The sequence below is a fragment of the Podarcis bocagei genome, assembly GCF_964188305.1.
Source record: "Podarcis bocagei genome assembly, chromosome: 3".
Taxonomy (NCBI): Eukaryota; Metazoa; Chordata; class Lepidosauria; order Squamata; family Lacertidae; genus Podarcis; species Podarcis bocagei.
Genome location: NC_138127.1, coordinates 49,161,793 through 49,305,971, shown reverse-complemented (window position 1 = coordinate 49,305,971; position 144,179 = coordinate 49,161,793). Strand labels below are relative to the sequence as shown.

Genomic DNA, 144,179 nt, shown 5'->3' with positions numbered 1-144,179 from the left:
CGCGCAGGGCCGAGACCTAGAGGCCGGCCGCTCAGGTGGCTGCCGCGCCTCAAGATTCGCCTGTGGGGCTCCCGGGCGGGCTCCGGCTGGCCCCCTCTCGCCTCAGGAGGCCGGCCTACGACGCTCAGCCCCACCCTAGAGCGGCGGGGGCGACGGGCGGGAGGGAAGGGACCCAAAAGTTTCTCAAGCGCCGCCGCTGCGCAGCTTCACACACGAGCCGACACGCTGGAATCTCCTTTTCAATGAGAAGCACGTGCTGGAAACTGTGGGGGTGGGGGAGTTCTGCAGTTTCTGCCCCAGGTTCACCAGCCTGACTTCCAAAGGCCCTGAGACATGTGCGTTAGGAAAATCACGCGAAGGCGTCTTTTACGCTTCCGAGGAAAGCTGCACCTGTTGACATTTTGCATTTGGCCTGGGCAAAAATCGGACCTGGAATAGTTTCGACGGGGACCTTAGGAGTCGGCTCCTAGGGGCCGAAATCCCTTTGCAAACCCGCCCCCCCCCTAATATATTTGAGGGATCCGCCCCGCCCCCCCCCCGCTAGTTAAAAGGTACAGTATTGCCATTCAAATAGTGTGGGTGTGCCACGTCAAGAGATCAATAGTGTGAGCCCTCCCTATTTTATTCAAGTCGGCACCCTTGACGGAGACCACCAAATCGTCATCAAATGACAGAGCCATGCTCATGGGTTGCATCATGAAAAGCATTAACCTGATACTTTTCCGTGGCTCCATAGCACAAAAACAGAGAGCCAAGGGGAGGATCCCCACGCATCCTTGAGATTTTTATTCAGGATCACTTTTTGGACTATGGTGGCACCCCAGAATACTGGGGCTGTGATTTTTTGCATGAGCATGGAAATGAGTTTTCATTTGGTGGTAAGTTTGCGCAGCTTCCATGTAAATCTCTCGAAGGACTGTGTAGATTCAGCTTTTCCTCTTTCCTTCTGTTTCTCATAAGTTATTCAAGGAGGCACAGCGTTACTGGCAGAAAAACAAGTGACAATTTCATTCATATGTGGTACGTGCCATACACTTCCATTGGACGGTTTAACTGAAACATACATGTTCATCCCCTTGCAACTGCTGTGTTAAATGAATATTGCCGTGTGTGACACGATAATCAGAAATTTAACATCACTGAGTTTTCATATTGCATCTAACCTTACTGTACACTGCTTAGGAGCTACAGTGTTAAGTGGTATATAGATAGATGGTTGAAGAAAATAATTTAAGATAGGCGCGCACACCCCTGCAAGTCACCAAGTGATGAACTCTCAAGCAATGAACATGCATTTGTGAATCAGCATGATTAATTTGTTTCACAATCACTGGCCATGTGCCAGCTGCACTAACTCAGGATCTATCAACATTCTGCTAGGATCAAAGGGAAATACATTTCCTCCCCCATGCATGCACACTTCCTGGGAACAGAAGGTTGACTTCAGGTTGAGTCACTGAGGGACACCCTATTCAAGAAGCAATGCATAGGATATGATAATGAGCCTGAAGAATTTCATGACCAATGTTCCAGACTGAAAAACTTGAGAAGAAAAATCCATAATCTGCTAACAGTATGTCCAGCCTGCCCCCTGCCTCCAAATTAACTGTAAATCCAAAATCTGTTTGCTCTATCTACACACAGACACTATCTATAGTGTATATTGGGCTGGCTATTGCTAGTGATTAGTGCTATTGCTAATTATGGTTATTTATAAATTTTATTATTATACTGTTTGTGGTTTTTGATATATTATTGCTTTGTAAATTATTTGCTGGAAGCAGCCTTGAGAAGCTCCAACCCTAAAAGGAGGCCTATAAATATACAGTCCTGTGCATATTTCAGTGAACACCACATGCATTTCAGTAGTATGATTTTTTTATTTGTTTGTTGCATTTATATGCCACCTTTTTCTCAACGGAGCTCAAGGTGGCTTACTTACATAGTTCTCCCGTTCCTCATTTAATCCCCACAACAACCCTGTGAGGTGGGTTAGGCTGAGAGGCAGTGACTGGCCTGAGGTCATCCAGTGAGCTTCATGGCCTAGTGGGAAATAGAACCCTGGTCTCCCAGGTCCTAGTCCAACACTAAAACCACTGGACCACCCTTGGCTCCAAGTTCACTAGCTGTCATTTTGGATTGGTTTAGCACATCTAAAAAACAAAACAAAAACATGACCCCAGCTTCAGAGGTTTCCCCTTCAGCTTAAAATAATAGTGTTTATATAGTGTTTATATACTCTAATCCAGTGTTTCCCAACCGGTGTTCCGCGGCACACTAGTGTGCCGCGAGACGTTGCCTGGTGTGCCGCGGGAAAAATTAAAAAATTCGAAAGATAGCTTCATATCCGGAGAGGCGGCCTTCAGGCGAGTTTTAATTTTAATTTTCCTTCTCCCACTTAATGCCCCACGCTCGCCCGAGCAGCTTGCAGTCCTCGGTAACCACGGCAACCCGAGGGAGGGGAGGGAACAGGGAAGTCGAGGGCGGCGGCGAGCCACGATGACGTCAGTGGGCCGCGCCGCCTCGCCCTGGCACGGTGTGAGAGCCCCGGCTAGTGGCGCGAGCTTCGGAATAAGTGGGATCCGCATGCGCGAGACCGAGATCGCGGGTAAGGAGCTCAGCCCTGGGCAGGAGGAAGCGGGGCCGCGCGTGCGGGCCACATCCCCACAGAGAGTGAGCCTCCCCCGGCCCACCACTCCGGGCAGGTCCACTCGCATGAGGGGGCGGCGATGGCGACGGCCGGCAGCTTGCCTGCAATGCCATCCCTCGAGCAGGCGAGGAGCCCGGAGGCTACCAGATGCGAGTCCTCTTTCCCACCCTGCTTGGGAGTCCAGAGCACTTGGTCGCATTCAGGATCTAGAGTGGGGAAGCGGGGCTTGTGTCTGGCCTGGACACATTGGGCTGCCTGTGCCGCTCGACCTGCGGGGAGAAATCAGGGTGGGAGTCACGACCGTGAGGCAGGGCTGCCAAGTGTGACAGAAGAGGACACGGCCGTCGCACCTGTCCTTAGGTAGGAGCTTCTTCCGTGTCGACCTGCTGCCCTAAAGTCTTGGCTTTTTTCTTGGCTTTTTGGCGGTTGGCACAGAAGGAAGGCAAGGGGGAGGGGAAAAAATTGAAACTTACACTTTCGTGCGTCCCTCCCGGCGTGACGCTGCGCGCTGACGTCACGGGGCTGTAATGGTGGTGTGCCTCGAGATTTTTTTCATGAAACAAGTGTGCCTTTGCCCAAAAAAGGTTGGGAAACACTGCTCTAATCAAGCACCAGTACCATTATAATTCATTATTGCATGATGATTGCAGAGGTGACATCCTAGTTAAAAGCACTAGATGAGTACCTTATCACTCCTTACCATTGTGTGTGTACTGTACTGGTCTTAAAGTGGAAACCCATGGTTGGGTCACAGCCTCACCTAAAGTGGGTTGCAGCAACAACACTACCTATACAGAAATTGATGGTGTAAAATTAAAAAGTGGGTTCGCCAAATGTACGTTTGAGCTTCGGGTGGGTTCTGAAAAGACTGAAGACTACTAATGTACTAGCTGCCACAGAGTTTTCAAAAAAGAGAAATACTTTGTCCCCCATGCTCCTAAAGAAGTGCCCCAGAAGCAAAATTAATACAGATGCAATTAAAACTTTCTTTTTTTTATTGAGCTTCTTGGTCCTCCTAGATATTTTGGCTGCTATTCTTTTTAATGCACACTGCTCCGAGGAAGGAATAGCAGGATATTATTTTATGTATATAAATAAAAAGCTGTGGACCGCTACACTAGTCGTGCTTGTCTGGCAGGAAGCAAGCCACACTTTCAGTTATCTGTTGCAGATGTCATGAGAGAAAACGGACTGTAGATGTAGATTTAGAAACCTAAAGTTCGTCTAGCATTGAATGCTAGGCATAACAGTATGTGGGACATAGTGCTTAAAGATCTCATGCATTTGTGAAGGTGTGCGTTGTGTCCCGTCCCCCCCAGCGTTGGATGATGCTGTGTTTGTTCCTGGAAACTGGAATACTGAGTCAAGAGTTGGCAACCATCCATCTTCATAGGATGGGTTTGCAGCATCCCTCTGGATCTTTTCTTGATCTGCTGCAAGAATAAGAGCAGTGATATGAAGATCCAAACTTTCTAAGCACCTGAGACCAGTCCCCAATTCCGTGTTCATACGAGTGGTCTGCTTATGTCAACAGAGTAACATCTGGGTAACAAATTCACATGAGATTGTGTTCATCTGGCAGGAACTCGAAGTGTCACAATGTACACTTTTGAAGTTCACAGTTCTGTGATCTGTGAGTTGGTGACTCCGAAGTTATACTATTCACACCATACACCGAGGGTACCTTGAAGCCCTGCCTCCTCTTAATTGCTTAGAGCCCTCTACACACAAATAAACAAATGCAGTCTAATAACATGTCTTTAACATAACAATTACCCATATTCAAACATACACTTAAATTCATGTGATTGTGTCATCATGGGGTTATGTGGATGCTTTGTGAAATATATAACTGCCACCCAATCTTAGAGTGCTTTCTGGGCCTGCTGCTGTTGGATCAATACTCTCTTGCTTGTTCCCTACTTGGCTTCTACTGGAGAACATTCCACTCTCTACTCCGGATGGATTAATTGCACTAGTGGAATTACAATTCTCCTCGTACAGCTGCCCACATAAAACCTGGTGCTCTTTCCTCAGCCACCTTTGGTTTTCTCATCTGCTTTTCACATGAGCCAAAAGTGAAACACCGGAGGTTTGGACCTCATCCTGCATGAAGTGTTGGTGTGCTCTAGAATATGCTTCAGAATCCTTTGCAATACAAGAGTTCTGCAAAAGATATATTTGGGTAAAAATGTTCCTTGACAATGGAACAGATAATAGACAATATTGCTGTAAAGAAAATATCACTCACTGCCCTCAAGTACCACTTAAGGACCAAACTAGTACAGCACATGCAGTTAAAAAATGTGATCCGCTTGCACCCTACATTAATTTGATTCTTACCAAATTGGTTATATCAGGTTTAACAAAAATCCAGTATATGCATTCAAATAACAGCATCAAATACAATTTGCACAAGCGCCTTCTCTCAATCATGCATAATAGCCTTCAATGGGAACTGTGCCCGCCACCTGGTTACTCAGCAGATTGCTTACCAGAGGCCCTGTGGATATGATTCTTCTTTAAAAATAAATAAATAAGTGGATTGTGTGAAGTGTGAACAAGTAAACGTTGCCTCTACATGTTTTGAGCACTCACAGAGCAGGCACAGTATATGCTGCTATCTGCAAAGTCCAGGGTAGGGGCTCATGCCTCTCGTCCTCCAAGCTTTTGCTCTCCCCAGCTGAACATATGAAATAGCACTTAAGTGTGACACTGTTGTTCCTGTACGTTCATTGGATTCTGTAAGAATTCTGAAATAAATTATGTTTGCATTGTTTTTGTTTCTAAGCTCTACAAGTAATCTGTGCAAAATAGCCTGAGAAAGAGGTAAAAAGCAAGTCAATCTTTGCACGTTTTAAAAACCAAGCATTAGATGAATTACTGAAAGGTTCATGCAGTTCATTTTCTGCATTGACTTTTCTTATTTTCCATTTTCTGAACAGATGTGGAAGTCTAGAAATATGCAAGGAAGGCTGACCTCAAAATATTTCCATCAGGGGTACATTAGCCGAAGCACTGGAAACCTCACGAGGAAAAGTCTTCTCAGTTCTGTGTTTTTAGCCCAGTTTAGCAGGACTGAACAGCTTGGAAAGTCTGGATAAGTTTTAAATGAGCATCTCCAAATTTGGAAGACTATCCAAACCAAAACTAAGCTCTAAAACCTTTGAAGTTCATTGCTATATTTTTGTGTGTATATTTTTGCTTTTACACTGGTAACAGTCTTCAAGCCCCAAAGTGACAAAGGAAGTCATATTACAGGTCATTTGCAGCCAATTGATTCAAAGACTTGGGATGGTGATAGTAATAGTAATAATCTACATTTCTGTATTAAAGATGGAAACTAAATGCCACATGTTAACATGGGGGGGGGGTCAACATGTAGTAAAGCCTTCTGACTCACAGTGCTTCATCCTGAAGGCAAAAGAAGTAGTTTTGGTTCCCGAGTAAATCCTTGTTGGCAGTGTATGCCACTGGAATGAATAACTCTTATGAAGCAGTTCCAATCCATTGAAACGGATGGTAGTTTCCCCTATTGATTTCAGAAAAATTATGATTGCAGCTCATACTCTCCAGTTCTTCACTGGATGCACTTTATTACTTTTGCGTTTTTGTGGCTTAGGAAAATCCTGCCTCGGTGTAGGAGAGTGGATCAGTTGACAGCTCCTGGTCCCTCCAGACCCACACCTCCGTGATATATTGATCCAAAATCTGCTGATCTCAGCACCTGTGGCTATGGGATCACATTATAAGTATGTAGCCATTTCCCGCATTTTGCAAACTTACAAGATGTATGGAAACAAAGCTCAGCAAGGGAAAGAAAACCATAGAAATAGTCAAGAGGTGCGCCTTGTGAATAATAATATTTGTGTTGGCTTTCACAAAGAGCAGTTGAATGTGGTGAATGGATGAAAGCCCCTTTTTCCCTTTAACAACAGAACTTGTTCTCTATTTTTACAGACAGACCATAAAAATAATAAAATAATAGTGGGGAAACTTAAGCAAGCTGATCATATCCCCATGTGTGAAACTTTGCTTATTATTAATAGACGCAGCAGCTAAACAGTCAGGAACTGCCAACTCTGCTCACAGCTGCTCTCTCCTCAGATGGGCTAGACCCCTCCTGCCCCTCACAGGGACATCGGTTCCACCTGCCCTGTGAGGAAGAACATCAGACCTTCTGGTCTAGAGGCAACTGGCCCTGTGATTCCACCTGAGAAGCTGGCAGATTCCAAGTAGGTTCCAGAAGGCCAAGGCCCCACCCTGTAAGGTCAACAAATTCAGGCTGCCTTGTTGCCTCTACCCGGAATGTTGGTTCACCAAGCTATTTCTCAAGGACCCAGCAGTGCCTGTGAGCACTGTGAGCAACACTGCGTCAGATCCTCCCTCTCCAAGGGAAACTCAACAGGACCTGCACATCAGCAACTCCATACCCTCCAACATCTCTCCTATGAAAATAGGGACGTCCTACCATACCCTCTGATGAAAATATAGTGGTACCTTGGGTTACAGACGCTTCAGGTTACAGACTCCACTAACCCAGAAGCAGTACCTTGCGTTGACTGTGCGGCAGCAGCAGGAGGCCCCATTAGCTAAAGTGGTACCTCAGGTTAAGAACAGTTTCAGGTTAAGAATGGACCTCCAAAACGAATTAAATTCTTAACCCGAGGTACCACTATAGAGACATCCTAAGCAAAAGTAGGACATTCCAGGATCAAATCAGAAACTAGGATGGCTTCTGTAAATCTGGGGCTGTCCCTGGAAAATAGGGACACTTGAAGCGTCTGCAAATGTGCCAATTGCTTGAAGCTCCTGTGCACAAGCACCTGCTCCTTTGCGTTCCTTTGTGCACAGACCATGCTCAAAGCACCAACCAAAGAGAGCCGAGCTAGCTCAAGAATATGACATAGGAAGAGCTTCAGTCCTACTTTATACTTCTTCTTTGGCGATCACTCATATCTGAGTAAGATTGTCTTCCATGAACATGGTCTTAACAGTGCGTCCATAAGTGGAGGCCAATTCTGGATCCACTATGAATGCTCTAAATATGAATTAACACAAAAACAAGGCTAATTTTGGCTTTTTTACTGGTCCCAGACAGCTAGGCACAACACCAATTGTGATGTTCCATCTCTGATTCATAAGATGGCTCCTTTGCTAAGGCTTGTACTCATGCAAACAGAAATTGGGTAATACAGTCTCTCTCCAGAATTTCAAAGTGTTTTTTATTTTTATTTTTTAAGGATTACGGGTTTGGAGGCAAACTTCTGTATTTGGAAGTTTGCATTTTGGTGCCAAGATTTAAGGAAGCCACTTTCTGAAAACTAAATCTTTCAAATATTTGTCCTCTTTTGAACAGAAGAGGTTGGATACAGACTTGCCCTCCCACAAATAGAAAAGCCTCACCTACCGTACTTAAGGAATGGGGTTTCTGATCAGGAGGGAGGGAAAATGTAAGTGATCATATATTTTCGCTAATTTCCCATTCCCCATCATGTTGCCTCTTATGTTTGTTATGAACCCAGAATCTAGCAGAAATCCAGACCTAGTGTCAGAGGCTGCAAGGGCACCAGATGGACAGCTAGGCCAGGCTCAGGACTCAGAGCTGACCATTGAAGCTAAAGAGACCATGGCACTAATTTGTCATGGTTTCATACTCTTGCATATTGGTTTCAGAGAAAGAATCCATTCCACATCACATCTAAATTAATAGCAAAACTCTGATTGCATTTTGTTGTTCTGGACTGCATAAATTCTAGCATTCCTTTTTTTAGACCTTTTCGTTAATTTTTGTCAGTGATCAACTGTCAACACTTCAGATTTCATACAGACCATCCTTTATCCTCATTCTGTTGGTCTTTGGAGCATTTGCAGAAAATTGCTCTCAAATGGCTTTCTACTGCCTGTTCATATTTACTGCTGAAGAGAAATATGTTCTAAAATGTATATATTCTGCTATATAGAATCTAAGACAGCACTAAAATACTTCTTTGATTAGAGGAGAGCAGAATATAAGCAATTTTTGAAATTGGAAGTGAAAGGGTTAAATGATAGGCATTTGTTTAATAAATATATCCCACCTTTCTTGGTTGCAATCTAGGACTTCGTTTGTAGGAAGATTTAGGGTGGTTCCACGTATTACATGGCAAGAAATTCAGATTTGCTATGCATCAAGTATGTACACAATAGCACTATTGCCAATTAATAATTTGTCAGTGTGGTGTGAATATAACTGCTCTGCTAGATACAGAAATATGCCTGATTTCTATTATTGCGTATTTCATCTTGGCTGTAGTCTAAACTTCCACAGAGCCTAATACATTTGTTTAGAGTACAATGTGGATAAATGCCAGACTGAACTATTTGTTTTCCATATACATGGCAATTGTTTTGATATCATGTCCTTGGCTGAGAGGCCAGATATTACTGACCTATCCCTCTCAATCTTCTGTTCTTGGGTAAAATGTTTTTTTGTGTGTGTTTGATTGAAATGTAACAAGAAGACTTTTTGATTGGTTCTAAATCACATGACGTGTGGAATCCCATTCTTTAAATGAAAGATCATCCTATTATGTCACTTCTTCCTTGCATGCATAGAGGAATATTGTTGGTTAGTTAAAGCAATTGTTCATTAGGCGCTTTCCAGTCCCCAGAAAGCTGACATTTTGTGTGATTTCTTTGCAAGACATTAGATTCTGAGAACACAGGTATAAATTGAGTTCTACCCCACTTCATCTTACCAAAGAAATTTCCGTCTTATAAGGCCAAACAAGGAGACAGATATATGAACGCACATAATTGTGTTCTGTTATTATGTATTTTCCTCCAATCCTTATCAAAATGAGGACACTCTGTGGAGCTTCGGTGCATTTTACATTATTACAGATGGTCCCATAAAATGCACACACATAAACACAATCTTTCTCTGTTTTAGAATACAAAAAAACAAATAAACAAAGAGTCTTGTGGCATCTTAAATATTTTATCAAATTTATAATCACACCAGGTCCCCAGATGTTGTTGGACTACAACTCCCATCATCCCTGAGCTCTGGCCTTGCTAGCTAGGGATGATGGGAGTTGTAGTTCAACAAATCTAGGGACCCAAGGTTGAGAAAGGCTGACTTAGATGCATGTAGAGCTATCCTGGTTTCTTTCTGTGTGGTTTTTTTTTAGGTCGGGGGGATTGTAAACAGTGATGTCAAAGGGACCTGAAAGACATTTTCTCCATCTTAGGGTGAAGATTTCCTTACACTGTGTGATTTCTTGGGTGCTTTCCATGTCTACACCTCAATCAGTGTTGGAACAAGCTTCCACAAGAACATAGTAACTACAGTGGTACCTCGGGTTAAGAACTTAATTCGTTCTGGAGGTCCATTCTTAACCTGAAACTGTTCTTAACCTGAGGTACCACTCTAGCTAATGGGGCCTCCCGCTGCCGCCACACAGCCGCCTCACAATTTCTGTTCTCATCCTGAAGCAAAGTTCTTAACCCGAGGTACTATTTCTGGGTTAGCGGAGTCTGTAACCTGAAGCGTCTGTAACCCGAGCTACCACTGTACTTCCTTCAGAACTTAAATGAAACAAATATAAACTTTTTTTTAAAAAAAAATCCCAGTAGTCTGCACTGTTATTTTACTTTTTATTTTTACATTAACCCAGCAACATCCTAATTTTTAACTTTTTTATCTCCCTGTCCATCCCCCTCAATTGCTGGCTCACTGCCTACCTCCCAAATAGCTGGGTGATCTTCACTGAGATTGCAGCAGGGGAAGGAAGGGTTAACCCTCCCTGCCCCAGTGTGCTGTCTACAATGTCCCCCCATTCCTGGTAACTTTAAGCAGCCCTTATAAAATCATCCTTGAAATATTAGTATGGAAAATTGGAGAAGACAGATAGACAAGAATAATAATTAAAGATGGCTGCGTGATTATCAACTAGATGAACTCTCTTGGAAGCGTGCAATTTATCATCCTACCCAGTTTTTCCAGAGCTCATTCTGTTGTGTCCCAGACAGTTGTTTCCATTTATTAAATTAAGGCAGAGATTGAATAATTGTAACATCCTGAACTCAGCTTTTGTGCTGGAACAGAAAGGCACACTTAAAAAGCTTAACTTTGTCTGGCTTTGGTGCATTTTTGTTTAAGTATAGAAGAGATGCATATGATAATCAGGACCTTGGGATCTTGTTCAGTTTTTGTTTTGCATAATGTCGCTAATGATAGACTACTGATTTTTTAAAAAAACCAAAACTCTATGAATGATTTAAATATCCCTTTGAGGTAAATATTTTATGATATCTTCAAAAGAAAACTGCAGAGAAGAAGAAAAATGTTTACAGATGTAAACTACTCTGATTTTGTTTACAGAACATGGTGATCAGGATTCATTTTATCCAGTGGATGAGGTCAAGTAGCCTTAGGGTGGTCTTGCATGTAATTTCACCACAAAGAAATCTGCGGTAGTTTGTATGCATGGTGTTTTCCACAGCTGAAGATGAATATCAAAGGCTTTTGTTTCCAGCAAAGTCTCACCACATCATAAGTGAAAACAAGTCATGGTATATCAGTTAGTGTGTTACTGGAAAATGATCCTTTCAGACATATATATATCATATGGGTTGATTGCGTTGGAAGCTGTTGACAGCTCCAGGAGAAACAACAGGGACTCATTCCCACTGTCTACTTCCTGGCAAAAGTCACCCACCAACGTGACCAAAGGATCCGGCTATCAGTTTCATGCAAGGAAGCTTGGAGTTGAGCTGCTACCACAAACACCGTGCTCAGAAATGAGAAATTAATTCTCAGTTGATACAGATGCTTACCTAAAAGCACAGAGTTCAGTGAATGTGCTTTTTCTCCAGCAGAGGCACCACTGTGCTTCCTTTAAATGTGATGGTGCGATGATGGGCGCGGCGGCATTTTTTCCTTTCACGCCGTTGGGCCCGCTCTCACTTAGATAAATTGCCCCCACCTCCCTGAACAACCCTTTACCCGAAGATTTCTTTTCCTTTCCTCTTGAAATTCTAGCCCAGAGTATCCTGTGGGGGACCTTTGTGATGGGATATTTAGTAAGCTGGAGTCTCAGACAGGTTTTCTTTAAATAAACAATAAAGATTTATTTAAGGCAAGATAGTATACAACACAAATGGATTAAACTTAGGTTACTTCAGGCATACAGTACGATTACACTTTAATTTGTCCTCAGTTGTTTTGCGTTGTAGGTTTTGTTCCTTTAAACGGTGATATTTTCTTTCAGTTATCCACCCCCTTTAACAATCCAGCTCCTGAGGTACGTTAAGCAATAGACCCAAGGGCTCTCCATACTCCCTCCCTTCACTGGGTTTGGGAGTTTCTTCTTTTCCTTAGAAGAATCTCTCCCCTCCAGACAAATCTAGTCCCAAGTAGGCTGTTCCTTTCCAGCTCCTACTTCTCCTGGCTCAACCTCTGCCTCCCAGTAAAATTCTGGTCTATTCCTCCTACAGGACACCACACACTGTCCTTCACAATACACTCAGAGTGGAAGTTGTTTATTTTCCCATAAGCAACTCTTTCTCACATTCACTCTTTCTACTTCAACCTGTCTCCTAACCTGTCTCCCTACCTATCTCCCAACCTCTATTTCAACCCACTTCAACCAACCCTCTCAACCAACTCACAACTGTCTCTCAAATCCCCTCCTTTTAAACTCTCCCTCCTGGAACCACGACCAATCAGAGGCTGCTGTTCATTAACCATTTGCTCGCAGGGAAAGAAAGAAAAGAAAGAAAGAAACACTTTTTGATCCAACCGGTCCAGCAAAACCCAACTTTTTCGTCACAGATGGGACCACATGTTTAACAAGAAACATGCTAATTATTCCTGCCAGGGCCGGCCTACCCATGAGGCAGGGTGAAGCAGCTGTCTCAGGCAGCAGAAGTCCTCAAAAGCACTGCTCTGCTCCCCCCACCACTTGCCCTGCTGCTTCTGCGACTGGCCAGAACTTGCCATCACTCAACCTAGGTATGGGATGCTTGGGCAAGGGCAGCAGGGTGGCAGCGGCAGCAGCAGCAGCAGACAGAGTGGCTATTTACAAAGAGGATTTCTGAAAACTCTTGTCTGCTGAATTTTAAAACATATCTGCAATGAACACATGGCTCACAACTCAATTTCTTGTCTGAAGGGGACCACAGAAATGTAGGTCCAGAGATTTCCATGATTCCCAGGAATATGGGCCAAAGGCTCATTTTGTTTCAAAAACAAGCTTATCAACTTTAAATAATTTTGATTGAATTTGGGAAAGGAAGAAAAAATAAAACCATCTGGAGAAACACTGCAGAAAAGAAGAATGCGTAAACTCCTTAATTTATGTAAACACAGTCTGATTTAAACTTATTAAAGTTTTAAAAAGTGATAGAATATATTGGGCATCTCATAAGGGTAATGAATTTGACAGCTTGCTGCTCTGAACAGCCAAGAACAATATTTGCCCTGTTTTACAAGCCTATCCCTTTCTAGGTGATGAGAACTGGCACAGTAACCATCAAGTCTTGTCCTGGATCTCCAAATTCTGTGACTTGTTTGTTTGTGAGAATATAATTTTTGTTGCTGCTGCTGTAAGACACTTAGTTTCCTTTCTTTCCTTCATTCCTCCAGAAGAGCAACTCTTCTGGCAAAAACAGGGGAAAGAGCATGACTTTTCTTTTTTCTTTTTCCTGCATAAGGAAGAAGAACAGTACAGGGTGGGTGGTCAGCACAAAGGGCCCCTCTCCATGGAAACGACATCAAGAGTGAAACATCCTTATAGAAAATGTCACTATCCACAATGCAAGATTTTGACCACCAGTTAACTGCCAGCCTTTTGTCTGTTTTGGGATGACAGGAGATTTTGCAGATGTGCAATTCCAGGACTGGAAAAGAAATAGTGAGGAAACCACTTTAAAATGTCAGTGAAAAGCATTAACGGTGATTAACAAGGTTAATGGTTATCACCATTATATTTGGTGCCTATTGATGCCTCTTTTCTGGACTGACCAATGAAAAATAAAATTACTAGTATTAAGTATGTTTGATCCACATTTGTAATAGTTCTAGCAAATTTTATATCAGCTACTATGCACAGACCTCAATGATCTGTGGCCCTTCTGGGCAGAAACAGGAAACTGTGTGTGCCTAGTAGTTATGGCATAGTCAGCCCTGCACTCCTAGCTATGCTGCCTCACTCAATGTTGCTGTCATCTCCCCCAATCAACAAGACGAGCAGAAAAACCAAGTCAGAGGACTAGAATCAAGGCCAATTCTGCCATTAGGCAGCATGAGGCAGCTGCCTCAGGCAACGGATTTTCAAGGCTATGACAAGTTGGCAATTAATTATTTATTTGATTAGTATTTTTTGATTCTTAGGGCCAAGGAGAGCCCTGCACCTGATGAGGTTAGCATAAGCACTGCCATTTGGGTTTTCACCTACCTCATAGCAATCATGACAACTTTGTAAGGTGGGTAAGCATTGGGTAAGCCTAGTTGGAGGGAGAGGTTGTAGCCTCTGGCTGCCCCTTCATGAGTAAGGGTATTCTGTTAAAAGGATCCAGGAGGAGTGATCCCTGTCCTATGCCCAGACAGGGGATAGGGCCATACCACTCCTCGAACAGGAATTGCTTGGGGGACACACAGATTTGACATAGGTCACAGGACGTGTGTCATCCCCCACCCCACCCCGGCTTCACCCGTAGAAACACTCCCAGCCGATGGGTAGGAGTGATATGTGCAGTTGCTTATCCCAAAACTTATGGCCAAACCCATCTGTAACCAATAAAGTTGTGGCCTTATTTGATCCCAAACCAATATCCTGTGTGGTGTCTGGTTATTTACAGGGTGGTCACGGGGCCTCGATACACAAGTTAGCAATTATTTATTTGATTAGTATTATTCGATTCTTAGGGCCAAGAAGAGCCCTGTACCTGATGAGGTTAGTATAAGCAGAGAGTGGGGCACACCTCAAATGAGAAATGCTGGCCCTGATAAGAGTGGAACTTTCTAGCATTTGTGACTTGTGGCACATTTGCCCATAGGTGTTTTGGTCACTAAATAGATGCACGTGTTACTTTGTCCCTCCTTGCCCAGGCTGTTGTGGAGATGCTGTAAAACAACATATCAGGTTAGAATCAGAGGTAGAAACTGTGACCCTCCAGATATGAACATAGGAAGATGCCTTAGTATATATTGAGTCAAATTATTAGTCCATCTAACTGAGTTTTGTCTGTCTAACTGGCAGTGCCTGTCTAGGATTTCCAACTGGTCCATCAGTGTTACCTAGCATGGCCAATGGCCAGGAATGAAGGGAGTTGCAGTCCAGCAACATCTGGAGGTCCTCAAGTTAGCCCCCCCCCCCCCGGTGTTAAATACGCCTGTCATTTGCAAAACAAACCCATCTTGAATATTATTATTTCATTTGATTGTTTTTATAGCTATGGTTGTGTTTTTATTTCCATCTACATTCAGCATGAGTAATAAAGTCAACTAATGTTTGGCTTCTAGACTATAAAGAAATGATGTGATTGACAAATAATAATAATGCTATTGACTCTCCTCTCTCGGAGCTGTTTGATTTGGATCACTTGGGTGGTGGTGGTTCAATTCTTGCATGTGCCAGGCAGGAAACAGTTTCATTGCAGACTGGGTCAGGTCAGGCTTGGGTGTTGACTTCCCAAAACTTGCAGCATGGAGAAGGACTGATAAACTTTGCTTCCGAAAAGCATTCTTTCTGATTGTGCGACATACAGAATCTGCTGACAGTGGGATGGGTGTTTTTTCCTTCCAGCCTTTCTTTTTGCAGAGCCAGGTGAGAACGAGAAGAAGATGTGAAACGCTACCTGATGTGGCATTGCTCTAAGTCAAAATGGCAAAAGGCTATCTAGTTAGCATCCAGCACTCTGTAGCACACCCTGAAGCTATTTAGGGAGCTCTATAGGCACCTTTCGAACCCATGACCCCGAGATTAAGATTCTAACGCTCTACCAACTCATTAACATATTTCCTCTTACAATTATTTCTTTTTCTTCTTGCAGCAAGCGCAATAACAGAAAATATAGAGACATAACCTCATCAAAGTTAAGTAGCTGGAAATACTCATACCCCTCCAAATTTTTCTGAAGAAAATAGGGATGTCCCATTCCATAATGGTAATTTTACTATTTCTACCCCACATATCTTACTGGGTTGCTCCCGCCACTCTGGGCAGCTTCCAACATACAGTGGTACCTCGGGTTACATACGCTTCAGGTTACATACGCTTCAGGTTACAGACTCCGCTAACCCAGAAATAGTACCTCCGGTTAAGAACTTTACCTCAGGATGAGAACAGAAATTGCGCGGCGGCAGCAGGAGGCCCCATTAGCTAAAGTGGTGCTTCAGGTTAAGAACAGTTTCAGGTTAAGAACGGACCTCCGGAACGAAGTAAGTACGTAACCAGAGGTACCAATGTATATTAAAACATAATAAAATATTAAACTTTTTTTAAAAAAACTTCCCTATTCAGGATTGCTTTCAGATGGCTCGGGGGCTGAATAATTCCATACCCTACAACATTTCTCCAATTAAAATAGGGACATTCTAAGGAAAATTGGGACATTCAGAAACTGGGATGGCTTCTCCAGTTCAGGAATGTCCTTGGAAAATAGGGACACTTAGAGGGTCCGAAATACTTTGTTTAAATGGAAGAGGTTGAAACGGAAATCTTATGTACAGTTACTTGGAAGTAAGTTCCCCCAGGGAACTTAATGTGATGTACTCCCAAGTAAATGGGCCTGGATTGCACTGTTTAGCATATCGTTTAGCTCTCCTACTGATAGAAGTTATTTTCAAAGTGCTTGACTTTGACTGGACGGTGCCCTAGGGTTGCAAATTGACCCCAGCTAGGGAAAGGAAAACAGGAAAAGAAACATAATTAGTATATTAAAAAAAAAGAACTTAGGAACTTCCCACGTAGTATAATGGATCAGCTTTATTTGTATCAGGTCTAGCAGGAATTTAATACATGTTTGTGCATAAAGACATACTGTAAGTTGTCAGCTTGCAATGGTGCTGGAATCCTGGGGTACAATCCTAACAAACTTAAGCATTTTAAATCTCCATTGATTTAAGAGGACATTGGAATTAACAAGATTTTGAAATTTTGCTGGTTTCTTTCCTGGGGTTTCCCTCTAAAGTTTTCCTTCCTTTGGCAGACAAGAGCTTCTTCCATCTTTGGAACTAATTCACAATGCCCATTCCTTAAAAAAAACAAAACAAAAATCTCCCTCAGTAATAGTGGTTTGTATGATTGGGCTGCAGCTGGTGGCTTTGTGACCCTTATGATTTTTTTCTCTTCCAAACCTGCACAATGTATGAAATATGGAAAACTGTTGAAGCTGAAGCAGAGCATACGCCCACCACCCCTGCTTTTGTTTTACTATGGTTGATCTTATGAGGGGTTGATTTAACTAATTTCATGAGGTTCGGCTAACAAATAAAATGGTTTTGTTCATTCAGATTCTCAGGAAGGGTCAAAGGCCTGCCTTCAAGTGTAAGTTGCCAGGAGCTGTGAGGAGACTCTGTGTGTGTGTGTGTGTGTGTGTGTGTGTGTGTGTGTGTGTGTGTGTGTGTGTGTTTAAAGAAACCAATGCTTTGAGGTGCCAAATGTATCATGCATATGATCTTACAGCAAAGAATCATGACCTTGTGGGGGTGGGGAATCAATTTATTATTATTATTATTGAATGGCACTGTATGGTAGCAGCCAAAATTAATGCATATTTTTGAATTTTACAATATATAGTCCTCCTTTGCTAGCCTTTTTCAGCAACTATCTGAGACACAGTACAGTGATTGTAAAGAGAGCCTCCCTAGTATTATCTTTTCCATGTTTCTTACCCTCCCTTTTGTTTTGGTTTGAATGAAGGCTTTGCTCGTGCCCCAATGCCACCCTGTTCCAACAGATGCTCTGTGTGTCTTTCTATTCCTCCGACTCTTCTCTTTTCAAAGAAGAATCATAGTTCTTCAAAGGTCCAGTCATCTTGCCACCGTCAGACAAAGCTTCTTATATAATCTGTACTTTCCCAAGGAGTCGGCAATGTCTTATTTCCGCCCCCAGGACATACATTCCATGGCGGGACAGGAGGCAAATGCGAGCCTTTGTATGTTACATTTAATTGGAACCTTGAAAAATCAGCAGGCTGGGAACCTCAAGATCCTGGTGTGAAACATATTTGGGGATGTTTGGCAAAGACTGAGAGTTTGAATCCTTCCTCTTTGTTCCTTGAACATCTCTCTAAAATTAGAGGCTTCTATATCGATTTCAATCCTGCACCAGAGGGGTTTGAGACATAAAGTGTGTACCAAGGCCTCTTTTACCATGCAATGCTGTCAGTCACTGCTGCCACTTAGGAGCTAGTTCCCAACCTTTAGGAATGGTTCCTCAAGCTACTGTTCGAGGCAGCTTCTGGGGAAGTGATGGTTTGGCTCTCCTCTCCTCTGCTCAAGGGCATGTGTTCCCTTCCTGCTTGGATCTCTCCTCCATGTCTGTCTATAGCAGGGGTAGCTAATCTCAGGGCCAGGGATCAAACACTGCCCACTTCAGGCTTCTCTGTGTGTCCCTTGGATTTTTCCCTAGGCCCCCTGCCTCAGCAATCTTGCTTCACACCCTCCTTGTGTGTTTTCAGCTGGCTGAAATGTGTCCTTCAACTCTGATAAAGCCCCTTGCTTACTTGGATGAAGGATAGACAGGGGCAGGTGTGGAAAGTAGCCTATTGTACAAGGTAAAATTTATATCAGCTGGCCTGCCCACTTTCCCCTCTGGCCCCACCAACCATTGGCGTGTGGCCCTCAAAAAGTAGCCTGGAAGAGCAGCTGCCCCTCTGCCTCTGCCCTATAACCATGTTCCTGGCTCAACTCCGCTTCTGCACTACTTTGTTTACTCAGTTTATCTATCCAGATCTACTCACAGTTAATGCTCAAATTACAGGGGCAGCAGAGGGAGCCAGATCCTGACACCTTGTGATGCCACCCCCAAGTGCTGTGCCTACAAGGCTGTAGGAGTGGGGTGTGGGGAGAGACATGCTTTTGCTAAAATTTAGAAAATTTAATATTGAGGGTGGAGCCTGTGAATTTAATTTCTCCTGTTATCTGAATCCTTCACATCTGGATGCCATTAGTAATGGCATTAATGAAGGTGATTATTTTGTAGGCAGCCCAAGAAAAGGTGGGCTTCAGGTGGTGCATGTGCTTCAACAACCTGTTAGAGAATAAATATTGAGACAATTGAACTGCAGCATGGATTCTTATTCTTATATGGCTGAACTAGACAAAATGATGTTGCTTGCTAGATTTAAGGTTTGAGTGGTTTTCCTCACTCCACTTCCCAAAAAACCAAGATTCCCACAGCTGTCCCACAAGACATCTTAGATTTAATTTTCATCTCTGAGAGGATATCACCGTTTTCTCAGATGTTTCTCTTTCTCTGCAGTATGCTGAAGGGGGATCTTCAAGTCTGTGGAAAAATATGTTGTTGTTAAATTGGTTTAAAACCTGTGAAGGCTATTTAAGGTCATGGGAAAGTGATATTTTCAACCAAAAAAAAAAAAAAAAACCTAATGTGAAGATGTCCACATTTCTGAGAATAAGTGGTTACGTGTGCGTGTTTGTGTCTCTCTCTGTGTGTGTGTGTGTCAAAGAAACAAGGAAGCAGAATGTTCACAGCAATTCCTCCCCCCCCCCCGCCTCCAGTTCATCTTTATGCATACCAGCTGACCCTTCTGGCACAACATTTAATAACTGCAGTTTCCTTTGGAAATACGGTGTTTATTATAGGTCATTGCTGCAGTACATGCCACACTATTCTTAGAACTCATGTGGTTCATGGCTGGCCCTTGCCAATTCCCAAGAAACCTGTATACCCCCCCCCCTTCAATAATCAAGAATGCCTAGTTTCTGTTTATTTCATCCCCATGATCTTTTTTTTTTTTTAAGATGTCAGGTGTTTTCCCCGAGCAGAAGTCATTTCATGATGGATCTTTTAACAACTTCTTTGTTTGGGGAGCAATCAAGCCATAATTAAGTTCCTGCGGCAACCCTCAGCGTACTGATTTGGGAGGTGGAAACTATTAATGTCAGTGGGACAAACTATAAGCATGGTTCAGATCAGGTGGCAGGCCCTAGTGATTTCCATTGGTTAAGTAGCTGAACAAATATTTCCAGAAGTGAAGGGAACTTTAAAGTGCTTAACTTTGCCTGGATGCATCCCTTTGATGATTTAATTAAGGTCTTTGGGAAGCAAGTGCAGAATATGAATCTTTCCTCTAGTTTCCACATTCCTCTATTGAACTCTACAATGCCCCACTGATATGTTTATATATTGAGACCACAACCCTGTGCACACTTTTCTGGGAGTAATTATGGAACTGAATTTGGTTTCTGAATAGACATGCATGACCTTGCACTTTAAGGCTACAATGCTGTGCACACTTACCCTTTTTTTTTTTTTTTTTAAAAATCATTTTCACCCTACTTTTAAGTCAAAAGAGGCTCTCAAGGCAGTTTCATAAGATGGACTTTGCTTTCATATTCACAATCTAAAAAGGAGTACAGCACAAAAGGAAAACATATTGGGACGAAGGAGGGAGAAAGTGAACTCAGGCATTGTTGCTTGTGACAAGGTTCTTATAAATGAGAAGCTGGAATAGAAAACAGTCCATTGTGATGTGGAGTCAAAAGTTGCTGGCCTCTCCCATTTCACCCTCTTTCTCCCTGGTTATCCTTCCTACCACCATCCCTCATAACTGGCACTGAGTTGTGTCATTTTTGGTTCCTCCTCTTCAGTCCCTGCCCCACAGGCAATATTTTTTGTACTTCTACCACCCCAGCCTCCTATTCCTTTCTCCCTCTTTCTGTTCACTGCTTTTGGCTGAATAAGCAATAGCACTCACAATCTGAACATCAGAAATAGACAGAACGATCAACTTTTGACAGTATCTAATTAACAGGCCATCCTATAAATCTAAAGCTGAAGCAAGGAAGAGCACGGTTCACTTAAGTCAGCGGGGTATTACCTTTGAATAAAATATGCATAAGAGCCATAGAGCATATGGTCAAGTTGGTTCCAGGGGTGCCAACTTGAATAAAATATTGGGAGGACCCAGGTAAGTTCCACCTCACATAATCACAAGACATGGCACATGCACACCATTTGAATGGCAATGCCCATCAACGTTGGAGGGGGCAATCCCCTCAAATATTTTAGGGGGGAGGGCAAAGGGAGTTGGCTCCTATGCTGGGTTCAAAATCTGGGTTTTTCAGATTTGGAAATATTTCCTCCCCCCCCCCCCAATTAAAAATTCAGCTAGGTAAAGGTAAAGGACCCCTGACAGTCAAGTCCAGTCGCAAATGACTTTGGAGTTGCAGGTACCAAATGTCACTAGCCATAACTGCATAATGTGGAGGGCAAGGGATAAAAGCTTTGATATGCAATCACATAAAAGGTTATGGCCAAAGACCTGGGTGCCACAGTTTGGCAATATACAGCTGAGTGTCGCCAAAATGCTGTGGAGGTCAGATTCTCCCAGTTTTACCTTGAATCTGCCCAAATCTTTGATAAGCAACAAATGGGTCACAGCTTCCACAAGGCATAGAGGTATTGTGGCAATGTAGCAGCAACAGCAGCACCCCAAAGAGTTCAGTTCTGTCCACTAGGTAGCCTAGAGTGTTTCTCAGACTTGGGTCTCCAGTAGTTGTTGGACTACAACTCCCACAATCCCTGACTACTGCTTCTGCTAGTTAGGGATGATGAGAGTTGTAGTCCTATATTTGGAGGGCCACAGGTTTCTCAGCCCTGCTCTAGATTAACACACCATGCTACAATTGCACTGGGATGGCAATTGTGACACTTTGTCAACAGCAACATTTGTCCATGTGAAGTTTCAACTTCCTCTGGTTCCCCGACTTTAAAAGCAGGGAAAGCTACTTTTGCAACACAGAGACAATTAATCATACTGATTTTTGTTCAGCCCCACCAAAAGCAGCACAATTTATTAAGAAGGAAAAGCAATTCCACTAGAAGGCTACTACTATATTATAATGTTGTAAGAATCTTTTGATTGTGTGGGCATATAAGTAATGCTGGCAACTGCCATCCTAACTCTTTTCCCCAAATCCACAAACCATAAGCGCAGCATTTAAACCATCTTTCAGCGCTCAAGGAAAGAGTAAAATAAAAACTCTTATCGAGTAAAACAAAATATGCAAGCAAGTAAAACAAATTGTTTTCCTCAAGCGGTTTCTCAGAAAGGGCATGAAAAAGCTTTAGGAGTGAAAGGAAATTGGTAATTGGGGCTTTGGGTCTATTACATAAAGGCAACTGGGAGAAAGAATATAGCCTCTGAAATACAATGAAGGGAAGTTAAACAGCTAACTAGACTGTACAGACAAATGTGTGTAAACTGAGGCCTGTCTGCCTCCCTCCCTCCCTCCCTCTGTGTGTGTGTCTGTGTTTGTGTCTGTCCAAGAGTAAGGAACCTGTATGCGAGCAATGAAAATCATGGCGATGCATTCAGATAGAGTGCACTCCAAGACAAGGTACTGTGACTTACCTAGGGGAAAGTGGGACAGAAATGTTCCAAAACAAATGTCCCAAGAGACCTCTAGTCATGTTCCACCTTGGAACAAGACAAAATTGCTTCAAGGTGGGACTAGAGTGGAGGTCTCTCAGAGCCATTGTTCCTCAGCGTTTCTGGCCTACTTTTCCCCCATATGGTACCAAGGCAGCTAACAGCATTGAGCAACACTATGAAATAAGGATTACAGCTTGACCAAATGGAAAGTAGGATTCTTGTGGGAGGCTAATGCAAAAGATGGGTTCGGGTAACACCCCCCTGCTGTGATCTTGCATGGACTCAAAGAAATAGATTCCCCCTTCCCGACACCATAAAAGACAGACTTAATTATAGCAGCATATGGATATGGGCTTGATTTTTTTTATGTTGAATTCATAAAACATAAATTAGTTCCAGCTACTACTGTTACAGCGGGCAACATTTTTACTCCAGACATAGTCAGCAGTGGAGAAAACAGTTTGGTCAAAGCTATATGTATATGAGACATCGTGCAGACTTTCAAGCTTCCAGAAGACATTAAAAACAATTAATTGATTTATTTATATTGGAAGATTTGTACCCCCCCCCACGCGCCAAACTTTGCTTCTGAATCCCAGTTGCTGTAAACCTCAGGAGGGGAAATGGCTCTTGTGTTCGGGTCCTGCTTGTGGGGTTCCTATAGGCATGGTCTGTGGGTTGGTCACTGTGAGAACAGGATGCTAGACTAGATGGGCCACTGGCTTGACCTAGTAGGTTTCTCTTATATTCTCAGGGTGACTTGTGATATATTCAATATATAATAAAACAGACAGTAGTACAATGGTTTCTGGTAAAGCTGTGCTTCCCCCTTGGTTCTCTAACATTCCAGCTGCTGCTCTGCAACTGAATGTCTTGGCCTAGAATGGACTGTGGAAGCAGCAGATGTTAAGACCAGGGCTTCCTCAGTGAGCTACTTCTGCTAACAAAGTTTCTAGCTGTCTGGCAGATTGAACTGAACCCTGATGTACTCTAAGGCAAGTCCCAACAGTGCATACAGTCCCAAGGGCAACACTAGAGAGGAGTCGGACAGTCCAAGGGTCAAATACAGATTCAGGTCCGATGCAATGAGAAAGGTTCGAAGTCAAGTCATGAGGCCAGATTCCCATCTCTGAAGATGATCCAGAGTTCAATCCTAGGGTCAGTCCCAAAATCGCAGTCCAGTTTGCTCAGCTGGACTCAGAATCCTCTGCCTCCCTTCTCTTTTATTCCTCCCAATATTACTGGGGAACCCCCAAGGGAAGAAGGCTCAGAGCCAGGGGATTGGTGGTGAGATGATGATGAGCGGTCAGAGGGAGAAGACTGGGAGGAGGTATTGGAAGCTGAAGAGGTAACAGGACTTAGTGAGGAGGTGGAGTCTGTGGAGAGAGCAGTCCAGATTCAGAGGCAGAAACTGAAGCAGGAGAGGAGTGAGGCCAAGAGGCAGAGATGAGTCTGGCTGGAACAAGCTCTCCTCTCCTCTGGTCTCCTAGAACCAGGAGAGGCATGAAGAGGGCACAGGAGAAGCTAGCTCCACACAGGCACAGTCTCAAATTGCTTGGGAGAAACCCTGGGGAGGAGGGGACTCGGGCAACTGTGGGAAGGCAGGGACCTTCAATCTCAGCACCTGCTTCATGGGGGCAAGACCTGATGGAAATTACTTGCTGTGCTCATTAGGCATGACCTTCTTTTGCAGATCCTGTTTGTGCTAATAGTTAACTCCAACTTGCTTGTGTGATTTACTGTTGTCTCTCTTCTGTCACTAGTTATCTCTAGTTTGGCCTCCAGTCTGAGCAGGCCCTTCCCCTTCCACAGCTTGCCACAATGCCCCTGTGTCACATCTTGGGAAGGAGGCAGCAGCAGCAGCATGGTTGACTTGTTTCATGCTGATGCTGCCATATCTTCTCATTTTGACCTGCCCATTTGCATTGTACACTTTCTCTCATTCAAGGCACCATGAGATCAGGTGTGCAATGCATGGAATCAGCACTGTTTTCAATCCTGGGTGAGTAGCCTTTCTTCTTGGCTATCTGACCGTCTATGGGATTAATTTCCAAGATCAGCAGCCGTTGCTTTCCCAGATATTTGTACATCTGCTTGACGTGCAATTCCTTAGTCCCCATTTTCCACATCAGCCAAATATTTTTGTTGTTGTTGTTGTTGTCAACTCTACCTCCTTTGGCTTCTACTATGGTACTTTATGCCAAGTCAAATTACCACATGAATGGATTGTGCAAAATTTTGTGGCTTTTTCCATTCTGCTTTCCAACAGATTCTCCATGAAAACTTGAAGCCATCTATTTTACAAAAGATGGGCAGCACGAACCAATCCATTCCATTCCAGGACAAATTCATGTGAATGTTTTTTGTTTGTTCGTTTGTTTGCAAAAGCCTGGACCTGGAAGGTTTCAGCAACTAACATTATCTTCCTGGACAAGATATTTTAAGTGGGTTATTTATGACCAAATCCAACACTCTTGGATGAAACTGATTTTTTGGATCCATTTCAATCAGGTTCAGGGCTGGTTTTCATGCAGAAACTGCACTGGTCACCCTATCAGATGACCCTTGCCAGGAAAGAGACAGGGGTGTTGTATGATCCTGTTAATCCTGCTGGGTCTCTCAGCAACTTTTGACACCACCTACCATGGTATCCTTCTAGACAGGTCTAAGCTAGAGGTTGGGTAACAGTTTCTGGGCGATTCTACTGCTTTCTGGGTGGCTGATTCTATAAGGTAGCAACATTTCTACTCATCTCCTAAGAACATGTTGAGCCTGCTGGATCAGACCAATGGCCCATCTAGTCCAGCATCCTGTTCTCACAGTAGCCAGTCAAATTGCTGGAAGCCTGCAAGCAGGACATGAGTGCAACAGAACTCTCCCCACTTGTGGTCCCCAGATACCGGTATTCAGTGGCATACTGGCTCCAAAAATGGAGGCAGAACATAGCTATCATGGCTTATAGCTGTTGATAGTCTTGTCCTCCACTGATTTGTCTAATTCTCCTTGGTGTTATGCTTTGGTGTCCCAGGGTGATATATTTTTATTTTCCATGCTTTTTATTGTCTACATCAGCAGTGGGAACGTTTGGCCCACGGACACAATTTGGTCCACCAAGTCTCCCCATTTGGCCTTCAAGGCCGTTTTGGTGAAGCCATGCTCATCTACCCACTATATAAACAAAATAACAGGTAAGGATGTGGCAAGGCTGAAAGGGAGTTTCTAGGCAACGCCTAGCTGATCTTCAGTTCTTACAATACACAGTGAAAGGAAGTCCTGGCAATCAGCTGATAAACTTGTTTATTTTATTTTTATTTAACAAATTGCATATACCACTTGGTAGTAAAAAGTAAAAAGGTGAAGGTGAAGGACCCCTAAACAGTTAAGTCCAGTCAAAGGTGACTATGGGGTTGCGGCGCTCATCTCGCTTTCAGGCCAAGGGAGCCGGTATTTGTCCACAGACAGCTTTCCGGGTCATGTGGCCAGCATGACTAAACCGCTTCTGGCACAATGGGATACTGTGACAGAAACCTTCCTGCCACAGTGGTACCTATTTATCTACTTGCATTGGCATCTTTTGAATGGCTTGGTAGTAATAAAATGTCTAAGTGGCGAATGGCAAGTTGGTGGCCCCACTCATTTGTCATACTTGGTGTGTGGGTAGGTGGGGTAGAGATAAGGATCTGTTATACTGGCTGGATCCATTTTTGTACCCCTGATCTACATGAAACTGTTGAATGAGATCATTCAGAGATTTGGAAAGGAGTGCTGTTAATATGTAGATAACACCTATGCATTTCATACATCTATAGACTGGGACATGGCCTGTTTGGCAAATTAAGATGGTGGGCATCCAACATGGATGGGAGCTGATCTTTGTTCCCATTCAGAAGAAGCACTGCTGCCTGCTGCCCAAGGGCTTGCCAGGGGAGGGCCGTAAGACATGGCACGGCCCTTCAGGCCATTGAGAGGCTCTTCTAAGCCCCTGGGGCCCTCAACCAACCATTGGCACTGACATGATCACCAAGTTAAATAAGCCATGTAGCTTGATAAAAATCTTCAATCTTGATTCAAGCCATACACAGAAAGGGCTGAATTCCCTGAGAAACTGTAAATCAGTAGCGTCATGCTGGAGTTTCCATTTGAAGTTCTTTGGTTGAAAGAGGACCACTGTAAGGTCAGCTGCAGGGTGTCCTGGTAAGTTGAAATGGTCTCCTACTGACTTCTGGGTATTGTCATTTCTGATGCCAGTGTTGTGTCTATATTCTATTCTGCATAGACACTGTCCTGTTTGTTGTACATAGGCTGCAGAAGGACATTGATGGCAGGTGATGGCATATATTGCACTGGAAGGGAGGCAATCCATGAAAAGCAGAACCACGGATTAGGGAGTAAATTGTGTTCAGGAGTTATTCACCAAGCACACTTCTATGAGTGGATTTAGTTAATTCTGTGTCTTGAAAACATTCTACAGGAGTTGCTGCTGAAATGACAACTAATTTGCAGCTGTCATAAAGGAAAAAACATGCTATGATTAGATACCACCCCTCTGCCCCCAAATATAAGGCCTTCTGACCTAGGTCCTTTTACCTGGTACAGTAAGTTTGAAAAACAGAAATGTCAAAAGTGTGATTTGACAGAGTCCACATAGAGACAATATATAAGTAGCCTGTATACTCAAATCTATTGCCCATGTTTAAAACATGGAGTTCTCTCAGAAGTACCAAAACATTTCCTGCAATAGTTCAGTTTTGTTTGGAGAGTGATCTTAAAGCATTATTTATGGATGTAATTATTCAAATTATTATTAACAGACTCTGAGTGGAATGTGGTATAAACTCAGTTCCACTTCCAGATTGAGAAAGCTGTTAATATTCCGGGCCAGTCTTGGAAGCAAAAAAGGAATGCTTTGCAGCTTGCTCAAAGTGTAATCAAATTATGATACCCAAAAGGCTTCCCTCTCTTTCCCGTTACTCACTTCTGTCAAATGTTAACACTTCAAAACACAAGAGCTACTTTGTTGTATCAGATGAAAGATCCATCTAGTCCAACATTCTACAGTAGATACTGCCCCAGGGAAGCGGATGAGCAGGGCATGATGGGGGCTGCAATCTGCTCTGATTGTGGGGTGTTAAGGGAGGGGTAGTACATCATGCTCCTTCTGGAGTAGTTTGTCCACTGTTGGTCCCCACGTGCACTCAGCTCTCACCTGTGGCTCTTGGAAGCTGTCAGTATGTGACTATGGCCACACCCTGGAAAATGGCTTTGACAGGCCAGCTAAGGCAGGTGCGAGTAGCCAATGGGTCTCAAACCCTCAGTGGGCTGAGGACTTCCCCTGCATGCAAAGATAGGGTCCAGTGCATCGAGTGGACAAGACCAAGAGTGGGTCCAACAGTCAATAAAGTGGTTTTTGCATGTGCTGTAGAGGGCAGTGCGGGGCACACATTGGCAATCCTATTAATTAATTTAAGCCATTTATATCCCACCCTTCATCTAAAGTGCTCAGGGAAATAGCAAGGCTTAAGAAAAGAGAAATCAAAGCACAACATCGCAATAAAGCAATCTGTCTAAACACTTTTGGCAAAATAACACCACTGTTCAACAGAAGTCAAAGATCTTATTACTGACAGAAGAGGAAGGTCTTCAGCTGACACTGAAATACAGCCAATGCTTGTGCCAGCTCAACATCTGATAATAGGGGGGGGGGGCAATGCTGGGGTGCCATTGCTGAGAAGGCCCTGTAAGCCTCCTTTTTGCTAAGCTCAATTTTACTACTTGTAAATTTAATGAAATATTCGGAGTATTTGCATCTTTCTTCCTGCCCAAACTCCTCTTGATAGCTGTCTGCGTAAAAGTATTTGGATGCAACATGTCTATGATGCATAGCTGTCAACTTACAGATTTGAAAATAAGGGACCAGCAGCCTTGAAAATAAGGGACCAGCAGCCAAAATAAGGGACCTGCAGCCTCACCTGTTCCAGGCACTCCAGTCTTCCTGTTCTCCTGCAGTCTGGTCAAACTCATGCTGGTAGCTTCGAGAACACTGTCCAACCAACCTTGTAACCAGAGGTTCAACTGAATAGAATCTGAATCACATGCACCACAAGGCCTATGCAGCCTCAACTTAAGATGGCTCCCTGGCCTGGCTTTGCACTGCAAAGTTTGCAGCAGCACGTGCAACAAAATGGTGTCCAGCATTCAAAAAACCCCTCAGCTTGCATTAACTAGCCACACACAAGGCATGCAAGCTCCACCCCCCAGTCATTCTTAGTCTTCTTATTGGGTGAGCAACACAGCCAAGCAACACAGTTGGAGCCTCCCTCCTCCCTGGCCGGCAGGGAGGGAGGGAGAGGAGCTGCTTCCTTTGAAATTTAAGGGACATCATTTAAGGGACATTTAAGGGACATCTATCAATAAGGGACAGCAGCGGGACATGGTGCTGGAATAAGGGACTGTCCCTTCAAATAAGGGACGCTTGACAGCTATGCTATGATGTTCTGCATCTCTATCCCCAAAAAGCCAATTTTATTTTTCTATAGGATTTAGTAAAGTTACACCATGGACGAGTGAGGCTCTGGGATGTGTGCCATGCTTCTTTCGTCCTTATGTGTCATTTATCATGCTGAAGTTTCAAAGGATATAGCCTCTGTTTTCTATTATTCCCGACGAGACACAAACATAGCCACTATACTGAACAGAACTGCGTTTCAGTTGACACTTTGAACAATTTACAGGACATCTTCATCTTATTATAGAGTCCACATGGCATAAAATAAGTGGAGCATCTCATTAAGAAACCCAAAGGAGAAAAAAGCAACCAGTGAGCAGGAAGGAAGAGGATCCTGGTTTCTTGATGAAACAAATGAGCGCTAGGCAGTGAGAGAACTTTGATTGCAGTGCTAGGCACCCCTTTTAACAACCATCTTTGCTTTGAAAGTTTTCAGGAGAGACAAGAGTTATAGGCTTGCAAAGTATGCATACAGTTAAGGCTCCTCGGGTCTTAGGGGGCCCCTGTTATTGGTACACATGGTTAACTAAGAGGATATCTTCAAAATGTGACTACAAGCAAGAAATTGCCATTGCTGAATTCTGATATTTCAGTTTGTTGCATTGTTTTCACTCTTCATTTCTGCAGCTTCCTGATTAAAGATCCATTTGAGCCATGAAGGTCTTCCTTCTTTTGCATGGACCGTGCTGATCCACACTCAGGAGTGAATTTGCTATTAGTAGACGAGATGGATTTTTAAAAGGTAAAACTTCAGCATTTTGTCTTTGCTGAGATCCACAGCAATAAACATAAAATCTAATCATTTAACTTATTCCAGTCTTCCCTTTTCCGGCCAATGAATTTGGGATTCTAAGTCCTGGCAAGCATGAAGAATGACACAACACCCGGGGCAGCAAAGCCACTTGTGCATTTTTCATAACTTTCTGCTGAATCATTTCAGATTGGTTGTATGCAATGCAAGGAGGAACCTCTCCATCACCCAAATCCAAACTGGCTTGCCTAAGGGAGGGCTGCTTCATGTTTGATATTTTAGGACGATGTGATTGTACAAAGGGAAAGTTTTCTACTGGGAAACTCTTCAGGCTGGCTCAAGGCATTTTGCTGCCTGAGGCGGAGCAAATTTACAGTGCATATGATCATTGCATACTATGTTTTAAGGAATTTTGTACAACACCATAGGAGGGGAATTGTGCCTTGAAATATGGTTTATAAAGCATTTAATAAATAAAATATAAATTGTGCAGGTGCCTCCCTCCCTGAAGTACAATAATGATATATTAAATCGCTAGCAACCTGCTGCCCTTTTTGGTGACACCTTAAAAATCAGTTGCCCGAGGCAGCCGCTTTCATCTGTCCAGAGCATTCCGCTTTGTGAAAATAAAACATTTTCTTTCTGCTTCCTGTCATGCACTCTCTTGCAGATTCCGAGATCATTCCTCAGGATTGAGCACCTGTATGTAAGAAGCTGCAGCAAATTGCTTTGACATGCAATTTTTTATTGTTGCACTCTAATTAAATACATCCATGTGCAGGCCCCATGTGCAGGGTGGGGGGAGAATTAGTGGACTAAGGGAAAGTCCTGGAGCTTGGGCATCTTAAAGTCATAGAACTGTAAAGGGAAGGGACCCCAAGGGTCATCTAGTCCAACCCCCTACAATGCAGGAATCTCAGCACATGGTAATCCATCAAATTTGCAGCACTGTCTACCTGGGACACACAAGAGAGATGTAATTTGGTACAGCTTCGGAATTAATGTCCATAGGTGCAAGCCTATTAACATTATTGGAGACTGCATCCTATTAATTTAACAGCAAGCTAGCTGGGCAGAATGCACTGCAAGATCTGGTGCTGGGTTTTCATGCACCAGAGAGTGAGTGAGAGCACTAATAGGAATCCTCAAACCACCGCAAATTTTGGAGCAAAAGTCTTCAACCTCCTTGCTATTGAGATTTTCTTTATAGTCTTTATACGGACTTTAATTCACAGCTCCACTTTGCTATGGCTCTTTGGAATGAAGAAAGCCAAGGCTATGGGTTTAAGTATCAGGAAGTAAAACCAAAATGTTTTGACATTTGATGTGAAAATAAACCGCTCCAAATTCTTTCTCCTGTTTGTTGTGTGCAAACAGAATAGCTCGCAGATAATGGGCAAGTGAAATTGGTTCACAAGATATTCTGTTCCATGCTGAAACAGGTGTGCATTTTGTGTCATCCAACAAACGGCATCCTTTTAGACAAGTCCCCCAGCAATAAGCAGCACCTGTGCACTTGGTAGGAAATCAAATGACGCAACCACCTGGTGCCCATTCCATGTTAAAGACATTAATAGGGCCAGACAAGGAAGCAGGTGGCTACCATCTGATAGCATCATCCAGGCACATCCACTGGCTTCTGCCTGGTGACTTAATCCCCTAATTTCAGCCTGCCCACTTCCATGAGTTTCTTCTATTCATGAGTACAAAGGTAACACCACTGGAGGACAGCTAGATGAATCTGTAGGGGGTACCACTCCGGGTTAAACCAAGGTCCAAGTGAGTGCCAGGAGGGAGTGTGGAACTTTCAAGGAAAAGGTGCTAAATAAAGAAGCCTGTTCTACTTAAAAGGTCAGAGTTCAAGGTCTTAAATGACTATCCTTGGAAGATTCCATGGGCAGAAGCAGCTTTTCGGTAAGCACAGCTCTGCTTCTGTGACTGGAAGCTTCTGTGAACGGAGCAAAAGAGATAGGAGCCAAGCCCTAACCTCCAGCACTCCCACAGAGCTTTCAACTGGCTACTGCACTTAAGTGCTTGAGAAGCAGTTGTATATCACTGGCAAAAACATTTCATTTTAGAGAGTTTTCCATGTTCAACTAACGCCAGAGAAAGTTGGAGGACGTAGTCTTCTCTATTTTTGGAATCTGCAAGTGTTCCAGGTTTTATTTGGATGAAAAATACTACAGACGTTTCTCCTGGCTTTGCTAAGCTGAGTAAAACTTGAACCTCCACACACAAAGAGAACAGAGGATTCCCAAGTGAGTTCTTTGAAAGATGCCTACAGTTCAGGAAAGCTGAACCCAAGAAACGGATTATCTGTGCATACGTGTGTATGTGCGTGTGTGCAGCAACAATTAAAACACAGGTCTTTATCATTGCAGCAATGCATATATATAACAAAATCAAGGTCATTCCTTGATGGGAAACATAATTCCTTAATTATGCATTAGGCCAGGAACAGCCAAAATTGTGTTTTTTTCAGTGTTGAGGGGCTATAACTCCCATAATTCCTAGCCACTGAGCATGATGACTAGGGTAATAACACCCCAGCGCCGGTGAAGAGAAGTGAGGTTTAATTCAATTTACTGCGTAATGCAGGGGTATACAATATGGTGCCCTCCAAGTATTATTGGACTACAACTCCCGTTTTCTTTTCAACAGCCATCCTCTGTCCAAGCTGCTCTTGAGGATTCCCTGACTCTCTGAAGCAGGGGGCAGGTGGACCTTTTTGGCTCCATGGGCAGACCCTTTTCAGGATCTGCCTCATGGGCCAAATGTCCAAAGGTGGGCAGGGCTGCAAACTTGTTAAAAACACTTTGTGTTCCACTTGAAGCGGGAAGACTCCCAAAGGCTTTTGCAAGCCTCTTTCTGCATCTTTTAAGCTCTTGATCTCTGCAGCCAAGTGCTTTAATGCAGTTGCCATGCTTCTGTTGAAAAGCACAGGGATTCATAAAGATTCAAAGTGTTTGAAGCCCTTCTCCTCTCTTAAAGAGTGGGGAGGCTGCTCTTTAAAGCAGTCCACATGCTTCCATTGGGAGTGCAGGAACTGTATTAAAGCATCAAAGGGCCCATTTGAAGCAGCTTTTCCCCTCCTTTAAAGGGGCAGGGAGACTGTTTTCAATGGTGCTTTGCACTGCTTCTCCTGTAAGCAGTAAAACAATAAACAGGATGGTACTACAATGTCTACTGCAATAGACACAAGACAACTGTCTGTAAATAAACAAAATAAAAATGGCAGAAGTAGCTTCTTTCCCAAATCAGTTTTATCTTAAACAATAGCAAACACAATAAATAAAGAGTTTACTTATAACATGCCAGTGGTTCAGTTCTCATTTCTTCTCTTTCCAAAATAGATCTTGAACAATTGCAAACACAGTAATAAAGAGTCCACTTGTGATATACCAGTGGTTCAGTGCTCGGATGTCGTTCCGGTAATCCTACGTTTTATCACTAAATATCTTGGTCATCGAGCCGACAAAATCTATTGTAACAGAATTCCACTGAATTAACAAGTAGAATAATGAAAATTAAAATTAAAAATCAAAATGAGGAAAATCAATGTATTTTTAATTTTTTAGATATTTAGCGACAAAACGTTATTGGAACAACATCCGAGCACTGAACCACTGGTATATCACAAGGGGACCCTTTATTACTTGTATCACCTGTAAGAGGGCAGGCAGCAGCAGTGGAAGTGATTGGTAGAAGTGGCAGACTCTCTCATCTTCCCACCATCCATCCTTAAAGGCGGCAAAGGGCTTTAATATGATAAATACCTAAGTTTTCATTGTCACTGTGCACACACACACATGTGCTCATCAGCTGAGGCTTTTTTTAAAAGTAAGAATTGCCTACTTGGATCAGGCCAGTGGCCCATCTAGTCCAGGATCCTATCCTCACACCTGGGTTTCCAGCAATTGGTATTCAGAAGCATACTGCCTCCAACAGTGGTGGCAGAACATAACCATCAGGGTTAATAGCCATTGATAGCCTTATCCTCCATGAATTTTTCTTCTTATTTTTGCATGGGCAAGTGATGGATAAAAGAAATGGACACGCCTGCTCCCTCCCAGCACATGGGTGTTCTTCCTGCACATGCAAATGATTGCTGAGTTCGAACATATTACGGATTGGTTCTAGTTTAATGGAGCCTAAACACCTTGTGGAATATAAATGTCTGAATATATTGGGAATGTCTAGTATAATATACACTGATAGATTTAACTCAATACCCTGCTTCCAGGCAAGATTCCAGGCAAGACTGCAGTTCTAGCCTTGAGCTGATTATTCCTTTCAAAAAGTTATTAAGCTTCTAAGTCTGAACCTGCTAATCTGAACCTGGATCAACCAAAATGATCAAGGGTTGATGCCTCCATTCAACAGCCACTGAGTGGATCCTATGGGGTGGTGCATCAGGCATGGAGGAGAGCAGTGCTGACAGGCCTACATTCTCTTGGGAAGATGCAGCCACTGATCAAGTAGGTCGCCTTTTGTGTGATTTCCCAACTTGCCTGCCCAATGTCCCACCTGGCAACTAAAGAAAGCTTTGGGCCATCCAATCCAATTCACGCTGATCTGTGGCTATGTGTACCTGACTCATCCAAGGCCCTCCGAGTACACCTGATCTGAATCGGGCCTCAGCTGAATCCGATGCACCCCCTATCCCATTATGTAGAAAATACACAGGACTAAAACTAAGACTAGCGATTTAGTGCATTTGATACTAAAAGGCTTTTATTCCTTATTAAACAAGCATAGACACCTGTTAACATTATATGAGTAATTCAACACCACATGTAAAGGGTGCAAGATGCTTTAATGGAGTCTACAATCTACTATTAGTTGAAAACTTAAATTTATGTAGCAATTTCCCCATCTGGCTACAGATGCAAATAAAAATACCCCCAAACCCAAATAACAGCAAATCCAGATACTTCGTTATAGCAATGGCCTCTTTCTAAGATTCAGAACACAAATAGTCTCAAAGTTCAGGATGCAGCCGGCTTTTGGACTTCAGACACATCTTTCCTTTGATTCCTTTTATCTTCATACATGAAATAAACCGTACAAAGGGGAAAGAAACCAGAAACAAAGTACAGCATAGAGCTTTGATGAGTGCTGGAATCACACAGCATTAAGATGCTTTTGCCTCAAGTATCTTTAAAGCTCCCTACATCTTTCTAGTCCTCAAAAAAGCCTCCTTCTGCCTCTTTTTGGCATATCACAATCTTATGGTATAATGCTCCAAAATCATCACCTGAACTTTAAAACCCTTCTGCATTTCCAAATTATTTTATTTTATACTTCAGACAAATTCCAAAAGCACTAACTCCCCCTTTTCATTTTAAAATAAATAAAAATTAAATGTATTTTTTTTGAGTAGCTCAAATGTTGGGGCATTCTGCAACATTGGACAAGAAATGCTTAGAATTTGGCATCTCGTGCTCAAACCACTATCCCCAGATGGTTCTTGTTTCTCTGCCAATAAATGAAGACAGGCTGTAGTTCCAGACTAGACTACAGAAAGATCTGATAACAGAGACACACATTTTGTTTTCTTGTCACAGAAATCAAAAGCTTTTGTGCAACCGTGTTTCCCCGACAGGCTGAAGGTAGGAGTAATGGACTGTTCAAGTTTTCGAAGCGCAAGTCATGAATCCGGCGGACAAAGGCATCATTCTCTGCCTGTAGTCAGTAACTTGAGGGCTTTCTGTAGATTTTGCACAGCAGTGCTCACATCTTCATATTGCAAAGCACTGCCAGCATATTTGCAATATTTCTGGGCCTTGGCAAAGTCTTCGGGACTCAAACGAATTTCCCCTGTGAAAATCAAGAGAGAGGATTAAGAATCAAGGCCACTACATTATGCACATATTTACTTAACCACTTGAAATGCTTTGGAAATATCAATGGTGAATGCTAAAGTTGTCTGATACCCTTTATGAGTAAGCCAATACTTTGAGAGAGATTTGCCCTTTATCTGAAGCCACTAAGGAAAGCTTTTAAAAACGCCACTCAGTTAAGGGTAATCATGTTACAATGTGCACAAAAACAAGGACAATGTCTCATGCGTTAACCTTACATTTCCTTCCCTCCCGCTCCAGCCTGGAACACAACTAAGGCCATTCATGCCGCCTTGGTGTAATTTGTCTAGATACGGGAACATCCCCTGTTACAAGATACACCCATTCCTTGATGCAAGATATGCACACCGTCACATTTCTGTCCTCAGGTTAAGCAGTGTCAAATATGTACTTAATGCAGCAGCAATTTAATATAGAATGATATACTTCTGCCTATTTGTATTAAAAGAAAATGTCAGGGAGGTGCTCACTTGTAATAAAATGATACAAGTTCTCCAGACTTTGAGCAAACTTGTGAAAGTTTGTTACTGTTAATGTCTCAACAAAGTACGATACAAAGCAGAAGGTAAGAGGAAAGGTGGAATAAATCCTCTGGCCTGTTTTGTCAGAGTGGTATTTAGCCATTTTTTTTAAAATCTGCTTCATTTTGTTTGCGTCATTGTTAAGTAAGTGGCCTTGGGCTGATGCTTGCCTGAATAAAGATGGCAATATTAAGTGGTTAGTGGCAAAGAAACAACCCTACATAAATAAGCTAAAGTAAGAAACAGCAGATTCCTGACTTTGGATCACAAATCCCTATCTTAACTATTAGCTGAGCTACTACAACAACACAAAATGTTCACAAATCTGCCAACAGCATGCCAACAAATGCTGCCATGTCTGAGGCTGCATTAACAGGAACAAAGGCAAACAAACCAAAGGAGTAGGCGGAGGGAAAAATCTGTTTATCTTTTATGATGTTCTGTGGTCAGGGAGACCAAGAGGGTATGGTGAAGTATATTCTGCATACTGATTTACAGAAAAATCTTAAGGTGGTGGTAGATTTGAAGGTAGAGAAATTGCCACTTCTGAAGCTCGGCCAACTCATGCCAAAAGACGTGTGTGGATTTTCTGTCCTTTGTTTTCCCCCATTCAGCCTTTTAAAATTCCTCCCTTCAATGTTAATGGGAGGGGAAATAACTATGCCTGTCCTAGGACTACAGTACTTTTGGGGAAGAAGGAAGCTTTGGACTGGTGGACCAAGGCCCTCCAAGATGCAGCCCAGGAGAAATGCTCCATTTTGGGCCCTCTGTCTATGCAGCACCACCACAGATACAGAGACAACACTTCCCACTAAACCGGAGAGGCCACCATCAATGGACCTCCCCCTCTCCACTGGAAAACAGCTTCCAGCAGCCCCTTCAGCTGTTGCTCCTGGAAGTTTAAGATGTATTCCTCATGCTAACCCACTAGAGTTTTATTTGATTTGTAGCTTGCCCCATTCCAAAGGCTTAAGATGAGTAATAGCATGTTAAAACACCTTTACAAATCCTGAATTTCAGCAGTTATATTGCCCTAGTCCTAGCCACCAGCTGAAAGAGTATCTCACACAGCTTTTGGAAGATCCTCATATTTGAGCTTTGGTAAGTCTCCAAGGGAAAGAATATTCTACTCATATTGAAGAACGCCCCCTGAGAGGATGACTCAGCGCCTCTCTGTATGCCCTTAGTTCAAAACTGGCACATATTTTGAAAATTTAAGGCAGCAATCCCAGTCAATCTTAAGAGGTTATGACAGAACATAAAGAACCAGAAGCAGTATGTTCTAGCTGCAAGTCTCCAGTATTATGTACACATGTGTTTTTATTGTATTGTGCTTAATTTATTATTGCTATTTGCCTTGGAGGATCTGTGTTGCGCTCAAAGGCAGGTCAAAATGTTTTATAAAAAATAAATAGTATTTTGTATGTACACACTACACCCAGGAAACTGCTTCAAATGTGGTAGAATATTTTATACATACAGTTTACAATTTAAAGCTATGCCCACCACCAAACTAATCATGCCAACAAAATTGACCGGTTAAATATATGTCAATTCACCATCTTTTGTTTGACCACAGACAAATATTGGTAAATATTTCAAAAATCCACGATGCGTATGGTGCTCAAAGAATTGGCCTGTTGTCTACATAGGCCAGCTGCTTTTAAAAACTGGTGTTTCTTATTTCAATAATTGCTGTATTTTGCTAAACATCACAATCCTAGGCATGTTTACTCAGATACAAGTCCAATGAGTCCACATGAGGTTTAGGGGGCATTCCTAATCCTGAATACTGCCTGGTGGGACTGAACAGAGTGGTGGAACAATGGCTGTGCAAAATGGCTGAGGTGGGGAAGAATAGGCATGCCAGCCTGGAATTGGTGCAGTGATTGGGCCCAATGCTGTTACTTGATAACAGCAGGAAAGGCTCAGGATCCAATGGATCTCAGGCTAGCTCCCTATGCTTGGTATACTCTGTTTCAGGGCTTGTTGCTGGTTGCTGCCAGCAGGGATCCCACAGGTTGCACTGTTTTCTGCCCCAGTGTTCTGCTGGCAGAAGGGAAAGGTGTGTGCCAGTGTGTGCCACACTGGTGTCACCCTGTAGATGGTGGCTGGTAGATGCCAGCAGGGCTGGGAAGAGATATACCTCTGTTTAATTCAAACTCACTCACCACTCCCTTGACTGGGGGGGGGGGGTTTGCTCTGGTACTCAGTAGTTAAGTGTGTTTGGTACTGCAGACTTGCTCGTGAAGTTTGTTCAGAGCAGCCTTTCTCAACCTTGGGTCCCTAGATGTTGTTGGACTACAACTCCCATCATTGCTAGCCAGCATGGTTGGTGGTCAAGGATGATGGGAGTTGTAGTTCAATTACACCTGGGGACCCAAGGTTGAGAGAAGCTTGTCTGGAGTGTTGTCTAGGATTCAATTTTAGAACAGCTGTTCAGCAGAGGCATCAACCCTGACTGGTCAAGGGTGCTGCTTTGAGAAAGAGCACCCCATTAAATTAACACATGCATGTTGAATTAGGGTTTTTGAAAACCTTAAACAAACATTAGCCCTACCCTTGAACTAATTTGGGACAGGATCCAGGGTGGAACAGGATTTCCCCAGGTCATCCTAGGGTGGGTTAGCCAAATTCAGAATCCACACATTAAGGCCATAGGGCAAATGCATGGACTATAAACTAGCCATTCTATCAGAGCATTAAATGTTACACTAATGATTGTGTAAAATACTCAATCACTGTCAAATAGACTAAGTTCAATGCTGAACACACAGGACTTATATTACTTTCCTAATTTAAAATACTAACGCAGTTCCTACTGTGACGTGCACAAACTGATGACTGTTCAAGTTCACATTTAACATTTAGTCAATAGTGACCTCTCCTCCTTTTGAAAAACACAGCAAGAACAAATTACCCCAAAGACCATCTTGAGGACATTTTGTTTTTTCATATTATGATGCCAAAAGCAACTTGAAAATCATTCTTTTAGAAAACAGCCAAGGCATCAGTCCAGTATTCAACTGATTTTCTGGAACAAAGCCTAAATTAACCAATCTAATCTTATTTTTACAGTACCTACTCTATTACATGTTCTGTTGGCAACAGGCCTTATTTATTATTATTGAGGCCCACTTCAGATACCATTATAGCAACATTTCAGGAAAGGGTTTATAATATTTGTAAATGAAAGGGAGAGAAAACTGGAGTTATTTCAAAAAAATGAACATTTAGAAAGTTAGCTTACATGATAGCTGCTTTTAAATCTGCATCATTTGAAAGGACTAAATTCTGAAATACCAAAAATATTGACACATGGGTGAAGCTGTGCTTTATGCAGCCTGAAAGAAGCCAGGCTCTCTTCAAATCCAAGGATAATATTGGTATAGTAGTTATATTCATTACTTGAAATGTGACAGTGCAGAGTTAACTTCCACCAAATATGAATCTTTCAGCTAGGCAGTTAAGGACCTGATATGGAAACTGAAAATGCATTTAGATCAGGGATAAAGAAATTAGGCTAACAAGGAAGGAAAGCTTTTTAAAATGAAAACTGGTGTCTGACAAAACTTGTACCTATATAAAAACTGGCTTCACATCTCCTCTGAGATTTCAGAATTTGCTTGAAAAGCATACTTTTATTCCAAAACAGTAGTTACATTTATCTGTGGCTGCAAACAGAGTCATGTGGTACCTTTATTATTATTTTTTTTAAAATTGCTGGGACATAAGCTTTTGAAGCTACAACCCACGTCATCTGATCCATTAAGAGAATTGCGTGCATCGTCTCAAGTGCTAGATGCACAAATGCAGATCAATACCTGATATCCAATGCCCTTTTGCAAACCCAGTTCCTGATTTTCCAGGTACACATGTTTGTATAGTCCATATACATCCATGGCTATGACCTTCACTCCAGCTCCATCACCCTCAAATGACCCCACCCTCCTTTTGCTGCCTCTTCTGCTTGGAACTCCATCCCAGGACACTTTGAGTGTTCTTTCAAATCCCATCTGTTCAGCGATGCCGTTAGCACAACCCCCTAAATACTCTACTGTAACCAAGCCTAAGTACATGTAACTGAAATAAGGCATTCTTTTCCTGCTTACCCCTGTCTTTACTTTCCTCCCTTTCTGTTCCTCTGTATCAAATTATAGGCTGTAAAATTTATGGGCAGGGACATGCCTTTTGTGCTGTGTAAAAGCACCGTGAGCATTGATGGTACAATAGCAATAATTACTGCATTATCACATTGAATAAAAACACACAAGGATATATTGCTGAAGGTGCTTTGCACAAAGAGAAATAAAAAACTACTTCCTATTGGTGAATGGGAGATTATGGAGTGGGGTTCAGATTGTAGAACTCAGCACGTAACAGTATACAGTGGTACCCCGCAAGACGAATGCCTCGCAAGACGGAAAACCCGCAAGACGAAAGCCCATAGGGAAATCTCCGGGGACCTTTTTTAAATGCTGGTGGTGGGGAGCAAAGCCTTTCCCCCCCTCCGGCCTTCAGAAGAGGTCCAGGAAGGCCGGCGGGGGCCGAAAGGCTTTGCTCCCAACCGCTAGCATTTTAAAAGCAGTCCGGGATAGCAGGGAAGCTCTTCCCGCTATCGCGGACGGCTTTTGAAGGTGGGCGGGGGGCGAAAGTCTTTGCTCCCCCCTGCCTGCCTTCCCGGACGGCTTTTGAAGGCAGGTGGGGGGGCAAAGACTTTCGCCCCCCGCCCGCCTTCAGAAGAGGTCCAGGACCTCTTCTGAAGGCGGGCGGGCGAAAGTCTTTGCTCCCCCCTGCCTGCCTTCCCGGGAGAGCTTTTGAAGGCAGGCGGGGGGGGGGGGCAAAGACTTTCGCCCCCCGCCCGCCTTCAGAAGAGGTCCAGGACCTCTTCTGAAGGCGGGCGGGGGGCAAAAGTCTTTGTCCCCCCTGCCTGCCTTCCCAGGGGCTTTTACATCGCCCCGGACAGCGGAGAAGTCCTCCGCTGTCCCGGGCGATTTTAAAATGCCGCCCGCCAGCATTTTAAGATCGCCCCGGACAGCGGAGAAGTCCTCCGCTGACCCGGGGTTTTTTAAAATGCTGGGGGTGGGAAGAAAAGCCCTTGTCCCCCCCCCAGCCTTCAGAAGAGATCGGGGGACAGACTGTCCCCGGACCTGGTCTGAAGGCGGTTGCCATAGGAACGCATTAATTGATTTTCAATGCATTCCTATGGGAAACCGTGCATCGCAAGACGAAAAACTCGCAAGAAGAAAAAACTTGCGGAACGAATTTCGTCTTGCGAGGCACCACTGTACGTATATGGAATTAAAGTGCAAGGGATTGCATGCCAATTACAAAAATGATTGCAGCAATAGTTCTTGTATAGCTAGACAACCCTAGTCCCCCAAATCACATCTGTCTGCCTATGCATTATTTTGTCAGCACATTATTGCTGGGCAGCTTTACGCCACACCCACAGAATGACTGTTCTTGGAGAAAGGTTAGTAGAGAAACTCTGCAGCACATAATTTCACCAGCCCTAGTTTCCTAGTCAAACAAAAATAATGGCAACACAGTATCAACAGTCTGCTTCTGGTTAATAACTTGGCAAATTAAACATTTAGTATGAACTAGCAGGCAGACAATGCAAAGTTGATAGGCCAATTCTGATGCCTGTACAATAGGGCAGCCTTTAACCTATACTTAACAGTGGTTAAAGGAAGAATTTTAGCCTCAGCCAATTTTTCAATGCTGGCACCCTTCATCCTCTCCTCATTTTTATAGTCCACAGGACACAGAGGCTTGTTCTGAGAAAGTATTTGAAAACATACTCCTCAGTTAGCTGTAAAATTACCGAATATCCAAGGTCTACAGTGGTGGGGGTGGTTATATTTCTAAAAAAATATGCTTTCACATATTATTATTCCTGCAAGGCCACTTTCATAACACATTACCTCTCAGGCACAAGCTGGAATGTCTAGTCCAAGGAGTATTTTCAGTTACATGGGCAAGACTTTTGCTACTCTGCAAACGTAACTTGAATTCCCGATTCAAGATTATAATGATGGTTATAATCTTAAATACTCTTACTTGTGAGTAGATTTCACTGGACTCAGCAAGACTTGCTTTCAAGTAAATAGATGTGCTTCTAGCTTTAGGTATGAAACTCTGTTTTAATGCAGCCTGCAGCCAATCCTTTTTGAATTATGCAAATCACGGGAGGTGGGGCTTACCTGTAGGTTGGACATTATAAAGCGAAGGATCTACTATGGGAATATTCTGAGGTGTGGGTTGAATTGTACTGCTTGTTACACCTGTGAGTAACAAAAGAGATGAGAGATTTGTATATTTATATCAACATTTGCAAATCATTTTTCTTCCCATTTGACTTCACAGATTCGCTGTGAGGATATTATTTTTCCAGACCAATTTGGAATAATAGCCCCATATAGATATCTTAACACCAGCCTTCTGGGATTCATAAAAATAACACACGGTAGGTGCACACAACATTCTGTGGTGAACAAATTTATAGAACTAAGTACAAGGGACCATCTGAACAGCCTTCCTTTGGCTCCACAAGGGTCAGAAATCTCTGGTCTAAGACCACTTTACTATGTTGAAAGAAAACTGGAAGGAAATTAAGAGATCCTCTTTGTTAGAACCTAAGTGAATGTTTTTAAAAGCCACAACAACATTCTTACCAACTCACAATGCTAATAGTGAGCCCTAGCATATTTACTCAGAAGAAATCCCACTGCTCAGCCGTGCTTACTCCTAAGTAAGTGTGCGTAAGATTACAGCCTTAGTGTTTATATATGGGCATTTCAAATTTTCCATCCCTAAATTTGTTTAAACCTACAAAGTCAAGATGATGTTATTTTATTTTTTCAGACGTACCAGTGTTTAATTTAACTTTGCTTTTGGCTACTGCAAACCTTCCGATTACATTTCCCCCAAGAAAATCCACATCTCTGTTGCCAAACCTTTCCTTTCATATGTATAAAAGAAAAAGAAAAAATAGGACTTGTAGGCCAAGATGCAAAGAGTTACTTTCTTTAAGCATGGCTAAGGTCTTGGGTGTGGCCAGTAGGATTTGTGAGTTTTTCCTCTATGAACAGGAAAACCTCTTGTCCTATCACAAACCATTTCTTAAAAGTATACTGAGTTGCAGCCTTCTGTGTAGCATGAGTAGCTGCTGTTCAAAAAATACAACATGTGCAGAAATAGTTGCACAGGTCTTTGGATCCAAACCATGCAATTCAAGTGTCAGTATACCACCATCAAATGCATACAAACTTTTTGCCTCTGGTTGTTCTTGTGGTTACTTTTGCTTAATTGATAACCTAATTTTATTTTATGGCAGAGGATTAATAGGCAAGCAAGAAAAGTATTATAGACCGGTAACATAAAGTTGATTTGGAAAAAAAATTGTGAAGAACATCTATAACTAATATGGTGTCGTATATTGTTTTATATAATATCATTGCTCTTTTAATTTTATACTGCTCAACTTCACTTAAGCTGTAAATTACAGTCGTACCTTGGAAGTCTAAAGGAATCCATTCCGGAAGTCCGTTTGACTTCCAAAATGTTCGAAAACCAAAGCATGGCTTCTGATTGGCTGCTGCAGGAAGGTCCTGCAGCCAACTGGAAGCTGCGGAAGCCCCGTTGGATGTTCAGCTTCCAAGGCAAAGTTCGCAAACCGGAACAGTCGCTTCCTGGTTTGTGATGTTCAGGAGCCAAAACGTTCAGGAACTAAGCTGTTTGACTTCCAAGGTACGACTGTATTACACATTTGACGAAATCTAACAAATGAGACTAATGGGTCTGAACATATGTAAACAACATTACCTGTGCTATGAGGCACTTCAGCGGGAGTGTTAGCTGGAGCATGCGCACCGGGTGGGATTTGTATGCCCGTGTAGTTGCTTGTGGGCACATCGCTTGATTCAAACGCAGAAGGTGAGTGAGATCCTGGGTTCAATGGAGCAGGGGACCCAACCTCTTCATTTTCATCATCTTGTAGGTAAAGAACAGAGGCATGTTGATTTTCCCCACCCCATTAAACAGCAGTGAAATTACTTGCAAATTTATACATATTTCATACCACTGCCTGCAAATCAATGTCTTTACAAGATCACTGGCAGGATAAACAAAAGAACCGCCCTGGAAGATTATATGCTCCATTACATGTAGAAGAGTGTGAAGACAAAGTTTAGGCTAACAAATGACTTGAGGTACAGAGGATCAACATTCATCATCTGTACCAAAAGCACTATCTAACAATGCACTATGAAAGACTAATATCACTATGATTATTTTAATTGAACATATGTCCCCAGGGAATAAGATGCTATGCTAGGGCATAGCGAAGTGCTTCAATAAGTCCCAGAACAAAACCAGATATAGAGTGCCATGTCACAGTGCAAATATTTACAATATGGTTTTCAAGAATTACAGGGAGAATAACACTTTTAGAAAACATGGAATTTTGTCAAGATACAGAAAGTTAGTTTCATTCTGTTTCAAGACTGACTTTTTCCACTTACAGAAGAGAAGAAAGTGAGCAAGCAGAAAGGAATGGGGGAAGTCCTCCAGTACACTTAAACAATGCTGCTTTTCTTTCCCAAATGCACAAAGCAAGAATTATGAGAAGTTCTTTGGGTATTTTGGAGTACAAATACATTTCCATACGAACTTTGGCACTAAAGAGACCCTAAACCTTCTGGGTTATGTGACACGTAAAACGGAACTACTGTATATGAACTGCCTTTAAATATGATTTTACCAGTTCTTATCCTACAGATAAAGTAAAAATAGCACATAAACACAACAGCAAAAAAGAAAACAGGTAATCTAGAGTATTTTAAATATCAATGCTATTTTTTTTTAAAGGAGTCAACATTCAGACACAGGTCTATGGTCAAAAATGTTTTCCAAGACAGCAAAGACAACCGTCTAATAATTCTAACAGAATATTTTTAATGCTATTAATATTAAATGTGCAAAACACTCAGCAGTTTTCTCTCAAGCCAAGAAAATCAATGAAACCAGCAAAGATAATGTAACTAGGGCCAACTAGAGTCTAAACAGATGCAATCATTAACAAGAGAGGAAAGGATGGCAACCCTCCTCTTCTGCATTGCCCAGCATATGCAATAAAAGGAAATGAAGTGGAAGATGAATACTTCTCGGTCATATTAGCACCTTTGCATATACTGACCTAAACACTGGAAAGTGGGACTGACTTTACATTGAATAATTATGCAGAATTTCTGCTTGCACTTCTTGCATCATTTAAATGTAAGATGTTTACTTTAAAGATAAATCAAAACTGTAAGCAATATTCGATATCACAAAATAGTTACTCACATTCCCCTTCCATTCCAGTAGGTCCAGATTGTGGTGTTTCTCCATTCTTTAGACAGTTATGAATATATGCTGCCTTCCACCTGGCATATTTTCTGTGTTGAACATTCTACAAAATAAAGCAAGACATTTATTATTAAATTATTTGATTTCTTAGTATGGGGAAGCTTGGGGCTGCAAAATAATACAAGGAAAAGAAAGATTTAAACTCTAAATATTTAGAGTTATACCACTTTGCTAGAACCCACCGGTACAAATCCTTCTGATAGACCTTCTTATTCATGCTTTCCACAGAAATGGATTTTTCTTTCTTTAATTAATTTAAGGCATTTTATATTCCAACTTTCTGGCAAAAGTGTTAAAGGAAACATAAAAAGGAATAGTTGTTCTTACCATAAATGGTACTTGTTCAAAGATTACCAGGAGTCTCCAAGCGGGTAGTGCTTGGAGCTCGGAGACAGGAAACACCCACATTCAACAGAAGACCTTCTACAGGTTCCTCATTTGAGAATAACAGTTCCTGTTTTCAAATGGAGACTGTGGCTACTGTGCCTGAAGCAAGGCCCTTGCACAGAAAGCAGATATTCTCATAGAGCTGGGCTACTATGGAGGGGTGGGGGCAGACTATGGAGCAAGGGACCACAGCCATGTTGTCAGCAATAGGGCCGCTGCTGGTCACCAAGAAAGCACCTCCACAGGTGCCTTGGGAAGTTTCCTCCTCAGGGTTGTTTGCGGATAAAAATGGCAGCCACGTCAGAGGCAGAAGATTCCAGTGACTGGGAACTGACTGTGGCTACTGAGTACGGCCCACACCCTTGCTAGGCCTTTAATTTAATAGGTGGTGCTTTGGATTGTGAAGCTGGCAAGGTGTCGCTCACTGTGAGGAATGTAGGCATTAAAAAAGCCATTTTGGTCTGCCAGGAGTCAGGAGAGAAAAGACGGGGAGGGCAAAAATGGTTTATTTGTTTGACAACTGTTAAACAATGAAAGAGAATATAACAGGGAAGGAGGACAGAGAGAGCAAATAATCAGGAAAATATTCCTGATTATTATTAGGATAAATATTAGGATAAAGAGGTAACTAGCAGGAGGTGCTCCAAACTGATACAGGAAACATACTGAGCCTAAATAGGAGGGGAGGTGTTCCCTGTCTCCGAGCTGCAAGGGAACCAGCATTACTTGCCTGGACACCTCTGCCATCCACGAGATAACCAATTCTATGCAATATGAACATAACATCACAAAACAGCAAACACCAGAATGAAAAAAAAAAAAAACAGAAATACAATACAGCAAATAGCTTCAGAAAATCATTTCTCCCCTTCCTTCCTGTAAGACATTAAAGACTGATAGAGTGTTGAACACTGGACGGACTAACTGTCAGGGATGCTGTAGATGCCTCCTGCATTGCAGATTCTGTATTGAGCAGGGGGCGGTTGGATCCCGTTATCTCAATGTTTCCTATTTAGACTTGCAGTCAAAGGCTCAATCCAGTATAACTTAGGAATGGCTGCCAATGGGATTTCTCTGTACCTAGTGTTTCCTGGATAGTGTATTTTTCCTACATTTCAAAACAAATGTCAAAGCACATTTTATAAAACCAGAAACTTTATAACTTCGGTCTATGTTGATTGCTTCTTGATGTTTCCAACACCGTAATCTAGCATAGGCCTATTCTATAGAGACATTTTCTGTGGCTAAAAGAGCAATTTACCGCATAAAATACTTTATTATATAAAAATTATAAAACGAGTTTTGGTGTTAAAGTCCATGGAAGGTGCTTAATAACTACTATAGGAGAGGGTTGCTAGAATATAAGTGCTAGGATCTGGATGTGAAGAGACTTAGGTTTCTGCTATGTTTTCTTAAGAAATAACTTTGGTATTAATGCCTGCCAAAACAGACTGGATGTTTTAGAACAAATCTATAGAGTGAACCTACAGATTTGTTCTAAAACATGTAATCTGTAAGTGACAACATAATACAAGCCATGAAAAGACGAAATAGACTTGTCCATCTTGTATTTATATCCCATGATGCTTCAACAACTCGATAACTTACTGCTTGTATGTCTATACTGATTTCACTAAAAATGATCAAAGCCTTGGTGATCTGATTGTGGTGCTTTATGTACAATAGTTCTTTCATTTATGCTGCAGTCACCAAGTGTTGAGCACGTATGTACAAACCAAGTCCTTGGTGCCTTCCACATAAACATCTGGAACATCCTTCAGGGTTTTTACTTGTCAGTGGAATTGTTGCTTTTAGCAATATTGTTGCGCTTATTGGCTTGGAGCCAGAGAAGAACTGGCATAAGGTGGCTGGGGGGGGGGGGATCTAAAGTGCTGGGAAAGAAACTAGCTAGAATTGTGAGTTGCTAAAAGTGTGACTGGGGGGGGGGGATGCATAGACGCCAATTTCAGGGCTTCATTCTTTATCAAGACAATATGTTTTTCAGCCTCCCAAATCTTCAGTCCAAATTAGAAACAGCCTACAGGACTGTTTGAAAATCATAACTTCACATGTTTTTATTTAAGGAGGCTCCCACTTAGGGAAGGTGCCTTTGCCCCATTTTCAATGATCATCCCCTCCTTTTGAATCACAGCCCATCCCATTCAGGAACTGTTTCTTGACTCCTAGGAGAGGCTTTTTGGGGTGGAGGCTGCCAGCACGAGAAAAAACACCTTTTTCTATACCCCTTCCATTGGTTCCTCTCTAGGTCCAAGTCTCTTAAATAACAACATACTTGTGAAGTACTTTTTCTTAAATGACTGCCATAGGTTGGTTGGCTTGTTTCGCACTCTGACTCAACACTTGGGAAGCTGAAATAGGTATTGCTTTGATAAAGCCCAATAGAATGAGCTCCCGAGATGGGCTTCCCTGCATCCCCGCCCCCGCCCCCATTAATACCTTCAACAACTACTAATTGCTTCTGGCTAAATAGTTGTTTTTTAGTTCAGCACTTTAGGGCTTGCAACATACTGCTAACTATCCAATAATCAACACTGGACACAAGGAAAACATTTCTGAACCTTCCCTCTCTTTTCTCTTTGCTCTCACTGTTCTGTAGCACTTAATACCGAAGCTTATTAGTTTTCTCTAATTTCTACTCTCCATGAGCTGGTTCTTTCCAAAATACGTCTTAACAGGAAACAGTCACAATAACAGGAATGCAGTCTAGTTCTTACGGATGCTGGGTTATTTGCTCCTTGGAACATTTGTAGCTGCTGAGGAGGGAAGGTCATGACTTTGAATCTCAATGGGAATCATCCTTCTAACCTCAGAGAGGCCTTGAATGAAGAGACTAGTTTACTGATACATATTTTCTGAATGTGCAAAATAATGTTACGATTTAGCTAGTTTACAAGCATGTACTATAAATTAGCTGCAATAGGTAGCATTCTACCACCAAAACATTTTCTAGCGGGAAATTATTACAATGTACTTATGCTAACCATTTTGATTTCTTACTCTGGTTTTTGTCAAGATATGTTAGGATTTTCGTTTAAAAAAGGGGGGGCTCTTCAATCTCAGAGCTGGAGGCCTTTTTCATAAATTACAGCAAGTTCATGTATCCTGCTTCTGGGATGTGAATTACTTTAACATGCGGTTAACTAATTTTATAGTCATTCCAGAACCCCTTTGACTAGCTTTGAAATTCGCCTACACCAACTTTATGAATTTTATACTTCTGAACAAGGCTTTCAACATTTCTGACATATTTTTCCATCCGGGCCTCTTAATTTTGACCATTTTGCACAATTCCTTCAAATTTATTTTCCAAAGGACATGCCAGAAAATGGAACATCTTGTTTAGAATTTATCTGTTCCAGCATGCCTCGGACTAAACCTCCTGGTGAACATGTGTAAGCAAGAGAAATTAACTAGGGAGCTGGCACACATCTTTATTTTAAAGTAGTCTTCATGATGGTTTCCATTTTCCCCCTTTTATTAGGCATACTTAACTCTAATCCTGTTCAGCCAAAATAAAGAGCCTTTGTTTAAATAAGAAATCTGCCTTGAGAAGTTGCTCAAATTATATTTACCCCCGTTATTTAAAACCAGGGATGGGTCGCTTAATAGGCACAAGTTGCATGCAAGCCTCCAAACCCTCCTTTACAATCTCAGAGATCTTCCAGCAAAAGTGTGGCTAAAAAATTTTTATTTTGTTTTGTTTAAAAAAAAACATGCCTAGAGCATGATCTGACACATCTGCCATTCTTAACATACGATCTACTTAGCTGCCATGTTTTTCCTGGATCTCTAGGCCCTTTCATCAACTAAATCTACCACTTTGCACAAGGCAGTAACAGCCTTTTACCTTAAGTACCCAAGGCTTATTGTACAATATATGATATCTGGATCTTCATCAACTTTTTAAGAGTTAGTGTCTCAAATGGGACCTTCCAGAGAATAGTCCTAATGGTGACCAATGGTTATGAAATGATCCTATTTCTTATATAAGTAACATGCTTACAGGCTTAACAGCAGTGAATGTCTATGGCATATTATTTTAAAATACACTCATTACATTTCTCCTAACATATTTAAAGCTTTACGGGTCTAATTCTTCTGAAGACAAGCAGTTTTTAATGGGGGAACAGAAGTAGCTGGCAGTAAAAAGAAGTATCTTAGCTTCTCATCCCAATACTCTCCCAACTATTCCCTGGGGCAACCAATAGTGGAGCCATACTGCTGAACACACTACTGCACTTTGGCCCTTTTCTTATGCAAATTTCATTTCTTGTCAATAATGCTAGTCCAGGTTAGATATAAGGCCCTCTAGTCCCAGCGCAAGATCCCACTGTTTGTTCCCAGTTCCTGAATCACAAGTGTATTTTACGTCTGTATTGTCCCTTGCAGAGGACTATATTTCTCAGTGATCCAATAGCTATTAAGAAATGCATTCCACTCCATTACAATTCATTTTCACATATAAATAGTGTAAGATCAACTACAGGACAATCAAAACGCCTGTACAATTTTAACGTTTATTTGGAAGGCCTTCCTCCTTGAGATACACGTCCTCCTTGCTTTGACTAGACATCAGCTGAAGTAATTTCTTTTTACCTAAGTTTATACAAATGAAGTTAGATGGGTTAAACCAATCTGCAGCTGTTAGGTATTATGTGTGTTTTTACTGCCCTGATCGTATGGATATATTCTAGTTCTATTTGGTTATTTATGTTTATTTATTAGATGTATCTTGCTGTTCTATTCTTTATACGTTGCCCTGGGCTCTGCAAGATGGAAGGAAAATTCACAAATGCAATAGATAAACAAATGTATAAATGACGGCTCACTTCAAAAAGCTGAGTACACTTAACATGATAAAAAGATAACCAAAACTATTAACTGCCTTGACAATACAGAATACAAGACCCTTTCCTAAATACCCTGCCCCCGCCCCTGTTGCCTTGAGTCCTTCAGGGCTAAAACAACACCTAAATAAATATAAAATTATACCTGGTTAGAGAAATGAGGGTCTTTGGCTTAAAATCAAAGCTAGTATGAATTGAGATCTCGGTTTAGTTGATCATAGTTATATTTTTCAAAGATAACTGGATTCTCAGCCACCTACTTAAGATTTTTAATTTCTTTTGAAAAAGCAAAACAGTATCATTAAGAACTAAAAATTTCATTTTGATCCATTTCATTTAGTTCCTTAATTCCGTCATTTCCTCCAATTTACATACCAAATGAGAAGTGTGCAGAATGCTGGTTTTCTTCTTTCCCTCACTTTAAACCATCTGAATGCCGCTAACTCTGAATGCTAAACTCTGCTACTTTTCAGTTCTATTCAAAGCTACTGTAAAAACTGCAATTAGCAGCTGCTACTCTGTGAAGAAAATAGTAAACTGGGATCCTAAGAACTGTGCAAGTTCTGTGCAGCCGAGTGGACTTCATGGCTTCTGTTTCTCAGACTGCTGCTCCCAAAGCCATATAGCAAACTTGTGTGTAACTCAGAAAACTTCCAAAGGCATTTTGTAATCCAAAGATCTGCTCTTCAAAGTCAAAAACCCTACTGGCATTCCTGAACCTGAGGCAAAATAATTATGGATCCTGGACTATATTCTAACACAGAAAAGCAACAATACAGAAAAAACTACCTTGTGACTATGTGCAACAGAAGCAAATGGAACAAGTTAGTCACAGCTAACTGAAGTCCTATTGCTCTGAATGAGATTTAGTCACGACTAAGTTTAGCTGGACTAGAAACAAAAATCTGTTTCTCTATTTCATGCAATTAATGACATATACTGCTTAACCGTGTAACTTACCTCATCTGTTAGTTCTCCAAACACAGTCAGGACATCTATTAGAAGACTTGCGGTATAAAAAGACTTGATCATATTTCTGGGGGGGGGGGGGGAAACAATTTGAGTTTCTCAGTGAGATTAAAAACAAAACAAAAATGAATCTTTTTTAGATATTTGCACGTGAAAGAAGGCATTACTTTACAACAGATGGCCACCCCACTCGCCAATGCTTACAACCTTTTTCTGCAACCTTGATCATTCAGACCAACAGATCTTCTGCATCATATAAATAAATGAGCATACGCTGGTCAATTGTTTTATATTTAACTGCAAGGTTACTTTGCTTGGTGCTGTGGGTTAAACCACAGAGCCTAGTACTTGCCGATCAGAAGGTCGGCGGTTCAAATCCCTGCGACGGGGTGAGCTCCCGTTGCTCGGTCCCTGCTCCTGCCAACCTAGCAGTTCAAAAGCACATCAAAGTGCAAGTAGATAAATAGGTACCACTCCGGCGGGAAGGTAAATGGCATTTTCATGCGCTGCTCTGATTCGCCAGAAGCGGCTTTGTCATGCTGGCCACAGGACCCGGCTCCCTCGGCCAATAAAGTGAGATGAGCGCCGCAACCCCAGAGTCGGTCACGACTGGACCTAATTGTCAGGGGTCCCTTTTTACTACTTTGCTTCAATTTTATATTTATTTCAATTAGGTGTTACTGTATACATTGCCTCTTTCCCCCCACTTACTTGTGAAATTGCCCAGCTCGGTCTTCATTATCTGCATAAAGAAACATTTTCAGTGCATAATTCTCCACATGGGCACAGCCAACTATTTCCTGAGTAATAGCTTCATTATCACCCAACTGCTTCTTTGTCTGAGAAAATTTAAAGATATATTTGGTTATTTACTAGGCCAGAGAAATGAAACTGCAAGGGCATATTCTAGATTCTTAATTCTCAAAGGTATAGCCTGAAGCCACCAACACAGCTGCAAGCACTCTCAGATTCAATCATGCTACTGTATGTCTTCAATGAGAAAATAAGACTAACTCTGTTCTCTAAACACCTTTCCTGTCAATACAAGTTAGCCATATGTTTGCATGTTCCCTCTGCTTCCCTGTGCTGTGGAGGGTGCCAGTATAGAGATTTCCTATTAGTCCTAGATTTAGCATCCAGTAAATTGGTAAATGGCTATGCCACCTCAGAGAGTAGGTAAGAACTTGCATATCTGAATGCTCTTCCGTACAGAAAAATCCCTCCACAAAGAAAGGAAGGTGTTAAGAGAAGAGTTCTGGCCTAGATGATTCCTTGACATGCTAGTTTTCTGTTTATAGAAAACTATAATTTTTTCCTTGGGAAAGTTTTCTACTATTTGATCCTTGACCTACATACAACACACACACGGGTCTCTTAGCTCAGTGAGAACCATTAAACTTGTTGCCCTTTTCTCACTCATTGTTCTTATAGCTAACTGAGCCCCATGCCATATCTATCTATCTGTCTGTCTGTCTGTCTGTTTGTCTATTTAAATTCATATAGCACCCTTCATCTGAAGATCTCAGGGCAGTTCACAAGACAAAAGCACAAAAAGTTACAATAGCCCCTCATCCCCCATTTGATCTGGCTATATTTATGCCACTGTCTGAACAAATTACTCCTGACACGGGGAGGCCACCAAGAAGAGACTTCTGGTACTTGCTGCAACTCTTTTAAGTGTTGCTAGCCATGTATATCAACATTATCAAGTGTTATTGGCAGAAACTTAGTGGTGATGTGTAACACACACTCATTCCAAATTTCTTATGTGGGAGAGCTCCTCACAGCATTAAGCAAATATTTTTATTTGTGCAATCTATTCGGTGGGGGGGCATGTGGAGTGTTGGGGAATATATTTTTAGCAACTGAATATACATTGCAAACTAAGGAATAAAGCACATGCTACAAAGGAAGCAGTGCTTGTAAAGGATAGGCACCATGCAGTCACCAAGTACCAGTCATCACCATTCATCCTCACTCTGGGTTTTTTTTTATTGCCTAATGTTTTTAAACTCCATAACCATGAAAACTAGGAACCTTAAAAAAATATGAAGCAAAACATATTCAGGATTTTCAAACAACAACATACTGTGCCACACAGACTGTGGCTAAGCTGCCACAGTTCAGATTTCTAAAAGTTCTACGACACTTTTGCCTCCCTAACCCGCACTTAATAAAACTTTGTATAAAGAGTCAACACTATATAACTCATAACCTGTGTCACAGGCAGGGAAGGTCAATAGGACTCAATAGTTGCCTCCTGTAATTCAGATTGCAACATTTAATATGAATAAAGAGCTAATGAAATGAGAGTCCCTGATTCAACCTAACTGCTCTAGTGACCTGAAGATTTACGGTAATGCTTAGTCAAGCAGTGCATTGCGATTCAAAGACCTCATTTCAAAGATGTTACAGAGTACAAGAAGCTTCAGGTTTCCTAATAAAATCAGCAAAGTAAATAACACTGTTACAGTTACAACAGGTGGATTTAGGGCTCCTGAATAGACTTACTGTTGGCATTTAAAGAAACCTTAGTTTCGTCTTACAAAACAAAAACCAAGGATATTAGACTACCCTTATATTTCCTGAGCTGCCAAGAGTGTACAGAAAACACTGGGAGGGCAGTCTATTTTGCAAGTAGTACAGAAACAAAATTTAGAGGCCAGACATCTATAAACTGGCAGCACACCGTGGGCAGTTTAGATCACATTCTGTTTCTTTGAATTAAGGATTGGGAACATGTCATGGCCTCATGTACTTCATATTCATCCCTTGCCTCTTCCCTTGTTTATCAAGGATGCAAATGAGGCAGCACACACTCCCACAGCCCTATACTAACCAGAGTTACTCTGAATCAAGTCTCACTGGTTTCAATGAGACTTTCTTGTAATATTGAAGCATCAATACTTCAAACGATGGTTTGTAGGATAATTGAAACTGAGCCAGAATGTAACAATACAAGAACTATGTGAGATATCTAGCAGTCAAATTTAAACCTTACTGCAGTAAATAATACTATCAACATACAATGCTATATTAGGCCTGATTAGTTGTGCACTGCATTTGTTAAGTGTGATCTTGTGGAACATTCACTAGCATTATGGTCAATTTATTCTCCGTGAAATCTTTATATACAAGTGCCAAAAATTAACAATACAGCAACAAAACTACTTACAGCTTCAAGTTGATCCATGAGTTTGCATAAAAATTTGCGACACTCTGGGTTTTTACTATCAATCTTCATACCTGTCTGCATAGCATACAAACGGCCTGTAAAAAATAAAGCTTAATGAATGTCACTAATAAATACAGTGGTACCTCGGGTTACATACTCTTCAGGTTACATACGCTTCAGGTTACAGACTCTACTAACCCAGAAATAGTACCTGGGGCTAAGAACTTTGCTTCAGGATGAGAACAGAAATTGCGTGGTGGCGGTGCGGCAGCAGCGGGAGGCCCCATTAGCTAAAGCGGTGCTTCAGGTTAAGAACAGTTTCAGGTTAAGAAGAGACCTCCAGAACGAATTAAGTTCTTAACCAGAGGTACCACTGTACTATCTCCTGTACCTCAGTGAGATTTAAAAGCAAAACAGGTACCTGAATCCAAACAACTGTGCAACTAGTTTTGCTTCCCCATGGGCTTTCAGCATATATTTCTCAACACAAAAGCTCTTCTCAACCCATCCGTTGTGTGTCATGTTGCATGGCAAACTTCTGAAGCTAGAAGGAGCTTCCAAAACAGTTTGTGTAACAGCCTGCTGTTTGCTCAAGGGAACAAATAAAAACCCCAGTGGAAAAGCCCGAATCCTAGAGCATATCTAATGAAGCTATTTGTATCCCAGCCATGTTCTCAGTAGATGTTCCAAATTTATGGAATGCCCTACTTCTGGAAGGTTAGCTGAAACATCCTGAGTAGGACAAAGTGAAAAAAAAGAAATGGAGGGGGTGAGCAAGTGAAGCAGTCAGTGAGAGTAGGACAAAAAGAGGGCAGGCAACACTGCAGTATATTAAGCTGCCTAGCTTTCTCAAGGAGTATTTCTCACCCTCTCTTCTCAATTCAGAGCACTCCAAAGTGGCCAAAGCAGGTGACTGAAGTATGCTCCATACCTCACATGGTACTACTATCTGTAGTGTTACCACCACTCATCTTTGTTCAGCTGCTGTTGAAGAAACTCTTCAAGATAGTGGCAAATGACTGGAGTGACAGTTTCCGCTGGCATGATTTTGAACAAGAAATGAAACTATGCTCAGGGATGATGTAAAGAAAGAAATTATGCCCAGGGATGATGAATATACGCAGTGCCTCAGAACATATAAGCTGAAACCACGGGTGTTTCAACTTTAAAATACTTTACAAAACCTACTTTGCATTTATGAAGTAAAATCAGGAAGGCTGATTTCAAACCAGCATGTTTTTCTAAAAAATATGTTTTGGCAACTTAAAGACAAACTCTTGCATTCAGCCACGTTTCCTAGGAGCAATAATAACAATAATAAATAATAAAATACCATAGAAAAAGGAGCTGCTCTGGACTCCAACGTATAAAAATTAGCCTGAGTAGAACACAGTTCTAATACAATGGATCTAAAACTTAACATTAAATTTTAAACCATTTTAAGAAATAAGTTTTTATTTCTACTTAAGTTATCCGTTAACCACTCTTCAGCTGTAGTTCTCAAAGCAGTTTAGAGAAGTCACAAACTCATAAAAAGATATAATAAATCACAGAGAGAATAGTCATACCTCGGGTTACAGCTGCTTCAGGTTGCGTTTTTTCAGGTTGCGGACCACCGAAACCCGGAAGTACCGGAATGGGTTACTTCTGGGTTTCAGTGGTCATGCATGCACAGAAGCGCCGAATCGCAACCCGCGCGTGCACAGACGCGGGTTGTGAATGTGCATCCCGCACGGATCACATTCGCAACCCGAGCGTCTACTGTAGTTTAAAATTCCAGCATTAGACAATAAAGTCTTAGTAAATATGATTGTCACCTGGCACTCAAAAGAAAATAAAGATGGCACCAGGTAAGTGAATTCCTAAGGTATGCCATAAACTGAAAAGGCCTTGTCTCTCATCACTGCCTTACTTCAGCTGCTGGGGTGGGGTTTGGACTTAGAGCAGCATCTTTGATGTGATCTTGAAGTCAAGACGGGTTCATCTGAGAGCAGGTGAGGGTTACCTTTAAGGTACTTGTTCCCAAGCCATTCCTTTTAAACATTCCAAAACAATAGCATTTTAAGTAATGGTTACAAAACATGATTTTGTTTTGGGGGAAAAAACCCAACAATTAAGAAGTGCTTGCATACAAAACAAAGCATTGTACAAAATCAAAACACTGAAAATTGGAAAAAGCTTTAAAATACACATGCTTATTACTTAGGAAATAAATAATAATAATAATAATAATAATAATAATAATAATAATAATAATAATAATAATAATCTTATAGCCAGCATATACTGTGCTTGCTTGCTCTCAGACCATTCTTGGCTTCATTTAATGTTAAAACAAAGGTTACAGAATGTTTGTCAATTTAGTCATTCAACTGTGTTTCACTTGACTGTGTTCCAATATTGCGAGAGACATGAACACTTGGCAAGCGCATGTTCAAAAGCAAACAATATATATCTCAATTTGCTACTCAAGCACTGAAGTGGCAAGATTAAACATCTTAACTAGTATGCTCTGCATTAGTGACCAGCGGGTTAAAAAGAAATGTTATACAACAAACATTGTCAAACCCTTGTTTTGTCATGGCAGTATTTTTTAATGAATTTACTAACATTAGTACGTGTTAGCCACAGATTCGCTTTGACAACTATTTGCAGCTTCCAAAACATACCCTTCATTGAAATCCTCATATTGGGAGTGCTTTGGAACAAGTGGCGTAGCAGTCATGATCCTAGCAAGCAATCTAGGTTTGGCCAATGTCATAAAATTTGATTTTTAAGAACTAAGATCTCAAGATCTATGTGCTGCTTTAGTAATATGCTGATACTGCCTACGTGTGGAAAGCTGTTCCAACTGCTGCTAAAGAGTTTACACACACTGAACACTAAAAGAAAGTCTGAGAGAAATCACAACAATCTGGATAGATTTTATCTTTTAACAGTTGGCTGACAAGTTCTTAAAACAGTTTATTTCCCAAATGAGCAAACATTATTCTAGAGAATAAACATAAGTAATGAATAATGAAACAAATCTGATGCACACTTGTTCCTGAAGCATTTTCTGCCCTGCCGGGTTGGTTGGTGGTGCAGAGAAACATTTTCACAACTCACTGTAACTTAAAACCTGAAGTCATCAACTTATCAACTCCACACTGACTTTTAGGGTAAACTACATTGCACAAAAAAATTGCCAAAAATGACAGCGCCTCCTGACGATCTTCCTTCTGGATGTCCCTCTCCAAAACATCTAATACAAGTTATGCAGTAACTTCAGACCATTACAATGCCTCTTTCTACATTCACACTCTACATCACTGGAGTCAGTTCCAGAGGCTAGGAAACAAAATGTAATGCCTTCAAGACACAGGGTACATTGAAACTCACAGGGGGTTTCATTTGTTTCTCCCGGATCCGTCCCCCTACATTCTTGAGGGATGGAGATCAAGTGACGCCCAAACAATGAGCACCCCCACCCAATATGTGAACACAAGCCCTTTCTGCGCACAATGGGTTTTCTCTATATCCTGTTACTTTATCTAATTAAGCACTAAACAACAATTTTTTAATCTCCCTGCAATTAATTCAAGGGCTGAAGTTCACCATCACTTATTCTGGGTGACCTGCACATCTCTATAAATATATACTGAAAGAATGTGGAGCAAATGTGGCACAAAGAGATCAAATTGTCCTTTGATGCCAGATTTGATGAAGTGAACATGCGTAAGGGCCAGCCAAAGTTATTGACCTTTTTTTAGGATTGAAGTTGTTGAGGAGCCGGATTAAACTGACCGGCGGGCCAGATTAGGCCCCCGAGATGCACTTTGGACATGCCTGCATTAAGCCAAGTGCTTTATTTTTCCACAGAAAAAAACAGCAGTTTAATAATTTCATTAGCAACAATGAATGGATGCTAATTACAAATATAATGTAAGGCAAGCTTGGCAGTGTCAATGAGTACCATAGCACAATACCACCTCCTTTCCCATACAGCCCTAACCATTATAGCTACTGCAACCCCATACCTACTTAAGTGAATAATCCGTGTCAAACTCGACTTCATAGGAGGCACATAAAGAATTCCACTATAAATATAATTTGAAGAGCAGTGTAACTATAGTTAAGTATGCAATGGAATCAAGTTCTCCAGTTCTGGAGCAGCCACTCAAAACAAAGTATACGTCTATCAACATACCAAAGAAGTGGAAATATGAAGAATGTGCTGATCTTAGAAAATGTACTGAAATGCTGGGCAGGGATAGAGATGTAGTTTCCAGAAAATTTGAAGTAATGAAAAGAAGAACTCATTTTTTTCCAGGCCAAGTCCCCCCTCCCCAGTAAAAGAAAATGCATATGCAATACTTGCTTTCTTCTTGAAGCAAAGCTTACTTTACTATTTTAAGACCATGAAATGTATTATAACAATGTAAGACTGTATTGGTGCGTGTACTCAATTTTGGGGGAAAATAACATATATGCTAACAGATACACCTGTTAGAGAAGGAGCTGCTAAACTCTAAGGCACTCAAACATATTTTTCCAGTTGCGCAAATGGGGTGGGTGGGAGGGGATTGAAGTTGAAAATAGAATCAACCAACTATAAAAAAACAAAGGAAGTTTTTAGTATCTTGGCTCTGAGATAGTATGCAGATTATGGTATTATCAAACAAAGCCTCAGAAACTCACATCTTCAAAGAAAAAGCCCAGAAAGTAAACTTTTGTGTAAAGGTTGAGATCTAAAGGACATCCCAGTGTCCTGGGTTCATCAAGTGTGGTTTGGGGGTGCTCCTGGCTCCAGTACTGTCACTGGAGGTATAGGTGGCTCCAGCTCCAGCTGTTCCTGGACAAGGAAAGGCTGGCCACAGTTATTCACACCCTAGATAATAAATAATAATAATAAATTTTATTTATATCCCGCCCTCCCCAGCCGAAGCTGGGCTCAGGGCGGCTAACAACAATCAAATAATCAAACAATCAAATAGTCACATAATCTAAAAATATTTCATTATAAAAAATTAATTAAAATCAAATTAATGGCAACCAATTAAGCAAAATTCTGTGCAGGTTGCCAGAGGAGGGAGTCAGGCTGCGCTCTGACCAAAGGCCTGGCGGAACAACTCTGTCTTGCAGGCCCTGCGGAAAGATGTCAGGTCCCGCAGGGCCCTAGTCTCTTGCGACAGAGCATTCCACCAGATTGGAGCCGCAGCCGAGAAGGCCCTGGCTCTAGTTGAGGCCAGCCTAACCTCTCTGAGGCCTGGGACCTTGAGGATGTTATTATTTGCAGACCGTAGGTTTCTCTGTGGGGCATACCAGGAGAGGCGGTCCCGTAGGTACGAGGGTCCTAGGCCGTATAGGGCTTTAAAGGTTAAAACCAGCACCTTAAACCTGATCCTGTACTCCACCGGGAGCCAGTGCAGCTGGTATAGTACCGGATGAATGTGCTCTCGCAGCGAAGACCCCATAAGGAGTCTCGCCGCGGCATTCTGCACCCGCTGGAGTTTCTGGGTCAGTCTCAAGGGCAGCCCCAAGTAGAGCGAGTTACAATAATCCAGTCTGGAGGTGACCATCGCATTGATCACAGTGGCTAGGTCAGGGCGAGAGAGATAAGGGGCCAACTGCTTAGCTTGGCGGAGATGAAAAAATGCCGCCTTTGTTATAGCTGTAATCTGCGCCTCCATAGAGAGGAAGGTATCGAAGATTACACCCAAACTCTTAACGGACGGTGCTGGCACTAATTGCACCCCCGCAAGAGATGGGAGTTGCCCCCTCGATCCCATATCGTCCCGCCCCAGCCAGAGGACCTCTGTCTTCGAAGGATTTAACTTCAACCAGCTCCCACGTAACCATCCAGCCACAGCTTCCAGACATCTGGTCAGTGTGTCTGGGGCCGAGTCAGGATGGCCATCCATCAACAGATAGAGCTGGGTGTCATCAGCATACTGATGGCAACCCAGCCCAAAACTCCGGACAAGCTGGGCGAGGGGGCGCATAAAGATGTTAAAAAGCATCGGGGAGAGAATCGCACCCTGAGGCACTCCACACACCAAGGAGTGGCGCGATGACAATTCCCCCCCAAGCGCCACCCTCTGTCCCCGACCAGAGAGAAACGAGCACAGCCATTGAAGGACTGTGCCCTGGATCCCCACGTCGGCAAGGCGGTGGTCCAGGAGTTCGTGATCGACCATGTCAAAGGCTGCTGACAGATCTAGAAGAATCAGCAGCCCCGACCCGCCTCGATCCAGCTGCCTGCGGAGATCATCTGTTAGGGCGACCAGAGCCGTCTCGGTCCCATGACCAGCGCGGAAGCCGGACTGGAATGGATCCAAAGCAGATAACTTCCTGGTTCATGTACTCATGTAGCCCATGCACTCCACATGGGGCTGCCCATGAAGACATGTCTGGAAACTGGTGCAGAATGCAGTGGCAAGGACACAAAGAGGAACCACTGGCTAGATGCACATTAAAGCAGTTTTAAAAAGATCTAGAATAGTTGCCAGTATGCTTCCGGCCCCAATTTGAGATGCTTGTTTATTATTATTATTATTTATTACATTTGCTAGTTGCTTTATACAAAATCTCAAAGTGACTTAAGATAAAATATACACAAAAACAATTAAAACCCAGACAATTTTAAAACAGTGTACCACACAAAAACTCTACTATTCTTATCTAATGACACAATAAAAAGGAGAAGTCCTTTTTGAGCACTACCACAAAGGCACAGCTTAGTTACGAAAGGCCTGAGTGAATAAAGCTCCTGCAGCCAATCGGAAACCGCACCTTGGTTTTCAAATGGCTGGACAACTAAGGTACGACTGTACTCACAAACACACAATGAGAAGCACACAACCACTTTGCGTTTTAACACTTGTATGGCGCTTTAAGAGTGTTCAAAGTGTGTGTGTCCCAAAGAAATCTGCACCAGCCCTGAAAGGGAGGGGAGGAAGAAAGACAACTGTTGATTCCCACCCAGGACCGGATTTAGGTTTGATGAAGCCCTAAGCTACTGAAGGTAATGGGGCCCTTTATATGCCCAGCTGTCCTTTGTCAACAACAAATTGGCACTTTTTTTTTTTTAGTTGAATATATGCTATATGGTAATTTATGGACCTAATAGGTACCGTAAATTTCGCTCCAAAACACGCACTTTTTTGCTCCGAGAAAGTAAGGGAAAATGCCTGTGCGTGTTAAGGAGCAAATGCACGGATCAGAGCCATGGCTGCCGTCAGTCAGGCAAAGCGGGAGCCACTTACACGCTCTACGAGGCTCTCACTTTGCTTTCTTTAAAGTGACCTGGAGCCAGGAAGGAGGGAGGGAAGGAGAGCCATAGCAGCAAAGCCGGCAGCAGCCGCTTACACGGGAGGAGGGACAGACGCTAGCAAAGGTCTGCGCGCTCTCTAAACAGAGCAATGAGGCTGCAGAGAGACGGCAGGAAAGATAAAATTTAAGCAACCAGCAGCAAAATAAAACCAACCTCGAGCTCTGAGCCAGCGCAGTGAAAACCAGGAAGTAAAAAAAAAGGCTGGGGAGGGCATGAGGGAGAGGGGGAAACTTCGCAAATCCCCGCGTCTCAGCTGATCGGCTGGGATGGAGCAGCTTGTTTTCAGGCAGGATAGATTTGAGCATTGTCTGGGTCCTAGTGCCCCTACCCCTTTTTTGTGCTCCATTCTATTGCTGCTGGTGGCTGCTTATCATTCAGGCTGCAAGGAGGAGCACTTTTACACAGCTAATGGCAAATCCCCTGCAATTCAAGTCCTCCTCACTTGCTCAAATCTATTCCGCCTCAAAACAAGGAGCGGAAGGAAAAGGCTGCAAACTGTTAAATGGAAAAAAAACCCAGGCACAGGGCAAATACCTTAAGTATACCTTTAAAGCAACAGTGCTCTTTCCCTCCCTCCTCCCCGCGGAAAAGCTCCTTGTCCCTTGAGTTCTTTTCCTTCCCTCCCCACTTAAAATGTGGTTACAAAGCACGGATCCACATGGATCCTCAGGATTTTTGCATTGGGCTACCCCAAACTCACTGTCAGATCACATGTCTGTGGCCACAGCATGAACCATAAAAATCATACATCCACTGTTTCATTTAGAATATTTTTTCCTCGTTTTCCTCCTCTAAAAACTACATGCGTGTTATGGTCAGATGCGTGTTATAGAGCGAAAAATACGGTATTTAAAGCCAATTGCACAAATGTATGAAATATGCCTCAGAAACATCAAAATGTTTATTCGGCTTTACACCCATCATAAAGCACAACACACAAAACAAATCAAATAAAACAGCAGTCTCGTACAAGCCACAAATAATAAAACACAATTCACAGCTCACAAGGACAAATATTGGCAATTCAAAAGAAAAAATTAAGATTAAGATTAAAAATTTAGACACTACACTAAAATCAATATCTGATGTCATTATCGAAAATTCTTATAACTATCAATAATCAGCTAACATTCCGTTCCGTCTCTTGTACGAGAGGACGGCTGTTAGGAATTTAGCAACCTGTAGGGTAATATAAGGATAATGAAATATGTATTTTATCAAAGTAACTGTTGAACTGAAGTACAATTAAGAAGAAATATATTAATAGTAAAATACAATTAAGAAGTATATTAATAGTGAAATAATTATTAAGTTCTAACTTAAAATGCGAGAGGCAGTGGAAGACAGAAGTGCCTGGCGTGCTCTGGTCCATGGGGTCACGAAGAGTCAGACACGACTAAACGACAACTTAAAATGATTTTTGATTCAAAACAAACTTGATAATGCAAACACATTGGCATTTGGCAATAACAAAAGTTCCTTTAGAAACACAATTTACAAAGCCTCATCATCTAGTCTCTAGAAACTTGCTATAACATGAAATAATTCCCCCCCCCCAAAGACAGTGGGGCCCTAAGCTATAGCTTGTTTAGCTTATACTGTATGTAAACCCGGCAATGCAGCTGGGACACTGGAGGCTTGTCTGGGGTTGTGAATTGTGGGTGGACCTTGAACCAGAAGCTTCTTCACTCAGGACTTCGCGGTGCTCAACACCCCGCCCCCCCCGACAGCAGGTCCCCCATGAGCACGCGCATACAGGATGGGCGGAGTGGCTGCCACGTGACAAGGCGGAGGCGAGGGGTGTGACTCCCCCCCAGGCAGAGGCTGCGAGGTTCGAAGTGGGCGGGGCCCCACAGGGCCGTTTGAGGCCCCTCCACTTACAATAATAGGCCACCACAGGCTCCCGCTTGTCGAGCTCCTGCGCGGTTCTCAGGAAGTGCTGGATGGGCTTGAACTGCGGGGGGAGCGGCGGGAGGCCCGAGGCCGCCATAGCGCTGTGGACTCAACCCAAAGCAGGTAGCTCGCTTAGCGAAAACACCAGCGCCGCCGCCGCCGCCGTTACTACTAATCAACCTTTGTAAAGCCCAGTCAGTTCCGCTTCCGGCGCGGCGACACAAGGAGCGGGCCCGGACCCGCTTCGCGCATGCGGACTGGGGAGGAACAACGCGAGAGCCACGGCGTAGCTGCAGCGACATCTCGCGAGCGGGCGAGCTGAAGCAAAGCAAAGGGGCTGCAGGAGGAGCTTCTGGAGAAACTTCCGGTTCCCCTTTGGCGCTTGACGGGAGTCACCATTTGCGGGGTCGAGAAGACGGAAGAAGGAACGTGAAAGTCTAAAGAGGCGCTTACGCTGCTTTTTTGTTGCAGCGCTTTGAATGATTACGTTCAATGCCATCAGAAGAGAAAGTGCGGCATAAGAGGGACGGCTTAAATTCTCTCGCTGACATATTTTTTTAATACCTGATTGTTTTAAAGACGCGATATAGAGGTAACTGCCAGGTTTCCTTCGCGTTCTCATCTTGAAAAACACCCTATGTTATGGGAGAGGCTCCAGGGCACGTTAAAATTCGTGACAGGCTGACAGAAAGTAACAGGCACAGCATTTTCCCTGTTCTTGAGATACAGCAGTGGGGGAAGCTGTAACTCTGAAGTGATATATCGCTTAATGCCCAGATGTCTTCTCAGCAGTTTACTTACTGCCTGAAATTTCTGCCAAAGGCACGACTGAATCCCAACACCGCGACTGTAAATGGCTAAGCCCATTCCAACAAGCACATTTGCTTAATGGGCACGCACACACTATGCCTTTAAAGCACATTTGAAAAAACATTATTTCCCTTAAAGGTGTGCTCATGAAGCACCAGGGTGTGGGTGTGTTACTGCCCCCCTCTCAGGATCATCTGCCTTCAAGATGTCTTTCTTTGCTTGCATTTATGCTTTCTCTATGCATTTTGTACATAAATGTTTCCAAAATACCATAAGTCTCTGAATGTGCACTCATCTAAAGGAAACTTTATCCAATAAACTTTCCCCTTTAACTACTTGCATAAGTGGGGAACTTGGTGGATCAGATCTGGGGAAGGGCCATAACCCAGTGGCAGAGGGTCTGCCTTGCAAACAAAATGTTGGTCCCAGGTTCAATCTCCAGGTAGGGTTGGGAGAGACTCCTATCTGAAATCCCGGAGAGCCACTTCCAGTCGCTGTGTAGACAATACTGATCTAGATGAACCAAGAGTTTGACTCTGTATAAGACAGCTTCTGTTATTTTGCTGGCCTTTTAAAACCATGTGAGCTAATGGGACCCCTCCATCCTACCCATCAGTTGTTTGGGTTGCTAACAGATGCTCATGGGAGAAATAGTGCTAATGCTCATTCGGGGCTCTGCCATGAGCCAGGACACCAGGGGCCTTTACAAGGCTGCACTGCCTGCCTCCCAGGAAGAACATCAAGGCATGGGATAGACCATGGGTAGGCAAACTAAGGCCCGGGGGCCGGATCCGGCCCAATCGCCTTCTGAATCCGGCCTGCGGACAGTCCGGGAATCAGCATGTTTTTACATGAGTAGAATGTGTCCTTTTATTTAAAGTGCATCTCTGGGTTATTTGTGGGCCTGCCTGGTGTTTTTACATGAGTAGAATGTGTTCTTTTATTTAAAATGCATCTCTGGGTTATTTGTGGGGCATAGGAATTCATTCTCCCCCCCCTTCAAAATATAGTCCAGCCCCCCACAAGGTCTGAGGGACAGTGAGCTTGCCCCCTGCTGAAAAAGTTTGCTGACTCCTGGGATAGACCAACTTGGCCCAAGTATTGGCTAGTAAAGAAGCAGCTGCTGCAATGCCTGTTTTCCTCTTTCTTCTTCCCTTCTTCTTTTTCCTTTTGTACCATATTCGAGTAGGAGCCTGGGGGTGGGGACTGTCTTATCTTTTAAAAGACGTACAGCACTCAGCAAATGTTGGACACTTTATTACAAATGTTAGATAATAATAAGTGTAAAGGGGTGAAGATGACAAGACTGCTGCAATGCAGTTGGATTGCAGCAGGTGGGAGGGTAACCATGAGAAATGCCACCCAAGAGTAGAGCACGTTGTCAGAGTTGACCACCTTTTTCTGATGGACTGGCAGAAATTCAGCTGGTGTAGTTATTCTATGCAGGAATGATAAACTTTTTACCTACTGAAAACCTGCCCATCATACACCTTTTTCTGGCAGAATCTCTGCCAGGAGAAAAATGGCAGCACCACAAAGCAAAAAAGAAAAAGAAAGAAAAGCTGCTTTAAAGCACTTCTTACATTTTCTTTTCACACCATTAAACTCCTGTGGCTTTTGGTTGTTTGGTTTTGCAAGATAGGGGCAGGGCTACTGTGCCTCTGTGAAAGCACACATGCTGCTTTTCATGCAACTTTTTCAACCATGTGCAGAAATCAGGATGGATTTTGACATTCTCATACTGGAATATGCAGTCCAGGAATAGATTTCATTTAATATATTCACTCGCACCATACTGTTATGCATAAAAAGTTTTATTGTACCTGAGATCATACATTAAATTGAAAATAAAGCAGCTTTTGTGTATACGTACAAACATGGATGGATATATGATACAATAATACACACATAGCAATTGAACAAAATACATCAAACCATTTAAAGTAGGATTGTCAGATAATCCAGAAACAACAGCTGTCCAGTTCCTGTCACTTTAATAAGAGTGCAATCTGGAGAAATTACCCAGTGGTGCTTTTCATAGCATTACCCCTGTTGATGTCTTCAGATCAAGCTGGTTTTAAAAGAGTTGACAAACCATCCCTGTGGTGCAGCAATAAAACTGCTGCCACATTTGCAAAGCTAAGCAGAGCCCAGTATGGTTTCAAATTGGATGGGGGAACCACATGTTGAGACTCCTGCATTGATGGGGGTTGGACTAGAGGACCCACAGGATTTCTTCCAACTCTACATTTTTATTATTCTAAGCCTAATTTTCTTAACATGGTACTTCTATCCATGTAGAAACACAAAATATTCAACTATAGTAGAAACTGAATTAGAACATAGGATCACAAACGCTATATTTCTATCTGTACAGGAAAGATCACTAGATATCAACCTTGCACTCCTTTTGTACCAACTAAAAACAGTGGAGCTGATTTTGTAATTGTGGATTAAAGGGTTACCCTTACAGATTATTCAGATGTCAGATAGGAGCCAGTACGGGACAGCAGCTTGAAACTCGTTTTCAAATCCCCACTTGTCTCTGAAGTTCATTGCATGACTTTGGGCATATCATAATCTTTCTCATAATCTAACCTATAGGGCAGTGTTTCCCAACCTTGGGCCTCCAGCTGTTTTTGAACTACAATTCCCATCATCCCTGACCACTGGTCTTGCTAGCTAGGGATGATGGGAGTTGTAGTCCAAAAACAGCTGGAGGCCCAAGGTTGGGAAACACTGCTATAGGGTTTGGAAAAAATGCTACTCTGAGCCCTTTGTATAAATAATGTTTCAGCTACTGATAATAACTTTTGGGAATTTCCCCTGAGTTTTGCAAAATAAGCTAACTTTCAAATCCCTTTCTTTTAAAGTCCCTTTCTTATCTTTTATTTTAAATTCTAAGTTATGTACATAGGTTGTAAAGAGGACATGGACCCCCTATGCCAGTGATGGCCAAACTTGGCCCTCCAGCTGTTTTGGGACTACAACTTCCATCATCCCTAGCTAACAGGACCAGTGGTCAGCGATGATGGGAATTGTAGTCCCAAAACAGCTGGCGGGCCAAGTTTGGCCATCACTGCCCTACGCCATGTGTGTGGGATTTGGAGAGGCTACCAAGTCCAGTTTTCTCTGTTACCTTCCTTCCAACCACTGCCTATCTTGCTTGCTTATGCAAACCAATGACTACCTTTTATACCCCCTGTAAATATTTCTTAAATTGTTTGTCTGTTGGCTTCTAGAAAGACACCATGGTAGTGCAGATACTGGAAAGATGACTGTATATTGTTCATAGCTCCTGTGTGCATGCACTTTGTTCTATGAACACTGCATTAAAAAAAACTGAAATCAGAAGCCGAGCTACACGTGGAGAAGCTTAGAATTGATAATTGAACAAGCAGAAGATACAACAGGGGCTGGAAGACAGAAAGAAGGCGTGAGAGTTACATCTTCATGCTGAAGATGCACTTAGAGCAAGCGTGCAAGTGCCTCATTCAAGGAAGGTTGTACATTTGGCTTAAAGCTATGGATGTATTCTTAAGTTGAACACTGTCTGCCAGATGATGCACAACTGACCTGGTTGTATCCAGGTTGTGCATGGGTACAGCTGAGCGTGGCAATTTTTTTGGTTTGTCCTCAGATTTCTTCCATGCTTTGCTGTCTATTTGTAGGAAAGGAGGCGGAACAAATTACATTGTATATCATGGTTACTTTTTTAGTCTGCAATGTAACATATTTCAGCCATGGTCCCTCTTTAATTCAAGGTGACTTGAAGGCTGAACTTCGCTTATTCTGTAAATTCCATATTAGATGGCAAATCTTACAAGTGCTGTCTGTGATACGCACTCCAGTTTGTGGCAATAATTGCACTTAGTATACATGGATTAGGCTTGTAGGAATACCACACACAGGACACAATGAGTTTGGGAGATGCTTTTTCCGACCACACAGAAATTTAACATTTGGCCTATAAAAGAATCATTTTGAGATTATTTACTTTGCAGATGATGAAAAAAAAATATCCTTCATTACTGCTGAACTGTATTCAGGTAAGGCCCAAAGGCCCAAAGGTTTTTGCTTGAGAATTCTGTGGCTCTCAGTATTGTAAGTAGCAACCCCTCTCTGTGAACACTTCAAAAACTCTTGATGACAGTAATAAATCAAGAAACAGAATGGAAAGGTAGCATGTCCAGTGAATTGCCCAAGGTCACATGTCAGGAAAAGGGCAGAGGTGTTTAACCTTATTTGAAACTAGAACAATTGGCATGACAGCATTACATTGCTCTGTCCATCCGGTTGATAACCTATGCTGATATAAAACACAAACGGGTGCTATGCCATTATTTCTGCTTATCTAAAACTACAGGAAATACTGCATAAGGTCTCTTTCTCCCCACCATAGATAATTTTCTGTGCATGAAATATCTCTGGCAAGTTACTATACAAGCAAGGAATATAAAACATTTGGAGTGGAGAACATTTATCAGACTTATATTAAAGTTAAACAAGTGTTAAGGCATGGAAAATTGAATAAAGTTAGCGATCTGTCTCAGAATTGTGGTTTTAAAGGCACATTACAAGTGGTAAATAGCGCAGATAAGTTTACTTTGTACAGAAACAACACATAATTAAAGCAATTATTATACAGTGAAGTCTCAATATTCATCACTGATGGTTAGAGCAACACAAAATGCTTCTGGTTTGTTTATTGTTCTGTCTTTATGAGTATTAATTGTTAGTTCGTTTGACTTGGGGGTTAACAAAAAAAGTTTTTGACTGCTCCCCAGGGTTACCATGATGCCAAAAAGTTTCATGACCCCCTCCCTGGCCTGTACTAATTAGTTTTCTTTTTACTGACTGTTCGCCTAGGTCACTCTCTGGGGTACTGTGTTGTCAAAAGTTTTAGGGCTCCCAAGGCCTCACAATTTCCCACTAAAAATATTTTAATTTAGTTTTTTACTTCCCAATTCCACAGGTGCTCTGCTTTGATACTTTAGTGTCAGAAGCTTTTTGTGACCCTTTCCCAAGACCCCCAAAATATCTTTTTAAAAATTGGCCAAATCCACTTTTACACTTTGGTCACTCTCTTTTTTGCATGCAGTCCCCAGAAGACTGACCATGGGTCACTGTGGCCACCCCAGCTTAAATGATTACATGCAAAACATGGGATTTTCCCTCAATTGTAGAAAACACAGGATGTTAACTAATACAGATTTCATATATTTTAAATAGATTTCCCCCCTCACTAATTTGCCTTAAACCCTATAAAAGAATGTGTTCTACTTTGCCTTTCCAGAATCAGTCAGGTTATAGATGTCTGATTTTCACTGTGTGATCCAAAGCCACAGATTGCCAACCAATTCAGGGCACATTTAGATTTTTGAGTAGGTACCATGCATGCCCCTCCCTCTGGCCACTTCCAGTCAAATGAATCTAAACCTTTAAAAGCACTTAGAGCTGAAAGGGGAAGTGGGAAAGAGTGACACTCTTCCAACTTCCTCCTTCAGCTCTATGATTTTTCAAGGGGGAAAAGGGTAACCCTCCTCACCACCGCATGACCAAAAGGGCATATGGAGGGGGTGCAGTTCAGAGGCTTCATGGTCGCCAGGGGGAGACCTCAAGGGTACCATTACATCCACATGCATCCACGTCCGAAACATCCACACTCACAATATTATACCTGTTTACTTGGGAGCAAATCCTACTGAGTTCCATGACACTTTGTTCCAGATAAGTATTCTTAGGATTGCAGACTTAGACAAGGGAGTAAGCCCAGCAGGGTTTATTTCTGGGTTAAGGTGCTGCATACTCACTCTCTCTGTGTCTCTCTCTCTGTGTGTGATATATACACCGTATTTTTCCGTGTATAAGACTAGGTTTCCCCCCTAAAAAATAATGTCCAAAATTTGGGGGGGGGGTCTTATACACGGGGGCCATCTCCCCCCATTTTCTTAAATCGGAGTCCCCAAAAATAGGGAGCGTCTTATTCATATAGATGGAAAAATATGGTATGTAAAATTTATGAGTAAAAAAAAGTCATAACGAAGAATTCCGTTTGCTGATATTTAAAAACATATTTTTAAGATGCAACTTGACTTTGTTATTTAAAGAAAGTTAATTTTGTTTCAAATGGATAACTCTGCTCTTTGAACAAAAAATGTTATGATAAACAAATAGATATAATTCATTATAACACTGAAGTTACTGACTATTCAAGAAGCCCAACCTTCTACACAAGATCTCAAAAATCTCTGCAATACACAACATAATAGTAATCACAGTAAATGTGTACATAGCAATAAGGAAGATAGTCTTTTCAAAGTGTTCTGGTACCATGCATCTGGTAATATTAAACTTTTTATCAAGGGCTCCTGCATCACATCTGTAGAGTGGATTCACTTGGAAACCAAAGAGCTGACTCTGAAGCCAAAAGGCCACAACTTCAAGGATGATCCTTAACAGAACAGAAAGAATATAAAAAACGGTGTAGGCAGGTCTTTGGAGGATATCTTCCTGAGCGATGCTTTTACATGCAGCATAAAGGTGGAAAATGGCTCCTGGTACCAGTACGGTCACTAGCTGTAAAGCCCAGAATACCTAAAGTGTAGCAGAAACTTGGCTGTCAAATCATTTATCACTGTATTGTGCTACCTGATAACAGACATCAACCAGAATGTCTTGTGACTGCTTTTGTTTATCAGAGGACATAGATAATCTTAAAATACTACTTTAAAAATAGCATTCATATGAAAAATCACTGTTATCCTTTGCTCCAAAGGTTAGCTTCACAGTTCATTAACTTTTTCCTTTCAACTGGTTCATTAGTATTTGATGTTTATCAATTTAATGATAAAACCAAAAGGAAACTGTTAGTTTTCTGACTTTCTACCTTTGGAAACTCCCTTCCACGTGTTGCAGAAGATTCTGTGTCATGTTCTGGGGCAGATATTTAATTCAGGCAAGGACAGCTGGCAATACTTTTTGAACCACTTCTGTTGCCTATGGAATGAAGCGTGTACCAAATAACACACCCTATGGTCTCCGGGGACCTCATGTTGCTGGGAACATTGGTAGTGGCTGATAAGTCACCACCACACCTTCTCATTAAAGAGTCACTGTTAAGCTTCCTAAAAACTAAGGGCACAACCCTATATTCATGATAAGGCAACTGAGAGGCTACAGAATATGGCAGATGTGCTGGCATAGTGGTGGGTTGCTCTGTGAGTCAGTTTTAATGCAGTATATTTTAGCACTTGCATGATTGGTTTTGTTCGTATAAATACTTCATTGTTGCTTTCATATACCAGTTTCTTCCATTAATTTACTTTTCCATGCTTGGCTTTGCCTCCATTTCAGAGACCTTCATTTGAGGCAGAGTGGATGCCTCAAAGCAGGCATAGGCAAACTCGGCCCTCCAGATGTTTTGGGACTACAACTCCCATCATCCCTGACCACTGGTCCTGTTAGCTAGGGATGATGGGAGTTGTAGTCCCAAAACATCTGGAGGGCCAAGTTTGTCTATGCCTGCCTCAAAGTTTCAATTCCTGGCATGTCCAGGAAGGCCTGGGGAAGATTCGCTGCTTGAAACACTGGAAGGTCTCTGCCAGTCAATGTCAACAATACTGAGCTAGGTAGACCAATTTTCTGATTTAGTATAAGGCAGCTCCTATGTCCCTTAGCTTCTTTTGTGTTGTTTTCTTGATTGTAAGCTCTTTGGAGCATGGATTTGTCTTCCGATTTTGGAAAGCGCAGTGCACATGGATGGTATTATACTAACAACAAGCACTTGCCCAGCTTTGGGAAGGAGGCAGGAGGACTCTAGGATCCTGTCAGAGCCTGCACTCCTCCTTTCCCAAGCCAGGGAAGTGCTGATCAGTCTCCTTGAGAAGGCGTCCTTTTTTGCTGTGTGTCCAGTGCTCCCGCACTTGTACTGCCCTAAATCTGCCTCTAACAGAGCACATGTAAACATCTGAGTTAAGATGTAGAGAACAGTGCAAGGAAATGGTCAGTTTCAGCAGACAAAACAGGTGTGTACCCCTGCTCATTCCCATTCCCATCCCCACTCAGGAGCATCCAGAAAATGCAATGAAAGTTGAGAATTTCAGGACAGACAAAACACAGGACATGGTTAAACTATGGAATTTGCTACCCCCAGATGCAGTGATGGCCACAAAGTTAGATAGATTTAAAAGAGACTTAAGACAAATGTGTAGATGGTAAGGCCATCAGTGGCTCCAATGCTGAAGGCAATATGCCTCTGAATACCAGTTGCTGGTGATCACAAATGGGAAACTGCTCTTGCATTCATGTTCTGATTGTGGGCATTCTGATTGGCCATTCCGAGAACAGGAAGTTGGACTGGATAGGCCTTTATGGCATGCCATCACTTATGCTCTCAATTGCCTGCCTGCAGTCCGATGTAGTACTGCTCAAAATGCTACCATCTCAGCTTACAACTTCATACGGTGCCCTTAAATCTTTCAGGGACATTTTGACTACTGTCATAGGCTACACCCTAGCTTTTACAAGAGAAAAGAAGACTTACCGGTGGGGTTATAGGTCTGAATTGGTTGTAACAGAATAGATTAATGTCCCTCTTGTCTGGCTCACAGCTGAAGTGTAAGGCTTCATTGCCATAGACAGCAAAACCCAAAACACCAAGGAAAAACATTCGGACTGAGCCAAAGAAGAGTGTGTGGAATTGACCGACCACTGTTGGAGGCCTAAGCTGTAAAGAATCACATGGAGGTTAAGTAGGAAAGAATGGGGAGCAGGGAGGAATCAAAAGCATTAGTAGTAGTCAAGATGTATCTTAATAATGTATATCTATATAATATATTTTGTTCAGAATTGCAGACACTTTCTGCACACCCTTCACCAAACACTAATCTGAAAGCTGTGTTGTACTGGATAACTGAGTCAGTGAGTAAACACACTGTCAGTTTCATTGACTCAAGTCAATCTAAGGCCAGCATTGATTTGAAGGGGGCATTTCCACATAAGAGGTGAGGTCTGAAGAGCCCCTCTTACAGTAAATGTCAACTGATTTTCTCTTCCAATCACAGTCGCTCTCTGACTGCATCAGATGCCTATTGGGAGGCTTATTTTGGACCCTGGCCAACACACGTACGGCCATGCTATAGAAGGCTCCCTTCACAGAGATTTCATCTAAGGGATTATTTTATAAAGCTTCCCCTCCCCCTCCAGTAACCTGTGACTCATCACTCCGGGGACAATACCTATGTACTCCAGATCCATCAATTTCTAATTCCAGTATGCAACTTCAGAAACTGGCAACCTTCATACATCTAGCTGTTCCACACATACAGACCAGCCATACAGGTTCCCATACGGTGTTTCACATACAGTTCTGATCACTTACTGATGCAACAAATACAATGGTATCATTAAAATCAACTCTTATTTAGTCTTAAAAGTAATGTCAGCTTATATGCAGCATTTGTAAGACTTGCTGCAGAACAAGAGGAAAATGCTAGTACTAAAACATGCTTTCTCTGAAGAAAAATGCCATTTTGTATGCTGGGGATGTTGTTTTGAACCTCTGTTCAAATTGTTTGCGACCAACCCTGAAAACCTGTCCTCATAATGAGATTATTATTCTTTCTCTAGCACTTCTTATCCCATCCATACTTACACATCCTTCATAGAAGTTCTTGATGTAATTTAAAGACATGTCTTGTAAGATGTTCTCCTAGTGCAATTGTGGTATAATCCCTACGCCTCATTGCCAATTTGCTGTCCTCAGGCTCATTCTGATGCTATTACTCTCTCCTGACCTTTCCTATGAAAAACTCTTGTCACTGCACAATTATAATTTTTTTTTATCTCTGGGGCCCCAATTAACCTTACACTTTCAGGGAGGGAGAAGAAAAGGCCCAAACAAAGGCTGTGTACATGTGGCCTGCCCAATAATCCCCACCGAACGTTGTCAGCAAAAACCTTCACCCAAACCCCATAAACTAGCAGCCGGCGACACAATAGGATGGAGAACGTGCAACTGGCCACGGAATCCCCTTGTTGTGCTAGAAACACATGACCCTCCTGGCTTGGCTCCTAGGGCCTGTCCAGATGCCTGCTTTGCCCACTGTTAATGTAGCCTAGCAGAAACAGCAGGAGCTGGTGCAGTGCCCTGAGAAAGAGATAGCCAGGGAGAGTCATTATTTAATTTTCAAGCAGACTTTATTTTGGGCTGGTGCCACCTGCACTGTTCCTGAAAGCACCCCATGTGCACTGGCAAATGCTGGCTGAGCAGACAGACTCATTTGGAAGCTCTCCAGAAGACAAAAGAAACAAAGCCTCCAGAAACTACATTTGCCTTGCAACACATTCTGGGTAAAATTAAGTTTGAGGATAAAAACGTCTCAGCTAGTATTGGTGGTAGAAGTAGTAGTAGTATTGAATTGTTATTATTAATATTAAATGTATTAGCTTCCTCCCCACCCCATTACAGGCAACTTACCATATGAAAGATTAGTAACGTGGGATGCCATCAGGATTGTAGTTTGAAACGAATATCAAGCAACAGGGAAAGCAATTCCCCCAGCCCTCTGTGACTTGCCATGATTCCTTTTCAAACATCTCCTCCACCTCCCAGGTGGCATCATGTTCTGTAAACCTCAACATGGTTCTTGAGATCTATGACCATCTCCCCTCATTACCAAACTGAATACACCATTGAAGATTACTTGTAGGCTGCTTTGATAGGACAACTTTCCTGAAAGCTGGTGGGAAGGCCAAACAGGCAGAGGGCCTTCTTGGTAGCAGCACCCTTCCTGTGGAACGCCCTCCCATCAGATGTCAAGGAAATAAACAACTATCTTTTAGAAGACATCTGAAGGTAGCCCTATTTAGGGAAGTTTTTAATGTGTAGTGTTTTGTTCCTTTATTACTATTATTATTATTTATTATTATTATTCTGTTGGGAGCTGCCAGGAGTGGCTGGGGAAACACAGCCAGATGGGAGGGTATAAAGAAACAAATAAACATTGCCTTAGCTCCCTTAGCTACATTGACCCTGCTCGGATCTTGGTCTTCCCTCCCTCCATCGAGGCCTCAGCTCACACAGGACCTCACAGCAAACTCTCCTGAGGCCTTTTTGCTCTTTGTCGGGCGGAGGCCGCCGGGTCCAGCTTCCCTCCCCGGCAGGGGCGCCGACTTATAAAAAATATTGGGGGGGCCCATACCGGGGTCCTGCCGCTGGTTCGCTCGGGTAGCCGGGAGAACGCAGTTCGAGGTGGCGGTGTTGGGGAGAGACCCTCGCTCAGGGCGCCACTAGACTTGGCGGCCGGCGGCCTATCTGGGGGGTTTTGGAGCGTATTTCGGCGGAGCGATTGGGGAGGAGGGGGCTTGTTGCCGGATTCTTCAGCTGGGCCGGAGATCCGCTGCTGGGGGGTCCCTGGGCCGAGTTGTGAGCACGGCCTGCTGAAGGGAGATCCAGCCGATTGCGCGACGGGGACGGCCGGGGCTCTCCGGCTAGGGCGCGCGGCTGGCTGGCTGGCGAGGGAGCAGGTGGGGAGGAGGCGGGGGTCCTCACTCTCTTAGGAAACGCACCCGCGCGCCCGATCGCCACGAAGTCCGAAGGGTGCGTGTGTGGAATTAAAAAGCAAAAACGAGATACGGGCAGGGCAGGCAAAGAGTTTTCTGCAAGAGGATGGAGGGCAGGTTGAAGAGAAAATCACTCAGGATGAGACAGTCAAATCAGCCATGATAAAATGGGCTCAGGATATTGGGTATAACATCATGTTTGAGGACTGGGAAAGGCTATGGACCACCGGAATGAAATTCACGGCATGTAATGCCTTGAAGGAAAATATTATGAAAATGATTTATAGGTGGTACATGACCCCAGTCAAGCTTGCAAAAGTATATCACCTGTCTGATAATAAATGTTGGAAATGTAAGGAGGCTGAAGGGACATTCTTTCACCTCTGGTGGACTTGTCCAAAAGTGAAGGCCTTCTGGGAAATGATCTATAATGAGTTAAAAAAAGGTATTTAAGTATACCTTTCCCAAGAAACCAGAGGCCTTCCTCTTGGGCATTGTTGGCCAGAAAGTGTTAAAGAAGGATAGAACTTTCTTTATGTATGCAACTACAGCAGCAAGAATACTTATCGCAAAATATTGGAAGACACAAGATTTGCCCACACTGGAAGAGTGGCAGACGCAATTGATGGACTACATGGAACTGGCTGAAATGACTGGCAGAATCCGAGACCAGGGAGAAGAAACAACGGAAGAGGACTGGAAAAAATTTAAGGACTATTTACAAAAACAATATAAGTTGTATGAATGTTAAAAATTTACACGATTCGGAAACTATAGCTTCAGCAATTAGATTTGGGAAACAGGAAATTATATTTTAAGTAAGAAAAGGTCAAAATCTAAGGTAATACTATGTTTAATTTAAGATATAAGTAACTGATGAAAAGTATGTTAAATTTAGAGGTATAGTATTTGAAAAGTACAAAATAAGGTACGAAACAAGGTAATAATTTGCTGATATCTTTATTATAAAGAATGCAGGGTAAGGGAGATGCGAGGAAGTCCAGTTAGTTATATAAAAAATGTGTTGAATGGTTGGTTTTCTTTTCTTCTTTCTCTTTTTTTCTTTTTCTTGTTCTTTTACTTTTTTCTTCAGTGTATGTTTCTAACTTTGTATTTGAAACCTTAATAAAATATTTATAAAAAAAGAAGAAGAGAAAATCCTTTCGCTTTTCTGGGGCGCAGGGAAGTCTCAGAGCCGGAGGTTGGGGAAGGGACCCCCTTTGCTCTGCCCTCTTCTCCCGTCTTAGATTTGCATGGGGGTCCCCGCCCGAGCTTGCCTGGCCACCGGGCCACACAAGGGCCGCACTCTACGCGGCACACCTTGCTAGCCGCGCAGCTGTCCTCCGCGGCTGCGGAGCGGCCCTGCGCCGGTGCCCAGCCCCTCTGGGTGCCCGCTGCGCTGCCAATGACAAGCGGGCGACGTCGCGGGCGGGGAAGGCGTCGCTTTCTTTCCCGATCCTGCATCCTCCCAGTCTTCCAGCCCTTTTTTGGGTTGGAAGCTCGTCTCGTTCGCCCTTCTCCTTTCTTCACCCTGCGCGCAATTTTCCTCCCTCGTCTCCCTCCCCATTTCTCCTTCCTTCCTGACTGACTGACTGACTGACTGACGGGCTTGGGCTCGGGCTCAGGCTCCGGGTCGGGCTCAGGCTCAGGCTCCGGGTCGGGCTCAGGCTCGGGCTCGGGCTCGGGCTCCGGGTCGGGCTCAGGCTCAGGCTCGGGCTCGGGCAGCCACAGCGTCGGCGGTGTTGGCGATCGGCGGCGCGGGGGGATGGCCCTCCCGGGGGAGCCGGCGCTGCTCAATGGGGTTGCCAAGGAGACAGGCCGGCCGCCCTCCTCCCCCGGCCCGGCGCCCCCCGCCGCGCCGGTGCCCGTTATCGAGCTGGTGCGCGCCGGGCGCCCTATAAAAGCCGCGGACGCGCCCACCGCCGCCCGAGATTATTGGGGGGGCTGAGCCCCCCCAAACGAATTTTTGAGGGGGCTCGGGCCCCCTCAAGCCCCATGGAGTCGGCGCCTATGCTCCCCGGGCTCCTTCCCTTTCCCCTTCCGCCCCTGGAAGCGAAACCTCGGAAGCAGGTAGGACAAGAGGAGACGCGAGATACGCACCAGCCGCAGCCCTGGCGTGGCATTGTTGGGGGGCCCCATCCAGGCGCCTGCCTGCTGCTCCGCGGCGACCGTCCGGGGAGGCGCGTCGCGATCATCCTGGAGGGGAAATGCGCTCCTGCCCGAGCGGAGAGCTCCAGGGGCGGCTATCCCCCGCCCAGAGGGAGCGAGCCGGAGAGGGAGGAGGGAGATCCAGCCTGGCAGCCGTCCAGGTCGGAGGATCCCGCCGCCCAGCGCGTGGCTTCGGCTCTCCCGGGACGCTCATAGTTGCGCAGCCGGACCCAGACGAGTCAAGAAGGAAGCTGGCGTCTCTCAGGACGCTTTCATCAACAGCCAGCTCCCCAATTCCAGATGGGCAAGAAAGAGGGGATCAAGCGCCCAAAGGGATTTGTTGGGACAGCCTTCGCCAGCCGGGCTCCCTCCAGATATAGAGGAACTAGAAATCCCAGCAAGCCTGTGAGCCATGCAGGCTGAGGAGAGGAGTTCTAGTTCAGCAACGTCTGGAAGGAAGGCAGCGGGTGTGCGAGCGCCGAGGGAATAACAAAGGAGGGCTTCCTACGACCCAGAGCTCCGTGGGGACCCATTAAGTTGGGTGTTAAAATCTAGCAACGATTATAGGTTCGAAATGGATAGGCGGAGGTTCAAAGTCTTTGAACTCTTCCAGTCACTCTGATTATAAGTCACGGGATGGAATGAAGACGCGTTAGTTGAAGTTGGGTGTGTAGCTTTTCTCTAAGGAGAGCAGCATCCCCGGGCAAGGGGAGTTTGCTCAAAGGGGGAGGAAGGGTGGGGGACTCTGCGGGACCCTGGCGAGAGGCGTCCTGAGGCCTCAGGCAGGCTTCCGCCTCTCGGTTCTCCAACAGTAAAGTATGAATTTCCGTGAGCTGCGTCCCTGCAGCAGCGCTGTTCGAAGAGAGTGCCAGCCGATTAATGCACCACTTCAATTCAGTAATTTATTGGCTTAAAACCAAAGGTCAGCGCAAAACCAGGGAAAGGCCAACAAGTAGCAATAAAAAATAGCAGCAAAGGAGAAACAGAAGTATCTTTCTATCCATCTATATCTATCTATAGCTATCACCTATCTATCTATCATCTATTTTTCATCTGTCTGTCTGTCTGTCTGTCTGTCTGTCTATCTTTCGCCATGGAGTTCCAGGTTGGCTTTCTTATTGTATAAGAATATACAACACTATGCAGACGCTTCCATAGTTGGTAAAGTGTGATTTTGTGCGTGACGCTGCCCACCGCCCCTTTTCAGTGTACGATTAACCCCCTACTACGTCTTCCTTTTCATTGCAACATGACATTGCCCCCACCCGACTGGATTGGCTTCCTTGTGCCTCATATCCCCAGTGGCCTCACTAACCTCAGGTGTGGTGCTTGGCTCACTTACTTCACTCTCCTGAGTTGCTACAGTGAGATATCGAGATACCTCCGCTGCAGCTTCATCTCTGCCTACCCCGTCCCGCTGCCAGGGATCCTGCTCCTTTGACAGTAAAAAAGTAAAAGAGGAAGGAAGGAAGGAAGGAAGGAAAAGAAAGAAAGAAAGAAAGAAAGAAAGAAAGAAAGAAAGAAAGAAAGAAAGAAAGAAAGAAAGAAAGACAGTCTCCACTCCACACAACCCAAATTCTGGAAGAAGTCCCGAAGTCCTGGTGATTTAAACTCTGGCAACAACGCACTGTCCCTTTGAGTCCAATGTGTCTAACTCCCAGGTAAGACACACCACTTCAGCGGCCCAGTTCTTTATGTTGGAAACAATGTCTTATCTCCATCACCCGTAACACACAAAAACACACAGGGTGAAAGTTACTGATCGTTTGAATGTGTGGAAATCAAATCCGTGTGTATTTCATTATGACAAATCTGTTCCTGTCTGCAGAGAACGAGGGGGGTGGGAGAGAAGACGCTTTAACACATGCGGCGCAATCCTAAAGCCATTCATTCATCTGGGAGCAAGGCCCCATTGAACTTAATGGGATATACTTCGGAACAGGAATGTATAGGATTGCGCCGATGTATGTTTACGAAACATGATGACCTCCCCCTTATGCTGCTTGTGGTTGCACAGCATTAGTCCTGCAGCTGGCAAGACCAAGAACTTTGCTCACACACACCGCGCGAAGACTGGAAAGAATGCTGTCCAGGAACGCTAAGGAAAACCGCAAGATCTCGGTTTATAGTGTCATGCAGATAGCTCGCAGCTGGATCCTAGCCATGTTTTCTCCAAATGGGGGCGCTTTACTTCCAAAAGCATATTCAGGAGTGCAGCCGAGATGGCCCTCGGGGTCCCTTCCAATTCTATGGTTCTATGATGTCCCTGTAGTTTAAAGCTGAGACGGGGAGCGGCTCCGGAGTAATTTTCAGCACCAAGAGACGGACAGCTCTATTTCCTTGGCCGCCCCCGGACATTTGAACCTTCAGGCTGAAAAGCGCCGCCTTCCGCCTGGCGCTCTCTGTCACCCCGGCACTCTTGTGTCTGCCAGTTTGGGGTTTCAAGGAACATTCCTACAGAGCTTTGCAGCCCAGTCCTATGCAGACTGACTCAGAAGTCAATTCCAGGGCAGTATGCATAGGATCGGAGCCTGGAAGCGCCATGCTGTCCACGTCTGCTGAGTTCACTAGGGCTTACTCTCAGGAAAGTGAGCCTAGAAGGGCTGTAGCCTTAGACGTGCCGTTACGCCCGAGCCCATAAACTCGACCAGGTAAATCCAGCAGCTTGGAAAACCTTTTGGGGCCTCAGCCTCCTGTGGTCACTTCCCCCGCCCCTGTCGCGGGGAAAGCCTCTGTCTTTAACTTGGGTGCTACGCAAAGGAGGAGAGCCGCTCCCTCCATTCAGCGCCAAGAGACCAAGTTGGTGGCTTTTCTCTAACTGTTTGCTCCTCCTTGCGGAGGCGGACCCTCGCGCGTATAAAGGGCTGGTGTTGCGCGGAAAGCAGGGAAAATAGAACCCGGCTTCTGCCCGGCAGGAGCTGTCCAACCTCAGCTGCTCCACGCTCCGGAGAGAGGAGCAGAGCCGTCCAGGCTTTCCTAGAAAGAGGAGCCGCCAGCATCGCCCAGCAGAATCGCGCGACTCTTTTCGCCTGCTTCACCTCGCAGAAGACCCAACAGACTGGATACCGATTTCTTGACTCAGATCCTACCTAAACAGCACTTACTTGAACAGAAAGCTTTTGGGACTCCGGAGGGACTTCCTTCTACAGAAGCATCCCAGGAAAGCTTGCCCCGACGGTTGTCTGGGCACTCCTTAGGAAGAAGAGACAGGTTTGCCTTTGAGCGCATCGTCCTGTCCCTGTCCGTCTGGAGGTGCGGGAAGGCGCAGAAGTCTGGGCATCCGGAGACAGCCCCGATCCTTCGACGGGCGAGGCTATGTCTTTCAGCTGGACGGGGCTGGGCAGCAGCGCGTCCGCCTGGGGCAACCTGACAGCGGAGGGCAACGGCAGCGGCGAGGCGGACCCGGCTCCTAGCCAGGCGTCAGAGCGGCTGCCCTCGTCGCAGCAAGCCCGGGCTCTCTTCATCATCCGCTGCGTGGTGCCCTCGCTGTACCTGCTGATCATGGCGGTGGGCTTGCTGGGCAACGCCACCCTGCTGAAGATCTTCGTGGGCAGGAGCGCCGTGCGCAGCGTGCCCAACATCTTCATCTCCAGCTTGGCCGCCGGCGACCTGCTGCTGCTGCTCACTTGCGTGCCCGTCGACGCCTCGCGCTTCTTCCTCGAGGACTGGCTCTTCGGCGAGGTGGGCTGCAAGCTGCTGCCGGCCATCCAGCTCACCTCGGTGGGCGTCTCCGTCTTCACGCTCACTGCCCTCAGCGCCGACAGGTAAGACGAGGCGAGGGGCAGGCTGGAAAGGAGACACCAGGGGAGAGAGAGAGGGAGAGGCAGACAGACATAGAGTCATAGAACTGGAGAGTTGGAAGGGACCACGAAAGACATCGAGTCCAACTCCCTGCAATGCTGGAATTTATTTTGGCAGAACCGTACAGAGAGACACAGAGAGGAGGAAAGTCACTGCCAGCCACAAAAGACTAAAGGGCGGGGGGGGGGGGGAGGAAGAGAGACATTCTTTCACATCTAACCCACACCTAGGCTACTCTTGCAGAGGGCTGGACTAGAAGATCCTTTGGGTCCCTTCCAACCCCACAATTCTATGATTCTACGCTCGTCCTGGTCGGTCCAATGGGTGAATAATTTTCCTGTCTCTGATAAAGGAAAATGCTTTCTTAGGCGAATTTCTGGCCCTTGTTAAAGGCACGGATGCTCTGCTGAGATGGCCATCGGAGCAGGACTTCAGACTTAGTCTGTTGGCTCAGGTGTAAGGTTACCCACCAAGAAGGGCTGGATTAGAGTTCTGCCTCTGCCTCCCTAAAGGCTCAGCACACTGGATCACGTCTTGACTGCAAGGGGAAGGGGTCCCATCCCATGTGTAGGAGGTGAACCTGGCCCTGTGCAGCAGGTGTGCTCTCCAGAATTCCCATCCATCACTGGTCCCACTGCCTGAGGCTGGTGGGCAATCAAAACCCACAGCATCGGAAAGGCACCCTGTTGGCTGTCTATGGTCTGCAGTGTCCTTCTCTGGACCACTAATCAACCATAGACGATGGAAATGAACCGCTGCTCCTTTGTGGCTGTGCTTATGTTGTAGCAATCCCATTCTTAATTTTTTCTTTGGAGGTGAAGCATCTCTTAACAAACACACACACGTTTCCATATCACACATAAATAATGCGTGGAAATTGCTGAGACAAAGGATAGGGCTTGCTCACTCACCTGGCATTAAAGAGGGCTTATTTTATTTCATTCTTCATTTATATGCTACCTTTTCCTCCAAGAATCTCAAGGTGGTGTACATGGTTCTTCCTTCCCCCTTTTCTCCTTACAACAACCCTGCAAGGTAGGTTAGGCTTAGAAATAGTGACTAGCTTGCGGTCACCCAGTGAGCTTCATGGCTGAGTGGGGATTCAAATCCCGATCTTCCAGGTCATAGTCTAACACCCTAACCATTGCAGCACACTGACTCTTGACAACTGCATGGAGAAACATGGCCACCAGTCACAATATCTTAAATGGAGCTTCCCTAGTTAGAGGAAGTGCACTTTTGAACCCCAGGTGTTACAGGGGAGAAACAGAAGCCAATGGTTGCCTTTGTGCCCTGCTTGTGAGCATCCCAGAGGCATCTGACTGGATGCAGGACACAAAGAACTTAGGAAGGATCTTACCCTTCTTTCAAATCTGGAGTGCTGCATTCAATTATGGGTGCCATCTTTTAAGAAGGACATTGACAAATTGGAGTGTGTCCAAAGGACTGTGAGAGGTCCAGAACCAAGTCCTTTGAGGAGCACTTTAAAGAGCTGGGAATGCTTATCTTGAAGGGGAGCTGTCTTCAAATATTTTGAAGGCTGTCATGCATGAGATGGAACAGATTTATCCCCTGTCATTCAAAAGGGCAGAACTGAAATCCATCATTAGAAACCAAAGGAAATAAGATATAGGCTCAGCACCGAGGAGAAATGTCCTAATGGTACAAACTGTTTGGCAGGGGAACAGGCTTACCTGCACTGGAAGCATTTAAGCAAAGGCTGGATGGCCACCTGTCAGGGATGCTGCAGGTGCATCTTGGTCTGTCAATCCATCACTGAATATTGGGCTAGCTAACCCACAGGCTCCCTCCCAATGCTATGGTCCTATGAAATATTTGGCTCTTCAATGTACTGGGAGCGGAATCTTCCACTCTTGATCTGAACTAAACACAGTGTGAGCCGAAATTAATGACCAGAAATGAGTTCTGTGCCATACTCAAAGGACTGGGATATAAACCATCCTTCCCCATTTATATAAAAAGCGAACCAGGTTGTTAATAATCATTAGTGTTCAGGACTTTATGCAACTGCCTAAATGCAAAGAAGAATCTCACTCCCTATGAGGTTGGCAGAATTAATAATATACATAAACTCAAGGGAGAGTGGCAAAGATCAGCAATGACCAAGCAAGCATTTTGCTACATGTACATCAAGTAGGGTTCATCAACAATGCTGGCACCAACTTGCTTTCTGATTGAAGCTGAACAAACTGTAGCTTAGGTAGTAAAAGAGGTTGCAGCATATATTTGAAGACACTGTGCGGCCACTTTGAAAGAAAAAAGTATTTTCCAAAGTAGCAAACCATAGAACTGAACTTTGAAAGGCAAAATAAAACAACATCATGCACAATATATACCACGCACACCACATTGTGAGTTAGTGGTTCTCCTTCAAAAAAGAGCGAGAGGTCATTTATAAATTGCCATTATCACAGAAACCAAGTGTTACTATACCAAAAGGACTCCTGCCTTGTAGGAGGCCAAATGCCCTGCACACCCATGTTTACAAAAGCTATGAATGGAAACCAAGAAGAGTCAAATCTTGTTCCCCTGGATGCTCTATTTTTGACAGCCACATGCTCTCTTCTGGGTAAGTGAAGTATCACCATATTCATAGTATATGGCAACATGGAAAAAGGAACCAGCCCTTTTCTTTTGGGAAAGCTGTCTCCCACCCTTGGTTTTCTGTCAACCTTAAACTGATCCTAAGGGTAAGCTGAGCTGGCAGTTTTCAAGAGGATGGAGATTCAGCCTTCAATTCCTTTATCATAGTCATTTATAAAGACATTTAACAGCAACAGGTCCAGGACAGAAATGTGCAGCACCCTACATGTCAGCTTTTTTCCATGATGATGAGGAACTATACACAAGCACTCTTTGGGTTTGGTCAGTCAGCCAGCTACAAATCCACCTAACCATCCAGTCCACATTTTACCAGCTTCTCTGCAATAATATCATGGGGGACTTTGTCAAAAGCCTAACTGAAATCAAGAAACTCTATGTCCACAGCATTCCCCTGATCCACTTTTTTTTAAAAAAAGAAATGAGATTCATGTGACATGACTTGTGTTTGAGAAACCCATGCTAAGTCATAGCAATCACAGCATCCTTTTCTAAGTGCCCACAGACCTCAAGGACCTTTCCTGGTATTGAGGTCAAGCTGATGATACCTAAAACCTCTGGATCAGAGTTCCCCAACCAGAAGCCACATGGCTCCCTGCCCCCCCCCGGATATTTCAAGAGGGGCACAGGTGAAAAATGCATAAATGGGTGCCACAGCATGAGGCTAGGGGGGGTCACAGAGGGAAGTGAGAAGTGAAGAGGGGAAATCATACATATATATTTAAATCCTGATTGGCTGGCCATCTGCTTGGCCAATCACAAACGAGTAAGGGAGCAGCCCACTAGGGCTTAGAGCTCCTTTTTGCCACGTGGGTTTTCTTGAAGCAGTCCTGGTTTGTTTCCGGCAGGGGAAGGCAATCGTTGAGGCTCCCATTTTGACCAATAGAGCCTGTGATCCAGAACCCCCAGGTCAAGTAAGTGCGGTGGTGGGGTGGCAATCGGTAGGGCTGGGTGAGCCAGAGCTGCTTGTTGCTGCCACCAGTGCTGGGCCCGGTGGGCCTGACTCTGCAAGGCGCCGGGTGCAATCCCCCCCAGCATCTAGTGGATCAGGGCCTTTGGATGTTGCTGAGGGGTGCAGTGCCCATTGGCAGCATCAGCCGAGCTCTGCAGGGCGCAGGGCGATATCTACCCCAGCGCCTAGCCAAGTGGGGTCGTCTGGTGCTGCTGACTTGCATCTTGTAAATAACTAAGAGTCTACTCAGAAGAATGTTGCACTGAGTTTAGTGGGTCTTACTCCCAGGTAAGGGTGCGGCGGGCTATAGTATTTTATCTAGACAGCCAGGACTCCTCTAGATGTCAAAATCTTTTTGCACCAGGGCAGTGAGGACCACTTGCTTTTTAAAATTCTCCCATATATACAGAACTCCCTGTGCGCCTTTTAGACTGTATCTGTAGATTTCCCCCTCTGTGTCAAACAACTGGGGTGAAATAAGCGTTGTTTACTTTTTATGATACATGGAAGATGGATTTCACTCAGGAAGTTCTGGACTCTCCTTCCTTGGAGGTTTCTAAGCAGAGGTTGGGTGGCCATCTGTCATGGATGCATTAGCCAAGTTCCCTACATTGCAGGGGGTTGCACTAGAAAGAAGATCCTTGGGGTCCCTTCCAGCTCCATGATTCTATGTTTTCCTGATTCAAGAATATTTCATTATGTTCCTATCATTTTGTGTAATTGTATTTTGTATCTATTATAAAAAGTATAAACAAAACATGTTCTATTTACAAACAAGGCTTGACAACCATATGTCAGGAGTGCTCTGATGGTGGTTCCTGCTTGGCAGGGGGTTGGACTCGATGGCCCTTGTGGTCTCTTCCAACTCTATGATTCTATGATTCTATGAAAACATTTAAATACCTACCTTTCTACCAGTGGGGGGCATGGACATAGCCAGGAATTTTGTTAGGGTGGCAGGCTTTTGTTGGGGGGAGGGCAGAACCTCAGATTTGTATTGACCTGTATTGATTTTTACTTATTTTGGGGGCATCTGCCCTCCTGCCCCCCATTGGTTACGCCCATGGGGGGCCATAGGAAGGAAACAAGGTCAGAAGGGGGGAAAGATTGGGAAACACTGCTCTGGATAGCCTCTCAAAAGTTTTGTGTATTATCCTTATCACAATTCTTCTTACTAAGATTTCTTACCTGTTCTTCACTCTAAGGATCCAATGTAGGTCAGAACAAAAAATTAATACGAAGATATGGAACTGTGGTGCCCTTAACATCTTTGGTGTTGAAGTGGAACAGTAGTTCCCCACTACTACGTTCTGGGCTTTTACCTCCAGAAAGGACTGAAGCCTCCACAACACACTGCACCTCCTAGTTCTAGTATTGCCAGGCAGCCCAGAAGGCTCTCATGGTTGATGATACTTCAAGATGCCAAGCGGTCCAGCTTCTCTGTATACAGCATAATGCAGGAAGTGGTTCTCCCAGAGGTATTTTGTTGCTGTGCAATACCCAGCAAGGTTGAAGAACGTAAGATGAATCCTGCTGGATCAAGCCAATAGCACACCTAGTCCACCTTCTTCTCACAGTGGCCAGCTTATATATGCCTATATAAGTACACAAGCACAACCTGATTAAAGAGTACTGTCCCTTCTCCCTGCTCCCAGAAACTGCTTTTCGTATTTAACTAGCCATCTGCCATGGATGCTTTAGCTGAGTTTCTGGCATTGCAGGGGGGTGGACTAGATGACCCTTGGGATTCCTTCCAACTCTACAATTCTTTGATTCTATGAACTGCCACATGGGGAGTAGAATAAAGTCAGGGGTATTTTTTTATTTCCATAACAGGCCCAGTTTCTCCTTAGTTCACAGTGCTCAATACAGTATCTCATACTTTCCTTTCTTGGACACTGTGTTGGTTTTTTTTTTTGGTAAAATGGAGAACCAATGTCAATCCAAACAAGGTTTTAACAGGTGGCAAGATTCTAGGATTTTGTCTAACTCCACAGAATCATTTTGTCAATAGGAGTATGAAATTGTCATTCAGCTGGACAGGCATTTTTGCTAAGTGGCATTCACATTATGTTCCAAACAAAATGAGATCCAAAATACATTTTGTTTTGTTAACTTTCACACACACACACACACACACACACACACACACACACACACACACACACACACATATAATGTTCCTTTCCCACTTCCTTATTAATTAATTAGTCCTGAACATTTTCTGTGTTGCAAGCCTTTTGGGAAAACATTCTTACATTTTTGTTTCCATGTTATTTAGAATCCATAGCTATGACTCATCAAAAATGTGCCTCCATCTGAATGCCAATTTCATTGAGAAATGGAAAGGCACGAAGTGCCACACAAAAAATGAATACTGATGGAACCTAACCACTTCTCTAGCCATTTCACATGAACCCTTTCAGATTATCTATGAACATATAAATCCTTTATTTGTACCGGTAGTAGGGTTGCATTACTTCCCTGCAATTTCCCTGTTCTTCAAAAGTGTCCTGTCGGAAAATGTATTTGTTTGTAAAAATGGGTATACTTAGAAATTAACCTCCAGAGTTTATAGAACTACTCTAAGTAAAGTATCCTGAAAACTGACCATCCATTCTCCCCTCCGGAGATCATTAGTAAGGGATTTGTTTAATGGAGCCACACACTTACCTATCAAAACTCCCCCATATAACTAAAACAGCAACACTCACAAACAAGAGGGGGGGGGGTCTATCAGCAGGCTTGGGGGAATCCTGAGGTCTGCAGAAGTACAAACACACACACACACAAACCCACATGTTTGGGAAAAGTTGGAGGAAGCCCCCAAACAGTTTACTAAGGACTGAGCATGCTCAGTGGGCATGGAATGTTCACTGCCTGCTGTTGGTAAGACAGAAACACTGAGTGGGGGAGGGACTTGAATGGAACCTCTTGCATGGCCAGCCGGAATCTCAAATGGAATTCTGTTGCAGTTTCTTGCAGTTTCCACTTGTTAAGATACTCGACATACTAAGCATATTATGTGGCATTATCTCTTTCTCTGTGAATGAGTACTGCACTTTCTGAGTGAGCAGAAAGAAGAAAAGGAAATGAAAAGGAGACAGCAAGCATCTTTCAATAAGGATAGGTAATAGTTCATCTCCACTGAAGAACAGATATATTTTGCACATTTCATTTATTCTGGCACTCTATGTATCCAGGCTACGGCTCTGAAATCTCCCCACAAATTTGCTTTGGCAAGCCTGTTTACTATTGCAGCCCTAGCCGTCAGCATTCTGCAATATCACTGGGAGACTTTATCTCATTCCTCCTTTTAAATTCTTGTACCTGCCACAGACCCTTTCAACGCCCAGAGAGGAAACATGTCGCATGGTCCCATGGCATCAATAATATTACAAGGTTAGAAAACCAGCCTTTCCACCATGACTGGCCTCACCTTTCAGCTATTTATTTGTGCTTGCAAGCAACTGATATGCGGAGCTGACCTTCTTTGCTAGTAATTATGTCTCTAGGAGATAGGCATTGATCTTGCTTATCTGAGCATGTCTGCTTCAAGACGCTTGATTCGTCTCTATGCAATTGGAAGAGCCTGTGCACACGGCCAACTATATCAAACTTTTTAATGGCATTCGGAGAAGCAGCCATACTGGGGAACACTGATATGCTGAAACATTTTCACTTCCTGATCTGCAATGTACCGTGTCTGCTTCAGGGCACTGTAAGGAACTTGTTTAGCTTCCTGGCTTTGAAGTAGCCATTCCAGTCATGTGAAGGGACAGTAACATATTGTGGGGCTGTTTGGGGTGGCTGATGAGCCCTTCGTCTTTTGCCACTCACCCTGCAGATTACACCATCATCTCCAGGACACAGCAGACCTTTTCTGTGACCTGTTTGCAGCACTGCAAAGAAAACTGCCTGATTGGGCTTCCCACGGCAAACACAGGCTTTTCTGTGGGGCAGTGGCGTAGCGTGGGGGGTGCAGGGGTTGCACCGGGCGCAACATCTGGGGGTTAGGGTTTTTAGGGGGCGCAAATCCACGGGTTAGGGGGCGCAAATTACTTGCCTTGCCCCGGGTGCTGACAACCCACGCTACGCCACTGCTGTGGGGGCTTCATTTCAGTTGTCAATCTGTGTGGGGGATTCCTTTCTTTGGTGACAAGATTCTCTGCAGGACTGAAAGGCTCATGGTTATGTCATTTATATTTTTAGCTGGTGCAGGAGCCCCTACAAGTTAAAGACACCCTCCCCTTTCCCACAGACTTGACCCAGCTTGCTACACCCAGCTTGCTATTTGGGCGGGGGCAGAAAGCATACATTCCATGGCTAAAACTGAATAACTATCTGTTTAATTTGGCCTTTATAGACAATTAATAGGGCTGTGCACAGACCCCCTGTGGCCCCCATCTGTGGCCCCTGGATCAGGCCATTTTACTTTTCACCGCACTGGGAGCCACCCATTCCAGATCTGTCCCTGAAGCAATTAGGGGGCAAGGCTAATGGATTTTAAAGGGTTTTTATAAATGCTATTTTATTATACAATTAAAATAGGATATGGAAAAGGTCTGGAGGGGTTACACCAGCATTCTGAGGGATCAGATACTCTATAGAGAGGGTGGGAAGGAGAGGTCTGGCAGGAAAGGCACCCCCCCCCCCATTTCTGCACAAAGATGCAGCCATCCAGTAGGCTTCTCTTTCTTCTGGTTTCTCTGTATTCTTCTCGCTTATGCCTGCTTCTCCTCCCTGCTCAATGCCCTGCCACATGACAGCCCTGGATGGCTATGGGCTTATTGGTTTGTAGTGGGGGAGGGAGAGAAATAAGGAAGAATGGGACTGAACAAAGCCGGCAGCCATGGACCCTTGAATTCCACTCCAAGCCCTGAAAGAGCATGCACATTTTATGGGGAGTGAAACACTGCCTCAACCAGCCTTGAACATGGCACATTTCCCTCCAAATAAGCCCAGTTTGTCTCAGGTTTAGGGCCTTGGCTGAATTAGGGCTGAACACAGCCTTAATAACTGAAGACGTAAGAGTAATAACTGAAGACATAAGAGCATCTTTTATGGCTACTTTCCCCCCACATGTACATACTCTGCAGTGCTCAAACATTCACCACTGATCAAACAGTCCAGTCCCTTTGTGTAATAAAATGGCATTTGTGCCTGTGGCATGCATATTGTCACCCTGCCTTAGTACCAGCACGTTAGCCAGAAATTTAAGTCTCCCCTGCTATTCCTGAGTGGTGCTCTTGGATAAGCAGGAGCATTTTGTACGTCCCTCAGTATTTAGGACGATTATTTGCATTTGATAGTTTCCTCTCTAGCCCGTAATATACTTCAAGGAAGGATTTCAGCACCAAACAAGTTAACCACCATGGTCTTCTGTTCATGAACATTAAATAGTAATACTGCTAACATATAATAATAATAATAATTTATTATTTATACCCCGCCCATCTGGCTGAGTTTCCCCAGCCACTCTGGGCGGCTCCCAATCAGTGTTAAAAACAGTACAGCGTTACATATTAAAAACTTCCCTGAACAGGGCTGCCTTAAGATGTCTTCTGAATGTCAGGTAATTATTTATCTCTTTGACATCTGATGGGAGGGCGTTCCACAGGGCGGGCGCCACTACCGAGAAGGCCCTCTGTCTGGTTCCCTGTAGCCTCACTTCTCGCAATGAGGGAACCGCCAGAAGGCCCTCGGCGCTGGATCTCAGTGTCCGGGCTGAACGATGGGGGTGGAGACGCTCCTTCAGGTATACAGGACCGAGGCCGTTTAGGGCTTTAAAGGTCAGCACCAACACTTTGAATCGTGCTCGGAAACGTACTGGGAGCCAATGCAGATCTCTCAGAACCGGTGTTATGTTGTCCCGGCGGCCACTCCCAGTCACCAGTCTAGCTGCCGCATTCTGGATTAATTGCAGTTTCCGGGTCACCTTCAAAGGTAGCCCCACGTAGAGCGCATTGCAGTAGTCCAAGTGTGAGATAACTAGAGCATGCACCACTCTGGCGAGACAGTTCGCGGGCAGGTAGGGTCTTAGCCTGCGTACCAGGTGGAGCTGGTAGACAGCTGCCCTGGACACAGAGTTAACCTGTGCCTCCATGGACAGCTGTGAGTCCAAAATGACTCCCAGGCTGCGCACCTGGTCCTTCAGGGGCACAGTTACCCCATTCAAGACCAGGGAATCCCCCACACCAACCCGCACCCTGTCCCCCAAAAACAGTACTTCTGTCTTGTCAGGATTCAACCTCAATCCGTTAGCCACCATCCATCCTCCAACTGCCTCCAGGCACTCACACAGGACCTTCACCGCCTTCACTGGTTCTGATTTAAAGGAGAGGTAGAGCTGGGTGTCATCTGCATACTGATGAACACCCAGTCCAAACCCCCTGATGATCTCTCCCAGCGGCTTCATATAGATATTAAAAAGCATGGGGGAGAGGACAGAACCCTGAGGCACCCCACAAGTGAGAGCCCAGGGGTCTGAACACTCATCCCCCACCACCACTTTCTGGACGCGGCCCAGGAGGAAGGAGCGGAACCACTGTATGACAGTGCCCCCAGCTCCCAGCCCCTCTAGACGGTCCAGAAGGATGTTATGGTCAATGGTGTCAAAGGCCGCTGAGAGATCCAGCAGAACTAGGAAGCAGCTCTCACCTTTGTCCCTAGCCCGCCGGAGATCATCAACCAGCGCGACCAAGGCAGTTTCAGTCCCGTGATGAGGCCTGAATCCCGACTGTAAGGGATCCAAATGGTCCGTTTCCTCCAGGCGTGCTTGGAGTTGTTCAGCAACCACCCGCTCAATCACCTTGCCCAAGAATTTATTAAATTCTTTATTTAAATAATTTTATTAAATAAATAAGCTTTGGTCTGTAAGCTGTACATGCATACAGCTCTTGACAGAGTTCTTATTTGCCCTTGTATGGCACCAGATAATCTCTCCTGTGAGCATGTGAGATTTTGGAGCCTGCGTTTTTTCCTCTCTCCTACAACGCTATGCAAAGGGCTGTCTAGATTTACATGGGGATTTAGACTTACTAAGGGGATTTCCCAATCTAATCAGCATGCTTATTGGTTAACACAATGGTTAATAAAAGGAACAAATCTCCAGCTCCAAATTCCTGGACATCATTAATCATATCTGTTACTGCTGGGAAAGTGTTTAAAAGTGTATTTGTTTTTGTTTAAAAGCAAATAAAAAATGTGAGGAAGAAAAAGAAAAGAAAGCTTGAAGGCACTTGCTGCTCGAGGGCTGAAGACAAATAGTTTTCATTACACTTGCCAGACTGGGGTAGAAATAATTGCAGAGGGCGGGGGAGCTTGTCTCTGCTATGTGAAGCTGAAATGCATGTCCTTAGGGACCAATTTACGGATCAACTGGGGTTAGTCCTCCATGTAATGAATTTTCATGAAGGGTTGCGATGGCATTATTTCAACATCTTGAAGCGAGTCAAATGCCAACAGTACTACTGGCGTTAGCTGTGCTTAAGGGAAACTAGTTTTAATGTTTGTATTTAATTTAAAAAGGATTAATTTATTAAATAAAATGAATAAGCAGGAGATCAGGGCTACTTGAACGTTGTGTTCCATGATGTCAACGTCTTCTCCCCCACTCCCAAATGTGGTAAGGCTGTCAGAAGATACTCAGTGGTGAAGAGGTGGTACTCTGCACATGTTCATAGTTTCCAGGGGGAGAGTTGTGGCTCAGTGGTAGAGCCCCTGCTTTGCATGCAGAAGGTCCCTCGTTCAGTCCTTGGCATCTCCCGGTTCTACTGGGAGATCCCCACCTGAGAGCTGCTGCCAGTTAGTGCAGACAATGCTGAACTGGTGGACCAATGGTCTGAGTGTAAGGCAGCTTCTTTTGTCCTACTATATTATTACTTCACAAGGGCATAGACCTTGGTAATTTTGGTAGCATGGCACCCTGTCTGAGGCTGAAATTTGGAACCCCCAAATGAGTTTTCTTAATGATGGATCTTCTCAGTCTTGTGCCTCTTTGACTTGGTGCCCTGTGTGGGAGAACCACCCGCATCCCCCTTATATCCAGTCAATTAGACCCTTCTATACATTGCTAAATGTGGTGACTACATGTCTTTTCTGTAGCCAGTCACTTGTTCATTTGTTGCATTCTTCCCTGTGTCTTTCTCTGCTTCCAATTCCGCCCGCTTCCTGCAATACAGAAGCAGATGGGGGATGTCTCGTCAGGTCTCTTGAATGGACATACGAGGCTCCTATTTGTTAACTGCAGGAAGCCCTCTCCTTTCAATAAAAGCTGCGTTCTTTGAAAAAGAATTGACTCTAATTTTCCCTCATACGCTTTTAGGTACAAAGCAATTGTCAATCCAATGGATATTCAGGCACCCAACGCAGTCCTGTGGACCTGTATCAAAGCTATTGCCATCTGGATAATATCTATTCTGCTAGCAGTTCCTGAAGCCATATTCTCTGAAGTAGCAAACATCAATGATGCGGATAACGTCAGTTTCACAGAATGCATACGGTATCCCTTGAAGGATGATTTGCACCCAAGGATCCATTCAGTGATGATACTTTTGGTATACCTCCTTATCCCGCTCACCATCATTAGTGTTTACTATTACCATATTGCAAGGACTTTAATTAAGAGTGCACATAATCTGCCTGGAGAAAACAGTGCACAATCTAAAAGACAGGTAAGTGGCCCATATGTAAGCTAGAACCTCTTATCGTCATGCAAGCCAGGCCACTTATTATTTCAAAGTACTAAGTGGTTACTAAGGCATTCCTACTTATATTGTTGCTCATATATTACCCCTGAGAGCCAACTCCCTCTCCACCACCAACTTGGCTTGAGAAATACTGTACCACATTGACTGCCTGCTGAATGGCAATGAAAGAAGGATAAAAATATTTGCTCAAGGCAGAATTCTTGCCGGACTTTGTAATTTAGACTAGTCTGAACCTGTAGTGGATTTTCACGGGTTCCTGCAGCTTCCATTGCAGGATTTGCCTGGGTATAACATGATCCCCCTAGTGCCTAGGCCCTGCACAGCAATGAAATAATATTCTGTGTCAACATCAAGAGGCCTCTGCAAAGGTCTAGCAGGGCTCCTAGATGTCAGGGGCCCCCTGGATTCCAGTTATATTCTGGTTTGGAGCCCATTACTGATTGTGTTTCAGATTTGTCTGCTGTACTTTTCCCTACCCCAGCTAATAAGATACACAATAGTTGTTGCTTTTTACAAGTCTGAATTACATGTTTAATGAGAGGAGTAGATATTGGTTTAGTAATGGTGATTGGTTTCATGAAAATGAAAACAGATGGAGTAGGCAATTTATACAGCCCTAAGGGAAGCATTGGAAATAGATCACAAACCAGTGGACTGTAGATAATTTGCTCACAGCTATTATAGGCTACTGCTTTGAGCGCTCTTCATTAAAAGTAAAGTCCACCCAAATCAATGTGTCTTGTTCCAAGAGGAATTGCTGTGGAATAATGTATTTGGACAAATACAATTTGCATGAAATTTGTATAAAATACTCATATTTGTGAACAAAGTTAATATAAGACTATAGTTATTAGTAGAATGTGCTGCACTATTCCACAATAAAAAAAATTTGCAGGACTTCACTTTTTTGGACCTATTTAGGCCAATGGAAAACTATCCTGTAAATGGCAATAAACCCTCAGAAAAGGGCTATTTCTTTACCTTTGTCCCTCTACTGAGTTCTTATCAGTCTATAATCAATTGTTGGCTGGTCCAGTGCTGCATACACAGTGATTCTTGTCTAATTACCGTATGCCTCCGTGTGTGTCCTCTAATGCAGACTTCTTCATTTTTGGGTTCCCAGATGTTGGACTCTCAACTTGCATCATCCATGACCATTCTTGGGGGTGATGGGAGTTGTGGTCCAGCAATATCTGGGGACCCAAGGTTGAAAATGTCTGCTTTAACAGAAGTTTGGCAGAAGGTGTGCTTTGACCTTTTTGGGATGGGTGGAAGAACTGCATCAAAGGATGCCCCGTGCTCCCTTTTAACAGGCAGTTGGTGAAATTAAAGATACAGTCCTTGAACGCTTTTGTTACTCGTCTGTTTTGGCTCCCAAACGCTGCAAACCTGGAAGTAAGTGTTCCGGTTTGAGAACTTTTTTTGGAAGCTGAACATCTGACACAGCTTCTGTGGCTTCCAATTGAGTGCTGGAAGCTCCTGCAGCCAATCAGAAGCCACGCCTTGGTTTTCAAACTTTTCGGAAATCAAACAGACTTCCAGAATGGATTCCGTTCGAGAACCAAGGTATGACTGTACAGTAGGGTGATACGAAGTAGAATATGCAGCTTAATGGATCTGTACCTGAAAACATCTTAGAACTTATTAATGCAAATGGGTTTCATTGGCTTCTGATGCTACTCACTTTACTAATTGTATCTGAATGCATTGTGTAGAAACTAAGTGGTCTTTTGCTGTAATGCTATAAGGGAATATGAGAAAATGGTTATTAATAGGTTAAAAAAATTAATGTTATAATATTTAAAAATTGAAGATTAAGATTAATGAAGAGGGGAGGGATTTGCTGAATTAACAATTGGAACTGGAATACAGAAAAGGAAGTCCGGGAAATAAGCAAATGAAAAATATGTGATAGAAAGATTGAACTGTTTTTTAACTATTTTTATTTTGTATTTTTCTTTTTTCTTTTTCTTTTGTAATTTTTTTTGAAAATCTTAATAAATATCTTATATATATAAAAAATGAATGCATTGTGAAAGCTCATGTGGAGCATAACATTGTACTGTGACTGATGATTTCTTTTCATTTCATCTTTTTAGATGGAAACACGAAAGCGCCTGGCCAAAATTGTGCTGGTCTTCGTTGGGCTTTTTGCAGTATGCTGGTTGCCTACCCATGTCCTATACATGTACCGGTCCTTTAACTACATGAAGATCGACCCATCACTTGGCCATATGGTTGTTACGCTGGTAGCCCGAGTGCTCAGCTTCTGCAATTCTTGCGTAAACCCATTTGCCCTCTACTTCCTCAGCGAGAGCTTCAGGCGGCATTTCAACAGTCAGCTTTGCTGTCGCATGATGCCTCGTCCACAGAGATCTGCCAGCTACCTGCACAGTTCCTCGGCCATTCGAATGACTTCAATGGAGAATGCCAGGAACACTGTTACCATGACAACACTACTGAATGGACACAACCCAAAACAAGATATAGCATTGTGATTTAACCAGCGCAATGAATGAGCTTTGAATGAGAAGGGTTTAAGTTATATATTTTTGTTGCCAATCAAAATTCCTTAAAACAGAAAATTGATGAGCAGTCCCTGATCTAGGGATGATTGTTTTAAAATTTATCTTCATGTTGGTTTTGTAGGAATTAGGAATATTATTCCTCACTTAAAAAGGTATTTAGTTGGTTGGAATTGCTGAACATAAAATAAGAAAAACGCACACTATAAAAAGAAACATGCATGATAGGTTGTTTTTTACGAAAGGAAGAAGTATTGACTTACTTAAATGATAACTTGAAGGTGGGGATGCTTTGGAAACTGTGGCTGCGTTTAATGTCTTCTCACAAAAGATTATCCTCTCAATCCAGAAAATAAGATATGTATACTCTGTTAATGTGCATGTAAATCAGTTTGTAGCTTCACATAGCTATGCTTCTCCAGTCACCATTGAACTTAATACGCATATCTCATGAGGATGGGAAAATACATCCTGATTCAGGTCACAAGCCATGTAGAACAAAGCAGGATTAGAGATGGATCAGTGCCTATATATACAAACGGGACAGCTACATATTATGCACGGTTAGGTTAGGTAGCACTGATAAATTAGGAACATGCACTAGGATTATTGGCTCTTGGTTCTTCTGCCTATGGGGCACAGTGTTAACCAACTGCAAACTGTCATCATAAAGGCTAATTCTTCTCACCCACTGCACATGCTAAGATTTTAGGTGTATCCAACAGGCATTGCAGTGGACAACAGGTGAAGAAGTTTGATCATTTTGCCAGAAGGCTAGATTGCCTGACGGCTACAATGAGCTGTGCAAGCTTTTTATAACACCTCAGCTTACAAAAAATCCACACCACTCATTATTTCACTTTGCTTCATTGCTCTGGCTTGCCAGCTCCTCGTCCTTCCAACCTCATCTGATACCATCACACGTTTTATTTGTTTTACTGCATTATGTTTTGCACCAGAGAGCAGTGAACATCTGTGGTCATTTAACAATGAACGAATGAATAAATGGATGGTTGTAAATAATTCATTGAGAACAACGCTGTTAAGTGTACCTAACTCTGACAGACAGGCTCCTCTGTTGCAACGCAGGTCATTTCATACGTGCGTCATTTTTCAGAAAGTCTACGGCTCTTTTTAAGGCCTTAAAAATTTAAATGCCTCTTTCTCTGTGTTCCATTTTAAGCAATGTCAAATCTCACCTTGGTGTTCCTCCCCATCTCTTAGATGAATAGTCCCATATGCTGTTGGTCAGAAAGGATTGTGGCATGCAACCATTCTTAGCGTGCTGAAACTATCAGGCATCCTCAGAAAGTCTCTTCTTCTCAAAGACACTTGGTGGACTCAGCACACCAATTGAAATTAGAGCTCTTCTCACCACAGGATCCCATCTATAGCAATGTTTTGCAATATCTCCAGTGGACAATATTGCACAATGTCCCGGCCAAAAGCAGCTTTTGTGCTAAGGCAATTTATCTCACCTCTCAGCCCTAAATCCATCCATCTCACTTTTAAGGGCTTGCTAAGTCCTCCTGGCCCTCTGAATCTGCCCCGCTACCTTTCTCTCTTCACTATTTTTGTCAGGTTCCTCTGCATTTATGCCACCTCTTCTAGTAGCCTCTATCTCATTAGCAACTCCATTGATCTCGCCTCCTTTTCCTCTAACCTCCACTCAGCACAAGGGACTGGAGTCAGTAGTGGGATGCAGTGTTGGGGTGGGACTGCTGGAGGGGCATGGCATCAATGGAGGGATGGGGCTGGTGGAGGAGCATGGCATCAGTGGGGGCCTAGCAACACCCCAGTTCATTTTCTCCTCACAAAGCCCCTTTATGTGTATAAAACACACAGAGGATTTCAGTTGTAAAAAGCAGCATTTTTGAGGTCAATAACACGTGTCATTTCAGTGTTGGGATGTTGCCAAACATTTTTGGCCAGAGTGTTCCTTGGTGAAAGCAGCATCTTTAATAGGAAAGAATGGCCAGCTTTAATGATTGGCATTTGTTACCAGCCCCTCTCTTCTTTCATTTTCTGTGGCCTGAGCAGCATGAGCAAAGTTCTTCCCATGGATGGATGGAGCATGAGCTAAACGGGTGCAAAGTATGATGAGAGTAGAAGAGACTGAAAAGGTGTGACCCTCAGATCTTGGCAGAAGACAAAAACACAACAGCAACCAACATTGTCACAGCTGTGCGTTTATAGCTCCTTGTGGACAGGAAATGAGCACATCTTGACTGCATTGAACTGCAAACATCTTGTCCCAAGTTCAATGTGAGCAAAATAAATGGGTTTTCCATGCTGCGTGACATCTGTGAATTGTCATTGCCCTGAAGTTCTATGGAAAGTTTTTAATTGTTGTGTTGGTATAAAATGGTGTCTTGTCTTTCCCCATCACTGTAGCTTGTGGTTCAGTAAAGTTTGTCAATGTTCAGATTTATATGTGAGCTGACTCTATATACTAATAATAATAAATTAAGCATGGATGGACTGTTCTCTATTAGCAAGTTTGCTACAAAGTGTGCACGTGCGCGCACACGCACACACACACACACTCTTAATATTTCTCAATCTGGAAAGATTTAGTTGCGCTTAAGGCTGAAATCCTATGCACTGTCTTGAACAAAGTGAGACTTACTTCTGAGTAAATGAGTAAACATGCATAGGGTTGAGCTGCATGGCCCATTGAAGACAATGTGATAAACCTGCTGCAGCTAGAGATGCTGGATGCTTGGGTCCAGTTATAAATTTCTATGTCTCCTCTCAGAGGAGAAATGATAATAATGGAGCCCCCCAGACCACGCAAACTCCTCTCCCTTATCCAACAATGGCAGCAACAGCAATGTTCATGGAAAGAGGCAGGGAGAGCTGATCTCTTTTTGCTTAGCCTCTAATGCACCAATGCGGGAGGTGGGGGAACACTGGATCTAGGCACATCAAAGAAGCATTTCAGTTAAATGCGTTGTAAACAAGGGTTGCCATATTTCAAAAACCAGGACACCCTGAAAGATGTTCTTTTAGGAAGCCCTATGTAAACTTTGTATGAGGTTGGCAAAAAAAGAACTCCACAGCGCCATCTGCGTCACAGTGTTATAGTGCATAAACAACGTATATACAGAACTTTTTGTTTGCCAATGTAGCTGGGTCTACAGATTTTGGGAGCTTGCCTCAAATGATTAAAATCTAGGCCTAACAACAATTAAAATCTGCACACCTTCAGACATCACTAGTACTAGTGCTAGGGCTGGCCCAATGCATTTTGCTGTCTGAAACATCACCTCCTGTTCCATGCGCAGAAGCTGACCAGACTGGCAGCTGAATCTGCCAATTGGTCAGTGTGTGGGGTTCACCTAATGAGCCCCGTCAGTAGAAGCCCTGAGCAAGGACTTCTGCTTGTGCAATGAGGCTTCTCTTCCCTCCTCTCCCTTAGTGCCCCAAAATTAGCTCAAGGGGAGTGTCAGCAGAACCCTCAGACCAGCAAATGGGGTAAAGAGATGGGAGGGGGAATCAATCTATATCATATAGTTGGGAAAGGTTCAGAAATGGATGACCAAAACGATCAAGGGAATGGAGCTTTCTTCCGCTATGAAGAAAAGTTGCAGCATTCAGGAGGAAAGGCAAGTACAAGGTGAGAAGACAGAAGTTTATAAAATTATGCATGGCATGGAGTAAGTGACTAGAGAAATATTTTCCCCTTTCATAACACTAGAACTTGTGGACATCCAACGAAGCAGAGTGTTGGAAGATCCAGGGCAGATAAAAGAAAGGACTTCACCACACAGCACAGAGTCAAAGGATGGTACCTGTTCCTTCAAGCAGCAGTGAAGTCCACCAGCCTGGGAGGGAGCAAATCCTATCAACTCTGAATGATAGGATTCTCAGGGTCACAGTTCATTTATTAGCCATTTGACAATAGTTATCTACTTTTTCTACATATACTCTATTTTTGTAAGGAAAATGGTCATCATGTTGTAATATCAACTTCATGCCTGGTGACAGAACAGCAGGCAAGCGAGCAGGTAAGGGAGGTGATAAGTGAGTCCAGGCAGGCTGCTGAGGAAGGAGAGGCATTTAAAGGAGAGCAGAAGGAACTTCACAGAGTGGTTTTCCATTAAATGGTGCTGGAGTGGTGTTTAAAGGAAGGTGGGAAGCAATTTGGCAAAGTGCTCTATGTAGTGATGCTTAAGGAGGGTGGGAGAACATACACAGGGGAATCATAGCTATGTTATAACATTACACTATATACAAAGTCAGAACAGTTTCTTTCAAGCTCCTTTGGATGCTTGCTGTTCAATTTCATCAAAATTATCTTGTGTTTGATACAAACTGCAATAGCTGTAAATATTTCCACATATGCTCCATGAAATTTGCAAACCTTGGAATGCCTTGCTAACTTTGCGAAATTGGTCTGGCAGATACGTTCAAAGGTGAAGCATGAAAATAAGCTCAAATTCTTGTGGGAAGGTTTATTTTAGCAGAGTTAAACAATCCCCTTTATAAATTTATGCAGCAATCAGCTTGTTGCTGACTCGTCTGAGTTCTACTAATAAAGATGCCTTCTTGGTTAAAAATCCTTTTGAATCCCTCTTAAAGAATACACACACAAATGTGATTCATGTTAATATAAAACTATTTTACTCTCAGATTCATTCAGGTTTACAGAACTGTACCTGAAGGCAGGCTTAGGTTACATAACAAGCAAATAAACGATACCAGAGGCAAGTTGGTCCTGAGGTGACAGCAACTCAGCAGTTATCTTTCAAAACTACCAGCAACCGACAAACGGGTTGTCACAGCAACTGGTTAGAACATGGAGGCCGTTAGCCCTCTGTCGGAATGTTGCACTTGACTGCACCTTTACATCCCACAATTCTTTCTTTTTCTTCAGAAGATTTTCAGCCTATCATCTAGTATCTCCTTTTTCCATTTCATTGCAGTATGGCTGAGGGTTTCAACAATGTAAGCATAATTTCTGCTAATAACTGCATTAGCTTTGGTTTGAGCCTCCCATCTTGTGTCTGATACGTGTTTAGGAACTTTTGACTCAAGAGACAAGAATTTTTTTAGCACTGCCCAACTTTCTATAAAAGCTGAGGAAAATCAATAAAGCTCATTTATTGTGTGTGTGTGTGTGTGTGTGTGTGTTTGTTTGTTTGTGTGTGTGTGTAAATCACTGCATCCAGGGCACGAGTCAACTGTGTTACGTCCAACTAGATTTAGGGAATGTCCAGCCATGGAATAAACTTTGCTAACTTGTTCCTTTCCAGAATGTTTTTGTTGACTGCTGTCATACTTTCCAGCCATATTTGCTCCATTGCCATATGGTTTTCCTCTACATTTACTGACATCTGTTTCAAGGTCACTGAAGCAGCTCAGTCATACTTTCACCAGTGTGATCTTTCAGTTAAAAGAAAACCTCAGAAACTATTCAACTGGTAATCCATCACTAGGAGAAATATATCTAACAAGTCAGTTGATCAACACAGGAAACATCAGGAGTTGAATCGACTGATAAACTAAAATAACTTGCCTGTTTGATGTTGCTCAGTATTGCTTCTCAAATTGTATCAGCCATCAACTAGATAACGTTTTCACATATGGTTTTGGATAAGTTGACCAGAACCTTTACTTTCATACTGATTTTTGTGAGCACACAGGAAGGGATCCAATGTTTCATCATTTCCCTTGGAGAGAGAAGCTTGGCATCTTAACACTACAATTGCATAGGCCAACCGTAGACTGCTTGAAATATTCAACTGTGTCATTACCCTCTTATATCTTGCATAAACTTAGATCTGGAAACTTCAGATAGAGACATTCCTCTTCTCTGGGAATCACTTTATAGAAATGCTAAGCACAATTATTTCAAGTGTTTAAGACTAACAGCAACTTCCAAAGTTTTGTAATTAAAGGAATGGGTACCACTTCATTTGCTATTCCTCTGTGTTAATTTTGAGAGCTGCATAGAATTTATTAGCAAATATATTAAAATAATACAGCACAGATTACAATCTGGAAAAAGAGGGGAACTAATTTTTCTGAGACCTTTTGTCTGTGATTTTTGTCTAATCAGTGAAGATTATATGTATTCATGATTAAATCAATAGCTCTAAAATTGAAAAGAGCTCAACAACTGAGAATAGCAGTGTAAATCACAGCAGAGGCTATTTCATTTCATGGTGAAAAACAGTAAAAATCTATGTCAAAGTTTAATACAGAATAGATCATGATATATTTATGTGGAATGAAAAGCAAAGAAATCATTTGAAATATTTGTCTTATTGGGAGTATAATTAGGAAAGAAAATTGGATCACTGGAAGATGTTTAGAAAAGGTAAGTGCAAAATGCATTTTTAAAAAATGAACAAATGAATGAGTCTGAGATAAAGGGCAGAATTTAGGATTTATCATTAGCTTAGATTTGGAGCAGAATCCTATTCTTTCCTAATACCACCATAGGAAAGGACACTGTAAGATTCAGGAAAATTGAGATCAAGTGATCTAAGCATGATCTGTTAGCATGAGCATGAGTCAGTATGTTGTCCTGAGGCAGCTAATTGGAAGCTGTGTTGCATCAACACCAGACAATTATAAGTATGCAGCCATGCCAGCCTATTAACATAGCTACTTAGAACCAAGTTTTAAAAATGAGCAGGGAAAGAGGCAAATTATTCATTATCCTCAGATGGAGATGACAACTTGTGCTTACAAAAAGCATGGATCGGAAGTAAAAGCATACCATATCCATTGCTTAGTTCCACAGAGCCCCCGATTTTACCATTCACTTACTGGCTATAAGACAGGAGTGCAACTAGCCCAGAAATCAAGCACAGTACAACGGAGGGCAGACATAAGCTGCAACAAAGCATTACAGCTCATTCCCCATGACTTTGGACTCCCATGCCTGAGGAGCAATAATTATTCAAGAGCAGAGGAAGAAAGCCGGGACTGGAAACAAATGAAAGAGCACAAAATGCTTGGCAGAAGCAGAATGCTTGCAAAAACAATAACATCTGACCAAGGAAAACAGAGCACCACAGAATATTTGAAGTGAGCCATACCCACCAATGGAGCACATGAAACTCAGAGTGGTGGGGGAGGGGACTGTGAGCTTTCTCCTTTAGAAATTAAGTCAACAGGATGAAAACAAGAAGTGCAAGAGAGAAACGGACATGTTAAGTGCCCTGATATAAACTCTCAGGACTGTGGGTTCGTCCCCACATTGCAGGGGCTTGGACTAGATGACCCTTCTGATCCCTTCCAACTCTACAATCCTATGATTCTATGAAAGTGAGGACTACAATATCATAATCATAGCATATTAAGCTAGCCAATATATTCAACCATCCCCATTTATATATCACTTACTATTCACAGATCTTGGATTTACATTGAAAATTCAAAAACATTATCAACATATACAGACATATAAGAAGCACAATTTCAGATGATTTGCCTTAAGAAAAATCAAAACACATAAACACACAACAACCCCAACAACTATATTAAAAAGCATCATGTCTGAATAAGGCATATACTTCTTTCAAAAGCAGCTTTATACACCCATTTTTGACTAACATGCAAAACTTTTGAATCCACAGGTGCCCTGTCCTGTTCAATGGCATTAATAGATAATGTTTTGTAAAAATGAAGAATTTTCTCTTACACAAAATACAATGTGAAGTTCCTCTGTGTGCAAGACCACAAATCACATGGTGTATCTTATCATAACCTGTCCTACAATATTACGGTGATGATGTACTTGTGAAGATCAACTGTGTTTGGACAAGGCAAGTAGATAAATAGGTACTGCTGCGGCGGGAAGGTAAACTGCATTTCCGTGTGCTCTGGTTTCCGTCACACTGTTACGCCAGAAGTGGTTTAGTCCTGCTGGCCACAAGACCCGGAAAGCTGTCTGTGGACAAACGCTGGCTCCGTCAGTCTGAAGTGAGATGAGTGCCGCATCCCATAGTCACTTTTGACTGGACTTAACCATCCAAGGGTCCTTTACGTTTACCTTTAGCTAGATGCCATCACTCCCATGGTGCTGTTCATCTCAGTAATTAAATATGTTGGGTCTGATAACAACATTCTATCTGTATGGGTTTGCAAATAAGTGCTGCCAGGATAGAAGCACATAGAACTCCCATGTACTATGATTCTATACTCTCTCTTGAAAGACTTTATTTTCATTTCTATGTCTCTGGCTGTACATTTCCTCTTGACATGTCATCTCACCTTGTTCTATTTTCTTATTATCTATTTCCTCTGATTAGATAAACGGAAGATATTTCTCTCTTCTCCCCCAAGTCATTTATGCTGCACTTCTGTTGGCCTTGAGAAGATGTCCTAGGAGCCATAAGACAGAGGTTGACTTTCAGAGAATGTGAACTGACCTCATGGGGCCCCTCCCTATCACTGTAGGGACCTTTTCAGGGACCCTTGCCCTCCTGATGTCAAAGCTTCAGTGGTGTCAGAGGCAAAAAGGAACTGAGCAGGCCAGGGATGGGTCAGGGGAAGAAGTGGACCAAAAGAATTAATAGCCTTCCCATGCTCCAGTGACAAAGCTTAGTGTGTGCAACCCCCGGTCTCTCTGCTTGTGTGTCAATCCCACAAGGGAACAGAACACCCAAATGGGGCTCATGTAAGACAATAATAGACAGACTGGACCATTGCAGTCACCTTTTCCACAGTGTGAGCAATGGAAAACAATGGAACACAATGGGAAAAAGAAGAAATAACCAAATGATTACAGAATCTGTTGTGTTTCCCCTTATTCTTTCAGTTGTGAACACAAGGGATGAAAGATTAAGGGTAATGTTTCTGTCACAATGTACAGCTGCAGATGTTGCTGGTAAATACAGAATGCCTTGGCTTAATTTGCCTTTCGCTTTTGTTCATTTGTGTCTCAACCTTAGTATCATTTTTCAATACAATGCTCAATTATATTTGCCCAAAGAACAGCTTTATGGATTTTTTCCATTGTCTTCACATGAAAAGCCACAATCGTTTGTGACATCAAGACAATAACTCAGCAAGAAACCAAAATACTACAATGGTTTGTTAGCTACCAATGAGCGGGAGGGAGGGAGGGAGAAGAGTTTCTCGTTTAACAACAGAGAGCAATAATCTTTTACTGAATTTTTATAAACAATATAAAGGAAGAAAATACAAGGCTGGTATGCTGCTCCACATATGATGGGATGTAGGACATTGTGATGTGACACGTACACAAGTATGTTTCTGTATGCAAGAAATGTTGAGTGCAACATGGGGTGTACACAGGACTCAGGTGAAATGATGGAATTCTCATCAAAGCTTTCCCACTACTTGAAAAGCGAATTTTGGGGCACTATACACAGGGAGAAAAGCATTAACCCATTCAGGGTGAGGACAATGTTTCATGCTCTCACTCTGAAGTGCCTTTGTGGTATCATTCAGAGGGGACCCATTGAAATTAATGGACCCAAGTTAGTCATGTCCATTAACTTCAGAGATGGATTTACTCTGATGAGCATTGGATACAACTTTATGTAGCCGGACAGATTTGAATAGCATCATGATATCACACTTGTTCTATGATTCCTGACAGGTCGAGATCAAACAGCAAAGGAGAAGAAACCCTGAAAAACTGTGTCAAAGCTGCAGCAGAGAAGGGAAAACACTGGTTGCAACTCAGAAAAGGCTTTTGAGGCACGTTTTGTATTCCTGAAAATGTTATTTCCATGCCAATAATATTCACAAGTTAAAACACAGAATAGGGTGGACAAATAAATTCAGGGTTTTGTATGTGCAAGAGAGACTCTTCATGCATACTATACATGTTGGTTCTTTTTGTTGTGATGTGGAATATAAGGAGGCTTGATGAATTCATTTTTTTCCTTATTCTGGTGTGAACCAACCACCCAGACTAATATATGGATCATCACATAGGTTACCTTTTCAGCTTTTGCACTTCTCCAAATTCTGCAATGTTATCAGCTGAAAGACACACTGAGTACATTTTAAATGTATGTTTTAAGATTGAAAAAAAAATATAGAAATGTGTATTTTGTGAAAATATAAATGCAAGCTCCCCCCCCCCACCAAAAAAAATGCAGATTAAGGTGGGAACAGCACATGACAGAAAGATGATGAATGAACACATGTGAAAGTGGCTAGAGAAAGACAGACCCATCCATCCCATTGAAAGGGGCTTCAGATTTTAATCTTGGAATCAGCTCTAGATACAACATTGCCCTGAGGCAATGTGTGCGGTTATATATGAGGCTTCATCTGCACTGTACAGATTCAGCCCAGTTTCCATGTGGTCTCAATGCATAGATAAGTAAGAATGGCTCTCCCTCTTTTCTTCCCCTTTGCCCATTGCCCTGATTTCAGATTCATGTCCAAAGCATAGGCTGTTGCCTTCTAGAAAACCCCTTGCGCTAGCCATGTCCATTTCTATAGCACCTATATAGCCACTAGCTGCATCATCGTTAGTGAGAATGGCAGAAAATTCTTCAAGACTGCATGGAAATCAGGCTGTGTGAAAGCCCAGTAACATTTTTAATTAATCCCGCCAAGCTCTCTGGTGTACGGTATTAGCAAGTCTAAATGGAAGGAGATCAACCTACTAATTACTGAAGCCTGTTAACTGTGCCTGGGCTTGTAAACCAACCTCATGCAGCCAGATGCATCTTCTGGGCAAAGGGGACATTAATTCTTTTCTTTTGGCAAGTCATGTGCAGTGGTAAAAGGAACCCAGATTGAAGTGGGAGTTCCTCTTACACTCACTGTTTTTTAATTTTTTTGGAAACGACACTCTGAGACTAGATTACCCGATTTGCTTGCTTGCCTCCAATAACAAATTCAACATTAACTAATGAGCATGTACACACTTATACCAAGGACATGCTTAAGGGTTTGTTCATTCGGGTCTTGATTAGATTTATGCAGTACATTGGGTCATTGTAGTCCATATATGCAAGAGGATTCAGATCATGCTCTCGCTCCCCACTGCCCAGCAGCCCAATACACACAATGCACAGAGATGATTGCAGGCTGTCAGAATTAACTTTCCCAGCTCTGTGAGTCTTGGCATTTTGCCTCTGGGAGATTTGCTAGATGACAGGTGGGCTGAGCTTTGGCTTGTCATGCTTGGAGCCAAGGTTGTAACTGTTAAGGAGTGTACCTTCAAGGCTGCCAAGAACTGAACTTTTTAGAACAGGACAAGGTATGATCAGCCCTCCATGATGATAGACCTTACTGTGCATGCATCAATTTCACAGTGAAGAGTGTTTATGGTGTCTAGAATCCTATGTGATGTTGCAGATGATTCACATTCCCTGATGCGGTTCGGAGTCCTGACTGCAATCCCTGCACAAGCAGCTCTTACACATTGGGAGCTCATGCGGATGATTCCAACAGACACAGGTGCTTCTTTCTGTGCTGTCGTTTTACTGGTTCCCACTGAAATAGAAAGGGCAGTCCCTCCCATATGGGAGAGTTCCATTTGTGCATTAAAGGATCTGACCCCATAAGCATTTATTAGATTGTGGTTCATGTCCTTAAAACCCAAATCCATTCTCATTCTGCATACATAGTATACAGCTATGCAGGGCACATACAGTAGAATGCTTCCCACAAAAATGAAAGGCGTTTGTTTTCCACAGGCCTCTGGGATTTGTACCTCTGTGATGACTGTGAGATGAATGTGTGATACAGAAGATTGAGTCCACTGCTGTAATGCGGTTCTACTCGATTCCTTATTATTCAGTCTAAAGAGTACAATAACACATCCCTTTGGAGTGGGGTGTGTGTGTGTGTGTGGGGGGGTGCAATTAGGCAGGTGCTGTAGCATCTGCGGAGCAAGAGGTATAAGTGTAAATACGTCGTGGTAATCATTTGGCACAAGAAAAATGGGGATGTGTTTGTAATTGCATTTGTTGATGATCAAGGAGTTTCTCCCGGAGGAGTAATTTTAGCCTTTCATGATGGAACTGAGAAAGGCAGTTTCACACAGCAAGTTCACACAGATGCTGGGAGGAAATGCACATTAAAGATCTGGTTGCAAATTCAAGACATCAGAGGGTGACTGAGCATTTCATTTCCTCATGACATGTAATTTAGAGCATCTCCTAAATAGGTCTTATTTTTCCCTTAATGTGGTTGCCAAAACGACAGCTGATCAGGTCTAGCAATCAATATGCCATTGATCTTTTTGTTTGTTTCTAGGGTGATGACCATGCTGAATTCCCTACCCCTTAAAAACCATTTAAAGCACCAGATTTTCTCCAATTAGTAGGTAGCCCAGTCCCTGACTGACAAACAGTTTGTACCCACAAGCTCCCAGGGGTTTTGTAGACTGGCTGCTGCCTTAGCATAAGATACCAGGCTGCTAATGTTTCCCCCTGAGCCCTGCCGATAAGATTTAAAAACACTGAGTTTTTGCTAATCTCTTGAATTTGTAAACCATATACAATGCTTTGCTCACACTATTTGTCTTTCATCCACATCTCTGTTCTTGTATGCATACCATGCTGTTATGTTCATCATTTAAGACCTATTTTATTAATTTTATTAATTAATTATTCATCATTTAAGACCTATTTTAAGACCTATTAAGACTGAATGCATTCAAAATGGTTAGCCATCACTGTGCAGGCAAACCGAATAGCCATCAGGAGCTATCAGTCTGAAGATCTCACCTGCTTCCTCTTCCTAGAAAGAGAGGAGGATACTCAGAGACTTTTGCCCAAGGAAGTGCTCAGATTTGATATTAGGCTTGGTGGAGGACAGCAGAAGAAACACAGAGTGAGTGAGAGTGTGGGGGAGATGCTCCCCATACAGTCATGCCACATCAACAGATATGAAACCTCTGCATTCCACACCTTGACCGCAGAGAGCAAAAAGTAAGTCGATACAATTTTTATTAAAATTGTACATTACTTGTTTTTCATGGAGTGAAGCCATCAGAAGGGCTGAGGAAGTTTTTTCAGCCTGAAAGCCACATTCTCTAGTGAGTCACACGCCAGGAAACACATGCCACTGCTCGATGAAACAATAGGCAAACACAGGCAGAACAACAGATGTGACTCTTAGCTTTGTCCAGTAGGCTACATTCCCATCAGGCAAAAATAAGACATTTCAATGCACTCTCTCTTTCTCCATCACCCTCTTTTATCATTCACACAGACAAGCTCAAAGACACATTCCCACATTCAATGAGGATGCAGAGGGTGTGGTCTGAAGAAAGGCCTGAGAGTCAGATTTGAAAGTCCACATTTGACACAGGCCAGAGGTTCCCTAGCCCACTGTGGAACAACATTGGGAAGTGTTCAAACACCACAGGTTATTTTTTTTAAAAAAGCACAGAATACATACTTCTCTGATAACATCCTTTCAAAGAAACAGTAGGGGGTAGCCTGCCTGGGCGAAGATCAAATGCAGATCCAATTCTTATCATTGAGGCACAAAAACTACATGTTATATAATGCAAGATCCCATAAAATATGAAAGAGTAGAAACAACCTTCACATTTATGCCAACAGAATTGATTTTGGGTGAGTTGAAAAATTGTTTGAAAGATCAAAGGGTCAGTGTGATTGCTGTTAGAGCTTCAGACAAAAGTGCTGGGATGTCAGCGGGAGGTTTTGGCACAGTATGTGCAGCACAACATGTCTAAATAGGATTCAGAGTACATTTTTTCGGAATAATTCCATCAGAACAGGCAGGTTGCATAGAAAGTGATTAGATTGACAAGGGTGAATAGCTTTGCTTACTGTATCCATGCCTCTTAATGGGCTATCAAATGACAGGAAATTATGACAGGAAGGCCAAGAGGGAAATTTAATTAGAAGGCCAAATAACTGTAATCTTTACACATTACTGTATTTTTATTTGCATGATGCATTTGCAGCCTCTCTTCATTGTATAATTATGCTAACAGAATCATTAGCAGCTAAATGATTCACAAGAGCAGCCCAAGCTGATGCAGCTAGTTCTTCTGTTCCATTATACACACAATTTCTGAGATCACAACAATCACAAAATTCAAGCATTTTCTAAATCATATAATGCACAAAAAACTTATTTTTTAAAAATGAAATCAAATGAAATAATCCTCTGCTAGCAGGTTATACACACGAGTAGTTTATATTTTACATCTTAGTCTAGGATGTCTTCTCAAGAAACCCTAATTGTTATGAAAAATTCCATTTGAGTAAAGCAATCAACTCACGGAATCAAGCAAGTGCTAGTGAAATGGAGCCAGATTCATAATTAAATCTATGCTATAAATCATATTTCCCTTATCTTTCTGTTGTCTTTTAGACAATGGCTGAATAAAGGAATATAGAGTTTTATGAGTTCTGGCAACTCATAAACAAAATTCAGTCTTCTGTCACTGATGATTTAACTAAGAACAAAATACTCAGCCTAGCAGAATGCGATTGAGATAAATTAATTTTCTGTCAAAACAGCTTTTGGTCATGCTTTGAGTTGTTCCAGGTTCTTTGGATTATCCTTTCGGAGAAGGCAAGGGATATAAAAGGCTTGTGACTGCAATTTGCTTATCATTATTTCTAATGCTACAATAAATAATAAGCTACAGTTATTTTAATTTAATGGGTTACTGAAAGTAGGTTGGGGAGCTGAATGAAAATGCTCAGAGGGTATGAATAATGGGTACTGATGTGGGATCAGTTTCAGTGTTGCGGTCTGAGGACATGGGCACGATGCTTGCTGTGGTGAGGTCAACTGAGTGCCTTCCAGATCCTGGCCTATAGTAAGAAAGGATTGACTGGACTGGCCCAGAGAGTGCCCAAGGCCTTGAAAAAAGTCCTTCCTGGATCCAGATGTTTTGGAAAACTATTACCCAGTTTTTAACATTCTCTTTCTGGACGAGGTGATGGAGACGATGGTGCTCAGCCAGGTGCAGGTACTCCTGGAGGAAGCAGATTAGACCCATTGCAATTTGGCTTCTATGCTTCCCAACCAAATAAAAGACAGACAAAAAAAGGAGGCCATCACCACCCTCCCCTCAAACAGGAATTTCCTCCAACCAAGAAGCAGCCAAAAAATCCCCTTAAAAATTAAAAATAGAACATTTGAGGAGCAGGAGACCTTGACAAGTCCAAATGGGTGTGTCCAAGGGTGCCATAGGGTCTTTGGGTGCCATATTGCTGTCACATCTGTACAGCATTCATATCAGGAAAGATACAGATCTTTTGCTATAATTCTTATTTATTCTGTGTATTGGAACTGCTGTTATATATACACACCACCCTGGCATTGGCCTTATACCAGTTTTCTCTGATTGCTATATGTATAAAGAACTTGTCATTTTTATTCCAAAGACTTATCATATTCCTCCTAGGAATATTTCTTCCTCTTTTTGTGCCCATTTTACTGATGTGCTCTGGCTTCATCCTTCAACAATAATAGTTTATAAAAGGTTGCCAATAATTTGTATTTTATTTTTAGTTTTCCAAATTTGGTCATCTCACATATTTGTTGACTTGCTCTTCTGCTCCAAAAGGGCTTCTTCCGTTCAGAGAAATTAATACGACTCAGTGGAGGCTCCTGATGAGAAAGGCAATTTCCATTCTCCCTTCCCTTGTCCCCCAACCTTCCATAACAAATTGTCAGGGAACATATGAGGAAGGGGAAGGAGGAATAGGGGAAAAAAATAGCTGTCCCTCTTTCCCATGAATAGAGTTCTGCTCATTGAAAGTCTGGACTGAACCCAGTAAAAACTGCTCTGAAACCTAAAAGGGGGGATCTTGAACACAATTAAAAGTAAAGCATGAATGAAAAAGATGGATTTTAATAGAGGCCTAAAATATATCAATGATGGCACGAAATGAACATGTTGCTCTCTGCTTGTACCAAGACCGAGAGAAAATGGCTCTCTTTTATTCCCTTGAATTTAATGAGAGAATAAGGAGGAGAATGCTACTGTACTCCATCTGTCAGAAAAACAGAAGTTACTATTTGCACTTTTTCAAGCACATAGGAAGAAAGAAACAAACTACTGGTAAATGGTCCTGCACTGGGCTACTACAGTTTCCTGAGTGAAAACTCTCCAGGGTTAGAGCTACATTTAGCAGTAGCTTCAGCAGAATATAGGGATGGGGAATAAATGCAATTCAGTTCACAATTTGAGGTGAACCTCCCTAATTTGAAAGAATACCCAGCCATCCTTTGAAACTCACTTCTTCATTGAATTTTGCAAATCATTTCTTCAACCAAGTACTGTGTACATGAATGCATATAACTAGGACAAAGTGTGCATATAAATTCATATATTAGTGAATATAATAGAGAAAATGCATTAGAGAAAATTGATTTACCAAAATGTGTCAATTAGGAGAAATTCACACTAAAATGCTGTTGAATTTTCATGAGGACTTAAAAAAATATATTCACAAACTGAAATGGAAAAGTGGAGAACTGAATTTAAGATTGGATAAATGATAAACCAATGGAAGCTGAAATTGTCAATCTGCCCACCCTGAGCTGAATATACATTGAATAAATTGATGGCACAATGTACCAAGTGTTGACTGTGTGGTTGGAGTGGAGATACTTTGTGACCAGGACCCCATGTACAACCTTCTGTTGCCTATGAGGATTTACGGATTGAGACCCTAGTCTCACAGCAGCAACCAAACAAATCTTCCTACATAGCGTGGTTAATCACTTCACATTACATTAGATTCATGAGGTTTTCTACATTTGGTAATATAAGCTCGCTTTAGTTTAACATATTTTAAAATAGCTTTTACAACGATGCTCTTTTAATTAACACAGCAACAGCTGATGCTCTTCTGTTTGTCATTCATTTTGTGGCAGAAGCCAAACCAAGTGATGAGAATCACACAGATTAGCAAAGTAATTTGATTACATACTTTCCTTTTAACTTGTTTGCTAACGCTAATGTCTGTAAGTCTTAAAAAAAAAAAGGAAATTTGCTCAAATTAACTGTGAAATAATAAAACAAAAGAAGTCCCCAAAACCGGGTAAATCACTAGTAGGATCCAGTTTTGCTCCTATATGGATGACTAAGTGTGGAACAAACAAATGTTACTAAAAATGCAATGTTTATCACAGCAGGGTTCAAAATGGTCTCTGTGGTGTTATAGACCCCACCCCCAGCTTCACGTACTCACTAATGGAACAGTTTTGCTCTTATTATCACCACAGGAACCGTGTGGGTAGAACAGTCTCAACTACCACTTGCAGCACCAAACCTAGGGTTGCCATATTTCCAAAACTGAAAATCCAGACAGAGTGGTTGAGCATTTTTTGGGGGGGTGGGGGGGTGGACCTTGCCACCTTCCCAAAGCCTGCCTGACGTTGAGAAGGTAGTATAAGGGCTCTTGGATGCTCACACAGCCCTGGCACTGCTCTTCCAAGGAGAGACCTCCCTGCATCTCCCTTCCCTTCGCTCCAAACTGAGCTGCCTGAAGGTGCTAAGGAAGCCCTTAGAGGGAGAGGGAGTCTGGAAAGCAAAGAAAGGGAGAGAATGGGAGAGGGATCCCAGCAGCAGGGAGAGGGAAGGAAAGGAAGAGGGTCTGGAGGAGGAGGAGGAGGCAGAGAGGGTGCTGGGGGAAGGGGAGTCCCTAGCTAGCAGGACCCGTGGTCAGTGGCGTAGCGTGGGTTGTCAGCACCCGGGGCAAGGCAAGTAATTTGCGCCCCCTAACCCGTGGATTTGCGCCCCCTAACCCTAACCCCCAGATGTTGCGTCTGGTGCAGCCGCCCCCTGCACCCCCCACGCTACGCCACTGCCCGTGGTCAGGGATGATGAGAGTTGTAGTCCAAAAACAGCTGGAGACCCAAGTTTGGGAAACCCTGATTTAGATCAAAAACATTGTTTAAAATGTAATTTCAATAAAATGAGATAACTAGCTTCCGGGCTATTTAAATATGCTCCAGCTGATCTTATTGAATCTCAAAACAACTTTCCATTAATATTTTGACTTCCTACAAGCCTCAGTAGAATAAAAGTCCTGTATTGGGAGGATTACTGAAGACACAGGTAAGGCGGCTCATTAAGATTCAAGATGAAATCTCGGCACAGCCCTAATGTATTTGAAATAATTTCAATTGTGAAAAAGCAATTTGAATTTGAACATCCTACTAGAAAGTAAATCTGTTATGATTAGGGGAGAAACGTGGGAGAGCGCTGAGCAGATATTACTTGGATATTTGAAGCAGAAATATTGCTCAAGACGGCACTAGAACAAGATTGTGGAGAAGAGACCTAATTCCATGGCAGAGCACATGTTTTTCATGTCCAGGTTCTCAAGATCAACCCCTGACTTCTCCAGATAGAGATGGGGACAAAAATCCTGGAGGGATGTTGCTTGTCTGTGGTAGACAACAGTGAACTAGAGGGATCAATGGGCTGGCTTGATATAAAGCAACTCCTTGTGTTCCTATCTCTCTACAAAACACACAGGCAATTTGTCCTGTGTAAACCCACAGATTCTCAACATGGGAGATGATGTACACTGGCCTTGCTCCTGACCTCAAGCTATACTGCACCAAGGCCAAGCATAAGCAGATCTGAATGCATGTCACATGTGCAAAGCTTGTATGTAGCTCAGGCAGATAGACCAATCAACAGGGTCAAACAACAGTTCCCAGCATTCTTTGGGGGAAGGCACGGCTGTAATGATATGCTTTAAATGTATACTGTAGATGAGGTCTAAGTTATAGAAGGGATATTCAATGTGTCACAAGCCTAGTTTGTAAAGAAGAAGAAGAAGAAGAAGAAGAAGAAGAAGAGGAGTAGTAGTAGTAGTAGTAGTAGTAGTAGTAGTAGTAGTAGTAGTAGTTTGGATTTGATATCCTGCTTTATCACTACCCGAAGGAGTCTCAAAGTGGCTAACATTCTGCTTTCCCTTCCTCCCCCACAACAAACACTCTGTGAGGTGAGTGGGGCTGATAGACTTCAGAGAAGTGTGACTAGCCCAAGGTCACCCAGCAGCTGCATGCGGAGGAGTGGAGATGCGAACCTGGTTCCCCAGATTATAAGTCTACCGCTCTTAACCACTACTCCACACTGGCTCTCATATTCTTGACTTTAATAATAATTTCACAGTAGGAGGTTTGCAATAAAGTATTATTTTGTGTTGTTGTTTAGTTGTTTAGTCGTGTCTGACTCTTTGTGACCCCATGGACCAGAGCACGCCAGGCACTCCTGTCTTCCACTGCCTCCCGCAGTTTGGTCAAACTCAAGTTAGTAGCTTTGAGAACACTGTCCAACCATCTTGTCCTCTGTCATCCCCTTCTCCTTGTGCCCTCAGTCTTTCCCAACATCAGGATCTTTTCCAAGGAGTCTTCTCTTCTCATTTTTTTTAGACATTCATAACATTTGTCAGCATTTACCAAGTTTTATACATGCCCCTGCATTTCCTGCAGCATAATGCAATTTTATTCATTTTACCAAATTATGTTTCCTGGAAAGAGGGACTGATAGTTAAACCACCCTGGAAATGGGAGCAATGTGAAAGATCTGCAGCTCTCAGCACCCTTAATAAATTACAGTTCCCAGGATTCCTTGTGTGAAGCCACAACTGTAGAAAGTGGTATAATACTGCTTTAAATATATAGTGCGGATGGGGCTTGCTGCGCAGGAATATCTGTATATGCCTAGCTCCCCAGCTGTAACTAAGGATTGTCTGCACAGGAGGGGACAGGTGGTCAGTCCTTGGAGGTCTGAGCAACTGTTTTCGGCTGGATGGGAGCAAAAGGTTCTGCTGTAAATATCAGGCAAGATGTGTGGAGCCAACGACACTTTGTGCACATTATGATGGAGATCAAAAAATGGGTGAGGTAGGATTAGTTTCACTGTCTTTCCTCTGCCCTCATGTGCATTCAGTATAACTTCTAAAAGAACCCACTGGTGGAGGAAGAGGGGTGGGGTGGGGGAGCGCACGAGCCCCAGCAGCGTGATCCTGGTGGGGTGCCATCGTGGCTGTGCCCCTGCCCACGCTGGGCGCCACGCCTCTGCAGGCAATGTGCCACGCCCCCGGGACGCATGCCAGCCACACCCCCTCCTGCTCTCCGCCTCCTGGTGCTGGAGCATGAAGTTCTGCCACTGAAAGAAGCTTCCTGTGAACAAATGCTGGTCTATCTCAGTGTGGGATCATGGCCCTTGTCCCCCCCGCCCCGTCTTGCACAGACAGAGACTGCAATCACACAGGCTGTATAGGGCCAGGTTCTTTCAGAATTTATGCTGAACACACATAAACAGTGGCAGCAAGGATGGCAGGGAGTGTAATCGTACTCCCCTATTCTATGTGCACTTGTTACATGTAAAGAGGGCTTCCTGGTCTGATGGCTCCATTTTGTAACTTTAGACCTTTCTTAAACATGTTGTAACAGGAAGGGGGATGAGTCACTGCAGGGTGGCTATTTTCCATGGCCTCTTCATGGGAAACTAATGTTTTCTCCAGCTTTAAAAGGATGGTCACTGAGTGTTTGGCTAAGCAGTTAGGATGCCAGGTTCTCATTCATGGGCAGAATGCATCTCTAGTTAACAACAGCCATCCACATAATTGAGTAACAGAGAGCAACATGTCAATCCTTTCTGTGCCTCAGTCAGTTGACATTTATTGAGACTAGAAAGGAAGTCACAGTATGGAACTAATAAGCTTGTTGGGAAAGAAAGACTGCAGCGACTCCTGATGAGGATCTGTAAAACTCCTTGATTTATTCTCCATGGCTCATCAAAGGCTCTAATTCTTCTGCACTGTTCCCCCACAAAATCCAATTACAGCTTTTTCACCTTTCCCAGGACAAGGGAAGCCTAACTGTTTCTGATTTCAGAATAATATTGTATAAGAGCTAGCCAGCCATCTATCAATAAAAACACAAATTAAAGGAATTAATTTGAGTTTGTAGGGCAGCAGTTGAAGAAGGAGTTTGTAGGGCAGCAGTTGAAGAAGGAGCAAAAAGGGTTTTCTTGTGTGTGTGTGTTTCTTGTGGCTGATTAGCTGTTTTCCCTGTGTAAAGGTCAGAGGGGGCAGGGTTTCTGTTGAGGCAGGGGATTAGCTGTGGGAGGAGCTTATCAGAGTTTGTAGGGCAGCGGCGCGCGCCTAGCGGCGCGCGCAGTTATATCCATCTTTTAGATTTAGGGGAGCTAGTCTCAAACGTTTGTTGGGGGAGACCTAGGTTTTTTTTTTTTGTGGGCGAAGTTATTTGTCCTGTCTTCAAGCTTTTTATGATGGAGGACCTCTGTAGCCACCCCCAACAACACGATCTCAAGATGGAAGGGGAGGGAACAGCTGCAGTCGCCTGCAATTCCTGCGCAATGTTTGCCATCTTGCCAAAGGTTGCAGGCAGCTTCACCTGCAGCAATTGCATGTTGATTGCCCTTTTAAAAGACAAAGTCCAGCAACTGGAGGAACGTGTAGCTACGCTCCAAAGAATTAGAGAGCTGGAGCTCTTCTTGGAAGCAACAGAGCACACCGTCCCCACCAAGGAGGAGACAGGGGACTCCCCTGAGAAGGAGGCTAGTTCATCAACACAGGAGCCAGATATATGGAGAAACGTGACTCAAAGAAGTAGGAGGCCCAGGGTTCACTCTGATTGTTTAGAAATACACAATCGCTTTGAGGTCCTCTCCCCTAGCATGGAAGACGAAGAGCAGACTCCATTTGAGGATCTCTCCCACATTACAGTCGATCAGGTATATGAAGACGAGCAGCAAAGTCAGTCCTCAGGGAATGTGCAGGCGACCTTGGAACGGACAGCTCACGGAAGAACCCCGACCAAACCCAAGAGGAGGCGTGTAGTGGTGATAGGGGATTCCCTACTGAGGGGAACAGAAGCAGTGATCTGTGGGCCTGACAAGATGTCTCGGGAAGTGTGCTGTCTCCCCGGGGCTAAGATCCAAGATGTAACTGAACGACTGCAAGGAATCATAAAACCCACTGACAAATACCCCTTCCTCTTGGTTCATGTGGGAACCAATGACACTGCAAGCAATAGCCTCCAGAAGATCAAAAGAGACTACGAGGCTCTCGGCAGGAAATTGAAGCAACTAAATGCACAAATTGTCATCTCGTCTGTCCTCCCAGTTGAACGACGTGGCCCAGGGAGAGAGGGGAAAATAGTGGAAGTGAACAGCTGGCTTCGCAAATGGTGTAAACAGGAACGGTTTGGATTCTTAGATCACGGACTGCAGTTTCTTGAAGATGGACTTCTGGCAAGTGATGGGCTGCACCTCACAACGGCTGGGAGGAATGTTTTTGCCAAAAATCTCAGAAACCTCATCAGGAGGGCTTTAAACTGACTAATGTGGGGGAGGGAGACAGTGCTCCTGAAGGTAGGAGTCTATCAATTAATGAAGATGATCATCCAAATGTCATAGACCAAATGGAGCAAACAGCACGCGGACCTAGTGGTGGGAGGAAAAAATCCTTAAATAAGAGACACGGGGGAATGATTAATGGACTTCAATGTCTGTACACTAATGCGCAAAGCATGGGAAATAAACAAGATGAGCTTGAGCTCTTGGTACAGCAAACTAAATATGACATAATAGGCATCACTGAAACCTGGTGGGATAAGTCCCACGATTGGAATGTAATAATGGGGGGATACAATCTATTTCAGAGAAACAGACCAGGCAAGAAAGGAGGAGGAGTGGCGTTATATGTCAGGGATGTGTATACCTGTGAAGAGATCCAAGATTTAGAACCTCAAAGCCAATGTGAGAGCATTTGGGTCAAAATTAAGGGAGAGAAGAATAACAGAGACCTCATTGTGGGAGTTTACTATAGATCCCCAAGCCAAACGGAGGACATAGATGATGCCTTCCTGGAACAGATGGCCAAGCATGCAAAAGGAAGGGAGATAGTAGTAATGGGGGACTTCAATTACCCGGATATTTGTTGGACGTCAAACTCAGCCAAGAGCATAAGGTCAAACAGATTCCTCACTGGCCTTGCAGACAACTTCATTGTCCAGAAAGTGGGAGAAGCAACAAGAGGAACAGCCATTTTAGATCTGGTCCTAACCAATGTTGATGACCTGGTTAGTGGGGTAGAAGTGGAAGGATCATTAGGCGCGAGTGATCATGCTCTTCTGAAGTTTACTATACAGCGGAAAGGAGCAGCCAAGCATACTAGGACTCAATTTCTTGACTTTAAGAAAGCCGACTTCATAAAACTTAGGGAAGTGCTGGGTGAGATCCCATGGACAGCAATACTAAAAGGAAAGGGAGTTCGTGATGGCTGGGAGTTTGTTAAGAGGGAGATAGTAAAAGCACAACGTCAGGCAATACCAATGAGACGGAAACATGGAAGGTGCCTAAAGAAGCCAGGGTGGCTATCTAAAGAACTTTTAACTGAATTAAGATTAAAAAAGGATGTGTACAAAAAATGGAAAAGGGGGGAAACCACCAAAGAGGAATTCAAACAAATAGCCAGCACGTGTAGACACAAAGTCAGAAAAGCTAAAGCACAGAATGAACTCAGGCTTGCTAGAGAGGTTAAAAGCAACAAAAAAGGCTTTTATGGGTATGTTCGTAGCAAAAGGAAGAACAAAGAAACAGTGGGGTCACTCAGAGGAGAAGATGGTGAAATGCAAACAGGGGACACAGAAAGGGCTGAACTCCTCAATGCCTTCTTTGCCTCAGTCTTCTCCGATAAAGAAAACAATGCCCGACCTGAAGAATTTGGAGCAAATGATTCAGCAAAGGAAACACAGCCCAGAATAACTAAGGAGACAGTACAAGAATATTTGGCTAGTTTAGATGTATTCAAGTCTCCAGGGCCAGATGAACTGCATCCAAGAGTATTAAAAGAACTGGCAGATGTGATCTCAGAACCACTGGCAGTCATCTTCGAGAAATCCTGGAGAACAGGCGAAGTCCCGGCAGACTGGAGGAGGGCAAATGTTGTCCCTATTTTCAAAAAGGGGAAAAGAGAGGACCCAAATAATTACCGCCCAGTCAGTCTGACATCAATAGCAGGGAAGATTCTGGAGCAGATCATTAAGCAAACAGTCTGTGAGCATCTAGAAAGGAATGCTGTGATCACCAATAGTCAGCATGGATTTCTGAAAAATAAGTCATGTCAGACTAACCTGATCTCGTTTTTTGACAGAATTACAAGCCTGGTAGATGAAGGGAACTCAGTGGATATAGCCTACCTTGATTTCAGTAAGGCATTTGACAAGGTGCCCCATGATATTCTTGTAAAGAAGCTGGTAAAATGCGGTCTTGACTCTGCTACCACTCAGTGGATTTGTAACTGGCTGACTGACCGAACCCAAAGGGTGCTCATCAATGGTTCCTCTTCATCCTGGAGAAGAGTGACTAGTGGGGTGCCACAGGGTTCTGTCTTGGGCCCGGTCTTATTTAACATCTTTATCAACGACTTGGATGATGGACTCAAGGGCATCCTGATCAAATTTGCAGATGACACCAAACTGGGAGGTGTGGCTAACACCCCAGAGGACAGGATCACACTTCAAAACGACCTTGACAGATTAGAGAACTGGGCAAAAACAAACAAAATGAATTTTAACAGGGAGAAATGTAAAGTATTGCACTTGGGCAAAAAAAATGAGAGGCACAAATACAAGATGGGGGACACCTGGCTTGAGAGCAGTACATGTGAAAAGGATCTAGGAGTCTTGGTTGACCACAAACTTGACATGAGCCAACAGTGTGACGCGGCAGCTAAAAAAGCCAATGCAATTCTGGGCTGCATCAATAGGAGTATAGCATCTAGATCAAGGGAAGTAATAGTGCCACTGTATTCTGCTCTGGTCAGACCTCACCTGGAGTACTGTGTCCAGTTCTGGGCACCACAATTCAAGAAGGACACTGACAAACTGGAATGTGTCCAGAGGAGGGCAACCAAAATGGTCAAAGGCCTGGAAACGATGCCTTATGAGGAACGGCTAAGGGAGCTGGGCATGTTTAGCCTGGAGAAGAGGAGGTTAAGGGGTGATATGATAGCCATGTTCAAATATATAAAAGGATGCCACATAGAGGAGGGAGAAAGGTTGTTTTCTGCTGCTCCAGAGAAGCGGACACGGAGCAATGGATCCAAACTACAAGAAAGAAGATTCCACCTAAACATTAGGAAGAACTTCCTGACAGTAAGAGCTGTTCGACAGTGGAATTTGCTGCCAAGGAGTGTGGTGGAGTCTCCTACTTTGGAGGTCTTTAAGCAGAGGCTTGACAACCATATGTCAGGAGTGCTCTGATGGTGTTTCCTGCTTGGCAGGGGGTTGGACTCGATGGCCCTTGTGGTCTCTTCCAACTCTATGATTCTATGATTCTATGATTCTATGATTCTAAGGAAGAAATGGCACAATGGCTCATAGGGAAGCTGGGGCTATAGCTTCATATTTCATGGGGTCCTCGGGAGCACATTCTTTCGGTGCTATACCAGCTGTACTTGCTCCCAGTGGAGTACAGGATCAGGTTTAAGGTGCTTGTTTAAACCTTTAAAGCCCTGTATGGTCTAGGACCCTCGTACCTACGGGACTGCCTCTCCTGGTATGCCCCACGGAGGACCTTAAGGTCTGCAAATAATAACACCCTGAAGATCCCAGGCCCCAGGGAGATTAGACTGGCCTCGACCAGAGCCAGGGCCTTTTCAGCCGTGGCCCTGGCCTGGTGGAATGCTATCTCACAAGAGACCAGGGTCCTGCGGGATTTGACATCTTTCTGCAGGGCCTGCAAGATGGAGCTGGTCCGCCAGGCCTTTGGTCGGGGTTCAGTCTGATTCTTTTCTTTCTGTATAAGAACAAGCATTAAAGAGGCCTGCTAGCCAGCTCACAGGTCCTTTATAAGACCAGTGGTAACAGTTGGCACTGGAGAATATTAACAACTCTTAATTTTACCTGTGGACTGCCATCTGTCCAGATTTTAATTTGCTCTGAAATAATTTTAAGATGTATTTTAATTAATTAATTGCCTGTTTTTATGTTCTTATGTTCTTTGTATACTGTGTTAGTTTTATGATGTTAGCTGCCCTGAGCCCGGCTCTGGCTGGGGAGGGTGGGGTATAAATTTATTATTATTATTATTATTATTATTATTATTATTATTATTATTATTATTACATCAATGCTCATGACTATCAAGAGATATAATTTTCTCCCACTGTTATGTACTGAAGTTCTCACCCTGGGCCAGTAGGGGGATACTGTAGATTGTTTTCACTCAGGTCCGCTTATGCAAATAAGGAATTGAAAGTGACGTTCAGTGATTGGATAGTTACAGAAAGTTGTTACTGTTGCTTTGTAGTTGAACGCTATAAAAGCAGGTTGGCTGAACCCTTCAGCCCAGTTCTGTTCTGGGCCTGTGAATAAACAAGAGCTGTTTGAAGAATCGCTGTGTCGTCTGATATGTTCACCCACAACTTAACACCCACATTTAGGAATGTACTTAGAAAAAGACCAAAAGTATAGGTGCCTGTCACTGTATCTTATTATCAGAGGTATGTTGTATATTATGGTATACTGCGTTTATGGTTATGGTTTTAAATGTGAGTCGCTTGAAGATCTTTTAGGTAGCAAGCATCTAGTAAGTTTCATAATAACATTTAGGCAAAATTCCATTTCTGACCATTTGCTGGGTGGAAGGGCCCAAACGAAACCCTCCAACAAATTCATGGGGTGGGGTGGGGAGAGAAAATGTCCTCCTGGCCTGGATGTTGATGGGTCTTATTGAGGGGAGCGGGCAAGAAAGTGCTTCAGGGAGGAGCTGCTCTTTGTCAAAACAAGCACAGCCAGAATAATCACAAACACTGGCAACTTCTGTTTGCGTCTGCATTCCATTCTCCCTGCCCATTCCCTTTTCTACATTTAGATTTTGATCCTCATAGCAGGTACCACTTTAGAACTAATTTTTGTAACCCTTTCTAAAAGCCTCCCCCCCCAAAGGGTTGGGTATAAATACCATAAATGAATAATAACAGAATAGAGCAGTAAAATTCTCCATTGTTTTGGGATCAAGGTTGCTGCTTACCCTACTTAACCTTATGCGGTGCCTAAGCATTTTCCATTTTTTCTTGGCTTTAAATTTTTCTTTAAAGCTCTGCTCCACTCACAGTGGTACAATGCACTCTCTTTAGCTTCCAGCTGGCTATACTTCTTTGAGTGCCTTGGGACTACTGCCACATCACCCATTTTTAAAAACAGTTCCTTCATTGATTAAGGCTGCTGCCCTGTTAGACACTTACCTGGGATTAAGCCCCACTGAAGTTAATGGGGTATACTTCTGAGATGCAGGATTGCTCTGGAAAAGCAAAAGTTATATTTCCAAGAGTTATATTTCCAGCAATGGTGTTTTATTTTCAAGCTGGGGTGGAAAGTGCCTTCAGTAAACAGGGGAATGTCTTCCTATATATTGTAGGGAATGCATATTTAACAACGTTGCCTGTATTAAAATTAAAATACTGAAAAGGGCACATTAATTTTCACAATCCAAATCCTCTCGCTTGATTTTTCCATGGAAGAAGGAAACAGTGGAAGCTCCATTCTTTGAGGAAAACTGAATTATTCTGAGTCTCCCAAAGCCTCCAGCAGAAATGATTCATGCAATCAATCTTACTAGATACATTATTCTTTCTGAAATTCTTTTAGAACCTCTCTTGGTCATAAATCTAACAGGCCTATTTGGGCAGTTGCTAACATCTTAAAGAGATAATGTTGATTTCCTCAAATGATCAGCTCTTAAGAGCAACCATGCAACATTTATTATAATAAATGACTTAATAGTTCCCCTTTCTAAATTTGCAGATAATTTAATCTGTATTTTAGCTTCATGATTCCGTGGTTGATAGCTCAGTCCAAGTTTTAAAAGTTTTCTGGCAAATAAAATAAAACTTAAATGACACATAGCATTATGGAGTTTGGTTTGATCTGAAAACTTGCATGTGATTAGAACCCATAGTGCTATATTCAGCTGTTAAGAATACTTTATGAAGTTAATTTTGCAGGTAGCTCCTCTATCTTTGTAGGCCAGGACATCCTGCATGTGCAGTCAGTCCCTTTAGCATGTGTTTTCTTGATGGATTTGGTCTGCATTCACCATTATAACATGCTGCATGGTGGGAAAAACTAATTTAAGACCCAGTGCTCACATTGGTGCAAGGCTCCCACGGCTGAATTCCCATTGCATATATCTCAACAGATGAATGTGCATGTTAACTTTGACGGCACCTATCTTTTTTTCTTGTTCTTTTTTTGGAGGTTGAATCCATCTCTTTATTTCTCAACAGGGAATCAGTGTCATCAGAGCTGACAGCACCTGCAAGCTGCCACATGTGCAGATCCTTAGGTGCATTCGTAAAATAGGTTTTGTGATACTGATCATCCAATCTTGTGCATGGTTACTTGGAAGTAAGTTTTACGGTATTCAACAAGACTTACTCCCAGGAAAACGAGCACTGTGTTGCAGCTGGAATCATTATTTGTTTGGAGCAATAATATCTAAACTTAAATTCAGAACTGCTATCTAAACACTGAATTAACCACCATAAACTGCCACTCTGTTTTTGGTTGCATGTACACCATAAATTTAAGCTCATCCCTCCCCTGAAAAAGAATCTTGGGAACTGTAGTTTACCCTCAACAGAGCTACAATTCTCAGCACTCTTAACAAGCTACAGTTTCTGTTATTCTTTTTTTTTGGGGGGTGAGTGGGGAGTGGGTTTAAATGCACAATGTGTATGCATCATTATTTATAATTTTTTGCTTCTCATGCACTGAGATAAGCATTGCAAGTTCCTTCGGTTTATAGTTATGCCTTATACTCAAACAATACAAACACTTCTCATTTGAAAGACCTTCTACAACAATCTCATAAAATGGTATTGTTTGCTACAAGATAAGAAACAGATGTCATAATAGTGTTTGCTGCACAGCTGAATATGCTTCCAGATCTTGGCTCATTTTGTGAAAAAGGGGAAAGATGAATTTTTGGCTGCCGGCTCCTAGAAATCTTTGGAACACATACAATAGGCATATTACACACACTTGAGCACATTCCTAATGACAGGGCCTTAAGCCCCAAATTATGCTACTATCAGTTATTAATTTTCACTCAGCAGCTAATACAATACAATAAAAAGATGTACAGATGGTAGCAATGTCATAATATTCCCTTTGAGGAATCAAGCTATGTTGATCTTAGAAATATATTCACAGATTAGAAGTCTCTCTTTCCAAAGAACATGCAAGGGTTCAAACAGGGTAGAGGTCATGGGTATGATTCTGCTGCCACCAGAGACACCAAGCATGCAACCGCAGGCATGCTGCTAATAAGAGGAAATTTCCAGACAACAATATCTGGAGAGCCAGTGTGGTGTAGTGGTTAAGAGCGGTAGACTCGTAATCTGGTGAACCGGGTTCGCGTGTCCGCTCCTCCACATGCAGCTGCTGGGTGACCTTGGGCTAGTCACACTTCTCTGAAGTCTCTCAGCCTCACTCACCTCACAGAGTGTTTGTTGTGGGGGAGGAAGGGAAAGGAGATTGTTAGCTGCTTTCAGACTCCTTAGGGTAGTGATAAATCGGTATATCAAATCCAAAGTCTTCTTTTTCTCTTTTATCTTGTTCTGCAGCTATTATTGCTTTTGCCTGAAAATTGGGTGTGGGGAATTTCTTCTTATGGGAAGAAAGCTAGAACTGCCATGCCCAATATTCTTCCAGAACATTACTGAGTTGGACAGCCAACAGGTTGTTGTGCTGTTCATATCACAGTGTAGGAGGAAGCTATATAAATTCTGGTTGTGCTGACATTTAGGCAAAATACCCTTATCACAACATCAGCTACTGGGCCAGTTCTGGTCTACAAGGCCTCCTCATATAGCCTGTTTAGAATATAAAACTAGAGTACAACTCAATAGTTCAAAGTCCAGATATTTCTCTCTCTTTACTCCTCAGTTGTTTAAAAGCCCTCTCATCGCTCCTAAAGGACCATAAGCCCAGTTTTCCCGAGTCTGAACATAATGAGTAACCACGGTTCGTTGGAAATTGAAGCGAAAACCTCCCAATCTCATTTTTGCAGCAGTGCTTTAGGAGGAAACAGCCTGAGGCTGCTTGTGCAAGTAGCACCATGCTATGGTTCAGCATTAAATGTGACTGCAGACAATGTTTTATCTCTAGGCAATATACCTAGAATACAAATGGTTTTACATTTGGATATTATTATTTCAGAGTGGGTGCTTTTATGTATCAATATTCTTTTTTATATATACATTTTTATTAAAGTTTCACAGATTTTTAAACAAACACAAAAACACAAACAAACACAACACAAATAACAAGTATAGTTTCGGATCCTTATTTTCTTAACATCTTTCCCTGACTTCCCCACACCTCCCCTTCTTGTATTCCAATTCCAATAGTTAGCTCAGCAAGTTCTTGTCCCCAACTTTTACCTTATTATTATTATACTTAATTCATCTTAATTAACCAATTTTAACTTATAGACCTCAATTTAAACAACAATACTCATTCTTTACACCCTTTTCTAAGGTCGACCCAAATTCCCTTCCACAAATTTCCCAATTTTTATATTAATTACAAAACAAAATAACAGAAAGACAACATATAATTATACACCCTTTGGATTCCAAAACTCTCACCCCCCCTTTCCCGGTTTCGATCCCCAAAAAATGTCCCTCAGTCTATCAACTATCAGCCTGGAGATCTCACGTCCGAGGCCCTCAAATCTCTCTCAGTCCCTCTCTGCCGGTTTTTTTGGTAGTCCTTTATATTAGACATCAAGTCTCAGAGAAGCTCTGTCCCAATAGGGTCTATGTTTCTTCCAACCAGACCTCCATATTCAAAAGTGGAGCCCAAATCTTGTTTCTTGTTCCTTTTAAGTCCAAATGTCCCAAATGTCCCAAAAGCTCCAACTTTCACCTTGATCAGATTTGTAATCCATAGGTCTTCAGATCTCCCCATAGGGAGATCCCTCCATTCTTCATTCTCCGATTCAAACCAAATTCTCATCATCTAGGTCTTGTTTTTCTTAGTGTCCATCTTAGCAGGCCTCTGGCTCTCCTTTGTCGTCTGCGGCATTTCAGCTCCTCCTTCCCACTCCTCTGAAACAGCACATATCTCTTCTTGTTCAGCTGCATAGGTTTCTTGAGTCAAGTCCTTGACAAATTCAGCAAGTTTGTTTACTTTTAAATTCAAAGTTGTAGCATTTGTAGCCAAAGCTTCACTCTGACCTTGTAACTTTCCCAAGAGAAAAAACATTCTGTCCAGCTCAGCCTGTATTTTTCTACCTGCAGCCATTGTAATGACTCAGAACCCCCTCTAGAGGGATTCTGGTTACTTAATATTCCTTCCAACTCCAATCCAACAGTCAAGTTAATTTGTTTCTATTCTTCTTTGTTTTCAACAGTTTAAAATCAAATTGTAACAAAAATAACCAGCAAAGATAACAGAAGCCCAATTTTCTCCCCCCCAACTTTGACAGCTAATTTGACAGCTGTCAAACTCTTTATGTCTCCTCAACAGGCTCTCTCACGGATCGCTCCCAGGTCCCGGGGGGTTGCACTTCAGATCTTAAAATCGACTCTTATCCTCCAGCAAAATTACTTATACTGCCAAGTCGTGAAATTAGTAGCTTTTATCCAATAAAGAGAAGAATGTTCTCTCGACCTTAGTTATCTACTTCTTGCTTTAATTTATCTACAAGACGGGGAGACGGACTTCCTTTTAGCACCTCCCCCGATTGTGCCTAATTCAGAAAAAAAAAATTTTAGTTCCAATATCCGTACTACTCACGGGTTGTTACTTTTAAAGTCCAAATGTTCAAATAAAGAAGTCAGCGCTCTCCGGCCATGGCATGCGGCTTCGCTCCGTAGAAGAAGCGGTCTACTCTCAGCACCACGCCTCTCCCCGTCCCCTGCTCCGCAGCCTTTAAAAAGGCTCCTTCGTGGGTCGGGGGGGCGCAAATGGTGCCCGCCGAGTCACCAAGTCCACAGGCTTCAGCGCCTGTGGTTTCTGAGGGTCCCCGCGTCGCCGTGGCGGCAAGACCCGTCTTCTACAGAGCCGATTCCCTCCGGAGCACGGAGGGAATCCGCCATTAGACGATGGCGCTGACCCGGAAGTCTATGTATCAATATTCTTGTACGGTAAAACAATTAGCTATCCAGATGCTTGATGGAGAGGATGGATTATAATAAAATCTACTAAAAATATATATCCCTTGAGTAAAACTGCTATTGCTCAGCTTGGTGTGCCCACAATTGACTCAAAATATAGAAATTCTCTTTCTAAAACTATCCAATCACTGAATGTCACTTTCGATCCTTCATTTGCATACAAACTATCCAATCACTGAACGTCACTTTCGATCCTTCATTTGCATAACTATCTACAGTATTCCCCTGCTGGCCCAGGGTGAGAACTTCAGTACATAACAGAAGTCACAACACATTTGAATGAGTTTGTTGGGGGCGCAAGAAACCACTTCGGGGACATGTGCGGTGTGTGAGCTAGCCACCATCATTAAAGGTAAAGGTAAAGGGACCCCTGACTCTGGGGTTGCAGCGCTCATCTTGCTTTATTGGCCGAGGGAGCTGGCGTACAGCTTCCGGGTCATGTGGCCAGCATGACTAAGCCGCTTCTGGCGAACCAGAGCAGTGCGCGGAAACGCCGTTTACCTTCCCGCTGGAGTGGTACCTATTTATCTACTAGCACTTTGACGTGCTTTCGAACTGCTGGGTTGGCAGGAGCAGGGACCGAGCAACGGGAGCTCACCCCGTCACGGGGATTCAAACCACCGACCTTCTGATCGGCAAGTCCTAGGCTCTGTGGTTTAACCCACAGCGCCACTCGCGTCCCATTCATTACAGACATACAAAAGAAGCTGGTGCTTGCAATCCTTAAGCATGGCCAAAAGGAACCACTCACAAAAGCCTGGAAGAAAATTGTTTTGGTGCTGTCTTGCACAGTTCTTCATCTTTGGATACTTCCCCAAGTTTACTTCTGACTCTCTTCCCCTTTCACACAGACCCCTTAAAAATAAATCTACACTTACAGACTTAAAGCCTATTCACTCTGCAATCCTCAGAGCAGCCTTTCCCAACTCCGAAACCTCCTGATGTTGTTGGACTACAACTTCTATCATCCCTGATCATAGGCCATGTTGGCTTGGCCTTATAGGAGCTGGGAGCACAGCGACATCCGGAAAGCACCAGGTTGGAGGAGGCTGGCTTAGAGTAATAGAACAAGGCAGTGGCTGCAGCTTTTACTGAACAAACTGCTCAGATTTATGCTGGTAGGACTCCCTTATTGTAGTTGGTGTTGAAGTAAAGTCAAGCGAAACATTTTTATCCCTGAGCTACAAAGCTCTACTCGCCTGATAAATTGAGGACACAGTCTCTGTATTAACAGCTCCAGCACTGCCAGGCTCAAACCTTTGAAGATTCCCAGAGATGGTTGAAAATGGATGCAAGATGACAGAAGGTCACTGAGAGGGGAAAGGAAAGGAGATGGGAGGAAAATGGAGTGGCCTGAATAAGAAAGCAACGTTCAAAAACCAATTACAAGCTACTTTTGGATTCCAAACAAGTTCTCATCACAGAGGAATACCAAATGTTTCACTTTCCTTCCTGTCAAGATTAAATTTTATATAAACTTAAAAAAATAATATCTTCCTGCCTTTCATTTAGTAGTATCTGCTTGGGAGTATGCTAGATAACAACAATGCTTTGAGAACACAACACTTTTCCTGTCACTGAGAGCTTTTAATAATAATCCTCCGATTCAGCTGAGGACGCAAGTTCCAGTGAATGATGGGGCCACACATGTTCTCTCCAGCATCGGGAGAGGCTGCAGTCCTTACTATGCTCTTGCTTGGGACTAAGCCTTTGAGGGTCAATAGGATGCCTGGCATCCTGCCTGGCTCAGCCCTTGGTCGCCTTTGAGCTGAAGAAAGTTTTGTGCAAAGGTAACCCCAGTTCTGCAGCAAGAATGGCAGAATTTCTGAAAACATAATCAGCAAAGGGTGCAAACATTTCTCTGCCTGAAATCTGCAGTGATTTTACATGTTTTTTGGAAGAACTGTACCGTGGGATTTTGCAGAATTTGGTGTGGATAATTGTTATAGTTTTGGCTATTAAAATGTGTTCGTCCTGTCTCTTGCATCAAAATTGTTTCCAAGGAGGCTCACCAATTTAAATCCCCAAACAGCAACTACAACAGCTATTGCTTTCATTATAATTCTTAATGTCTTAAACTGGCTGAGTGAGACCACTCATGATTGTTTGCCCTGACTGGCAGCACGTCTCCAGGATTTCAGACACAGGGCTCTCTCCCAACCTTACCTGGACATGCCATCAGAGATTGAACCTGAGGGCTTCTGCATGCAAAGCAGATACTCCACCGCTGACCTATGGTCCTTCCCCAATGCCAAATTCCTGCAAGCAAATTCAGATTAGGAGAGACTGCTGGAGAATTTCTCCCTCCTGGAAATTTGTGAGTCTTGGAATAGAGCAATGTTCTTAGCCAGGTTTAGATGAGAAGGAGGTCATTTCTGGAGAAGGGTGGTGGGCAAAATGGCAAAGCAAATAGAGGTTAATATCTCATTTGGAAGGTTCAGAGAAGACGGTTCAGATGGCTTACTAAAGTCTTTGCTGCCTTAAGCACCAACAGAGGGGTGGTGGATGAGCAATCTTCTCCAGCAATGTCTGGAGGGCATCAGGTTGGGAAAGTTGACATGCAAGGACAGCAGCAAACTAAACATCCATCCACTGACCAGGGCAAGTGGCAGCTTTCCAGGATTTCAGAAAGAGGCTTTTTCAGACAGAGAAGGATATTGACAAGCTGGAACATGTGCAGAGGAGGTCAACACCAAGATGATCAAGGGCTGGAAACCAAGCCTTATGAGGAATGGTTAAGGGAGTTGGGTATGTTAAGCCTGGAAAAGAGGAGACTGAGATGAGATATAATAGCAATCTTCAAATATCTAAAGGTCTGTCACATGGAATATGGAGACAGCTTGCTTTCTCCTGCTCCAGTGGGTAGGACCTGAACCAATGGATTCAAGTTACAAGAAAGGAGTTTCTGACTAAACATCAGAAAGAACTTTCTGACAGTAAGAGCTATTTGACAGTGGAACAGACTCCTATGAGAGGTGGTGGAATCTCCTTCCTTGGAGGTTTTTAAGCAGAGGTTAGATGATCATCTGTTATGCATGTTCTAGCTAAGATTCCTGCATTGCAGGGGGTTGGACTAGATAACTCATAGGGCCCCTTCAAACTCTACCATTCTGTGATTCTGTGATTCTGAGTGGACACATATAAGTGTGGCATTTCAGGACCACCCCAAAAGACCATGGAGGACACCAGGTTGGTCACTCATCTGTTCCACTGAGCCCAGATTTCCATGAACAATGCTCAATAATCTGCTATCAGCACCTACCAAGTTCCAGAGAGCATAGGACTTTCTCTCTTTATAATCAAATGTGTATATCAACACAAGGGGTCATGGGTTCATTTCAAGAATTGATCCAGAACACCTTCATTAATTTAATAACATTAACCTTTTTTTTAATTTATAGAAAACAACATCAGAACAAAGAGCCAATTGACAAAGAGTAAGAAATAGCTTTAATAACCTCTCTTGGCGTACCATACCCAACTCCTCTTTTTATAGTTATTTTATTTTTAAAATCCTTTTCTTCCTCTCTCCCTGCACTGCCCATCTCTCTCTTTTAAATGAAATTCTCAACAGACACTCTACACCTGTCCCTCCCTCTGACTCCACCCGGCATTCCATCACTCTCCTCAGTTGTCAGTGCAGGATTGCACTGCTGTAAGTTGCTCACCTGGAGATAGCCAAAAGAACCTTTCTAGGGAGAAAGAGAGAGAGAGAGTCCCACAACCTAAGTGCAATAAGAAAAGCACAATTCAGGTCATTGTACTCCCATCCATCCCGTCCTATCCCCAAGCAATTCTTTTTTTTTTAAATAATTTTTTATTAATTTTCCAATACAGTTGTACATTTTTATCCAAATTTTAACAAATTATCTCTTTTTGGATTTCCTTCAGCTTCTCTGGCAATCATCCGTATTTATCTCTTCAGCACACATTCCCTTCATTCGTATTGCCATTTGTCTTCCCTCCCTCTTCTATTTCTTTTAACAATACATCTCAACTTTTACAGTGCCTCTTGAAACCCCACTAGCGTTGTTTGTACATCACATACATTTTTCAGATATCCCCAAGCAATTCAGTCACAGACGGTCACATGATGTGTCTCGGATTTTCAGGAAAATACACATAATTATTTCTGTGTTTTGCTATATTTTTTTTCTAACCTAAAAAGAAAATCAATCCTTTTCACTATAAGTAAACTGAGGTCACTTTTAATATTTTGAGTTGTGATAGAAAATGACACGGCCTGACATTAAGCGCGAGTTGTTTGGAACCATCTCTGATGCAATTAATTTGTTCCTAAATAAACTATTCAGCAAATTGATGCAGTATTGAATGAACAGCATAGGAACATTCACCAAGCAGAGTCATAATTGCAAAGGAGATAGAAATGTCAGTATATCCCCTGCCTCCCAAAATGGTGGGAAGCTAGTTTGCTTATATTTTCCAGCAATTGCTGTTCCCAAGTGTATTTTTCTTTCTTTATCTACGACACATTCTATGACACATCTCATCCAATTCAAGATGTGCAGGCTATTCAAGCTGGGATATATCACCACAGCCCTGCATTCTCCTGGTTTGTGGATCAGATGGGATAACCATCCAGTCTCCTTGCCAGGCAATGGCTAACTAACTTGCCCTTCTACCAATATACTACATACCTGGCTGCTTTAGATACCTAAATGCCTGAGGGCAAACTAGGTGCAATATTAAATGTGGCTTTGCATTTAATGTGCTTTAAGAAAATGCAAGTAGCAAGCATATAAGATGCTAAGGGGGAGGATTCCATCCTATAATACAAGTAGCAGCAGAAAAATTCCTCAAGATGTCAGTGGGGCAGGAAGGGGTTAAATCCCTGCTGTTTTGATGCTGCAATCCAGATAGTTATCAGCCTGCCCTCCCTCCATGGGTGCTTCATAACTGTTTTTAAAACATGCACATTGGATGCAAAGGCACATTAAAGCAGTGACAGGTTTGGCCCCAAGTGTGAAGAGTCACTCAAAAGCTACTATTCTGTCCAAAGCTTCATGAGACTTCAATTCACACATGCCACTATGTCAGTAGACACTTGCCCATTCATTTCAGTCTCTGGCAAGCAGAACACAATGGGGAAATGGAGCATTCCCTGAGACAGAGGTGAATGGGGAAGCCCCAGTCAGAACTGATACATACCACTTCATCAGGACTCCTCAGCTCTCATGTCTCTTCTTCTGAATATTGGCACTATCAGCCAATAAGCCAGTGTTTTGAGATGGTGTTCCCTGATAAATATACCAATATCTTTGCTGAATGTCTATAGATAGGACATTTTCATTCCAACGAAACACCACAAAGGTTTTATCAGGAAATCAGCTGTCACAGTTCAGTGTTTGAGCCCTTGTTTTTATTAATACTAAAATAAAAGAAGAATTGTATGGTAGATTATTTCATGTTTACCCCAAACAAAATGTAGATCTAATTTCATAACAATGCAGTATCTGTGAACAGCATCGGTTATACGGGCTTTTCATTTTGAGTTCCGAGCTGCAGGGTCTCTGCTGTTCTCGAGATGAAGTTGTTATCCAAAGAACTGTAAAGGAAATGCCTTTTTCAGGAATGCCAATGAATATCATCTTTTGTAGCCAATAAGAAAAGAAATCATAAAAAAATGAGAATGGCCACCATGTTTGCCTCCTCCAACCTCTGATTGGTTGGGTTTATATAAAATATGCACAACTCATTCTTTGCCTCCTAGCGCTTGGTCAGGATACAGAATCAAGGTGGGCTAGTGATGTTATGAGTTCCATGGAGCTGTCATAGAAGGGATGGTTGGATTCCTGGGACGAATGCGAAGAGCTCAGGGAGTCGGAGCTGGAAAACTGTGAGGAGGGTCCTAGCTGGATGGGGGAGGTGGACCTAAGGAAGTGTCTGAACCCAACAAAGAGACCAGTAGTCTTGGGAATGAAGACCTGGATCCAGAGGCTGGTCCAAGCAGGAATGGTCCACCTCTGTGACATCAGACATCTCTAGTCAGATACCTCTTGCTGTAGAGTAGCTCCTGATGCAACCTTCTGTCAGGGCAGAGCCCAAGAGTAAATTGGATTCTGAGTCTCCTCTGCCCAGAGATGCCATGAACAACCCATGTACATTCAACATTTGACTATTCTGAAAAACTAGGTAAAGGTAAAGGACCCCTGGACAGTTAAGTCCAGTCAAAGGCGACTATGGGGTTGTGACACTCATCTTGCTTTCAGGCCAAGGGAGCTGGCGTTTGTCCACAGACAGCTTTCCAGGTCATGTAGCCAGCATGACTAAACCGCTTCTGGCACAACGGGACACAGTGACATAAACCAGAGTGCACAGAAATGCCATCTATATCCCCGCCGCAGCAGTATCTATTTATCTACTTGCACTGGTGTGCTTTTGAACTGCCAGGTTGGCAGGAGCTGGGACAGAGCAACAGGAGCTCACCGTGTTGCGGGGATTCGAACCACCAACCTTCTGATTGACAAGCCCAAGAGGCTCAGTGGTTTGATGTATATATAATTGACAGATGGATAGTTGGTAGTCCCTTTTACCCTTTTCTGTTCTTCCCTCCTTTATCCTCTTTTTTCTTCAATACTTTCTATTCCTCTTTCTTTATTCTTTCCTTCTCTTTACATTACTTTGACTTCTATTGTATTTTTTGTTGAAAACTTTTAATAAAAAAATTGATGAAAGAAAGAAAGGAAGGAAGGAAGGAAGGAAGGAAGGAAGGAAGGACACTCAGTCGGGCTCTGAAACAAATAAGACTTGGACAGGACTTGGAACCAGAGAGGTTCTGGTGGAAGAGAGATGTCAGAAGGTGCCTCTTCAGCACTCTTTGCTCCTCTCTCCTCTCAGTCCCAGAGGCTTGCTCATTGAAAGTATGCCCATTTCCCCCAGTAGCCCTCAACCCCCTGTGTCACAGTCTACCCTATCTAGAAAGGTCTCCTGACCATCAGGTGAGGCTTTTCAGGGGGCTTTGGGCACTTTCTGGAAGCCACCTTCCACTGACATCCGAATAATAATCTCTCATACCTGGGCAGCCCTCTGTAAACTATTTTATCCAGGAACTACTGTAGCATTCCTATTTCATTCCTCAGAGAGCTTGCTTTTTATCTCAACATCTCTTACCTTTTCCCTGTTTTTCTTTGGCATATTACATCTTTGCCCTTTAGAAAGCAGTTCACAACAGATCTTTAGTTTCACAGCTTTATTTTACAGCACAGATACCTCAGGGGACATAATAGGTTCTGGGTGGAATATTGGGTGGAAAAGCATTACCTCTGTGCTTCAGAGGTTTTGCACTATATGAAAACGTATCAGAGTTAATGCACATTTATTTATTACGCAGTATTACATACGTGCTGGTGCTCAGTTGTTCCCTATCAGCCAGGGCAGGGATGGGGAACATTTTTTGGTCTGCTGAGGGCCACATCTCCTTCTGGGCAACATTTTAGGGGGTCACATGACAGTGGTGGGTGGGATCAAAGGCAAAAGGGAGCACAGCAATGAAGCTGGATTTTATCTTTGTATAGTGGTTATTTCCTATGCACACTCACATAGCCCTCTCTGTCCTTCATTTTGGCAAGCAAGCAAGAATGAATGAATGAATGAATGATAGCAATAAATAAGAGTCATTATCAGAGTTAAAGACACATTCCAGTCAGGAAAAAGCACTCAAAGAGAGCCAAAGTGGCCGGGGAGGGGGGATGCTTTTATTCCCTAGCCCTGAGGTTCCCTGGGGTACTGACACTTTGTGAGTTAATCAAGCAGTCTTCTCTTAAAGGTACACTGCCAGTTATTATCATGCTTTACCGTGAATCCAAAACTCATGCTAGTTTTTAAATAAATATGGGTCAGTTAATTCATGTATCAACTGGCAACCCTCTATATGGAGCAGGACACCAATACTGTTATCTGTTTGTTTCTGCCACCACCAACATAGCTACACAGACAGCGGCCACGATCTTTAGGCTCTATCTTCTCCCAGGCGAGCTCTATAAATTGCTATTATATAGAATGCCATAGCGCTACCCTTACTAAGCAGAGGTAGCTTCCCCAGGGCCTACATCTCTCCTTAATGTTCCCTATTTTGAGTCATTTCTTTAAAAAATGTTAGCTGCCATGGAATTTTTTCCTGGAATGCATGTTAGAAAACTTCTAAATAATTCACAGAGCAATCCAATGTTGTTCTATTCGGAAGTAAGTTACTCTGAGTTCAATGGGACTTACTCTCAGGTACAGGCAGTGACAATTTCTCACATGTTTCATTGATGTGCACCCACTGACAGTCGGCCCCTGGTGAAGGTCCCCAGCTGGCAAAGCCCTCTGAGGCCCAGGGCAAGTGTACCTGGCTCTCCCCCTCACTCCCCCGTCAACTCTGCCTGGGCCTGGATGGTGGTAATGCATATTCCATCTGATCTAATAGTACATTTGAACTAATAATATGTTTCCAAACTGGAAAGTATGTGTTGTATTCCACTTGGTTCTACTTAAGAAAAGGCTTATTAAAGTTTTCCTCATTCATTTCAATGGATCTTCTCTGAGTAAGGCTACCATTGGATACCACCCTGGACTGACTGGGGTCACATTGACGTATATTTATACTACAACATATATATGTGGAGTTATGTGCTCAGAAATATGTCAGGAATAATTTTGGCAGCACTTGGAATAGCTTATTTCCTAAATCGCAGCAGATGTAGATTTCATATTAGCTAAACTTCTCCCACTATTCCCAGCTATAGATTTCTGCTCTGTTGCATTTCTACCCTGGGTGTTGTATATGGAAGGGGAACGAACACATGGAACAAAAATATAATTTTAGAGTTTTATGCTGCTTCAATTTGTATTCTTGTTACTTCCCCTGGCAGTGTGAATTATTTGACCTTAAATGCGTTTTCCCAGCCACATTGGTATGTTTGTCTCTGATATCACAAAATGGAATAAGAAACAAAGGAAGCCTCTGGTCTAGTTCATTCTTGACATAAAGACACAAAGATACGTATTGCCATCGGCCCAAATCACTTTTTAGAGCGCAACAAGAACTTTTGCAATGGCTTTCCTACTTTCCAGACAGATCAAATGTGCCTCTGTCTTATTTTGTAAAACCAAATTGAAATTCTGCTTGGGTTTCATTCATGCTCGGTTAATGTAGATATTATGCAGCAGAGTCAGAAACAAATAACTGAGAAACTTATATTCATCACCAGCTTCTGTTGTTCCAGTGATCTTTGTACTCTGATATGCATAGACTCTTGCTTACTTGAATGCATGTCCAAGTTCTTCTTAGGTGAAGGATGAATTTGTGCAGCTTTTATTTTAAGAACTGCTCGCTATAATGTGGCATTTTAAAAAATCCATCAGCTGTATTGTTTTAGGGTAAATGTTGTTGCCCTGAGAGCTTCAGCAGGAAGAAGAAACCAGTGAAAATCACACTCTCCTCCTTTCAGCCTCTGTATGCATCTCATGAGCAAAGTTTTCTTCCCAGAAATTTAGGATCCAATCCCACCTTCCAGCCAGGAGCAGCAGGGCTGAATCCAGGAATGCTCTTGCCATAATAAATTAGTCTTTAAGGAAGCCTTTGCCAACCTAAGACTCTCCAGATGTTTAGACTACAACTCACAGCACATCTCTCCTTTAAGGCATCACTAGATTTTGTTACTGTTGACCACTAGAATCTGGGAAGCATGTTGGTGGATTCTAGATTATTGTGTTCTACCTCCACTGTCAGAGGCAAACATCAGTTGCTGGGAATAGCAAGTGGGAAGAATGCTGTTGAACTCAAGCCCTGGTTGTGAGCTTCCTATGGGCATCTTATGAACTGAACGTTGCCATTTGTAGGAGAAACAAAATAGAATAAACTTGCGACCTCATTTTAACTAGAGCTGTCTTTCATATCTATCTTCATTCTGTGGTCCAGAGGCAGATGCCATTTACATATTTTTCTGCCAAATGAAATTATAGATTTACATAAAATAAATAGGATTTTAAAGAGTATAAAAGGAGTTCTTAAAAAGTAACCATGCTTATGTTGGATGTCGTTTTCTTAAAATGCATTGTCTGTATTGAATTTCATTTCCAGTAATGGTATTAATTCAGGTAAGTTAGAAGCTGCTGCTTTTCTTCAGAGCAATGGAAGATTAAATGACTCTTGAATATTAGTTAGCACCCATCTGCTTCTATTTCAGGACCTGGGTTAGATATAGATTGTAATGAGTTTTCATCCACAATGGATTGTTTGCTCTGTGCTGTTAGATTTGCTGCAAGATAGCCCAGTGAAACAAAGACAATCTTATCATTTGGACGACACTTTCCTTGCAGTGATAAGTGTACTTCCTACTTCACAGAATATCTGTTCCATGTGTTAGAATTTAAATTTGTTCATGATAGATTTATTTACATACTTAAGAACAGATAAACAATAATCTTTCCTGAACGAGGGTTACATACTTTTATTTTATCACTGAATGTTTAAAAATGTGTTTCTGTTGTTTGAATAAAACATGTTACCTGAAAGTTATTAGTTAGAACTTATTAAATACAATTCTCTCTGTTTGGTAAAAAAACCAAAAACCCATTATGAAAGCTTGTTTATTTTAAAAGGTTTAATCCACTTTTCAGGGGGTATGGCCCTTATACAGTGGTTTACAAAATGTTATACCACCCAGGGTGATATCAGATTGTGGCAGTGCTCTCATGCCATTCCATTAGCACAGCATAACAGCCAAATACAGTTGGTGTCTTCAGGCTTGTGGAAGCTGATACACGTACTTTGGGACAGTTAAACTCAGTACTTCTTTTCTTAAAAAAATGTTTAGGGGTACTCTCATTTTGACTCAAGAAAATCACCATTTTATGGTTCAAATTGGGAAAAATAAATACAGTAATTGGACAAAAGTACAAAGAACATGCATTACCTTATATTACCTCATATTATCACACACCCACATTCCACACTACTTCATACATTAAACGCTTGCTTCCATCTGAGACTCAGGAAACACAGGGAAAGGAAATGAAGCCACCATCAGAGGTGTTAACAGCGAAACTGATCAATCACAGTGCTAGATTCCAACTCCTGCTTCACACATTAAATGCTCACTTCCGTCTGAGACTCAGGAAACACCGTGACAGGAAATAAGCCCGCCATCGGGGGTAGCAATGGGACTGACAATTCACCATGCTAGAGAAGAAACTAATTTTTTTTAAAAAAATGTTTCTTCTCCCATTAAATTCACAAAATGTTTAGGGGTGTGCGTACCCCTGCGTACCCCCAGAAAAAAAGCACTGGTTAAACTGATGTGTTGCCACTTGTACATTTGCTCTCAAACTTCTCATACCATGAGCAGCATAATTTACTGATTCACCATTAATTTACATGCTGCTGCAGCAGCAACATATTTAAAACTCTAATATTAATTTCAGTATTTTAAGACTGGGCGTGTATAGGCTACAGCTGAAAGCATACATGAAACTTGAAATGGTTTCTTCAAGATCAACCCATAAGCACATTTCCTCATCAGGCTGCTACATATCTCTTGCTATCTGTGATGCTTTGGTATTAGAAATACACACACACAGAGACACACACACACACGTGTTATTGGTTTATAGGTAAGCATATAACATTCAACAATCAAACCCTTCTTTCTTGTCTGCCCACTGGATATTTGGAAACATAGAAGGAAAAAGAAGAACGTCACCACAGAATACTTTTCCATAACCGAGCATAGGTCATTGCTGGATGACATCCACAAGGCATTGGAAATATATTTATAAATATGTACATATAAATTAATATACAGTCATACCTCTTGTTACGTTTGCTTCAGGTTGTGTGATTTCAGGTTGCGTCTCGTGGCGACCCGGAAGTACCGGAAAGGGTTACTTCTGGGTTTCGCTGCTTGCGCATGTGCAGACGTGGTGAATCGCGACCCACGCATGCGCAGACGCAGGTTGCATTCTGCTCATGTTGCGAACAGGGGTCCTGAATGGATCCCGTTCGCAACCAGAGGTACCACTGTATCCCCATCTGCACTATGCATTTAGAGCAGTATCATGCTACTTTAAACAATTATGGCTTCCCCCAAAGAATCCTGGGAAGTTTGTTAAGGGTGCTGAGGGTTATTAGCAGAGAGCCCTATTCCCCTCACAGAGGTACAATTCCTAGAGCCATTTAACAATCCCTCTTCTCTGAGAACTCTGGAAATTGTAGTTCTGTGAGGGGAATAGGGTTGTCTCCTAATAACCCTCAGCACCCTTAACAAACTTCAGTTCCTAGGCCTGTGTTAAATGCATAGTGCAGATGGGGCCAGAGAGAGCAGTGTTCATGCCACTTACTCTCCATTTTATATGGAGGAACTACTCTCACACATAGGATAGGAGGGGTCTATCAGTCTTAATCTGACAAATGTTGGCTGCTATGCAAGTGGCTGGGCTTCCCTGCAGGCTTGTAATATAATAAATCACAAATGAAAAAGAATTAAAAAAAATAAAAATAAAATCCAAATGAGATGGAATTCACGACTCATTTCAATTTCACTTCAAGGCAGCCTGGCACTCTTGTAACAGACCTGTTAGCACTGATAACATGATCAAACTCTTTCAGACAGAAATGTCTACCAAATCATCTGCATGCCTCCCTGAACTGTCAAGTGAACATGTGTTCCTATTCCTTTCTATCTTCATTATGTCATTCTTAAAATTACTCACTTTTCAATAGTGGGCAAATAGCAAGGAAATACATTTCCTGTCTCATCATCATCGATTTCGTTTCTAGCTGAGTGCATTTTTCTCCATGTGACAATCTTGTTTAAGCCAAACTTGCAGCATTTTAGAATGATTTAACTAGCAAATATAGTTGAACTTTCAGTACATCTTCAGACTGCACAAAAAGGACAAAGCAGTGATGTGATAGTGGCAAAATAAAACCTGTTCTTTAAAATCTGAAAGCTTTGTTTCAGATTCTTATTTCTAACCTGTTGTTGTCTCATTACAACAATGCATAGGGTCAGAACTCTGGTACTTCACTTGTAAATAACACAGCTTAGTGGCAGAGTCATGATTTTTGCCTGCTAAAGACCTCCAGGCGGGGCTGGGAAGGATCACTATCCGAAAACTTGGAAAGATGCTGAAAGCCAATGCAGACAATATTGAATCAGCTGAACCCAGACTTGGTACAAACCCGCTTTCTATGTACCAAATATTAAAGGAATCCATTTTTGTAGTAGGAAGATAATGAGGAATTTTCTCTGTAGTTGAAGAGCAAAAACCTCTACTGTTTAAGCTGCCCATGTATCATGTGATAAGTTTGCTTGCTTGAACAATTTGGCTATATACATATTATCAAAGCAAATACGTGCCCTGAACGTACCACAGGTATGGGTTATTTTTGTTTCATCCATTTTCTGTGTCTGACACACTACAATGTAGATAAATTGTCCTCCAGCTTTTTCTGACCCAGCACCCTTCTTTAATCTGCAAAATAAGGAGCAATTATATTTTTTTTTAAATGCCCCATCTCCCCCCCCCCTTTAACCTCCCCCCCTCTCAGATGACCTAATCCAAAGGAGGTCAGGGATCCTACAAATTTGAATGGCTCTCCATGAGACAAAGCCTATGGTGTTGGAATATGTAACCTTCCGTTTCTACCTTGCCCTGTAACGTTATGATTCTTCTAATTAAAGGGCAGTAATGGGCAAGAACACAGGTTTCCTAGTTATATCATGCTGGAAAGATTGGCAATAACAGAATTATTGCTATTGTGTATGGACAGTGAGCTATGTCCGAATGTCAACAGATTGTACCTTTTGCATTTCATGGCTTTTGGGGCCCACTATCTGCAACAGTTTATTTCCTCCCCACCGTGTGTGTGTGTGTGTGTGTGTGTGTGGCCAATTGAGAATAATATTTCATGCATCTCATAGACTTGATGAAGTCTATGAAATCTTATGCCACAGTAAATTGAGTTAGTATCATGCTTAAATTGCCTCAGGACTTCAGAATAGGTTTCTCACTCAAGCCATGTACATCACAGTAGAAAGAGAGCCTTAGGCATCTGTTATTTTTAAAATCTTGCAGTAAAGGTGTATTGATTCTGGTCAGAGAGGTCATGATGGAATGGAGCAGTCACAAAAAATGAGTTGCCCTTTTCAAGTTCCAATAATTACCGTAAGTGCAGTCTGAGCAGAGCCTTCCATGACCAATTGTGGTGTGTATAGTATTGCTTTCCCACCAGGCTGCTGATATTTGTAGTTCCAGTCCCTTCTGGAATGTTAATCTTTTAAAATCGAGGATCAGCCATTCTGTTTGCGTGTTCTGACCTTTAAACCTCCCCCTTAAATAAATTCAGACAAGACTCAAATTTTGTTTTGGTTTTTGGCAGAATTTAGGCCACAACTCTATTGATTACAGCAAGTGAGTGGTTGCATAGGCCACTGTGTGGTGCCAGTGTGGTGTAGTGGTGTAGTGGTTAAGAGCGGTGGACTCCTAATCTGGGAAACTGGGTTTGCGTCTCCGCTCCTCCACATGCAGCTGCTGGGTGACCTTGGGCCAGTCACACTTCTTTGAAGTGTCTCAGCCCCACTCACCTCACAGAGTGTTTGTTGTGGGGGAGGAAGGGAAAGGAGAATGTTAGCCGCTTTGAGACTCCTGAAGGGGAGTGAAAGGCGGGATATCAAATCCAAACTCTTCTTCTTCTTCTGGTTTGACTACCTCCCTGCACCGTTGCAGGTAGCGCTGACTAGGGCACCAGCATAGGTCAGCCTAGGGTGAATACCTGGATAAGTGGAAAGCCGGGAACAGGCAATCTCTGCCACCCAAATGCCTCCCTGGACTCAGGCACAGGCACAACCCCCTCACAGGGGTTGACCAAACCATCGAGTCCCTGGATTCCTTTAATGGAATACCCTTCACATAGGGATGGCAAGAGTGTTCTCCCATCCCTATCACCTGAACCAGAGCCTATCCGCAACCTTACAAGTTGT

At 42.9% G+C, this 144,179-nt stretch overlaps 4 protein-coding genes and 1 long non-coding RNA gene across 6 annotated transcripts in view; 2 read left to right on the top strand and 3 right to left on the bottom strand.

The window, feature by feature from the left end:
* ADGRG6 (adhesion G protein-coupled receptor G6) overlaps positions 1-73 on the bottom strand; it is a 114,098-nt gene extending 114,025 nt beyond the window's left edge. Inside the window, exon 1 of the mRNA XM_081186285.1 lies at positions 1-73. This exon is cut by the window's left edge and continues 364 nt beyond it. The gene's annotated coding sequence lies outside the window, so the exon portion shown is untranslated.
* A 34,244-nt stretch (positions 74-34,317) lies between these two features.
* VTA1 (vesicle trafficking 1) lies at positions 34,318-65,025 on the bottom strand. Of its 2 annotated transcripts, none has more exons than XM_081186315.1 (8): positions 64,107-65,025; positions 54,719-54,813; positions 52,255-52,382; positions 51,535-51,610; positions 45,257-45,362; positions 43,736-43,903; positions 42,115-42,195; positions 34,318-35,340 (listed from the first exon to the last, which is right to left on the bottom strand). In XM_081186315.1, exons 1-8 carry the CDS (start codon positions 64,546-64,548, stop codon positions 35,195-35,197), a joined length of 1,242 nt encoding a protein of 413 aa, XP_081042441.1. In that variant the 5' UTR covers positions 64,549-65,025; the 3' UTR covers positions 34,318-35,194. The 2 variants fall into 2 exon arrangements, with proteins under 2 accessions (XP_081042441.1, XP_081042442.1); XM_081186316.1 differs by having other exon boundaries at positions 63,915-64,182.
* Positions 65,026-67,484: 2,459 nt separating this feature from the next.
* On the bottom strand, positions 67,485-78,492 carry GJE1 (gap junction protein epsilon 1). The gene is made up of 3 exons (XM_081186328.1): positions 78,402-78,492; positions 73,282-73,464; positions 67,485-71,333 (listed from the first exon to the last, which is right to left on the bottom strand). Exons 1-3 carry the CDS (start codon positions 78,438-78,440, stop codon positions 70,938-70,940), a joined length of 618 nt encoding a protein of 205 aa, XP_081042454.1. The 5' UTR covers positions 78,441-78,492; the 3' UTR covers positions 67,485-70,937.
* A 2,859-nt stretch (positions 78,493-81,351) lies between these two features.
* Positions 81,352-99,542, top strand: NMBR (neuromedin B receptor). Its single transcript, XM_081186843.1, has 3 exons — positions 81,352-82,213; positions 94,151-94,499; positions 96,635-99,542. The coding sequence occupies exons 1-3, from the start codon at positions 81,765-81,767 to the stop codon at positions 97,031-97,033; spliced, it is 1,197 nt and encodes a 398-aa protein (XP_081042969.1). The 5' UTR covers positions 81,352-81,764; the 3' UTR covers positions 97,034-99,542.
* A 2,356-nt stretch (positions 99,543-101,898) lies between these two features.
* Positions 101,899-106,849, top strand: LOC308582842. Its single transcript, XR_014005913.1, has 2 exons — positions 101,899-102,010; positions 106,644-106,849. It is a non-coding gene; the product is annotated as an uncharacterized lncRNA (long non-coding RNA).
* The last annotated feature ends 37,330 nt before the right edge of the window (positions 106,850-144,179 follow it).

Excerpts from the sequence above, each read along its gene's own strand:
- NMBR (XM_081186843.1), top strand. The coding sequence starts at position 81,765 with ATGTCTTTCAGCTGGACGGGGCTGGGCAGCAGCGCGTCCGCCTGGGGC. Across the intron at positions 82,214-94,150 it reads ACTGCCCTCAGCGCCGACAG|GTACAAAGCAATTGTCAATC; the intron begins GTAAGACGAGGC and ends ATACGCTTTTAG. Across the intron at positions 94,500-96,634 it reads GTGCACAATCTAAAAGACAG|ATGGAAACACGAAAGCGCCT; the intron begins GTAAGTGGCCCA and ends TCATCTTTTTAG.
- GJE1 (XM_081186328.1), bottom strand. The coding sequence starts at position 78,440 with ATGGGGCCCCCCAACAATGCCACGCCAGGGCTGCGGCTG. Across the intron at positions 73,465-78,401 it reads CCACGCCAGGGCTGCGGCTG|CTTAGGCCTCCAACAGTGGT; the intron begins GTGCGTATCTCG and ends GATTCTTTACAG. Across the intron at positions 71,334-73,281 it reads TCAGACCTATAACCCCACCG|GTATTCTGGGCTTTACAGCT; the intron begins GTAAGTCTTCTT and ends GCTACACTTTAG.
- VTA1 (XM_081186315.1), bottom strand. The coding sequence starts at position 64,548 with ATGAGAACGCGAAGGAAACCTGGCAGTTACCTCTATATCGCGTCTTTA. Across the intron at positions 54,814-64,106 it reads ACTGACTGGGCTTTACAAAG|GCCGTTTGTATGCTATGCAG; the intron begins GTTGATTAGTAG and ends TATTTTTTACAG. Across the intron at positions 51,611-52,254 it reads CGAGCTGGGCAATTTCACAA|AAATATGATCAAGTCTTTTT; the intron begins GTAAGTGGGGGG and ends CCCCCCCCCCAG.